General features: G+C 37.9%; 4 protein-coding genes across 6 annotated transcripts; 3 read left to right on the top strand and 1 right to left on the bottom strand.

Annotated features, from left to right (window-relative positions):
• Positions 1-37314: 37314 nt before the first annotated feature.
• LOC117420109 (hepatocyte growth factor receptor-like) lies at positions 37315-65106 on the top strand. 3 transcript variants are annotated; one of them, XM_034926411.2, is made up of 21 exons: positions 37315-37747; positions 40051-41264; positions 48077-48268; positions 50966-51100; positions 51603-51770; positions 53614-53774; positions 54091-54193; positions 54284-54420; positions 54626-54790; positions 54988-55087; positions 57492-57710; positions 58018-58164; positions 58867-59023; positions 59231-59371; positions 59972-60202; positions 61191-61271; positions 62023-62204; positions 62534-62643; positions 62911-63076; positions 63302-63438; positions 63792-65106. In XM_034926411.2, exons 2-21 carry the CDS (start codon positions 40065-40067, stop codon positions 64003-64005), a joined length of 4146 nt encoding a protein of 1381 aa, XP_034782302.2. In that variant the 5' UTR covers positions 37315-37747; positions 40051-40064; the 3' UTR covers positions 64006-65106. The 3 variants fall into 3 exon arrangements, with proteins under 3 accessions (XP_034782302.2, XP_034782304.2, XP_034782303.1); XM_034926413.2 differs by lacking the exon at positions 40051-41264; XM_034926412.2 differs by lacking the exon at positions 50966-51100.
• Positions 65107-76004: 10898 nt separating this feature from the next.
• LOC117419997 (F-actin-capping protein subunit alpha-2) lies at positions 76005-90950 on the top strand. The gene is made up of 10 exons (XM_034033480.3): positions 76005-76128; positions 83183-83246; positions 84287-84338; positions 85070-85133; positions 85702-85908; positions 86517-86596; positions 87107-87185; positions 88508-88579; positions 89190-89252; positions 89876-90950. Exons 1-10 carry the CDS (start codon positions 76090-76092, stop codon positions 90014-90016), a joined length of 861 nt encoding a protein of 286 aa, XP_033889371.1. The 5' UTR covers positions 76005-76089; the 3' UTR covers positions 90017-90950.
• A 1289-nt stretch (positions 90951-92239) lies between these two features.
• Positions 92240-118126, top strand: LOC117419749 (suppressor of tumorigenicity 7 protein homolog). Its single transcript, XM_034926277.2, has 17 exons — positions 92240-92411; positions 97625-97639; positions 98541-98576; positions 104781-104863; positions 108246-108405; positions 108759-108813; positions 108963-109078; positions 110435-110510; positions 110732-110886; positions 111210-111307; positions 112262-112376; positions 112485-112557; positions 112852-112954; positions 113370-113520; positions 114351-114443; positions 114758-114897; positions 117707-118126. Exons 3-17 carry the CDS (start codon positions 98555-98557, stop codon positions 117800-117802), a joined length of 1536 nt encoding a protein of 511 aa, XP_034782168.1. The 5' UTR covers positions 92240-92411; positions 97625-97639; positions 98541-98554; the 3' UTR covers positions 117803-118126.
• Positions 118127-119694: 1568 nt separating this feature from the next.
• LOC117420007 (protein Wnt-2-like) lies at positions 119695-127141 on the bottom strand. The gene is made up of 5 exons (XM_034033494.3): positions 126679-127141; positions 125794-126020; positions 123357-123634; positions 122602-122866; positions 119695-120079 (listed from the first exon to the last, which is right to left on the bottom strand). The coding sequence occupies exons 1-5, from the start codon at positions 126759-126761 to the stop codon at positions 119850-119852; spliced, it is 1083 nt and encodes a 360-aa protein (XP_033889385.3). The 5' UTR covers positions 126762-127141; the 3' UTR covers positions 119695-119849.
• Positions 127142-144179: the final 17038 nt, after the last annotated feature.

Raw genomic sequence — 144179 nt, 5'->3', positions numbered from 1 at the left:
AACATTCCCTAATAACACTTGCAATGCATTATGACTTCAAAGGTATGACTTTAAGTCTATGACATTATTATTTATTGATTTTATTTTGTTTTATTTCTTTGATCACCAACTGCCACGACAACACACTGGTTTTTTTTTTTTTTTTATGCAGTACTCCTGACGAACTTCACCCATTGACCGCATCGTACCGGCTCTTAAGGTAGCTTGTGTTGGAGCAGCAGGACAAGCTCGCCATCCCGCCCGCTGCTTTCCTGCTCAGCAAAACACAACGCACCCAGGGGAGAGATACCATGGTAAATAGGTAACCTATTTACCATGGTATCCCTCCCCTGCGGCGGCTGCTCTTGATCTCCGTGAACGCACCCGCTGTCACATTGAAGCGCTTGAAAACACAGCACAACATTCCCTAATAACACTTGCAATGCATTATGACTTCAAAGGTATGACTTTAAGTCTATGACATTATTATTTATTGATTTTATTTTGTTTTATTTCTTTGATCACCAACTGCCACGACAACACACTCGTTTTTTTTTTTTTTTATGCAGTACTCCTGACGAATTTCACCCATTGACCGCATCGTACCGGCTCTTAAGGTAGCTTGTGTTGGAGCAGCAGGACAAGCTCGCCATCCCGCCCGCTGCTTTCCTGCTCACCAAAACACAACGCACCCAGGGGAGAGATACCATGGTAAATAGGTAACCTATTTACCATGGTATCCCTCCCCTGCGGCGGCTGCTCTTGATCTCCGTGAACGCACCCGCTGTCACATTGAAGCGCTTGAAAACACAGCACAACATTCCCTAATAACACTTGCAATGCATTATGACTTCAAAGGTATGACTTTAAGTCTATGACATTATTATTTATTGATTTTATTTTGTTTTATTTCTTTGATCACCAACTGCCACGACAACACACTCGTTTTTTTTTTTTATGCAGTACTCCTGACGAACTTCACCCATTGACCGCATCGTACCGGCTCTTCAGGTAGCTTGTGTTGGAGCAGCAGGACAAGCTCGCCATCCCGCCCGCTGCTTTCCTGCTCAGCAAAACACAACGCACCCAGGGGAGAGATACCATGGTAAATAGGTAACCTATTTACCATGGTATCCCTCCCCTGCGGCGGCTGCTCTTGATCTCCGTGAACGCACCCGCTGTCACATTGAAGCGCTTGAAAACACAGCACAACATTCCCTAATAACACTTGCAATGCATTATGACTTCAAAGGTATGACTTTAAGTCTATGACATTATTATTTATTGATTTACTTTTGTTTTATTTCTTTGATCACCAACTGCCACGACAACACACTCGTTTTTTTTTTTTATGCAGTACTCCTGACGAACTTTACCCATTGACCGCATCGTACCGGCTCTTAAGGTAGCTTGTGTTGGAGCAGCAGGACAAGCTCGCCATCCCGCCCGCTGCTTTCCTGCTCAGCAAAACACAACGCACCCAGGGGAGAGATACCATGGTAAATAGGTAACCTATTTACCATGGTATCCCTCCCCTGCGGCGGCTGCTCTTGATCTCCGTGAACGCACCCGCTGTCACATTGAAGCGCTTGAAAACACAGCACAACATTCCCTAATAACACTTGCAATGCATTATGACTTCAAAGGTATGACTTTAAGTCTATGACATTATTATTTATTGATTTTATTTTGTTTTATTTCTTTGATCACCAACTGCCACGACAACACACTCGTTTTTTTTTTTTATGCAGTACTCCTGACGAACTTTACCCATTGACCGCATCGTACCGGCTCTTAAGGTAGCTTGTGTTGGAGCAGCAGGACAAGCTCGCCATCCCGCCCGCTGCTTTCCTGCTCACCAAAACACAACGCACCCAGGGGAGAGATACCATGGTAAATAGGTAACCTATTTACCATGGTATCCCTCCCCTGCGGCGGCTGCTCTTGATCTCCGTGAACGCACCCGCTGTCACATTGAAGCGCTTGAAAACACAGCACAACATTCCCTAATAACACTTGCAATGCATTATGACTTCAAAGGTATGACTTTAAGTCTATGACATTATTATTTATTGATTTTATTTTGTTTTATTTCTTTGATCACCAACTGCCACGACAACACACTCGTTTTTTTTTTTATGCAGTACTCCTGACGAACTTTACCCATTGACCGCATCGTACCGGCTCTTAAGGTAGCTTGTGTTGGAGCAGCAGGACAAGCTCGCCATCCCGCCCGCTGCTTTCCTGCTCAGCAAAACACAACGCACCCAGGGGAGAGATACCATGGTAAATAGGTAACCTATTTACGGCGGCTGCTCTTGATCTCCGTGAACGCACCCGCTGTCACATTGAAGCGCTTGAAAACACAGCACAACATTCCCTAATAACACTTGCAATGTATTATGACTTCAAAGGTATGACTTTAAGTCTATGACATTATTATTTATTGATTTTATTTTGTTTTATTTCTTTGATCACCAACTGCCACGACAACACACTCGTTTTTTTTTTTTTTTATGCAGTACTCCTGACGAACTTCACCCATTGACCGCATCCTACCGGCTCTTAAGGTAACTTGTGTTGGAGCAGCAGGACAAGCTCGCCATCCCGCCCGCTGCTTTCCTGCTCAGCAAAACACAACGCACCCAGGGGAGAGATACCATGGTAAATAGGTAACCTATTTACCATGGTATCCCTCCCCTGCGGCGGCTGCTCTTGATCTCCGTGAACGCACCCGCTGTCACATTGAAGCGCTTGAAAACACAGCACAACATTCCCTAATAACACTTGCAATGCATTATGACTTCAAAGGTATGACTTTAAGTCTATGACATTATTATTTATTGATTTTATTTTGTTTTATTTCTTTGATCACCAACTGCCACGACAACACACTCGTTTTTTTTTTTTTATGCAGTACTCCTGACGAACTTCACCCATTGACCGCATCGTACCGGCTCTTAAGGTAGCTTGTGTTGGAGCAGCAGGACAAGCTCGCCATCCCGCCCGCTGCTTTCCTGCTCAGCAAAACACAACGCACCCAGGGGAGAGATACCATGGTAAATAGGTAACCTATTTACCATGGTATCCCTCCCCTGCGGCGGCTGCTCTTGATCTCCGTGAACGCACCCGCTGTCACATTGAAGCGCTTGAAAACACAGCACAACATTCCCTAATAACACTTGCAATGCATTATGACTTCAAAGGTATGACTTTAAGTCTATGACATTATTATTTATTGATTTTATTTTGTTTTATTTCTTTGATCACCAACTGCCACGACAACACACTCGTTTTTTTTTTTTATGCAGTACTCCTGACGAACTTTACCCATTGACCGCATCGTACCGGCTCTTAAGGTAGCTTGTGTTGGAGCAGCAGGACAAGCTCGCCATCCCGCCCGCTGCTTTCCTGCTCAGCAAAACACAACGCACCCAGGGGAGAGATACCATGGTAAATAGGTAACCTATTTACCATGGTATCCCTCCCCTGCGGCGGCTGCTCTTGATCTCCGTGAACGCACCCGCTGTCACATTGAAGCGCTTGAAAACACAGCACAACATTCCCTAATAACACTTGCAATGCATTATGACTTCAAAGGTATGACTTTAAGTCTATGACATTATTATTTATTGATTTTATTTTGTTTTATTTCTTTGATCACCAACTGCCACGACAACACACTCGTTTTTTTTTTTTATGCAGTACTCCTGACGAACTTTACCCATTGACCGCATCGTACCGGCTCTTAAGGTAGCTTGTGTTGGAGCAGCAGGACAAGCTCGCCATCCCGCCCGCTGCTTTCCTGCTCACCAAAACACAACGCACCCAGGGGAGAGATACCATGGTAAATAGGTAACCTATTTACCATGGTATCCCTCCCCTGCGGCGGCTGCTCTTGATCTCCGTGAACGCACCCGCTGTCACATTGAAGCGCTTGAAAACACAGCACAACATTCCCTAATAACACTTGCAATGCATTATGACTTCAAAGGTATGACTTTAAGTCTATGACATTATTATTTATTGATTTTATTTTGTTTTATTTCTTTGATCACCAACTGCCACGACAACACACTCGTTTTTTTTTTTATGCAGTACTCCTGACGAACTTTACCCATTGACCGCATCGTACCGGCTCTTAAGGTAGCTTGTGTTGGAGCAGCAGGACAAGCTCGCCATCCCGCCCGCTGCTTTCCTGCTCAGCAAAACACAACGCACCCAGGGGAGAGATACCATGGTAAATAGGTAACCTATTTACGGCGGCTGCTCTTGATCTCCGTGAACGCACCCGCTGTCACATTGAAGCGCTTGAAAACACAGCACAACATTCCCTAATAACACTTGCAATGTATTATGACTTCAAAGGTATGACTTTAAGTCTATGACATTATTATTTATTGATTTTATTTTGTTTTATTTCTTTGATCACCAACTGCCACGACAACACACTCGTTTTTTTTTTTTTTTATGCAGTACTCCTGACGAACTTCACCCATTGACCGCATCCTACCGGCTCTTAAGGTAACTTGTGTTGGAGCAGCAGGACAAGCTCGCCATCCCGCCCGCTGCTTTCCTGCTCAGCAAAACACAACGCACCCAGGGGAGAGATACCATGGTAAATAGGTAACCTATTTACCATGGTATCCCTCCCCTGCGGCGGCTGCTCTTGATCTCCGTGAACGCACCCGCTGTCACATTGAAGCGCTTGAAAACACAGCACAACATTCCCTAATAACACTTGCAATGCATTATGACTTCAAAGGTATGACTTTAAGTCTATGACATTATTATTTATTGATTTTATTTTGTTTTATTTCTTTGATCACCAACTGCCACGACAACACACTCGTTTTTTTTTTTTTATGCAGTACTCCTGACGAACTTCACCCATTGACCGCATCGTACCGGCTCTTAAGGTAGCTTGTGTTGGAGCAGCAGGACAAGCTCGCCATCCCGCCCGCTGCTTTCCTGCTCACCAAAACACAACGCACCCAGGGGAGAGATACCATGGTAAATAGGTAACCTATTTACCATGGTATCCCTCCCCTGCGGCGGCTGCTCTTGATCTCCGTGAACTCCGTGAACGCACCCGCTGTCATATTGAAGCGCTTGAAAACACAGCACAACATTCCCTAATAACACTTGCAATGTATTATGACTTCAAAGGTATGACTTTAAGTCTATGACATTATTATTTATTGATTTTATTTTGTTTTATTTCTTTGATCACCAACTGCCACGACAACACACTCGTTTTTTTTTTTTTTATGCAGTACTCCTGACGAACTTCACCCATTGACCGCATCCTACCGGCTCTTAAGGTAACTTGTGTTGGAGCAGCAGGACAAGCTCGCCATCCCGCCCGCTGCTTTCCTGCTCAGCAAAACACAACGCACCCAGGGGAGAGATACCATGGTAAATAGGTAACCTATTTACCATGGTATCCCTCCCCTGCGGCGGCTGCTCTTGATCTCCGTGAACGCACCCGCTGTCACATTGAAGCGCTTGAAAACACAGCACAACATTCCCTAATAACACTTGCAATGTATTATGACTTCAAAGGTATGACTTTAAGTCTATGACATTATTATTTATTGATTTTATTTTGTTTTATTTCTTTGATCACCAACTGCCACGACAACACACTCGTTTTTTTTTTTTTTTATGCAGTACTCCTGACGAACTTCACCCATTGACCGCATCCTACCGGCTCTTAAGGTAACTTGTGTTGGAGCAGCAGGACAAGCTCGCCATCCCGCCCGCTGCTTTCCTGCTCAGCAAAACACAACGCACCCAGGGGAGAGATACCATGGTAAATAGGTAACCTATTTACCATGGTATCCCTCCCCTGCGGCGGCTGCTCTTGATCTCCGTGAACGCACCCGCTGTCACATTGAAGCGCTTGAAAACACAGCACAACATTCCCTAATAACACTTGCAATGCATTATGACTTCAAAGGTATGACTTTAAGTCTATGACATTATTATTTATTGATTTTATTTTGTTTTATTTCTTTGATCACCAACTGCCACGACAACACACTCGTTTTTTTTTTTTTATGCAGTACTCCTGACGAACTTCACCCATTGACCGCATCGTACCGGCTCTTAAGGTAGCTTGTGTTGGAGCAGCAGGACAAGCTCGCCATCCCGCCCGCTGCTTTCCTGCTCACCAAAATACAACGCACCCAGGGGAGAGATACCATGGTAAATAGGTAACCTATTTACCATGGTATCCCTCCCCTGCGGCGGCTGCTCTTGATCTCCGTGAACGCACCCGCTGTCACATTGAAGCGCTTGAAAACACAGCACAACATTCCCTAATAACACTTGCAATGCATTATGACTTCAGAGGTATGACTTTAAGTCTATGACATTATTATTTATTGATTTTATTTTGTTTTATTTCTTTGATCACCAACTGCCACGACAACACACTCGTTTTTTTTTTTTTATGCAGTACTCCTGACGAACTTCACCCATTGACCGCATCGCACCGGCTCTTAAGGTAGCTTGTGTTGGAGCAGCAGGACAAGCTCGCCATCCTGCCCGCTGCTTTCCTGCTCAGCAAAACACAACGCACCCAGGGGAGAGATACCATGGTAAATAGGTAACCTATTTACCATGGTATCCCTCCCCTGCGGCGGCTGCTCTTGATCTCCGTGAACGCACCCGCTGTCACATTGAAGCGCTTGAAAACACAGCACAACATTCCCTAATAACACTTGCAATGTATTATGACTTCAAAGGTATGACTTTAAGTCTATGACATTATTATTTATTGATTTTATTTTGTTTTATTTCTTTGATCACCAACTGCCACGACAACACACTCGTTTTTTTTTTTTTTATGCAGTACTCCTGACGAACTTCACCCATTGACCGCATCGTACCGGCTCTTCAGGTAGCTTGTGTTGGAGCAGCAGGACAAGCTCGCCATCCCGCCCGCTGCTTTCCTGCTCAGCAAAACACAACGCACCCAGGGGAGAGATACCATGGTAAATAGGTAACCTATTTACCATGGTATCCCTCCCCTGCGGCGGCTGCTCTTGATCTCCGTGAACGCACCCGCTGTCACATTGAAGCGCTTGAAAACACAGCACAACATTCCCTAATAACACTTGCAATGCATTATGACTTCAAAGGTATGACTTTAAGTCTATGACATTATTATTTATTGATTTTATTTTGTTTTATTTCTTTGATCACCAACTGCCACGACAACACACTCGTTTTTTTTTTTTTATGCAGTACTCCTGACGAACTTCACCCATTGACCGCATCGTACCGGCTCTTCAGGTAGCTTGTGTTGGAGCAGCAGGACAAGCTCGCCATCCCGCCCGCTGCTTTCCTGCTCACCAAAACACAACGCACCCAGGGGAGAGATACCATGGTAAATAGGTAACCTATTTACCATGGTATCCCTCCCCTGCGGCGGCTGCTCTTGATCTCCGTGAACGCACCCGCTGTCACATTGAAGCGCTTGAAAACACAACACAACATTCCCTAATAACACTTGCAATGCATTATGACTTCAAAGGTATGACTTTAAGTCTATGACATTATTATTTATTGATTTTATTTTGTTTTATTTCTTTGATCACCAACTGCCACGACAACACACTCGTTTTTTTTTTTTTTATGCAGTACTCCTGACGAACTTCACCCATTGACCGCATCGTACCGGCTCTTAAGGTAGCTTGTGTTGGAGCAGCAGGACAAGCTCGCCATCCCGCCCGCTGCTTTCCTGCTCAGCAAAACACAACGCACCCAGGGGAGAGATACCATGGTAAATAGGTAACCTATTTACCATGGTATCCCTCCCCTGCGGCGGCTGCTCTTGATCTCCGTGAACGCACCCGCTGTCACATTGAAGCGCTTGAAAACACAACACAACATTCCCTAATAACACTTGCAATGCATTATGACTTCAAAGGTATGACTTTAAGTCTATGACATTATTATTTATTGATTTTATTTTGTTTTATTTCTTTGATCACCAACTGCCACGACAACACACTCGTTTTTTTTTTTTTTATGCAGTACTCCTGACGAACTTCACCCATTGACCGCATCGTACCGGCTCTTAAGGTAGCTTGTGTTGGAGCAGCAGGACAAGCTCGCCATCCCGCCCGCTGCTTTCCTGCTCACCAAAACACAACGCACCCAGGGGAGAGATACCATGGTAAATAGGTAACCTATTTACCATGGTATCCCTCCCCTGCGGCGGCTGCTCTTGATCTCCGTGAACGCACCCGCTGTCACATTGAAGCGCTTGAAAACACAGCACAACATTCCCTAATAACACTTGCAATGTATTATGACTTCAAAGGTATGACTTTAAGTCTATGACATTATTATTTATTGATTTTATTTTGTTTTATTTCTTTGATCACCAACTGCCACGACAACACACTCGTTTTTTTTTTTTATGCAGTACTCCTGACGAACTTCACCCATTGACCGCATCGTACCGGCTCTTCAGGTAGCTTGTGTTGGAGCAGCAGGACAAGCTCGCCATCCCGCCCGCTGCTTTCCTGCTCAGCAAAACACAACGCACCCAGGGGAGAGATACCATGGTAAATAGGTAACCTATTTACCATGGTATCCCTCCCCTGCGGCGGCTGCTCTTGATCTCCGTGAACGCACCCGCTGTCACATTGAAGCGCTTGAAAACACAGCACAACATTCCCTAATAACACTTGCAATGCATTATGACTTCAAAGGTATGACTTTAAGTCTATGACATTATTATTTATTGATTTTATTTTGTTTTATTTCTTTGATCACCAACTGCCACGACAACACACTCGTTTTTTTTTTTTATGCAGTACTCCTGACGAACTTCACCCATTGACCGCATCGTACCGGCTCTTCAGGTAGCTTGTGTTGGAGCAGCAGGACAAGCTCGCCATCCCGCCCGCTGCTTTCCTGCTCAGCAAAACACAACGCACCCAGGGGAGAGGTATCCCTCCCCTGCGGCGGCTGCTCTTGATCTCCGTGAACGCACCCGCTGTCACATTGAAGCGCTTGAAAACACAGCACAACATTCCCTAATAACACTTGCAATGCATTATGACTTCAAAGGTATGACTTTAAGTCTATGACATTATTATTTATTGATTTTATTTTGTTTTATTTCTTTGATCACCAACTGCCACGACAACACACTCGTTTTTTTTTTTTTTATGCAGTACTCCTGACGAACTTCACCCATTGACCGCATCGTACCGGCTCTTAAGGTAGCTTGTGTTGGAGCAGCAGGACAAGCTCGCCATCCCGCCCGCTGCTTTCCTGCTCAGCAAAACACAACGCACCCAGGGGAGAGATACCATGGTAAATAGGTAACCTATTTACCATGGTATCCCTCCCCTGCGGCGGCTGCTCTTGATCTCCGTGAACTCCGTGAACGCACCCGCTGTCATATTGAAGCGCTTGAAAACACAGCACAACATTCCCTAATAACACTTGCAATGCATTATGACTTCAAAGGTATGACTTTAAGTCTATGACATTATTATTTATTGATTTTATTTTGTTTTATTTCTTTGATCACCAACTGCCACGACAACACACTCGTTTTTTTTTTTTATGCAGTACTCCTGACGAACTTCACCCATTGACCGCATCGTACCGGCTCTTAAGGTAACTTGTGTTGGAGCAGCAGGACAAGCTCGCCATCCCGCCCGCTGCTTTCCTGCTCAGCAAAACACAACGCACCCAGGGGAGAGATACCATGGTAAATAGGTAACCTATTTACCATGGTATCCCTCCCCTGCGGCGGCTGCTCTTGATCTCCGTGAACGCACCCGCTGTCACATTGAAGCGCTTGAAAACACAGCACAACATTCCCTAATAACACTTGCAATGCATTATGACTTCAAAGGTATGACTTTAAGTCTATGACATTATTATTTATTGATTTTATTTTGTTTTATTTCTTTGATCACCAACTGCCACGACAACACACTCGTTTTTTTTTTTTTTATGCAGTACTCCTGACGAACTTCACCCATTGACCGCATCGTACCGGCTCTTAAGGTAGCTTGTGTTGGAGCAGCAGGACAAGCTCGCCATCCCGCCCGCTGCTTTCCTGCTCACCAAAACACAACGCACCCAGGGGAGAGATACCATGGTAAATAGGTAACCTATTAGGTAACCTATTTACCATGGTTTCCCTCCCCTGCGGCGGCTGCTCTTGATCTCCGGCTGCTCTTGATCTCCGTGAACGCACCCGCTGTCACATTGAAGCGCTTGAAAACACAGCACAAAATTCCCTAATAACACTTGCAATGCATTATGACTTCAAAGGTATGACTTTAAGTCTATGACATTATTATTTATTGATTTTATTTTGTTTTATTTCTTTGATCACCAACTGCCACGACAACACACTCGTTTTTTTTTATTTTATGCAGTACTCCTGACGAACTTCACCCATTGACCGCATCGTACCGGCTCTTAAGGTAGCTTGTGTTGGAGCAGCAGGACAAGCTCGCCATCCCGCCCGCTGCTTTCCTGCTCACCAAAACACAACGCACCCAGGGGAGAGATACCATGGTAAATAGGTAACCTATTAGGTAACCTATTTACCATGGTTTCCCTCCCCTGCGGCGGCTGCTCTTGATCTCCGTGAACGCACCCGCTGTCACATTGAAGCGCTTGAAAACACAGCACAACATTCCCTAATAACACTTGCAATGCATTATGACTTCAAAGGTATGACTTTAAGTCTATGACATTATTATTTATTGATTTTATTTTGTTTTATTTCTTTGATCACCAACTGCCACGACAACACACTCGTTTTTTTTTTTTTATGCAGTACTCCTGACGAACTTCACCCATTGACCGCATCGTACCGGCTCTTCAGGTAGCTTGTGTTGGAGCAGCAGGACAAGCTCGCCATCCCGCCCGCTGCTTTCCTGCTCACCAAAACACAACGCACCCAGGGGTGAGATACCATGGTAAATAGGTAACCTATTTACCATGGTATCCCTCCCCTGCGGCGGCTGCTCTTGATCTCCGTGAACGCACCCGCTGTCACATTGAAGCGCTTGAAAACACAGCACAACATTCCCTAATAACACTTGCAATGCATTATGACTTCAAAGGTATGACTTTAAGTCTATGACATTATTATTTATTGATTTTATTTTGTTTTATTTCTTTGATCACCAACTGCCACGACAACACACTCGTTTTTTTATGCAGTACACTCTTAGAAAAAAGGGTACAATATAGAACCCTAAAAGGTTCTATCTGCTGGTATAGATTTGGAACCATTTTGAAGTGCTATATGGAACCTTTTAAAATGGTTCTTTGGAAGAACCCTGCATTAGAGGTTTAATAAAGAACCACCATGGTTCTTATATTAATGGTATAATACAGAACCATATTGGTTCCTCTGAAGAACCTTCTATTGAGGTTTAATATAGAACCATAAGAGTTACACTATTGAACCTTACAATTAACATTCTATGGAGGGTTCACTGGGCGTGAGCTGGGGGGGAAAGATAAGGCAGAAGAAGCAGCAAGGAGCAGTTAGTAGGACAGAATGTGGTCACCGACTGGGGCCGACGCTGTCGACATCCCAGGGGCGGAGGACCCGGCAACCGGAAAGGATAGAAAAGAGGTCGTCGACTGGGGCCGACGCTGTCGACATCCCAGGGGCGGAGGACCCGGCAACCGGAAACGGGATAGAAAAGAGGTTGTCGACTGGGGCCGACGCTGTCGACATCCCAGGGGCGGAGGACCCGGCAACCTGAAACGGGATAGAAAAGAGGTCGTCGACTGGGGCCGACGCTGTCGACATCCCAGGGGCGGAGGACCCGGTGACCTGAAAACACATATGAGGGTTAGACTTGAAAAGCCACCCCTCGGGAGGAGATGAGAGAGGTACCCAGCATTTGAGGCTTATGTAAGGGGCGCTCGTAAAACCCCTGATTGGCCGAGACATCACGCTGCCTGGGACATGAAAATAAGGACAGAGCATTGAGGTTAGTATAGGACTCGGCACGAGTGACCACGTCCTGAAGAGAGGCAGAATAGAAGAGAGCCTCGAGTGAGATGAGCGCAGGAGCTGCGACAGGACAGAGTTTGGCCGGGGGTCCGCTCTGACTCACGCGGTGAGAACCCCTGAAGGTAAGGGAGGCGGCTGCCTAGCCCTGAGGTCGGGGAAGTGAGCCTCACTTGCCCCCCAGAGATGACCGATGCGAAGGCATGTAGAAGGTGGAGGAGGGGAGGAGGAGGAAAAACGAAACACTAGACAGAAAAGGTGCAGGTGATCAGGTCTTAAATAGTAAAATAGAACTAATTAACTGGAGATTAGAAAATTGAAAGATTAGAGATTAGCAGCCCCCCCCCAGCTTCACGCCCCCCGAACCTCGCAAGCTAACATTTGTTTGGTTCATCTGAGAAAAAACAAATGTATACCGTTAAGAGCTCTTCACATCCTTTAGAATCCCCCAACCTCAGAAGTGTAAGTGCTTTGATAAATCACTCAATTCAGGATGCCAACAATTTATTTATTAAACATTTATATAACAATTTATTGTTTTTACAGGTTAAACCATTAGAGTAGTTTCAGGTTTAGTTATATACAGTTTTACACAGTTTTATTCAACCTGTGTGTTTTTAATAATTAAACCATATTATTTACACAGTGAAAAAAAGGGTCTCGCAGCAAACTGGAAAATAAATCTATGCATCCCACAGATTTTCCTGAAACTTAGACAAAATACATTTTTAAATAGTTGACACAATAAATTCATTTAATTTCAGATTAAATGTTAAAATGGCATTCCATCAGATCAATATAATTATTCCCCAAGTAAAAGTGCAGTTATTTGACTGTACATCTTTAACACTGGCAAAGGTACTTTGTCAGAGATACTCAGCTTCATGAAGTACCTTTCCATGAAAGTCAGACAATTTTTTTAGAGCTTTAGGATACTCAATGCCCAAGGAAAAATAAAGAGAAAAAATACATTCAACAGCAAGGGTGATATCCATTCCTGGATAATCACTGAGTATCTCAATTCCATCAACACAAACAGAGATGTCATCTGCTGCCAATGGGCTTGTTGTTCCCTTGAAAACGATAGTTGGCGTAGGTGATGGTGGTACCTGTATAGATTTTAAAATAATAATTAATAACTTTATTCAACAATAAATTATATGAAATTGTACTTCAGCAGCATCTCACCATACCTACAAGCAGTGGCGGCTCGTGTGGTGGGGCTGCGGCTACTTTAAAGGGATTTCGTAATATTCCTCCCTTTAAAAACATTTTAACTGTCGGATCTCACTTAAAACAGCGAGGAACGTCTTAAACTCCTGTTAATTGCCTACAAGTCTCCCTCATAATTCATTAAGTACACATTTATGGCAAGCCAAATTAAGAGATACCTTTAAATATTTAACAGATATCTTTAAATATTTCAAAATATCCTTAAATCAGTTGAATATATCTTAAAATATTTTGAAATAATTAGAGATATCTTAACATATTTTAAGATATCTCAAAATGGTTTACAGATATCAGGAATTAATTTGGAGATATCTCAAACTCATTTTGAGATATCTCTAAATGATAATTTGACTTTGTATTTAACATTGAAAACATCAATTCAGTTAAGCTACATTTAAAAAGTAGAGCTCAATTAACTTACTTGGTCAACAACAAACAACAGATTTTCCCTCTCTCGAAACAAAGCTGGCAACAGCAACAATGCAGCATTCATTCTCAGTCCTACAAATAGGGTATCAGATCATATACAAAGTACAAAGCAAACGGAAGAATGTTGAGCAACCCTGGTCTGAGAGGTACAGGATCTTTGGCTTTGCATTCCACCAGTGCTCTCAGTTACATTCATGAATTCATTATTTGCTAAACTGCACAGATAAAGAATAGTTTAAATGATTTAAAGATACCTAAAAAAAACACACACACGACTGTAGCTCTCCAGGACCAGGACTGACCACCACTGATACAAACGTTATTGTGGATTGGAGCAAAAAAATGTTAAGAACAGTATCAACAAAGTTTCTAAAAATCTGTTCATGCAGGTTTTTCGCATTGGTTTTTATGCCCCTGTGAGAGTTAAATACCAGCTATCTTCCCCATGAAATATTATGCTCCAAGTGTATGAAATGAAGTTGCATCATTTTCTGTTTAATAGTTATTTATAGATCCTATTCTGAGATAGGTCAAAACAATTTGATGTACAATAAATATTTCTTATACATTACCATTTCCCTGTGTCTTATCTGAAGCATCTTCAATGTAGGACATCACAGTAGTTAGAAGATGCCCACTAGAAAGTCTGAAAATAGCATCTACCATTCTGGATAGGCCACTCATTAGGTTCCGTTCCAAGTTTACTCCAAAACGTAGTTCTACTTCGTGCAACAGCTAAAATACAGATGCTAAAGTTATTATTATATTTATTTATTTATTTATCATATGCCTTTATCCAAGGCGATATACACAGCTGTAAAAAAGAGTTGAATACTTACAAATAATGTAGTAGTTAAAAAAATCAATAAATAAAACAAAATCAAACTAAACTGAATGCGAGCAGAAAGAAGTTGCATGGGAAAAACCAGGAGCAGTGGAGTTTTGTAAAAGCTGGAGCAGGTGGATTGCTGATGCAGAAAGGTCACCTAGGAGGACTAATTAAAGTGATTATACATGCTTATAACTAAAAATATTAATTTCTGATTGTGACAAAGATGGCTGCAGGGAGGAACTCAGACCAGAGAGAAACACACAGACAGAGACGGTGGTGATGCTGAGCTGAGTGCAATGGCTGCACTCAGCGTTTATTAACAAAATAAAAAGGTTTACCAAACAGAACACAAAACAGGACACGGCACTACACGCCAAAATAAACAGACAGACAAAACGAACTACACAGACAAACACGGTGAGCTTCTTTTACTATTATTACTTTTAAATACCCTCCGTCTCCTAACCCGTTCTCCACTCACCGAACACCAACCCCCAGTGAGTGAAAACATGCAGCTTTTATGCAGTTGTACCGAGATTCGATTGCTAGTCAATCATTCAATTGGAATCTCGGTACAACTGCACGTGAATTAATTAAAGTGCAATTCCCCGTGCTCACATATTACTTTTTACTTGCACGTGATGTGATGTGCCATCCCCGTGCCTAAATACAAATATACAATTTACACACACGTGAAACACAGACCGCTTATATCCCGTGTACCAATGCCTATACACCAACATTTACACACAACACGTAACATATAACACACACAGGGGGGGCACTTTGCCACATATACCCCCCCTTGTGCAACGCACACATGGCCTCAACGGCCACCTCCCCCCTTAAATACCCAGCAGTCCAGGCAAAAGTCTCGGGCTGGGACGGGAGGCTTCAGTGGGCCCATGGCTGGAAATGCTGTCAGCTCCCCTGCCGGTAGTGGCACGGCTGACAGCATGCTGGTCCCGTCCTGCAGCGAAAAAGCTGCGGGGGCAGGTGGTCCCCCGACCTCCCCCTTCTTCATAGCCGGCAGCTCCCTCCTGTGGGGCTCCGGCCACAAGAACTCCTGCAGCGAAACTGCTGCTGGGGAAAGTGGTCTCCAGACCTCCTCCCCCTTCTTTGTGGCCGGCAGCTCCCCTTTCTGGGGCTCCGGCCACCGTACTCCCTGCGGAGGTACGGGCAGCAGAGGCAGCTCCAGCTCCTCTGCTCCTGGCGGTGGTGGAGGCAGAGGCAGCTCCAGCTCCTCTGCTCCTGGCGGTGGTGGAGGCAGAGGCAGCTCCAGCTCCTCTGCTCCTGGCGGTGGTGGAGGCAGAGGCAGCTCCAGCTCCTCTGCTCCTTGCGGTGGTGGTGGCGGAGGCAGAGGCAGCTCCTGCTCCTCTGCTCCTGGAGATGGTGGAGGCAGAGGCAGCTCCTGCTCCTCTGCTCCTTGCGGTGGTGGTGGCGGAGGCAGCGGCAGCTCCTGCTCCTCTGCTCCTTGCGGTGGTGGTGGCGGAGGCAGAGGCAGCTCCTGCTCCTCTGCTCCTGGAGATGGTGGAGGCAGAGGCAGCTCCTGCTCCTCTGCTCCTTGCGGTGGTGGTGGCGGAGGCAGCTCCAGCTCCTCTGCTCCTTGCGGTGGTGGTGGCGGAGGCAGAGGCAGCTCCAGCTCCTCTGCTCCTTGCGGTGGTGGTGGCGGAGGCAGAGGCAGCTCCTGCTCCTCTGCTCCTTGCAGTGGTGGTGGCGGAGGCAGAGGCAGCTCCTGCTCCTCTGCTCCTGGAGATGGTGGAGGCAGAGGCAGCTCCTGCTCCTCTGCTCCTTGCGGTGGTGGTGGCGGAGGCAGCGGCAGCTCCTGCTCCTCTGCTCCTTGCGGTGGTGGTGGCGGAGGCAGAGGCAGCTCCTGCTCCTCTGCTCCTGGAGATGGTGGAGGCAGAGGCAGCTCCTGCTCCTCTGCTCCTTGCGGTGGTGGTGGCGGAGGCAGCGGCAGCTCCTGCTCCTCTGCTCCTTGCGGTGGTGGTGGCGGAGGCAGAGGCAGCTCCTGCTCCTCTGCTCCTGGAGATGGTGGAGGCAGAGGCAGCTCCTGCTCCTCTCCCTCGGGTGGTGGAGGCAGAGGCAGCTCCTGCTCCTCTCCCTCGGGTGGTGGAGGCAGAGGCAGCTCCTGCTCCTCTCCCTCGGGTGGTGGTGGAGGCAGAGGCAGCTCCTGCTCCTCTCCCTCGGGTGGTGGTGGAGGCAGAGGCAGCTCCTGCTCCTCTCCCTCGGGTGGTGGAGGCAGAGGCAGCTCCTGCTCCTCTCCCTCGGGTGGTGGAGGCAGAGGCAGCTCCTGCTCCTCTCCCTCGGGTGGTGGTGGAGGCAGAGGCAGCTCCTGCTCCTCTCCCTCGGGTGGTGGTGGAGGCAGAGGCAGCTCCTGCTCCTCTCCCTCGGGTGGTGGTGGAGGCGCTGCCGGCTCCTCCGACAGCGGGGGTAGGGCTGGTGGCGCTGCCGGCTCCTCCGACAGCGGGGGTAGAGCTGGTGGCGGGCGTCTCCGCTGGGCTCCCTTCAGCAGCAAAAACAGCGGCTGCTGTGGAGCCTGAGCTTCACGCCCTCGTCCCTCCCAAAAAAAAATAGGGGTTTGGGCCTTCAGCTCCTCCCCTCCGGACACAGGACGCACCGACTCCTCCCTCTCGGGCCGTGGACGCACCGACTCCTCCCTCTCGGGCCGTGGACGCACCGACTCCTCCCTCTCGGGCCGTGGACGCACCGACTCCTCCCTTTTGGGACGTGGACGCACCGACTCCTCCCTCTTGGGACGTGGACGCACCGACTCCTCCCTCTTGGGACGTGGACGCACCGACTCCTCCCTCTTGGGCTGTGGACGTTCGGGCTCCTCCCACTCGGGCTGTGGACATTCGGGCTCCTCCCACTTAGGCGCAGGACGTTCGGGCTCCTCCCACTCAGGCGCAGGACGTTCGGGCTCCTCCCACTCAGGCGCAGGACGTTCGGGCTCCTCCCACTCAGGCGCAGGACGTTCGGGCTCCTCCTCCCCTGGCTCCTGCTCTGGGCAGTCCTCGTCCTCATGCCCATATGCAATGCACATGGTGCACCACCTTGGCTCCCTCTGCTTCCTCCTCATTTTTCCCCCTCTCTGCCTCCTTCTGCTCACCTTCCTCCTTTGGGCTGGTTCCTCCTCCTCTTCCTGGAAGGGGCAGACAGCCACCGTGTGCCCATACACCCCGCAGGCAAGGCACCAACCTTGGTCCTCCAACCTGCCGAGGAAATCCTCCAGCTCACTGCAGCCGTCTCTCCAGTTCCAGCCTTCCATTTTTTTTTTTTTTTTTTTTTTTATTTACTTTTCCACAAAAAAAAAAAACTGCGGTTCCCGCTCTGGCCTGAGTCCTGGAGGCGCTGTTGTCCCGGTTCTGACACCACGTGTGACAAAGATGGCTGCAGGGAGGAACTCAGACCAGAGAGAAACACACAGACAGAGACGGTGGTGATGCTGAGCTGAGTGCAATGGCTGCACTCAGCGTTTATTAACAAAATAAAAAGGTTTACCAAACAGAACACAAAACAGGACACGGCACTACACGCCAAAATAAACAGACAGACAAAACGAACGACACAGACAAACACGGTGAGCTTCTTTTACTATTATTACTTTTAAATACCCTCCGTCTCCTAACCCGTTCTCCACTCACCGAACACCAACCCCCAGTGAGTGAAAACATGCAGCTTTTATGCAGTTGTACCGAGATTCGATTGCTAGTCAATCATTCAATTGGAATCTCGGTACAACTGCACGTGAATTAATTAAAGTGCAATTCCCCGTGCTCACATATTACTTTTTACTTGCACGTGATGTGATGTGCCATCCCCGTGCCTAAATACAAATATACAATTTACACACACGTGAAACACAGACCGCTTATATCCCGTGTACCAATGCCTATACACCAACATTTACACACAACACGTAACATATAACACACACAGGGGGGGCACTTTGCCACACTGATCAATCACCATAGTAGAATAAAAACTAGTACCTACCAGTTTAGGATGCTTTAGGAATGGAAACAGACCAAGGACTTCTTCAGTGGACTTCTTCTCCATCATTCTTTCCCGAGTGTGTACAGTTCTATTCATGCTGTCACATATGGCTTCAATGTTCGGCCTCAATTTCGTTATTTCTTTTCTTATGGAGTCCAAGTGTTTGGCAATACTATGCTCGTCTTCTCCTGGGAACTCCTCACTTTGCATCTGCAATATGTATCATAACGTTAAGTAATTCAATACTTATGATCAGGCATTTACTGCATGTATTCTCTGTGCTTTTCTTTACTCTGGAAAAATGCTAAAGATCAAGTACTCTCCATGAAAGCCAATTAGCTAATAAACTACACAATCACATGTATGTACATATATAAAGTATGTAATTCTATTTCAATCTATTTCTGTCAATGCAGATCCAAGAGTTAGGCTTACAGATTCTCTTCTCTTTTTCATGAGCGGTTGTTGTTGCTCTGGTGCACGCTTCCTTCCTCGACCCACAGCACCAAACTTTTTTTTCATGTCTTCTACAGTCTCCACTGAAATAAGTGTCTTTCTCTCTTTTTTGAATTTATTTCTCAGTATTTCAAGTAGAGTAGCCTGAAACAATGATAGAAAGTTAAACCTATGTCCATTATCTGGCTATAAAAAATACATATCAACTAGTAAAAATATATTTAACGCTGCATAATTTTGACAAATTAATGTTTATTCGACTATTTCTTTTATGAATATAACTACCAAATGTATACTCACATATCCAGTTTGGCTGTCATCCCTTAGAAATCTGTACTTACAGCACAAAGTACTTAGCACAGTACTGTACATTATTTGGTCTGGATACCTAAATATACAGATTAGAAAATAATATAGGCATATGAATTGTAAGTGAATTGTAAGAAAAATATATATTTGAGAAATAATGTCATGAAATACAGTTGCATTTTACAATTGCTTTAATTTACAAAAAAAACATGCTGAAAAGCATTATCAAAATGAATTTAATAAAACTTTTTCTCTTGAATAAAATATTGCTGTTATGCTAGATTTAAAAAAAAAATAGTAATCATTTTAAAAATGAATATGCTATTTTATGTTATGTAATTATTCTAAAATTGGTTGCCTATGTATCTAAAACAAACACCGAAATCTCAGTTCTTACAGCGTATATTTGCTGAGGTCATCAAACAGAGTCTGTATTAGAGCTGCACGAAGGGCAGATTTGTCTTTTGATTTGAAACCAATGTCCTTTCTATCAAGGGCCATCTGTACAACTGGAGGAAATATAGGCAATGTATAACATGCGGTCCAAACATGAACACTTGTTGAGGTTTGTGGCACTTCTCTGCATTCTACTGGTAGCACCTTCTCTGAAACAATATGCTCATTTGCTTTTGTTCTATGAAAATACAAAAAACAACAAAAAAAAAACAATATTTCATAATTTTAATCACCTGAAAATATCTAAAGACTTGATATTTAAACAGAGCCTTATAATATAACAGCCATATTAATTTTCTACACAGAAGTTTAAAACCATACATTCCCAGTCCTCATTTTCAGGAATTAAACTAGTGAAAATACCTCTCTCTCTCTCTCTCTCTCTCTCTCTCTCTCTCTCTCTCTCTCTCTCTCTCTCTCTCTCTCTCTCTCTCTCTCTCTGTGTTTCCATAAAGAAATGTACTCCCATAATATACATCTTTCTTACAATACAACATTACAATACAAAAAGCGTACTGGTAGTAGTAATTTATACTTTTCAAAGTGATTCCTGTATAGTATGTGGTATTTAAATGTAAATACTAAAACACAACAATAGACTAACATAATGTATAATATATTTGTCATTACATACCTTTTAAGGTTCTCGAGAGCCTTTAAAAATTTGACTTGGTCCTTCATAGTTCGGAAGATCTTTCCAATCATATGTTCTGTCAGACCTAAAAGAGTCTCACCATCTATTTCTTCACCTAATGAACAAAAAAACATAAAATTAATCAGAAAAATAAGCACCAATGTTAACCTGCCATTGTAATTAATATCACAGTTTTAAATGCAAGCAGTACCTTATACACAGTATGATGAGGTGCAATATATAAACATCCATCACTGTCTTCATAAGCATCTAGTGCATGGTAGTCAACTTCATTGCCAGGTGTTAATGTACACCACTCATGCAAAGCCTCTATTTTGAAGGCATGAAGGTGAGAATTAAATTCCAGAGCAAAATACAGTTTCCCACACAAAATCCATATACACCTAAACTGAATGATATGCAAGATTTTGAAAAAAATGGGTAAATCCTCATGGACTACATCGACAATGAAGTAATCCTTGACTTCGTATTTCACGTGATCCACAGTTAGTTTCTTTACTTTCAGTATGGTTTCATCAGCTTCAAGTTCACTGGCTTGAATATTGCATTTTTCAAGAATAATGTCTTTCAAAGATGTAGATGATAGCTGAACAACACAAGACCCTTCTTGCTCATATGACTGATGCAAAGCATCTGCACAACAAAAATCCCAACACTGTCTTTGTTGATGTCTTTTTGCTAAAGTAAAGCAGATGTTCCAGAAGTTGCACACATTTCTTGCAAGCCGCTTAAAGTACTGGTGCTTTCCTTCAAAACGTAAGCACCAAAGTGATCGAAGTGGTCCAAATTCAGCTAGCAATCTGGGGTAGTGTACCAAGTAATGCAATTTTGGTATAAAATTACCAGGATACAGTCTATTAAATTCACTGAGAAATTCTCCAATTAAAATCTGCAAATGTGAAAGTGACGACTTTTTCACAACAGGAGACATTACAAAGTCTACTATTTCATGAAACTGAAGGTAGTGCTGCCAGTGTTCATCTTCTGTTGAGACAAAATGGCCAATTAGAAATGGAAGAAATTTAAACATGCACCATTTTTGAATGGCAGTGCCAGGAAAAGTACCAGCATTTAAATGCTTTAATGACAATTTAACTGGCTTTCCTTTCTTGTCATTTTGTCCAAAGGAAAATAAATCAAGTTCAGTGTTAATGTTTTGAACAGAAACAATTTGTCTTGAATGCAACGTGAGCAAAAGTTGTCGTAAAAGTAATCGAATAACTCCTTCAAGGATATCATGCATAACATCTGGAGGGAAAGAAGTTGTAGTGTCAAAATACGGTAGCTGTTCAAACGTTCATTCAGCAACAACTCCATACGCTATACTGGCAACTTCTGCATTAACCTCCCGTGAATGCAAATGTGATCTGTGAGCATCAGATGCTCGAATTATCAAATCATCCTCAGAGTACTTGTCTGAAATCTCTTCATGCAATATCATGCAAAATCTGCATATACGCCCACAGTTAAATGAACGTTTAAATCCTGCCAAAGCATGAGATGAAAGGTTGTCCCCTGATATAGTTACTACAGCTCCACAAAATGTCTAGTTTCACCATTTACTGTTACTTGAATACCATCTGTGAACAACACTTTTATGTCATTTATTAAAGGTTGTAGTATGTCACTATAACTGTATTTTGTCTGCAAAAGTTTGTATTTTACTAGAACACACAAATAAATGTGACTTAGTTGTGATCTGTATTTCACAGATGCATTTCCTAAAGTAAAATAGAAAGCACAAACTTTATTAATTGTTTTTTTTGGAGCCCAAGGGGTTAACAACCTCAAATTCATCTGTATATAGGTGAATCCTAAGAAAGTGAGAATTTCGGGGAAATTGTTTCTGAAAAATGTCACTGTCACAGAAGTCACATAAGTAATCGCCAGGTTTTGATTCAGTTTCTCTGTTTACACATTCCCAGATGTCTTCCTGTTTAAGAAGGTCCAAGATCGGTACATAATAAAAGGAAAATGTGATACAGGTTCAACAAGTCCCAGAGTTTCTTTGCAAAACTCAACCAATTTATAGTCTGTGGCAACAAAGTCTACTGCTTTGTTCAGGACATTTTCTTCAGCTAATAGTTTGCTAAGCTGTTCATAACCTGGCGTGGAGCAACCTCCACACCTCACCCTCTCTTAACTGGAGTCCCCCAAGGGTCAGTCTTGGGTCCTCTCCTGTTCTCTCTCTACACCCGCTCCCTGGGCCCCCTCATCGCATCCTATGGTTTCTCATACCATTTCTATGGTGATGATGCTCAGATTTTCCTCTCCTTCCCCACCTCTGACTCCACCATCTCCTCCCGTATCTCTACCTGTCTGTCTGCTATTTCCTCCTGGATGCACTCGCATCACCTCAAACTCAACCTCTCTAAATCTGACCTCCTTTTCTTTCCCTCCTCCTCCCCCTCCTCTGATCTCTCTATCTCTGTTCCTCTGGAATCTACCACACTCTCTCCCTCTTCCTCAGCTAAGAACCTTGGAGTCACCCTGGACCCCTGCCTCTCTTATTCCCAGCACATCTCCACTCTGGCACGCACTTGCCGATTCTTCCTGAGCAACATCCGAAGAATCCGACCCTTCCTCACAAACTATGCTACCCAGCTCCTGGTCCAGGCCCTGGTACTCTCCCGCCTAGACTACTGCAACTCCCTCCTGGCTGGCCTCCCTGCGTCCGCCACCCGTCCGCTCCAGCTCATCCAGAACTCTGCTGCCCGCCTGGTGTTCTCTCTGCCTCGTTTCGCCCACGCTACTCCACTACTCCGCTCGCTCCACTGGCTCCCGATAACCGCTCGCATCCAGTTCAAGACTCTTGTACTAGCCTACAGATGCCTTGATCAGACTGCACCCAGCTACCTCCAGACCCTCATCTCTCCCTACACCCCCACTCGACCTCTCCGCTCCGCCTGCACTAGAAGACTGGCTCTACCTCCGCTACGCTCCCCTGCCTCCCGAGCCCGCTCCTTCTCCACCCTTGCTCCGCAGTGGTGGAACGACCTTCCTACAGATGTCAGGACTGCCCAGTCCCTGACCACATTCCGGCGCCTCCTTAAGACTCACCTCTTCAAACAGCACCTGTAGAACTCCTCTGTTGTATCCTGGGACACTATCACCCTTCATTTAAATATGCTTTATTTTGCTCTTATCTGCCCCCTATTTTACTGCATTTAATCCTGTACCTCAGAATATTGTAATCTGCCAAGTGTTTAATCTGTAGTATTTTGTACTTAATCATATCCTGATATAACTATCACTATTTAATCATATCCTGATGTAACTTTCACTATTATCTGCTGTATTATTGAATTGTGGTTTGTCACACTTGAAAAAATTATTTTATTTCTTGTTCTTATTGTATGACTTGTATTGTAACACTTGAATGTATTTGTATTTGCTTGCGATTGTAAGTCGCCCTGGATAAGGGCGTCTGCTAAGAAATAAATAATAATAATAATAATAATAATTCTCTTCAACATTGAAGCCTGCTTCATTTAAACACTGTCTAATTAGTTGTGAATAATTTTCATGAAAATAATCTAGAATGAATTGTAAATTACGAACCAAGCTGTCCTGGACTACTTTAGGTAGTAAATGCTTTTCTTGGATTTTTAAAATAAATGTGGCAATATTTTTTGTTAGCTCAAACTGGAAGTCATGCACAGACACCTGACTGAAATTTTCACTACAGACAGAAAGCAAAGCAGTGTCAGAGTCTCTATTACTTTCTGGATCTGCATAATCATTGTTACAATCCAAGGATGTTGACTTCTGTCCTCTGATGTAATTTGTGTGATGTATAATAATGCTTTCTCAAAGAATTGACGGTTCCAAACTGTTTTCTGCAGTTTTCCACACTACATCTGATAGTGAAATGAGGAATGTGTTGGTGAGCAAGCTCTAAATGAGACAAATATTTTTTAACTGTACTTTATGACACTACAATAAGTACATTTGTAGACTGGCATATCAATTTTGCACCTGTAAATGTTGCCGTGAAGTTGCCCAGACCTAAGCCAGAAATCCACTCCACTACATTTTCAACAGTCCATTCCTCCACAGCTGACTTTTCCATATTGTGCTACCAGGCATTCACCTTTGAATCTGAAAAAAATGACAAGACCGTTTACATGAGTATTATGTTGGAAAGATACATCTTATAAGTTTTCAATTAAAAGTTTTTTCAAATTTGGAAATACAGTTTTATTGTAAGCTTACATTCTGTGTTATTATTAACTATGATCATTATGCAGTTTAATGGCTTTTCTGAGACCGATATAACCGATTTTCTATATGAGTTTTCAACTCTTAAGTCTAATAATAATATTGTAATTATTACTGCTGCTCTTCAGTTTGAGATTATATATATATATATATATATATATATATATATATATATATATATATATATATATATATATATATATATAAACTGCTCATTGCTAATTGGTGTTGAACAAGGCTAGCCTACATACGACTCCTCCCCTTCAGTCGCTTCAAAATGTAAAACCCGGACTTAAAATATGTGAATTTTTTTTTTTCTCAAAAAACATTAAAATGACAAATATGAAATAAATAATAAAAATAGGTTTAGAATATACCCGCATCCACCACAGCGAGCCATTAGCCTTTTGGAAAGTGAACGTTCTCCAGCTCTGAAACTGGAGCGGCCAGTGTGCTCGAGCGCTCCGAAATTCAACGGTTTAGGAACGGTTAGACTGCGCTCTGGCATAAACATCAACAAACAGTAAAATGCAGGTGGAAAGTTGAATTTGCCATCGTAGTACATTTCAGATGTTCTCCTGAACTCTTTGTAAGGTCCTTCCAATTGTTTTAAAAGTATTATTTTAAATTGCCTAGCTGTTTTTAACCCAATCAATGTTGATTTAGAAAATGCCTTTTAAATGCAATGTAATATTCTGATAAGCCTTGTCTAATATATATGACAGAGAAAAGGAAAGATCAAAGTTATAGATGTAAGTATACTAGTCGATGGGATCTCAGGATTCCCAAGATTCAAATCTTCACGTGAGGAAGTATATTTAGAGCTTCAGTGAATCCACTTTGATGGTCTTTATCTTGAGCAATAAAGCATGTTTTCTGGAAACGATTGTGGTAAGTGTGACAAGATTATAGCCCAATATCACATAACCATAAATGAAAACACCAATCCTGGTGCACTTGCTTATATATATATATATATATATATATATATATATATATATATATATATATATATATATACATATATATATATATATATACATATATATATATATATATATATATATATATATATATATATATATATATATATATAAACTGCTCATTGCTAATTGGTGTTGAACAAGGCTAGCCTACATACGACTCCTCCCCTTCAGTCGCTTCAAAATGTAAAACCCGGACTTAAAATATATTTATATATATAATTGCATGCCCCGGTTTCTACAGAAAAGAATGCATAGAGAAAAATATTGTATACACTCTTAGAAAAAATTTAAAACAATATGTTAGTGTGTCATTGTACTCATTCACACTTATTCTTTCTTTAAGGTTTAACGGTTCTTAAGCCCCTTTAATCATACTGAATAATATAACATTCGTTTTATTGATTGCAGTCGTGTAACGGCTTGGATAACGAGATTATCTTTAGCTAATTAAAAATATACATATAACAAATTAATATGTAACATTTATTATTATTATTTATTTCTTAGCAGACGCCCTTATCCAGGGCGACTTACAATTGTTACAAGATATCACATTATTTTACATACAATTACCCATTTATACAGTTGGGTTTTTACTGGAGCAATCTAGGTAAAGTACCTTGCTCAAGGGTACAACAGCAGTGTCCCCACCGGGGATTGAACCCACAACCCTCTGGTCAGAGTCCAGAGCCCTAACCACTACTCCACACTGCTGGTTCCTACAAGATATCACATTATACATTATTTCACATTATACAGATATCACATTTTTTTTTACATACAATTACCCATTTATACAGTTGGGATTTTACTGGAGCAATCTAGGTAAAGTACCTAGTAGCTCAAGGGTACAACAGCACTGGGGATTGAACCCACAACCCTCCGGTCAAGAGTCCAGAGCCCTAACCACTACTCCACACTGTTGCCCTTTATTTACATGCATCACACTACATAATATTTGTCATACATCGCTGAGGAGAATCTGTTTGAGACACTCAAGCTATAGATACGTCACTAAAGCAGAAAAAGTCCACAGAGGTCCACGAACAGTGAGCTTTCCCCTTGGAGCTGCCCCAGCAACAGAGAGTGCCTCCTCGACCAATCGCTGCCAAGGAACCCACACCGCTCGAGGCGGGTATTTTCTTCACAGCACAGAATGCCTTTCCTCACAGCGACAAGTGTTGAGGTGGGTAGGGTCTATTAATAATCCTAATAATGTTAATTTATATTATACTTGATTTTTGATATGGTTAATCGATGAAAACTTTTAAAAAAGATAACTGTAAAACATTCATGAGTAAACAAAAAAGGTTTTGCTTTTGTTAATTATGTGGGTCAATTTTATATTTTGAGGTAATTTTACCAATGACTGAAAACGATAATCAAATAGTCAGAATTGAAGAAAAAAAAATACTTCTGGAAGTTTCTTTTTTTTTTTCAAGACGCAGCTCCGAAAGCCGATCAAATATAGTCGTGTCATAATTGTTATTATTACTATTGTTCGTATATTTTATTGATTAACGCCGAATTCTAGATTATGTAACTATTATATTTGAGATACATTTAGTAACTTTAATGGTTTCACTGTAAGTAGACTACGATTAAAGATTCAACCTCTGTTACCAAGTCAGTGAGGCACACACAAATTACTGTGTTTTTTAGGGGGAAAATATACTTTTTAATGATGTATTTTTAAAGCTACACTGTTTAATTTGTCACCCATACAATCTGAAACAATCTTCGATAGCTTCCCATTACTTGTATTTACTTTGTAATATTGTAAAATAATAACGTTAAAATACTGTACTGTAGAGTGTGGCTTAATTTGTGGTAGTGATGTAATGTATAAGACATTCATTAGTTAGGACTAGCCCGTTTCTTTAAAAAATATTATATATATATATATATATATATATATATATATATATATATATATATATATATATATATATATATATATATATATATATATATATATATATATGCGTTTGTAAACTCAATCTATGCCAGAGCGCAGTCTAACCGTTCCTAAACCGTTGAATTTCGGAGCGCTCGAGCACACTGGCCGCTCCAGTTTCAGAGCTGGAGAACGTTCACTTTCAAAAAGGCTAACGGCTCGCTGTGGTGGATGCAGGTATATTCTAAACCTATTTTTATTATTTATTTCATATTTGTCATTTTAATGTTTTTTGAGAAAAAAAAAATTCACATATTTTTCTGTATGCATTCTTTTCTGTTGAGCACTCCTGACACCGTTGAAACGGTGAGTCTCAGGTCGCCTGCGGATACATAAGTCCAATCATTGCGTCTGAACCTGGTGTGTAATCCCAAGGTAACTGCTCACTTTTAACACGATTTAAGACGTTAATTCACGTTTTAAGTAATACAGTGTCGCCTTCAAACATGTTAAAGGAGAGATTCGGAATTAACATTCAAACCTATTGCCGAGTAAATACCATCCTAACTCCTAACATCCAAAAAAAAAAAGAAAAAAGAAAAAAATAACAATTATTTATATATATATATATATATATATATATATATATATATATATATATATATATATATATATATATATATATATATATATAATTGCATGCCCGGTAGCTCCGATATGGAGTCTTGCATGCCCCGCTAGCTACGATATGGAGTCTTTCCATCCACCTCCGGTTGCTTCATCCCGGAGGTGCATGCAATATATATATATATATATATATATATATATATATATATATATATATATATATATATATATATATATATATATTTGCATGCCCCGGTAGCTAAAAGCTTAGTTACGGCTCTGGGCAAAACCAACGCCCTTGGCCAGTATACAATATTTTTCTCTATGCATTCTTTTCTGTTGAGCACTCCTGACACTGTTGAAACGGTGGGTCTCAGGTCGCCTGCGGATACATAAGTCCAATCATTGCGTCTGAACCTGGTGTGTAATCCCAAGGTAACTGCTCACTTTTAACACGATTTAAGACGTTAATTCACGTTTTAAGTAATACAGTGTCCCCTTCAAACATGCTAAAGGAGAGAATCGGAAATAACATTCAAACCTATGCGCGAGTAACTACCATCCTAACTCCTAACATCCAAAAAAAAAAAAGAAAAAAGAAAAAAAATAACAATAATATATATATATATATATATATATATATATATATATATATATATATATATATATATATATATATATATATATATAATTGCATGCCCCGGTTTCTACGATATGGAGTCTTGCATGCCCCGCTAGCTACGATATGGAGTCTTTCCATCCACCTCCGGTTGCTTCATTCCGGAGGTGCATGCAATTTATATATATATATATATATATATATATATATATATATATATATATATATATATATATATATATTTGCATGCCCCGGTAGCTAAAAGCTTAGTTACGGCTCTGGGCAAAACCAACGCCCTTGGCCTGTATACAATATTTTTCTCTATGCATTCTTTTCTGTTGAGCACTCCTGACACCGTTGAAACGGTGAGTCTCAGGTCGCCTGCGGATACATAAGTCCAATCATTGCGTCTGAACCTGGTGTGTAATCCCAAGGTAACTGCTCACTTTTAACACGATTTAAGACGTTAATTCACGTTTTAAGTAATATAGTGTCCCCTTCAAACATGTTAAAGTAGAGATTCAGAAATAACATTCAAACCTATGCGCGAGTAAATACCATCCTAACTCCTAACATCCAAAAAAAAAAGAAAAAAGAAAAAAAATAACAATTATATATATATATATATATATATATATATATATATATATATATATATATATATATATATATATATATATATATATATATATACAGTGCCTTGCAAAAGTATTTGGCCCCCTTGAACTTTGTGACCTTTTGCCACATTTCAGGCTTCAGACATAAAGATATGAAACTGTAATTTTTTGTGAAGAATCAACAACAAGTGGGACACAATCATGAAGTGGAACGAAATTTATTGGATATTTCAAACTTTTTTAACAAATAAAAAACTGAAAAATTGGACGTGCAAAATTATTCAGCCCCTTTACTTTCAGTGCAGCAAACTCTCTCCAGAAGTTCAGTGAGGATCTCTGAATGATCCAATGTTGACCTAAATGACTAATGATGATAAATAGAATCCACCTGTGTGTAATCAAGTCTCCGTATAAATGCACCTGCACTGTGATAGTCTCAGAGGTCCGTTTAAAGTGCAGAGAGCATCATGAAGAACAAGGAACACACCAGGCAGGTCCGAGATACTGTTGTGGAGAAGTTTAAAGCCGGATTTGGATACAAAAAGATTTCCCAAGCTTTAAACATCCCAAGGAGCACTGTGCAAGCGATAATATTGAATTGGAAGGAGTATCAGACCACTGCAAATCTACCAAGACCTGGCCGTCCCTCTAAACTTTCAGCTCATACAAGGAGAAGACTGATCAGAGATGCAGCCAAGAGGCCCATGATCACTCTGGATGAACTGCAGAGATCTACAGCTGAGGTGGGAGACTCTGTCCATAGGACAACAATCAGTCGTATACTGCACAAATCTGGCCTTTATGGAAGAGTGGCAAGAAGAAAGCCATTTCTTAAAGATATCCATAAAAAGTGTCGTTTACAGTTTGCCACAAGCCACCTGGGAGACACACCAAACATGTGGAAGAAGGTGCTCTGGTCAGATGAAACCAAAATCGAACTTTTTGGCAACAATGCAAAACGTTATGTTTGGCGTAAAAGCAACACAGCTCATCACCCTGAACACACCATCCCCACTGTCAAACATGGTGGTGGCAGCATCATGGTTTGGGACTGCTTTTCTTCAGCAGGGACAGGGAAGATGGTTAAAATTGATGGGAAGATGGATGGAGCCAAATACAGGACCATTCTGGAAGAAAACCTGATGGAGTCTGCAAAAGACCTGAGACTGGGACGGAGATTTGTCTTCCAACAAGACAATGATCCAAAACATAAAGCAAAATCTACAATGGAATGGTTCACAAATAAACATATCCAGGTGTTAGAATGGCCAAGTCAAAGTCCAGACCTGAATCCAATCGAGAATCTGTGGAAAGAACTGAAAACTGCTGTTCACAAATGCTCTCCATCCAACCTCACTGAGCTCGAGCTGTTTTGCAAGGAGGAATGGGCAAAAATTTCAGTCTCTCGATGTGCAAAACTGATAGAGACATACCCCAAGCAACTTACAGCTGTAATCGCAGCAAAAGGTGGCGCTACAAAGTATTAACTTAAGGGGGCTGAATAATTTTGCACGCCCAATTTTTCAGTTTTTTATTTGTTAAAAAAGTTTGAAATATCCAATAAATTTCGTTCCACTTCATGATTGTGTCCCACTTGTTGTTGATTCTTCACAAAAAATTACAGTTTCATATCTTTATGTTTGAAGCCTGAAATGTGGCAAAAGGTCGCAAAGTTCAAGGGGGCCGAATACTTTCACAAGGTACTGTATATATATATATATATATATATATATATATATATATATATATATATATATATATATATATATATATATATATATATATATAATTGCATGCTCGGTAGCTCCGATATGGAGTCTTGCATGCCCCGCTAGCTACGATATGGAGTCTTTCCATCCACCTCCGGTTGCTTCATTCCGGCGGTGCATGCAATACATATATATATATATATATATATATATATATATATATATATATATATATATATATATATATATATATATAAAATTATATATTTGCATGCCCCGGTAGCTAAAAGCTTAGTTACGGCTCTGGGCAAAACCAACGCCCTTGGCCAGTATACAATATTTTTCTCTATGCATTCTTTTCTGTTGAGCACTCCTGACACCGTTGAAACGGTGGGTCTCAGGTCGCCTGCGGATACATAAGTCCAATCATTGCGTCTGAACCTGGTGTGTAATCCCAAGGTAACTGCTCACTTTTAACACGATTTAAGACGTTAATTCACGTTTTAAGTAATACAGTGTCCCTTCAAACATGTTAAAGGAGAGATTCGGAAATAACATTCAAACCTATGCGCAAGTAAATACCATCATAACTCCTAACATCCAAAAAAAAAAAGAAAAAAGAAAAAAATAACAATAATATATATATATATATATATATATATATATATATATATATATATATATATATATATATATATATATATATAATTGCATGCCCCGGTAGCTCCGATATGGAGTCTTGCATGCCCCGCTAGCTACGATATGGAGTCTTTCCTTCCACCTCCGGTTGCTTCATTCCGGAGGTGCATACAATATATATATATATATATATATATTTGCATGCCCCGGTAGCTAAAAGCTTAGTTACGGCTCTGGGCAAAACCAACGCCCTTGGCCAGTATACAATATTTTTCTTTATGCATATTTATTTGTAAAACTAACCCTAATCCTACCCCTAAAATATATTAAAATATACTGTTAAAGGTTGTTCAAGTTTACAAATACTATGCACAATACTATGTTCATTTTTTTCCTGTGAGCACCACAAAAAAACTTTATATTTGAGTATGTTTTTATATCACTTATGAAAACATAAATCTGTTTATTGGTGCTGCTCACTATTTTTTGTATCAAAAAGGCTCTTAATTCCCCAAAAATATAAAGCAGATAGCTTTGTTTTAATATGCTTTTCTTTATTTCAATTTTATAGTCACGAGTCCCTTAGTAAACTTTATTTTAGTCTTGTTATTTTCTGTATCAGTGATAGTTTATGTAGAAATAGTAAATTAAAAGGGCTATACTGACACCTGCTGGATAATTTATGTCAAGTTGACGAAAAATACCACTTTGTTCCAATTCTGACTTAAGTAGAAAAACATCAGTTTGAACTTTTTGTTTTATCAGCTTATTTTCTGCTTCTGCTTTTGCTTCTGGAAATGTAGTGATATAAATAAATAGTAAATGAAAGAGTAAGTAGTGGGGTTCTGAAAAATATAGTATTATACATCCCCCACGTGTTGCTACAGCTGTTTAAATAACGTAAATTACATACCTGTAATTGTTCTTTTCATTGTTAGCATCCTGACAACTCTTTTCAAAATGGCCGCTCTAGTGCACTGGGGTTTCAGATCTGTCCTCTAGTCACTACAGGAAGAGCGATTAAAAAAAAAAAAAAAAAGAAAAAAAGTGCTGTGGTTTTTCTGTTCCCTATCACCTCATTGATCGTTATTGCTGTGTTATAATGTGGGCAATAATCCTTACACTATCAGTGCACTAGAGCGGACATTTTGAAAAGAGCTTTGAAACGGACTTTAAAGTTCTGTATAAAAAGCTAGCAGGATGTTAACAATGAAAAGAAAAATTACAGGTGCATTATTTAAACAGTTCTAGAAACACGTGGGGACGTCTAACGCTATATTTTTTGGAACCCCACTACTTACTCTTTAAGGTGCTATACTGTCACCTGCTGGGTAACTATTGTCAAGACACTTTTTACACAATATTTAATGTGTGTAATAAACATAGATAAAACACCAGTCAGTACTTATTTGAACTTATTTTGTGCTTCTGCTTTTCATTCTGGGAATTGATACTTGTCTGGGAATAAGCAGGATGCATCTTTGCTCAATAGCTGTTCCTCTGGTATTTATGGAGTCTCTTATTTAACATGCCATTAAAACTGAGGGACATTACTTGCAGTTCTATTTTCCAAAGCATGTACTGTAGATGTACTGTAAATGATGTTTATTTGTGAATTTAGAGTTCTGGCCCAGTTTTTTAAGATGCAGTTTTATATATATATATATATATATATATATATATATATATATATATATATATATATATATATATATATATATATATATACACAGTATGATATGTAAGAAATATAAATTGTTTACAAATAAAGGGTAAATCCGAGTAAAAGACAAATTAAATGTTTTTTTAGGCATCATGGCGATTAACTACAATACTTAACAAGCACCAGGAATCAGATGTACCACACTCCAGTGCAGTTTTTCAAAAATGGATTTCTAATAAATATATATGCTTCACCTTTAATCTGATGGACGGCAGCAATATTAGCCATATACCATGGTTTAATTTAATCTTTTTCATCTGTCCTTTATAGAAGCCTGTTGGTGGTCTGTGTTGTAAAAATGGTATGTTGTTGGAGAGTGTTAATAATATAACTTACAAAGTACTATTCTGCTGAAGATTTGATATGGATCTACAGATAAGTATAACATAATATCCTATCCATTACTGGCTGGGCTGATATGAGTAAAACAACACTGCCTGTAACAAATGAAATTCTAGTTCATCTTGACAGGGCCATGTCTCAGTGTGGATCTTCATCCCTTTGTTCTGCAGGAGTCAATAACAGGTGGGAGTTTGAAACAGGTACTAAACTGGAACTGCAACATGTATCTGCAACTAGACTCATTTTGACAACTTGTTACATTAGTGCCATTCTTTCACTGGCAGTTTATAAAGAGAAATATGTGGAATATATATATATATATATTCCACATATATATATATTCCACATATATATATATACACACACACACACAAAGAAATGATCACAGTGGGGTTAAATTCTTGAGTTGGAAATCATGCAATTTCTACAGCAAACAAAATGCATGTCAAGTATTATGTTCAGTTGTAGTTTTGTCAACTTACTTTGCTGTAGGTATTCAACTTCCCTGAAGACAGTAATCATTGAGGAATGGTCCCATCTCTCTGCAGGGCAAGCAGTCATTTCTATTGATTTATTTTGCCCCAACTCTAAAAAATATTGTTGTACAAGAAAATAAAAAGAGATACAACTTAAGCTCTGCCATGTTGCCCATAGTATAATCATTCACAAAGCAACTTAGCTGCTAATGATCGAGTCATTAATCAAGTGTGTACAGATTCTCAGATTCTGCGTGGTCAGCAGGTTATTATTGACTATTTTGTAATAAAAAGTTCTGCAACCACTCGTTATTCAGCAAGACTAACCCTGTTAAATTAAGACTGATTAGAGTACTGTTCGACTTCTACCAAGCTTAAGGATATTTTGCTTAATTTTTGTGATGTCTTCACAATGGTCTTTATTAATTTAGTGTAGCAAGTGTCCAGAAGGTGGCAGTACAATTACTAAAATGTTTGCTAAAGCTATGGCCAAAAGTTTTGCATCACCCTGTAGAATTAACAAATTTTGCTTCATAAAGTCAAATGAAACCAGCTGAATAACGTTACGTTAGAATTACATACCGCTTTGTATTTTTCCATATACTTTTACATTTGAAAATTTGACATTTTTAAATCTAACATGAAATAACGTACTAATATTATGGCTTCTAGTAGACGTTTGATATAATTGTGTAGTTTCTTTGATTGCATGATTTTAAATAAAATATCTAAATTATGTTCATATATATATATATATATATATATATATATATATATATATATACAGTGCCTTGCGAAAGTATTCGGCCCCCTTGAACTTTGCGACCTTTTGCCACATTTCAAGCTTCAAACATAAAGATATGAAACTGTAATTTTTTGTGAAGAATCAACAACAAGTGGGACACAATCATGAAGTGGAACGAAATTTATTGGATATTTCAAACCTTTTTAACAAATAAAAAACTGATAAATTGGGCGTGCAAAATTATTCAGCCCCTTTACTTTCAGTGCAGCAAACTCTCTCCAGAAGTTCAGTGAGGATCTCTGAATGATCCAATGTTGACCTAAATGACTAATGATGATAAATAGAATCCACCTGTGTGTAATCAAGTCTCCGTATAAATGCACCTGCACTGTGATAGTCTCAGAGGTCCGTTTAAACCGCAGAGAGCATCATGAAGAACAAGGAACACACCAGGCAGGTCCGAGATACTGTTGTGGAGAAGTTTAAAGCCGGATTTGGATACAAAAAGATTTCCCAAGCTTTAAACATCCCAAGGAGCACTGTGCAAGCGATAATATTGAAATGGAAGGAGTATCAGACCACTGCAAATCTACCAAGACCTGGCCGTCCCTCTAAACTTTCAGCTCATACAAGGAGAAGACTGATCAGAGATGCAGCCAAGAGGCCCATGATCACTCTGGATGAACTGCAGAGATCTACAGCTGAGGTGGGAGACTCTGTCCATAGGACAACAATCAGTCGTATACTGCACAAATCTGGCCTTTATGGAAGAGTGGCAAGAAGAAAGCCATTTCTTAAAGATATCCATAAAAAGTGTCGTTTACAGTTTGCCACAAGCCATCTGGGAGACACACCAAACATGTGGAAGAAGGTGCTCTGGTCAGATGAAACCAAAATCGAACTTTTTGGCAACAATGCAAAACGTTATGTTTGGCGTAAAAGCAACACAGCTCATCACCCTGAACACACCATCCCCACTGTCAAACATGGTGGTGGCAGCATCATGGTTTGGGACTGCTTTTCTTCAGCAGGGACAGGGAAGATGGTTAAAATTGATGGGAAGATGGATGGAGCTAAATACAGGACCATTCTGGAAGAAAACCTGATGGAGTCTGCAAAAGACCTGAGACTGGGACGGAGATTTGTCTTCCAACAAGACAATGATCCAAAACATAAAGCAAAATCTACAATGGAATGGTTCACAAATAAACATATCCAGGTGTTAGAATGGCCAAGTCAAAGTCCAGACCTGAATCCAATCGAGAATCTGTGGAAAGAACTGAAAACTGCTGTTCACAAATGCTCTCCATCCAACCTCACTGAGCTCGAGCTGTTTTGCAAGGAGGAATGGGCAAAAATTTCAGTCTCTCGATGTGCAAAATTGATAGAGACATACCCCAAGCGACTTACAGCTGTAATCGCAGCAAAAGGTGGTGCTACAAAGTATTAACTTAAGGGGGCTGAATAATTTTGCACGCCCAATTTTTCAGTTTTTTATTTGTTAAAAAAGTTTGAAATATCCAATAAATTTCATTCCACTTCATGATTGTATCCCACTTGTTGTTGATTCTTCACAAACAATTACAGTTTCATATCTTTATGTTTGAAGCCTGAAATGTGGCAAAAGGTCGCAAAGTTCAAGGGGGCCGAATACTTTCGCAAGGCACTGTATATATATATATATATTAAAATGATGTCTCATTCAATAGTCTGACAAAAATGTGCAATGCATACACTTTAGGGGTGTTGGATCACCATGTTCCTTGTGACACACGACATCAGTATTGGATACAGAAGCATAAGCTAACCAAGCTCCTTCTGTCAACTCTCTGGCTTCCCATAGTGTATAAAACTGACAGGAAGACGCAGCTTCTTGATACATTAATGGATTTACACAAAAATCATGTGTGACAGCCCATTTAGTGACTGTGCTACACATCCCAATTGTTTTCAATATTTTGTCCAACCTGTATGTTAAACAAATCAACACCTTTAGCTTAATATATTTTCAAAATGTCATTGAATTTCTTATAGCCCCGCAGGCATTTCTTTACGTATATTAAAAAAAAGAAAGAAAAAAGAAAGTAGGTCGGGACAGTAACCGGTGTTCTTGCCCAATACTGACTTCCAGTAGTAAAAATAATTGTTGAAAATTGTAATATAAAACCGGCCTATGTTAAATAAGGTGTTAAATAGATGGAAATTAGTTATTAAAGTGACTCTGTGGTCAACTCAAATTCCTCTCGTACCGGTACGACGAGATGGAAAACAGACAACCATGCTTAGTATTTATGGTGGCTACGCCCACTGCTACCGCTGCTCTCGTGACGTATTCGTGTGCTGAAACCTGGAAAACTCACCTGAAAAGCACTGAAATCCATATCCTCAACAGATGTGCAGATGTGTTGTTGGGTCAGGTGTTTTGTTTGTTTGTTTGTTTGTTTGTTTTTGTGTGTGTGACATTTTTACAATTGAAAAAGCTATAAGAAGAGACGTAAGTCGTTATCTGCCACTGGTGCCTCATTTAACAACGCAGCGCATGAGTCACTGAGCAGTATCCTGTGTCGGGAGAGCTTTGTAGAATAGTGGACAACTTTTCTAGTCAGAAGGAAAAATAAGTCAGTGTGAATGCTAAACAAAAACATATCGATACATTTATTATTTCTGGTTGGTGTTATGTATACTTTTATAGCATGGTCACTGGAGGGTGGAAGAATTCACATGGAGTTGTGAGACTGATTAGCGCTGTGACTACGCACTTCATTGCAACAAGCAGGTAATTATATCATTTTTGTATTAATGGAAAACGTTTTGCTTTGTGCATCTCGGAAATTCATAAATGTATTTCATATTAATAATTATAAAGTATACTTTGGAGGTTTTTTATTCTTCTTTAAAAAAGGATGTGACTCGTTCAAACTTCATGGCATTAGGTAACTGTACAATCAAAATCAGTACAGTCAACGTCTCGTTCTATTTGTACACAATTTTAGTCAAGTAGATCTGTATCGGTATGTTAAAGTGCTTCTTGAAAAAATGTAGACAACTCTGCTTTTCAAAACATTTTCCCCCGGCTGATGACTCCACGTTTACGAAATAAAACAAACGGGACACATGTTTGGACTACTGACAAGTAGTATATGCTATTTGCGTATATAGATGCAAACTATGATTGTCCAATAGAAAATAATAATAATAATAATAATAATAATAATAATAATAATAATAATAATAATACATGACGGCAAATTGGGTTATGGTTACACCAGATAAGCACTGGCAACTTTTCCTAAATTGTGACATTGTTATTTTACAATATTAGTACATAGCCTGTGCAGAAGATATTTGACAACGTATTGTTACATACACGACAGGTAATTCGGGGGGAGGTTGGATGTAGTGTTACAACAGTGTCGCGCTTGTTGTTGGATCTCATGAGGGACAGGAGCATTCCTAAGGGCACAACCTCTGTGTAATGATAGCTAACTATTTACTAGACTTTGTTGACTTGCAATTCTGCACAAGACCCCACTCTGCATAATCAAACCACATCTAAACTGTTGGTGCACCAGCTATAAATTAAGGCGACTCTGCAGATGGAAAAGCCACTTTCCTTAGCAAAGAAAAAAATATGTTTAGTTGCATGTTGTTTTGAACGTTTGCATTTTTTAAATAAAGGATAGGCTATTATTTTTTTTAACAAATAATGTATACCAAAAAGTATAATCAGTTAAGATATGTGAAGGTATTGTGGTAAAAAGCACATCCCCTATTTGCTTAAATAAACGTAAATATTTCTCCGAAAGGTAATGTTAAATCCTGATGTATTTCAAGCACAGCACTGAGCCAGTGGTAAAACACTAAGGTATTGTTTTGTCATATCTGCTTTATCTTTAGATTCCTTCAGTTCTGATAGGGGGTTTTAGAAAAGCAGTGAAACTCATGTAGCTTTTAATATTCGAACTGACTCGTGGATATTTCCACTTTCTGACAAACAACACAATGTTACTATATATATCAGCGATTCATCATTTACACAGTTCTCAAGCTTCTATTGTTAATTGAATGCATTATATTCTTTCCAGAGGAAGATTGCTAAACTTAGCTTTGTGGTTGTAGCACATTATTAAAAGAACAATATCTCTGGTGATTCAGACTAATGGTCCTGAGATTATACAAACAACAGTAATGCAAGAGAACCACAGACAAGTTGTTGGTTAAATAAAACACGTTCTTCTGTTGCATGGCTTGTAGACGGGTCGTTTCTAACCACATCACGTGCTAAAACACTGATCATAGAAAACAATGTAAACAGTACTGCTGATGCCATCACTATATTGCTGTGGTAGAAATCTATCAAAAGCCAACAATGATTCTTTGTGAAAAACAACAATAGTCTGTCTAACGTAAAAAGTGTGATGTTTATGTGGTATACTGGCAATTATCATTTATGCTATAATTAGCGTGATCTCCGTTTAGAAGTGGGCAGTACAATGCAGCACAGCTCCAGTTTCACTAACTTGGCTTTAAGACACGTTAAAACTAAAAACTGTTAAAACCAAGTTAGCAACGATTGTCTGGGTTTGAAATACAGTACGATGTGTTACAGCTTAAATATTTGAACACATTTTTACCCCATTTTTCTTTAGAAAAAATGTAACAAAAGTCTCAGCAGCCTTTTCACTTTTAGAGGCCAGGGTTTGAAAACAGTTTAGGTCACAATTAAAGTTAGAGGCTAAGGCTCAGATAGGCATGCAAACTGCTTACTCAGCCCCTTAAGAGGATTGTCCCTTGAGCTGTCTGGCAGGGCAATTTTAGTATCATTGTGTACAAATCCACTTCAGTCTTCAAGGTTTCCAATCAAGCGCATTTCAAAAGTGTGTTTCCCATACAGAACACACAACAGTGGGAAGCAAATGGAAGAAAAAGAATCAGTCACAGAAGTGGGCATTGTATAATCTTCTTATCTACAAATTAATAAAGTGGAACAGATTTTTAGGGATTACAGATGTAGTCAGACTTTGGTAATCCTGTTGTGTACTGACTGTGATTCTTGTTGTATCTGTATTCATTCTGCAGGTCTGTTTGAGAAAATGAAAGCTCACCTGTTGAAAGCTGTTTTCTGTTTAATCATCTTGTTGAGTTCAGTGCTGGAGAGTCAAGAAAAATGCGAAGAAGCACTGAAGAATTCAGAGATGAACTTGACTGTGAAGTATGATCTCCCCAGCTTTGTGGCAGATGCAGCTATACAACATCTTGTTGTATTCAACAACCATGTGTATGTAGGAGCAGTAAATAAAATGTATATATTGACTAAAAACTTAGAAAAGCTCTCTGAGTACAAGACTGGACCTGAGTTGGAAAGCCCTGATTGTTCACCGTGTGAAGATTGTTCAGATAAAATAAATTCCTCTGCAAGTGTTTGGAAAGATAACATTCATTTGGCACTGCTTGTTGAAACATACTATGATGACGAACTCTTTAGCTGTGGCACAGGTAGCAGTGGTGTTTGCCATCGGTATGTTCTGCAAACAGAGAACCCTGAAGATCTAGAAAGTGACAAGACATGCATGTACTCTCCCGGAACAGAAGAGGAGTCTCAAGGATGCCCAGACTGTATAGCAAGTCCTTCAGGGATTAAAATTGTGAGCATTGTAAATAAAGGGTTTGTGAAATTTTTTATAGGCAATACAATCAGCCCATCAGTTCCCCAACAACCTTTACACCGTACATTATCTGTGAGACAAATGAAAGAAACGCAAGATGGATTCCGTTTTTTCTCTGACCAGTCTTACATGGATGTTATACCAGAACTAAGGGACAAGTATGGCATTAAATATGTTCATGCATTCGAAAGCGAGTCCTATGTTTATTTTATGACGGTACAGAAAGAAGCGCACGATTCTCAGTCCTACCACACCAGAATCGTCAGGATTTGTTCTTCCGACCCAGAGCTGCGGCGCTATGTGGAAATGCCGCTGGAATGCATTTTAACTGAAAAGCGAAGAAAGCGCTCGACACAGACAGAGGTTTTTAATGTTTTACAGGCTGCGTATGTCAGTAAGCCCGGAGCAGCTCTTGCAGAGGAAATGGGTCTTTCTGTGGATGAGGATATATTATTCGGTGTCTTTGCACAAAGTAAACCAGATTCTTCTGAGCCCTCCAACAAGTCAGCTGTCTGTGCAATATCCATTAAAGCTGTTAATATATTCATTAACGGCATGATTCAAAACTGTTACACGAAGCATCCTTACCATTTCCTTGGATATGATAAGAAGTACTGTTACAATCCGGTAAGATCATTGATTGCTTTTTTACAGGAATTTAGAGGAAACTACTGTAGGCACTATATAATCATACAAAGGGGTGCATCCATGTTCATTCACCATGCATCAGCATGCACAGTTCATGTGACAAATGTGCTGGGCAATAGGAGGATAACATAAGTTGTGAGGAAGAAATGAAATTGAGTACTGTAATATAAAAATACATTCATATTACAAGCTTAGAATTATTGAATTAAAACCCACAGGTATACAGCATAAGACTTTCTAAGCAACGAATCACTGTACTGAATGTTGTTATAGGTTGTTCTGGCCTTTCTCTGTTTCTTCTATTCATCACAATTGACCTAGAAGTTCTTTCAATCATCTGATCAATAACAATATGAATGTAACTGCTGACGACCCCTCGGCTTGTCAATAGCTTATATAAGAAAAGGAAGACTGTAAATGAGTTGAGTTTCTTTTTTAATTAAACGTCTTTTGATTTATGTGAAAGCCAAATTCAGGATATAGAGCCACATATAGATGTACAGGTTTTAATGAAAGCTAATAGTTCATCCTACATTAAATGAACAGATAATCAAGTTGAGGGACACATGATTTCTTGATAAATTATTGTATAATTTCTTGTCCATGGGACAGATTTGCTCCAGTACAAAGATTAAAAAAACAAAAACTTAAACTGGGAACATATATACCCCAGTGATTTTTGAAATTGTATTTCTTGTTTTATAAAATTAACATTTCTCTTTCAACCTGATTACCCCATACCCTTTGCTGTCTAAAGAAAACCCCAGCATGGCCATTATAAAACAGCTGCTAAAAAACAACTTGGTTGGGTTCTCCTCACTTTTAATGAACAGCAAAGTGTAAAACATGTGCATTTTCTAACAGAGAAAATAAGAGCAGGAGCCCAGGGAAAGCAGTGGGGTTTTCTTCTATTTTCTTCTATCTCACCTTTAATTTCCAGGATTCAAGTGTAAACCTGGCCTCATTTAGAGTAACTGTAACACAAGTATACCGTTTCCAAAGAGTGAGTGTCAGGTGAATAGGATTGTTAGGATAATTTATGTTGGGGTACTGTATGGGTGTTCTTACCCAAGCACAATGCTTGGAGAAGTGAATGGGTTCTGCATTGTAGCCTGTGATACTCCTGACCCTGGAAGCCACTCCATCACTTGTCAGCCTTCTTTACTGTAGTCAGCACTAAAACCTTAAATGGAAGTAGCTAATTAGTTTTAGATAATGTAAGTAGTGAACCCTGGAGATAAAGGGGGGAAAGGGGCTGCTGTTATTTAAATCATAGAGGTTTGCATGGTGTTAGAGATTTTGAGATCATGTGATTCATGCCATGTCAAAAATTGGGTTAGTCTATCTATATCTACATATTGCATTTACGTAAATCTTTACAGTGAAAAGACAAACTGAGCCATAATCCGTCACTAGCTCCCAAAGTTCCGTGTCTAACATTATTCCCAGTAGCTGCACACAGTTGACATGTGAATGCTGCTAATACTAAAACCAGCACTTTACAATGCAGTTTGTTTAGGATTAAGACAACTTCAATCAGGGTGTCTTCTAAAGGTGGAGGAAAAAAACATGCAAGACCTATATGCTACTTCCTCTTTAAAATCATGTGCCTGTATTTGAAGAGTGGGTATTTATCTTTACAGGGATACAAGATGTTCAGTAAGCAAATGGTGTGTGGGGTACACTGGAAATAAATGCATGCATCAATAACCAGCAGGGTTGTCTCAGTACTTTTTGGAGGTACTGTAAATAACTAATGTCTATTTTGTGGATCGGGACCAGTATACACTAATACCATGATTTAAACATGCTGATGTACAGCTGATTTCACAGATGTTACCTTAGGTCAAGTAATGTAGTCTTAGTGCAAATCAGACAGTGTGAAATCAGCTGGTAGAAAACTTTTTTTTTTTTGCAGTAGAGCATTGATTTTAAGCTGTGTATGTAATGTACAGGTACTGAGCATACTGTTAGGATTTTTGCTAGTATTGATGTCTAGGAATGCAAAGCACCCTATTTAGAAGAATGGACTAAGCCAAAAAGACTTAGTATAAAACAATAACACTAATGTAACTGTACATGCATGTGAGTTGTTTCTTGCTATTTTTATTTGCACTTGTTTTCAAAATTGGACCCAAAGTATTCACAGTAGTCATGGGGATTCCGTTCTTTGTTGTGCTGGCGCTCGTTTATGGTTAAGTCAGTGAATCATTTATTGTATTTCTTCAAGTGCTAAGCTGCTCTTAATGTTGCTTCTTGATTTAGGCACTACCTTTCATTTCACAGGTATTCCGTACACTGGCTTTAAGGGATGTCTGTTTTAGTGAAATCAAATGAATTTTAATGGGGCTCATTCATTTGTGTGAAACAAAAGTCATTATGAATACTAATGAAAGATAAATGAAATGTCTCCGTAATAGGTTTATGCTTTAGTGGAGGGAAATGGCAGACTTCAAGTGGATCCTTAAAAGACTATTGATCCGTTAGTCTATGCTGCTGTCTGGAGATATTAGTTAATAAAATAAACCAACAGAAATATACCTCTATTTGAAACATAATTGCACGCTGTAAAGACACAAAAAAAATGTTGGAATGTTAGCAACAGTGTGGCCTCTTGTAAAGAAACACTCGGGTCTCAAAATAAAACAGCTGCAGTTAAGGTCAGAATGATCATTAACCAACCAAAACAGTTTAATTGAATTCAGATTAAATCTGGAACCGGATTGATTGAATCATGTGATATGCAGTCGATAGCAGCATTTTTTTATATATATATTATTGACATTTTAATTATGTAAATAATTTTATGAATCACTTATGTTGTGCAGAGGTGTTCAGAATCGAGTGGCATACAATATTGTGTATTGTTTTTCTGATTTTATATATTATGCCATATATCACACTTATTTTGTACAAAGGAATACAAAAATGTTATTTTATTAAAACTATCCATAATAAATACAGTCCTATATAGTAGTAGAATAGTTCTGCCTTGCCATAGATCAAGCTTATTGAACATTGAAAATGTATTTGGGTAATATAAAGAGTTTTTATGAAGTCTGTAGGTCACTTTGCAATGATGCTGTGTTGATTAAAAAAAAAAGTGTTTCTTACTCGTTTTGAAAGGATATCCCCTGATGAAAATGCTGCATTTTGCTATAGTTTTTCTTTGATGTGCTCATCTGCTTAGTCTCATTGCTTTGATGCACATTTTTATTTATTTATTTTGTTTACACAGCAGCATTGTAAAGTGGCCTTCTGACTTCTTAACCAAATATTATGCAAAGAAAGTTGGCAGGAGAAAATGAACATAAGCTAAAAAAAATTTGATATTTTTTTTTTGGTATGAGGTTACTCAATTATCTTATGAATACTATAGATTAAGAGATGAATATATCATGTTTTTTAGTCATTACACTCGGGTGTTTGCAAGACAAACAAGGGATTTTTTGTTTCATTTTTCAATGTGTTTCATAACTCTGGTCCTGTTTAAAATAATTTTTCTATGGCACTTATGATTTTAATATAGCCTCATGTCTATAGCTAAGTGTATTTTTCTGTAAATGTCTTTATGTAAGATAAGCTTTTTGTGCCTAGTTTTAAAATAACATAGCATCACATTAATTAGAGTGAAACTAGGCCAAGAAACAAATACTGTATTAGTCTCAAGGAAATACCATGTGAAACCTGTTTTAAGAGTTGTTTGGCACTTCAGCTTGATGTTGCGAAAATGTGTACGTGACGGGAATCATGCACTTATATCTTTTGTTTAATTTTGACAAAAATAGTTCCTTTATGATATCGTCGGATTATCTTGTCTTTTCAGTAACCACATTTTCTTATTCTGGGGCTAATCCTTCCCTTACAGTTACCTTTTTTTCCGGTTTTACCTTTTTAGCCCAAGGTTAACATGAGTCAGTCTGTTTTTATTTCTGCATCCCTTAGATCAACAACCAAGAGGCTGACTTTTGTATTATTCACTTAGCAAACCACCCATGTGTACTCCATTGGAGTAATCATACCTTGAAGACCTTGACCTTGCAGGCATAACTACACACCTAGGTTGTCTGAGGCCCTTGGCCGGAGATTATAATGCTGAATGATGTCCATGCAATATCTCACTGCAGTCAGATTGCAGATTTTATTGCAGTTTTTTAGACCAACTACTATTATTTATTTTGGTTTGTACAGGCCAACTAAGAACAAGTGTTTAAATTTATTTTAAAAGCGCATTGCACACAAACCTGAGATTATCCTAAATGTAGGTAACCTGCTTTTTAGCATATCAATACCCAGTGTTCATCATGTTATCTAGTGTAAATGCTTTGCACATATACCATTCTAATATCTTCAGGGTTGTTAATTATTATCCTGTCTGTGCTTGTTAAAAAGAGGGATTTATTTTAATTCAACAGGAAGCAATGTATCATGAAAAAGATTCAATGTGCTCATTACATCTGTCTAAATCAATAGTATTTAGTACTAATGTACCAAGAAGACTAATGCAGCTGTGGTAAATAATGAAAACAAATATATTACTGAGTGGCCTTGACAGTGAATTATCTACAATTTGTGTTTGTCTCTTTTGCTAATTTAATTAGCATGTACTGCCCATGCCCTCAAGGAATTATTACAGTAAAACATTGCAGTAAAATGTGTAGCATTCTGTTAAAAAGGTTCCAAATTCTGGGTCCCATCACTGTTTAAACAGAGGCACATTTTTAAATGATTAAAAAAAGAAGGAAAACCTTATTGGTGTATATTATATTTTCTCCAGTGTTTAAAAATGGTTAAATGGAATTTTCTAAATATAAAATAGCATTGTCCTCCATTGTATGCCACTGCCATGTTTTAGAAAACCCTGGAGATGCATAACTACAATCCCATTCGTGATGAATGAGTTGAATGAATGTGTGTAAGAGTGTTCTGAGAGCCACAGGGGCGACTTCTGGCAGGTGCCTTTTTCAGTACCAACATGCGGTCCATTATCATTTTTCTAATAATTTTCCTGCAATTCAAAAACTTAGAAAATTGAAATATTGTTCTCTTAATTAGACATCTTTGTGTATAGTATGTTCCTTTTTGCTGTGCCCTATTGAGCCATATCCTGTCCCCTATGACCAGTGCCTACCAGTGCACACGTCTAAACAGCAGCCAGCTGCACAATTGCCAGTTTATAATCTTGGTGAATGACCTCTTGCTTTCTAATTAACTAAAGTCACCCCGACTGGTACACCAGCTAGCACGCAGTTCCAGAATCAAGTTGCATCTTAAACGCTGTACGTAAACCCAGCAGACCAGCTGGGCTGCAGAGTATTACGCGCACAACTTTAACGTGCTTGTTATGTTGAAATCTTCACACTTTCGGTCCTATGACCATATCACAGCTGAAAACTAGAAAAGAACAGTGTATCTTAAGGTACCAGACTGCAGAGACTTTGACATACCTTGATTAGAGCAGCTTGAAGTCACTTTAAGGAGTGCCAACAGTAACGATAAAAACATCTACTCAAGTCAGGAGTAAGGAAAAGTGACTTTATTCCATCGTAGTGAAGATCATTTTGAACACCCCATTAATGGCATGGTACAATACAGACCTGCTTTTGTCTTACATTAATATAAATTATATAATTTAATGGTTCTTTAACACATCGTAATTCACCTCTGATCAAGCGTCATGTGATTGCAGCAGACTTCCAGTAGCGAACTTACTTTTTCGCAATTATCACACTTTTTTGGGAGTGACAAATGAGCTTCTGATTCAAGATAATTTGCCCACTCACAGTTAGGAATCACAGTAGCTCTGTGCTTAGTGCCTCGACAAGTGGTTCAGTAACTCCCATATGTTTTGAGACCCAGTTTAAAAAATGTAATGAGTAGATTCCAGTACAGAAGTGTGGTTCTAAAATATAATCTTTCTTTCTTTTTATATATATTTGCAAGCTTATAGTGTGTACAGCGCATGTTCTAAACCATTGAGCTCTGAAGTTGTTAAACCACACATATGTGCTGAATCACACCTTAGTCACTTCTAATATAGATATAGCTGGAAATATAAAACAAAGGAGTCATTCTGTCTAGTAGTTATTTTTGTAATACTTATAACTCCAGTTCAAGGGTCTGTTTTAATGCTGTTTTAATGCTACTCTCGTGTAATGGAAATCATGAGTGTTAATCAGTCAGTTTTTTTTTTTCTCATGTAAACGTTAACTGTATGTGTATTTACTGGGATATTTTGTTTCACAATCACTACCGTAACTGATATGTTTTTTGTTTATTTTTCATTAATAATTAACTGAAATAAGTTTTGTTTTTGTGTAGCATAGCTTACTCTCAACACCACTTGAGGATACCTTTTGCTATTTTAGTCTTTTTATACAATATACAGGCAAAGCAACTTCTGTCATATGTGATCTATAGTATAAAGAATGGAATTGGCATGTGAAGCTAATGAAACTGGAATCAGTTCATTTAAAAAGTTTAAAAAGGTCATTTATTTAGGGCACATGTCATATCAGAAAGAATAAAATATATACAAGTCTGTGTTTAGTGATTTAATAAGCTCAAAAACGTGAAGGGTCCAAAACAAGCAAGCAACAGACTGCTGAAATATACATTCCATATGATGTGTTGAGTTCACCTCCACAGAAATGTGACTGAGGGGCTGGAATCTGGCTTTTGAATTATGCAGAAGCCTATATAGTAGATTTGAATCATGTATTGTACAGAGTTTACCATTTTTTGTGTGTGTATGTATGTATTCGATTGGCAAATGCCTGTGTATTTTGCAGAGTTCATCAGATGACCTATCATGCCGTGGAAAACACGGAGAAGGGTACCGTCTCGAAGTAACAACAACCATGCAGCGTCTTGACCTTTTCCTGGGGCAGTTCAGAAATATGTTGCTGACTTCAATTACAGTCTTTACTCAAGGGGAACTGACTGTTGCCAATCTAGGGACTTCCGAAGGCAGAGTAATGCAGGTAAATATTAACAAACACCAACCCACCAGTATGGAACCAAACACATTTTATGTTGGGTCATTTTTGTAAATAATAGCTTCTAACATCAACTTAATAGGGACTTGAACTAAAAGTTCTGCAAACAAAAAGTGAAACAGTAAAAACATAAGCAGCCAAGTTTTGGGATGGCTGATGTGTTTTTAGACTACAAATGTCAAACTACTGGTCTGAAGTTCCCAGTGTAAGAATAAACAAATGCAGGTGCAAAGTGGGGTTGAAGGATCTATAGACTTCCTGTTTGCCCACAGGAACCTTTTTACCTAGCCCACAGGATGTCCGTAACGTAAGCTAACTATGAATTTGACTATGTTAGACTATTTTGTTTAACAATTGAGTTTCCTAAATGCATCATTTAAATAAAAAAAATAGGAATATAACTATGATCCCTGTGATAATGGTTCATGTTTTACTGGCCATTATTTTCTGAATAATTTCAACTATACATCAACGCTGCATTCCTGAAATGTTGATACCTAAATGTATTTGACATAAAAATGTATAATCTAAGTATAATAGCAATAATACCCACAGATCTGTTTTCCTATTAGCCTTGTTAAGATTGGCTACAGATAGCCTAAATCAGGTATTCAAAATAGAATATTTATTGAAAATAAATAAGGTTGCTAAACTATTGTGCAGTTGACTCTTTGCTTCATATTTTATAAATAGTTTTATAAATTGACAAAATGGTAAAACACAAATGGTAACAGCTGCAGGAAGTGGAGTACAGGACTAATGGTGTATTAACAGTTAGTGTGAGACCCCGATGACAAGTTTTCAATTCCCATGCACTAGAGAATGTTAGCAGCTGCTGCTGTTTTCCCCATTGTTTCAGTTTGATACGGGGGAGTAAACCTGGGAGCAGCTGTTGTGAAGAGCAGTGCACTGTCTGTCATGAAAACATGCTTTTTGTTCAAAGGAAATGTTTTACCTTTGGCAATATTTAAGATTTATTTTTATTTAGAATAATATCTGTGATGGTGGCAGTAATTTGATCATATTTACCCTTTAAGCCCTTAGGCAAGAATAATTCTTATCCATACTGTCATTTTCCATTTGCAATAGCAGTGGGGAAGTGCAATACTTGTCTGATACAGTAAGTGGTTTTGAAAAGATCTGTACCAAGGCTGGCATTGCTAGAAACTCCACTACAGCAGCCTCAAGTCAAGTGAGTGGGAGTTCAGAAAAACAGCTAACAAATTTGAGCAAAATGTGTTGCATTATCTATACCAGGAATGCTTCAGACATTCTTTTGTTAAATGTTGTTGCCAGATGTTACCACAGAACTATTTATGTCAGGTTATTAGAATGGGCTTTTCCGGTCAGACTGCTAATTCCAACAGGTGACTGGAGATATGCCATCCTTACATACACCAGTTGGGGTTGTTTTGGAGAATTATATAAAAAATACAAAAGAATGAATTATAAAGAAACGTATAATTTTATTTGGATATAATTCACTAGATGTGATCGAAAAAATGACAAACTCTGTTTTAGAGCAGGTGCATTGACTTTTTATTGTGCTGATTAACAATTGACATAATGAAGATGCTGCAAAATGATCTTTTGATCTTGGGCAGCTGTCTCTTGGTCTCCCAGTTTGTGGCCTGTCATTGACAGAGCGTGTCTTGTTATACCGTCTCGCCAGGTTTGAAATTGCTGGCTGTGAGCAGCCAAGACGGCGAGCCACAGTACGCTGCCCTAGTCCAGCCTCCAACATGCCCATTGCACGAAGGTGCTGCTCTCTTGACAGACGTGGCATATTGTTTTTTTTTTTCTGTGATTTTCTTTATTGCTTTTTTCAAGCTTGCAATTAAACAGCTGAAATCACTCCATATCCAGTGTCTAATCAACTGTCTCACTAATTAGGTGGTTAAGTACATATGCTTGTCATAGTCACTCAATCGTGTCATGGTCAAGGATGAATGATCGAGTGATTAAAAAAGAAACCAAAAACATTTTGTCAATGTCCATCATTTATATACCTTATTTCTTTCGAAAATAAATGTGTTATAATAGGGATTATTTCTTTTGATGCTCGGTATATATATCATACTTTACCCCAAGTTAAACACACTACATGACATATTACAATAATAATTATTATGCCTTATTATAGAGTCAGCAGAAACATTTTGAAACATTTCAGCCTGTCTTCATGTAACTTAAAATTTAAAAAAACAAGCAAACTAGAATAAAGGGCCACCAGATGTATTATTTCAGGGTTTCTTTTCCAATAAGATACTGTAAGAGCAGGGATATTGCCAAAGTATAGAGGTCTGGGACAAGTGGTGCAAGTCTTATTCTTTGCATTTTCAGACTTCTAATCAAGCTTTCAAATATTTGCTGTTGATATTAATTTTTTTTTAAAACCAATTGCCTTTGTAACGAAAACGGATAAACATAATTTGTGTTTAACCTTTGTTCTTAGTTTTGAAATCAGTTGCCCTAGCAGCTGATTGACCACGTATCCTGGCCTTTATTCAAACTGGATGTAAACAGGGTGATATTCAGCTGAAGTTTCAAGATCCTTTTGCATGCTCAGAATTGCTTTTTTAGAATTTGAATCAAAGTCAGTGTTTTTATTTTAGCACTTTGGAATGTCATTCTGCCTTTATCAAAACACTCTAGAGTCTCTAAGAAAGTGCTTTTTTTCAGGTTGTGATTTCTCGCTCGAGAAAAAGAACTCCTCATGTTAATTTTCAGTTGGACACGGTGCCAGTCTCTCCTGAAGTGGATCTTGTATCTGCTTCACAGCCGGATGGTTTTGCATTGTTCGTTACAGGAAACAAGGTGACGAACTTGGAAGAGTTGCACTCCAAACATTTTAAATATATTTATATTCGCCTCCATTTTTGCAAGGATTTTAAATTCAAATATTTACGCATAACACCATTTGCTTTTCACAAAGTTATTTTGCATCCAGATCAGCATGATCCCGGTATTCACTATTATAAGTTAATGCTATTTGCTTGCAACTTTACAGAAACACTGCCCTACAATATCTAATTAAAAAGTTTCAGGGTCTTATACAAATAAAAATTGTCTGTTCGCTACTGGTCTGCTGTTGTGAGTCAAGTTAAATCCTTACTAAATCCTTACTAAATTGCTAGAGCAGTCTGCAGTTTTGAGTTATCTTTCCTAGGTCTGCTGAAAGATGGTTAACAGCTGTTTACATTTTTATTAGCCCTCTGTTCTAGTTTTGTCTTTGCTTTTATACTTAGTCTTTTGCTTAGTCGAATAATGCCAAATACGGGTTTCAGTTAATATTTCTCTTAATTCTTAATTTCACCAGATAACCAAAGTTCCTTTGGTCGGACCAGGTTGTGATCACTTTAGGTCCTGCAGCTCGTGTTTGTTAGCTCCCCACTTCATGAGGTGTGGATGGTGTCATAACCAGTGTTCAAGGGCACAGGAGTGTGGGGCAGGGGCACAGGAAGTCTGCCCACCTAGCATCTTCCAGGTAAATATTCACAAAGGCTGTATGTTTGAATTGTTACAGTAGATGCGCAAATAAGGCTAGAAACTGTGTCACTTTCTTAAGGCTGAAATTAATACCCTTCTTGGTAGTAATTACAATATTATTATTATTATTATTATTATTATTATTATTATTATTATTATTATTATTATTATTATTATTATTATTATCCAGGGCGACTTACAGTTGTTACAAAATATCACATTACAAAATATCACATTACAGATAAGAGCAGATACAGTAAAGTCAGTAGTAAATAGGAGCGAATTCAAATAAGAGAAAATAAAAAAAAATACTGTAAATAATTACATTTGAGAGTGATTTCGACAAAGAGCAGTTAAATTTATAGTAAAAATATTTGGTTATAAGAATAAATTCCATTAAGTGCAAGTAGTAAGTACAATAAATGGATAAGAACAATTTCAAATAAGAGACATTGCAAAAAGTGTGAATATAGTTACCTTTAAGAGTAAAAACAAGTACAGGATACAAAAAATAGTTATAATTGAGCACAGCAGTAGAATACAGCAAAGTGTGGAGCAATTAAGTGCAAGCACAAGGTGATGCAAGTACTGATACAATTGGGTGCCATATAGTCCAATATAGTCAAGGGTTGTGAGGTTTACAGATGCTGTCTGAACAGGTGTTGAGACAGCATTGAGGAGGCGCTGGAAGGTGGTCAGGGACTGACCAGTCTTGATATCCATGGGTATGTCGTTCCACCACTGAGGGGCAAGGGTGGAGAATGAACGGGCTCTAGGAGCAGGGGGAGAGGAGGGGGCGTACAGCTAATCTACCTGTGGCGGAGGAGCGAAGGGGGCGAGGGGGGGTGTAGGGAGAAATGATAGTCTGGAGATAGGAGAGAGCAGAAAGGTCAAGACAGCGATAGGCGAGTACAAGAGTTTTGAATTGGGTGCGAGCAGCGAAAGGGAGCCAGTGGAGGGAGCGGAGCAGTGGAGCAGTGTAGGAGAAACGAGGAAGGGAAAAGACAAGGTGAGCGGCAGAGTTTTGGATGAGGTGGAGCGGACGGATAGCGGAAGCAGGGAGGCCAGCGAGGAGGGAGTTGCAGTAGTCAAGGCGGGACAGTACGAGGGCCTGAACTAGGAGCTGCGTGTAGTAGTTGGTAACGAAGGTGCGAATTCTGCATATATTGCTGAGGATCATACGCAGAATTATCTTCAACATACATCACAATAGTATTGTCAGGTACAGACATAATTGAAGAGTGGGTTTCCAAAACGAACTAAGAGATAAGGCTTTGGGGAGGGCCAACTTAAGGGCATTGGGAGATAAAGATACAATGGATGTATCACTGGAAGTGTTATCCACCTGATGTGTGCACTATTCATGGGTGGTAATTTCAAAACCTTTGTGTGATGCTGTGGTTGATCTCTTCCTGTGAAGGGCTCATTTGTAATTCCTTTGTTGTTTGCATTAGTTGAGATAGGGTTAACCTGAAATACAGAGCCCTTGTACTAAATAACAAAGGTTTTTTTTTATTTATAAATTTTTTATGACAGGTATTTTCTTACAGCTTTAGATCATTTTAATAATGTTTTGCTCCTCCAACAGTGTCACAAAGTCCTTTGGATGGTCAAATCCTAGGCAGTGAGTTAAAATACTCAATATTCTAAACTAAAAAGACTGCTTAGAAACGACTCTGATGGAATGCTCATATTAACATTTACGTAGATTCAACGTCATTGTAGCACTGAAAGTACCCTGCTGTTTTCATGCTGTATGTTGGGGTAACAACAAAAAAAACCTTCAGCCCATTCAGCATTCTTTCTGTTTTATTGCTGTGCATTTGCATTTTGTTTTCTAGATTTCCCCTATAAGTGCCCCCTTAGACGGTGGAACAAAGCTGACAGTCTGTGGATGGGATTTTGGTTTCAATAAAACTGGAATATTTGACTCAAGTAAAATACGCATTGAAGTAGGTGGGTCTCTGTGCAAACTGGACACGAGAGCCAGCAACAGTAATAGGTAAGATAGTCATGGCTCACATGCCTAGATGCTGTTTCCCCTCCTTGAGTGAATATCGTGCAAGCCAGGTTTAATTAACAACACACGTACTAGCCAACTGGAACTGAACTGAACTGAAAAAAATATAGAGAAATACCTTGTGGAAATAAACATTTGCTCAGTCATAGTACTCTTTTGTTATCATTTTTCTCAGACTACACATTCATAACCCAATTTATAAGAGTATGTGCTGATTTTGGTGGTTGTTGACAATACATTTTCTAACACATTTTGATTTTAATCCATTAACTCTAAATTGTTTGCTGCTTCTTTTCAGTTTGGTATGTACACTTGGAGCAGTAAATAGAGCCCACATGAATACTGTAACTAAAGTGTACAGTGGGGAACAAGCAACACAAAAAGGAGGGTTCTCATATGTGGTAAGTTTTAATAATGCCAATAAAAGTGACTGTCTTTTTATTATTTTTGTGCTGTAACTTTATGTTGTACTGCGTTTTCTTTATTCTTAGAAACCAACAGTCAAAGAAATCTTTCCAGTCTTTGGGCCTAAATCTGGAGGTACAATGCTAACTGTAAGAGGAGCGTACTTAGATTGTGGAAGTACAAGAGAAATTACTATTGGAAAGGCTGTCTGCACGTTAAAAAGGTGAGATAGGAAATAATTACTACCCCAGACAGAGCTATTGCCAAACTTTCATCCAAAGTATCAAACATGACGGTAAATGTGTTTATAGACATAATGGGACAGTTTCACTAAGCATTTGCTCCAGTGCAAACTTGTATAAGTTTAAGAGCTTCTTCAAACAATTATCTATATTTTATTTTGAAAATATATATTTTTTTCTGTCTAGTGTCTCGGATACCATGTTAAAGTGTATGACTCCAGCACAAATGGCACCATCAAAATATCCTGTTAAATTGAAAATTGATTTGTCTGTGCTTGAAGTTGCCATTTCCTACACATACAATGAGGATCCCATTGTTTCTGACATCCAGCCATCCAGTTCTTTTATCAGGTGAGGCATTGTTATGTAAAGTTAATGTAAACTACTTTATTTAAAAACATTACACTGTGTGAAGGTTTTACTGAATTGCATACAAGAAAGGAAATATGTTATCAGTACTTATCGTAAATTTTATTAACTTCAGAGCGCTTATCAGGCTTTCAGTTTCCCTGTAGCAAATTACAGAGCAGTCCATTTTGTGTACACAGTGGAGGAGGCACGGTTTCAGCACATGGAGTTAATTTGAACTTGGCGCATTTACCACAGATGGTCATTGCTGTACCGCAAGAAGGAAAAGAATTTCAAGTGGTGAGTGGATCCGTTTAAAAATGTGTTTGTGTGAAATACCTATAGTCTGCTGTCATTACAGTGTTAGAAAGATAAGCCGAAGAAAATGCCTGTAATGCAAAATACGAGGAAATCTAGCCTATCCAGTATATTTATGATCACAGACAAGTAAGTTTAGTTTAGTTTTTCACTGGCTGGTATCCCTAAGGCCTGGTTTATGAATGTAAGTTTGAAAAATATGTTTGATTCAAATGTAACACTTATAAAATGTATATGACTTGTGGTGCTGTACATTTCACATCAATGCTACTGCATAGTATCTCAAACATAAATAAAGGTTCCATTTTGTTAGGCTGCCAACAGTTACAGACACTACCCAAATTACTCCTTCTGTTTTTAAAAGGAATCCAGGGTATTGGATTTGTGTGACCCTAGGGCCAGTCGCTTTAGTTTTCTGACCAACAGTTGGCTTAAAACGAGAAAAGGGAGACTGGAAATTACATGTTCATCTTGTATCCCCCAGATAATTATGTAAAATATATGAAAAAATCTAAATAAATACAGTAAGAGAAGCATCTGAAAATATATAAAGCACATTACTTCTGACAACCCTGAGCACAACTTGCATCTGAAAACATATAAATGTTGTTATCAGTGTTGAGCTTTCAGCAAGAAATGCTTGCCGCTTTCTCCCACTACACAGAATCACATAAGAAGTATTCACAGTTTATTGTGCTTCAGTAAGCTGGCATTTTATTGCTTTTGGTCTAATTCTTCAGTATCATCTGCCACTGAGCTGCTTATAAACAATGCCCATTTATATGAGCAAACAGCTGTATTTCTAAAGCCAGTTTTTTATTTGTGTACCACTGTATTTTCTATGCTAAAGCCTTTTTTAATGAAAATTGTTTTTAGAACTACAAAAACGAGGCATTCATATGGAACAATGTAACCTTTAAAAACATTTAGAACATCTGGTCTAGGACAGTTTATGTTATTGTAAAAGAGAAGTGACAATGGCATTAGCTGAAGCACATGTCATCCTTGATACTTTTTAAATGTAGAAACTTGAAGAAAAAAAAACAAGGAGACTTAGGAATGCAGGTAATAATAGGCAGTCGCACAAGGAATCAGTAAAACAATGTGGCTTGCTGACACACAAGGAATGCATTGTTGCATAGCAAATTAGCACACCCAATTATCTTGCAGGCACAGATTTGCTATTCAGTTTGGGAAAAAAACCTGCTAGAAACATGATTGTAACTATTATCATTTTCTTCATTTTATGTAGCCTTTTTCTTAGCAAGCATTTAGTTTTATCAGCATATACACAGAGGTAGTCTCAGCAAAGAATAATTATCAGGATGGCCACCACATTTACATCACAACTTTTTTTAATACAGTAAAATTAAATAAAAAATTAAACAATTCAATTCACAATTCAAAAAAATGACAATAACCGGATTCAGAGCATGGATTTGCTAGGTAATGTTGTGGAGTCAAAGCAAGAGATGTTGACAGGACTGGAAGCTGGAGAAGTGTAATAAACCACAAGTTATACAGTTTGTTGAGCCAGGGCTACAGACTGCACCTGTGGGAATTGGGGCTGTGGTAAATTCCTCTAGTGGCTAGATGCTAATAAAAAAATTCTGTGTTTTCAGTTAGAACTGTTTGATTAGGTTGAGGTTAGCGTAATAAAATGTTAAAAAATTATATTGTATAGAATAATTATTAGCCGGGTTAATATATAGTGTTAACAAATGTATTTTGACTGCAGCCTTGGATCTTAGTTGGCTTGATAAACACAATGGAATTAGAGAACATTCCAGCTGTAATGAAAAAGAAATGCCAACTGTCTCTGATTTAAAGGGGAAAGTGCCAAGGCCCTTTCTTTAAGCCTGCCTGCCAGTTCAAATTAAACACATTGCTGTGGGATACAATGAAAATAGAGTAAAATAACACATACACCTTTGGTTTCTTCTAAAATTTGGGTATTAAGGTGGGCCTTACAAAGGATAGAGAAATATGAAGAATACAATTAGAAGAATGTTGGGGCAAATAAACATCCTCTCACATAGTCAATGTGACACAGCTGAATTGCCAAAAAGGCAATACTGATTTGGTGAATACCAGTATAAATTAACCTTTGTATTTTAGAGGTTGTATACGCAAGAATAGCTTAATAGAGGCAACTTGCAGATGCAACAATGCTTAAGGAATGTAGCAGTGAAGTCTTTAGTGACTTTGAAATATTTTTATAGAATAATATCAGCACTTCAAAGAAAAGCAATTTATAAGCTGTAGAAATCAAGGACGGTAACATTCTGAATTCCTAAATACTGTATAAGGCATGAATTATCTTATCATCCAGACATTTTCATCAAACTCTCATTAAGTTACAAAGACCTTATTTTATTTTTTCTAGGAATGCAGACCAGGTGACAGTAAGCATATCATCCTCTGTACATCTCCCTCACTGAAAGACTTGCAGCGTCACCCACCGATATTAACAAAGGTTTCCTTCACCTTGGATGGATTTTCTTCAAGGCACTTTGATTTTGTGTACGTGGAGGATCCAAAGTTTGAAATGTTTGAAAAACCGAAAGTTATCTCTAAAGGCAATAAATATATTTTAGAAATAAAGGTAAGGAGGTTTTTTTTTTGTCTTACTGTCAGGCTCACCAGATTTTCTACAAGTAAAGCTCATACATTTACTGTATACATTCAGTCTAAAGTTTTAATACATATCCATGTATATACCACATGCTATATACTTTTGGGCTACACTACAGCTTCATTTCAATATAACTACTGTACATGTTGTTAGATGTTCTCCTATGTTATCCACCCCAAAAGAAGATATCAAATGAACAGTTGTTTTTCTGCATGTGTATTGTATTTATATATATATATATAATGAATAAACGCCCCCCTCCCCCCTCTAACCCTAGGTAACTAATGTTGACACTGAGGCTGTACAAGGTGAAGTGCTTAAAGTGAGCAACAGAAGCTGTGAAAATATCCACCTGGTTGCAAACACAATAGTGTGCACCATTCCCATGGAGCTCTTGGAAGTCGATAATGAGGTACAAGTGGAGGTAAGGGCTCTTACCACTATTGGAATTCTTTTGTTTTAGCAAAAATGAATGAATGGACAGTTGTTCAAAGAAGGATCAAAATAAAGAACGCAAAGCTTGATTTCAAGTGTCTTCAAGTAACTAGTATTATACTACGCTTGTTTTTTTGTTTTTGTTTTGGTAAAGAAAACAAACATATTATTAAATAGAACACATTATAAATGGCAGTAGCTACCAATTACACAATGTGTGATCTTTGCACTCAGCCAGATCTCCCAAGAGTCATTTTACATTTGTTAGTAGCCATAAAACATAAACAGCACAGCTGTAACTATTTGAGGTAATCCCAACTGATTCAAGCATACACGGTTAAACTGCACGCTGTAATGCAATACCAAACTGCAATTTGAAATCAAAATGTAATTAAGAGTCTTCTAATTTGGGATGAATTATTAGGGTATCTGTTATTGAATTCTTCTCCAGTACAGGTTTCATTATATTGGGGGTATAATTCTACCATGTCAGTCAGTGAAATGATTGAATTGATAGGATATTCAATTTTGTGTAAATAATTCCTTATTTCAGGTTTCATTTGCACAGCACATTTGACCCAGGAAAACAGCTTGTCTTGGGGTTGTGACATAGGGATTGAGTTATCATTTATTGAATTCTCTTAAGTTGCAAGTTAAGGTGTTTTTTTTTTCTCTGTTCCTTCTCCTTCAGTGGAAGCAAGCCGTTTCGTCAGTTGTCCTTGGAAAAGTAATGCTTGCCAAAGAACATGATTACACAGGCCTTGTTGGAGGAGTGGTGTCTGTAACCATTTTAATTCTCCTGGTGTTCGCAGCCTTTATGTGGATGAGGAAGAAGAAACAAGTTGAAGGTACATTACAATGTGTAACACAACTGAAGAACCCTGGTGCTCTTGATGAAGCCGATGGGCATTGATCCCAGGAATGACAGTTAACCAGGGATGGTGTTTGTAATGATTCTATCCTGACGTGGATACAGTTGTTCAACATACATATAAATTGTAGCATGAAAATATTTTGAATTTGATTTTAAAATATCAATTCTATTGGAATTATAGATTTGGATGAAGCTATGGTTTGGTATGAAGGAAGAGCACAGATTCCACACCTGGACATGCTGGCAAATGCAAGAAGTGTCAGCCCAACCAATGAAATGGTCTCCCATGAATCTGTGGATTACAGAACGACCTTGCTAGAGGGTATGTCATTGTAGTAACTTCCAATGCAAGTATGCATGAAGCTCAACTTAGTTCTCAACGTTTGATTTCATTTAAGAACATTTGATTTATTTCTTTATTTCAGTGTTTGATTAAATCAGATGTTTTTCACATCTAGTGCTGAGGATTAATTCATCGTTGTACTGATACTGTTCTTGTTTTATAATATATAAATAATGATTTTTTTAAATGCATTTGTAAGTCATGCTGCATATAATATATTTTTATAAAGAAAGAAACAAATGGACAGAGTCTCAAAGGTATTTACTCTAAATTATCATTAGCGTAAAAAGAAAAAAAAAACACTTGTTAAGATTCTAAAATGGATTAAGAAAAAAAACATAAGACTGCTTACAAGTCCCTGAATTAAAAGTCTTAAGTTGTTTATTTCTGGTTTGGTAACTTTTTAATGGGCGCTTCTTTTTTTTCTGAAAAAAAAATTGCAAATTAAGATTTGAAGTAAAGCGCTTTGAGAATCCAGCAACATACATTTTGCCATTCATTTTATCGGATCTAGCATTTCAGTGTGAGTATTGATCATACATGCTTTCTGCTTTTATCCCCTTGGTAATTATCTTCCAGATCAGGGCCAAAATCTGTCCCAGACTGAATCATGCCGACACCCCCAATACAGCCATTCAGGTTTGTCAACCATACAGTCCAGTGGAGATACTGACCTGGCTACTCCCCTGCTTCTGTCCAACGTTCACATCAATATCAACAGCCTGGACCCAGAGTTGCTCAAAGCAGTGCAGCACGTTGTTATTGCACGGGATGACCTAATTCTGCATGTCAATGAAGTGATCGGAAGAGGCAAGTATTGTGTGTGTGTGTGTGTGTGTGTGTGTGTGTGTGTGTGTGTGTGTGTGTGTGTATACAACAAATCATGCATGAACCCCACATACTGCACACAGGCTCAGGTACTTGCTGCACCCGTAAGAAGCTGCTTGGCCCAAGCAGACTTTTATTGTCAACTAACACTCTGACAAGAGGCACTGTAAGAGAGAGTAATGGGGCATGTTCGTAAATAATTACATTAGCATGACAGTAAATGCATGGGGGTATATTTTATAAGCTTTTACTTCAGGTTTAAATAAACATTTTTTTTTAAACAGGTAAGCACATGCCTAAAAACCAGGCAGCTAAATATTATAATCTGTTGGTACAACAGATTGGAAACACTGTTGGAAACACATTATTTTACCTTAACCAACTATTCTTTTAGTGGGGTTCCTTAAAAAAAATCAAGATATCTTGAAGACCATCTACTTGAACCCCGATGTATATGAAATCTGACGTTCTCTTTCCTGAAATATTTCCCAAGAAACACTGATTGCAAGTCAAAGGAAACCTGGAGGATTTGTTCGGTTAAAATATATCATTTAGTTGTTGAATTTTTCCCCCATTGTTAAGCACATGAATCCCCTTTGGTGGTAATCGGACACCATTGCCATCTGGAAGGATGTGATAGTGTAGCGTCTGTGAATTTTTTTCGTCATTCACAGTTTGCTCCTGGATTAGCTAAGGCTCTCTTTCTGTGTTGGTTCTCCTTTTACTCAGTATAGACTGACCAAACTAACAAAATTATAAATTAAAGTGTCACACTGTCCTTAGCAAAATATATCGTAATTGGACAGCACTTGGCCTACATGAATTTTTTCATGTAGTATTAAATAATCATAATATGTCATGTTTCATAACTATATTTGCGTGGGTGTGAGTGTTTGTTTATAAAACACTTTAATAGAAAAATGTTATGCTTAAGGGTTGTTTATTTTTTTTGTTTTTTTTTGTTAAATAGGACACTTTGGCTGCGTTTTTCATGGAACACTTTTGGATAAAGACAGCACAAAAATTCACTGTGCAGTGAAATCCCTTAACAGTGAGTAACAGATTTAGCAATACAGTTTTATACGAGGTGGATTTTGATGAGTTTATATAAACCCCATGGCTAATGTATTTATTATTTCTTGAATTCCCTATATTGTGTTTGTGTCTTGAGTGCAAAAGAATTATCTGCATGACAAATAGCCTTTTCTCCTTGGAGACTGTGCTATGATTTATTGCAATTTTATAATATGGCATTTTCAGCTGTAAGATTTATACTCTCTTGTGGCTGTTGTTTCATAAACCACATAGTTTTGCCTTTGGGCCGTATTAAGATTTATATATATATATATATATATATATATATATATATATATATATATATATATATATAAAGGATGTGTTTGTTTGCTGCTTTGCTTTCTTTGTTTTGGGTTGGATATTAAAATGGCAATAGGAAACTAAAATAATTCTACATCAGCCAAAAACAGATTTACATAATGCTTGATATTTAGTATGTTTCCATAACTACAATGAAAGCTTACACTGAATGTATTTGTTAAAAAAAAAAAAAAAAAAACGTTGATGCCACGAGACAGTTTTAACAACATTAAAGACACCATGACAACAGCAACCCTCACCACTGCTATGGTCTTTTTTAACAGTTATCTTTGACATTTCTGCTGGATCTATATCAGTCTTTATCCAGGTTATTGTACTATTAGAAAGGATATAAACCAGATGATGTTAATTACCTACAAGTCTGTTAAGTAATGTATTCACTTTCTTTGTATTTTCTTCAATAGGGATTACAGACATCGAGGAGGTAGCACAGTTCCTAAAAGAAGGAATCATCATGAAAGATTTCAGCCATCCTAACGTCCTTTCTTTATTGGGCATCTGCCTTCCAAGTGAAGGCTCTCCACTAGTTGTTCTGCCATACATGAAACATGGAGATCTTAGAAACTTCATTAGGGACGAGGCTCATGTGAGTACAAGATCAGTTAATTAAGAGCAAGACGGATATTCAATGTATTGATATTTTGGAATATTTCATTTGAAATGTCTTTTATAACTGTATTTTGCAGCATAAAAGATTTACAATTAAAATGTAAACATGTTAACGAAAAATTTGAAATGTGAATGAATACTGTGACTAGACTTTAACAACCCCCTTTAAGATGTTTTATTTAACCTTCTATTTACCCGCCCCGCCAGTGGGGTGAAATGTGTAACTGCATTTTTAGAGCGTTCCAAAGGGAAAGCTAAATATGTTTGGTTTGGATTTTGAATAGGTTTTCTTGTCCTCTATAACAGAACCCAACAGTGAAAGATCTCATAGGGTTTGGGCTACAGGTAGCAAAAGGAATGGAATATCTAGCCAGCAAAAAGTTTGTCCATAGAGATCTAGCTGCCAGGAACTGCATGTAAGTATGGCATTTAAACATACCATACTGATTATATTATAAACCCATTTTATTATGTGACATTTTCCTGAGTTATTTTCTGCATAGGGGATTTCACAAATGACTGTTAAGCTTCTGATAACCTGTTACTGTTTTAAGAAAATGATATTGTATTATGTGTATATTGTACTTTTGCATCACATTTGAGTCCATGTTTTATTGCTACTTATTGCTGTTTGTATACAGTAAAAGTGAATGATGCTGACAGAATATTTGCTATTAATGCAGGTTGGATGAAAAATACACTGTTAAAGTGGCTGATTTTGGTCTTGCGAGGGATGTCTATGATAAGGAATATTACAGCGTGCACAACAAAAACGGAGTCAAATTGCCTGTGAAGTGGATGGCACTGGAGAGCTTACAGATACACAAATTTACTACAAAATCGGATGTGGTAAAACAGTACTTTCTATACATTGTGCTTTCTTTTTACGTTAAGCTGCCTAGTTTAAAAGTAACTGTAACAAAAACAAAACTGTATAAATTACTAAAGAACTATAAAAAAAGGAGAACATGATGATTATCCAGCATGTTTTATTTACACTTTTTAACAAATGAAGTTAGTTCATAAGCATTAATTATTGATCAAGTTTTTTTTTTTGTTGCTATATTTCCTCAGTGGTCTTTTGGAGTTTTGCTATGGGAGCTGATGACAAGAGGGGCCCCACCTTACTCAGATGTCAATTCTTTTGAAATGACTGTATTTCTGCTGCAAGGAAGGCGCCTTCTTCAGCCAGAATTCTGCCCTGACTCACTGTAAGTCTGTGTGCCAAGCTGGCTTAATTTGGGAGGGTGTGGGTGGGCTGGTACTGTAGTGTGTTGGCACACCACTACTGCAGGGCATGTACCTGAGAAATATGTAATGCAGGTCCCAGGTTAGGCAATGTGGTGGGTGCCCCTGAGGAACATTATTTTCACCTTGCTTTGTGTTGATCTCTTAGTTTACCAGTGTTTTATGTTCTCTTTGACTAGAGTTATGCAGTTTGTCACTTTTAGATGTAATACTTGGTTTCCTCTGCCTATACACAGAAACAATGTGTGCTTATTATTATACCTATACAGAGATGGCCATTATGTTTTACATTTTTTTTTCTCTTTTTTAAATACAGGTACAATGTGATGATTGAATGCTGGCATCCTAATCCAGAAAGACGGCCGACATTCTCAGGACTAGTTTCCAGAATATCTTCCATCTTCTCCAGTTTTAGTGGGGAACACTACATCCTTTTAAATAGCACCTATGTTAACATTGATAGACTTACTCCATACCCTTCTATTAAGTCATCCCAGAATGATCTAAATGACCAAGAACTGTGCACATGAGGTAAGGAGCTAAAAAAAACATAATCCCCATATCAGTTGTTAACTGTATGGAAAGAAGAATGCAGACAGTATAATTAGAGGCAGCTACAGTACTATAAACAGTCCTGCTGACAGTGAAGTAATAACGGATGTAACTGACTTTCAAACAGAAGAAATGAAAACTGAGCTGCACTTTTTCGCAGAAAGGATTGCAACACAAAGTACACAGTAAACCCACTGCCATGAGCAACAGAGATATGGAAAATCCTTGCCACTGAAAGTGGCCCATTTTACCAAGTGCAGCAGATCTGACAGGCAAATCGGATTTATTAACTTGCTGATGCCGAGTCTCGCCTTGATAATGCGTGACTTAAAATGACAAACTGCCACAACAACTGTTTTGTCAAATTATCAGAATCCTGTGCAATGTGTGTAACTTCAGTATAACCTGTGTAGGTCAAGTTCACATTCTGATTTACCAGTTCAGTTTTCCTCACTGCATTCTTTCTGTGTGACTGGATAGCAAAATGATGAACTTGTAGTGCCACTGTGAACTTCACTTATAGCACACTGCCTAACTGGACAAACTGCAAAATACTGGACATGTTATGTGCCACTAACTTAGCATTTTAAACTAAAATGAGATAAACTAATCGTATTTGCTTACGATTGTAAGTCGCCCTGGATAAGGGCGTCTGCTAAGAAATAAATAATAATAATAATAATAATAATGCTTCTTATATCTGTGTCTTGTATTAAGTATTTGTGACTGGCTTGTCACTTGGAAACAAAAGAGCTGGTGCACCTGTGAGAAATGAATGCTTTGTTTTTGCGCTTGCTGCTGTTTTTTTTCTTTCTGTAGTGTTTAGAAGGTTTTAATGTATGTGTAGACTGCTATACTGTAAGTACTATTTTTTTTTTTTTATAAGGAAATGTTTTGTTTAAAAGAAAAAGCATCAAACATTTCTGAAGAGACACAGTGGTACAGCAAAATAAAACCCAAGACAACCTACTGTATTTAAATGATTCATTATGTGTAAATACTAAAGCATTCAAGGAACACTGTATGTTTTGTACTGTTTGCCTAATGTAAAATAATTGTATATTAAATAACTAATCTGACTTGCAGTATGATGATGTTATATGAATAATGGTACATGTTATTGTTTGTGATCATTTATTGAAATCATATTTACTGTAATAATAAACAATAACTGTAATTAATGTAATACAATTCAAGATACCGGAACAAATTGTCTGTAAAGCCAGAGATATGTGTGTTAAATTATGCCATGGTACATGTACCTTTGTGTGACATGTTAAACATTTTTTTTATCCTGTCCAGCTGTCCTTAATTACCACATTTTATTTCCGTTTGAGACTGAGGTACAGTACATAAAGAGACAAAGGCCTATATTTATTAAAGTAGTTTACTCCGACAAAAATCCACCAGTGAAAACTCCCACAAACAATTTATAGTTAAATTAATTCTTGAATAAACATAATATATAATAGTATGTCCCACAGCCACAAAGGTATACAAATAATTTTGGTAGACTGATGAGGAAAACAGCTTCCTGTAAGATGTATGGAGTGACTTTTAAACTGTTGATGGCATCTTGAATATGGGGTGTTTCATTTAGAGCACAGTCCTTAAGTTACCCATTACAATTTAGTTTGACAAATTTAATTTCACAGAAAAGCTGCAAATTCTACACTGGAGTGAAAAGATTTGTTAAATGTGTGTGTCTGAGTGTTTTACCTTGTTTTAACCAAGCAATTGGTTTAAACTGGTCTTTGGCACTAACATCTGGTGGCGACAGTTATTTTTAAAAGGTTTCTACAAATTCAGAACTCCCTTTAAGTCCATAGATTCATCCACGTCTTTTGTGTGGATCTGGAACTTCATATATTTAACCCAGACAAAATTGCAAAGTTTATGATATGTGATACTTTTCAGTGTATAGTATTCTCTAATATGTACTTATTGAAATGCATTGAATCAAAGGAATGCCACTATTGCCATTTGTCAGAAAACCATAATGGGAATATTTGGCACAATGGGATCATTATTTTAGTACCATGATATTAAACAGTACACTTGCTCTAATTTCAATGCCAAGCTTACGGATTTGAACATCGGTCATTGGGCAGTATTTACCTGTTTTACAAATAGCTGGCCCCTAGATTAGTAAAATTAAATAATACCAAATCTACCTCCTTTTCAAAGTATGAGCTCTTGCAAAACATGGAATTCTGTCCAGCTCAGTCAACAGGACTGGAACAGATTGTATTTTAAACATTCCGAGCTGAGTAAGTCACTGTCTCTACCACTTGTACTTTTCCAAATAGAAAAGGGCAAGGCTGAATGCACTAGATAGCACACAGCCTGTACATGCCTATCTGTTATGAGCAAGCCATGTGTGTTTTTGGCAGGCATCAAAGACTGACCCTTGTACTATTCTGCTAAATACTGCAATGTGTCCTAACTTCAATTTTAATGTGGAGAAAATAAGTACCTGTAGGTTTCGTAATATTATGACTAAAATATGTCAGGATTTTCAGCCTTTTGATGGAGAACAAAACATAATGCAGTTACCTCAAAGAATATGCAAATTATTAAGTAATTGAACAGCTCAGTAGGGTATGAAATATTAGAGTTTTATCTTTGTACTGTATTCTATGTACCTGGGTAACTGGTACTTGCCAAAGCTATGGTAGGGCAAGCAGGACAATATTGTGAAATGCAAAGCTGTTTATTCTCATTAAAAGTGTTTTAGAGTCGAGCGGTTTATACACATGGTGAAAGGGACATTTTGAAACAGAATTAATTTCTCAGAGCATGTCTGCCCTTATTTGGGCTGGATCACATCCTGCAGTGTGGAAGACGTGGACAAAATGTTGCTGCTTGTAATAATCACATTTTGTACATTATTACTTCTTTAAGTGACTGCAACATTTTAAATGGAATAACATCTGAATATCTTAGGAAGTCATCTTTTTTCCCTTTTTTTGGTGAATTTAATCGCTTGTGAAAGTCAAGGAAGAGAGACAACAAACAATTATAACGTTGGCAGGTCCAATGATTATTAAAAACAATCCTGCTGCTAGCTATTCATACATTGAAATAATGTACACATGTTAGTGAAATCAGTCGAGTGTTATACCGTACATGTCTTACATTTGGATTTGTGATCCCTATTTTAAAGTGTTATCCTATATCCTGTATTACTGTATTCTGTACACATCCAGAGCTAATAGCATTGTGGTATGTGAAGCTCAAACTCAAGACAATAATTCTGGGAGTGGATGTATTTTTCAAAATGATTGGCAGTCAGAATCTGAGTTTCTGACCTTATGGCTCAAAGGCATACATTTTATGAGGACCTTAGAAATGTGTGCTTCTAGCATCACAGCATTAGTTTTACTTACGTCTGTTTCAGTGTTCATAAAAGGATAATGTAGGTGTTCAAAGCTAATAAACAGCTGCCGGCTAGTAGAATTCTGATACCACTAGAACAGAAAAGGAATGTGCAGAAGTTTCAATAGTAGGACACATAAGCATCTGTGCCTCAGGGGGTTCTGTTTAAAATCAAATGGGGGGGAGGTGGGTGATGATTACATCCCCAGAGAAAGATTTATTGCCTTCCAGATATAGCATTTTTTTTTATTTTGTTTTTTATTAAAGACAAATGATGATTAAAACCCCCAATGGTATGGGGTTGAATTGTTTTTAAAATTGTGACTAATAAAGCCCCATATCCATCCAAAGGATTTATTTATTTATTTATTTATTTATTTATTTATTTATTTATTAGGTCTGTAAGTGTATAAGGCCAGTGGCGGAGCAATAGCTGGTGCAGCAGGTGCAATGGCACACGGGCCCACGCACTCAGAGGGCCTCGGAGGGGTATATAACAATGATACTATCCTTCGCGTTTGTATTTGCAGATTTTACACATTTGTATCACTGTAGCTGCTAGTGTGCGTTGCCAGTAATTCAGATTGTATCCTCCCTCATTTCAACAGGTATCGCTATTGTTTTAATTATCCTATCTTTTTTCCCCTGGAGGCTGGTACGAGGGACGTCTTCATGGAAGGTTTTGGGGTACTAGTCAGCACAAACATTTGCAGTTATATTTTGTGTGCACAATTCATCCTGTAGTTAGATGGAAGCTGATCAACATGCCTGCAGTTCTGATTTAAAATAATAAACCGGTTTCCTATGTAAGACAATTTCTGCAAATGTCTCTACAGAATCATGAATTCTGTAATCATTCTGTGCTTGGCTTCTGGAATGCGACTACCATCAATTCGAGCATACATGGATGACATGACAGCCATGACTACAAAAGTAACCTGCACTAATCGGTTATTGGGCAAATTAACCAATAACATTGAATGGGCACGAATGCAATTCAAGCCCACTAAATCAAGGAGCATCTCTATAATTAAAGGTAAAGTAGTAGATAAAAGGTTCTAGATTAGTGGTGAGGCAATACCAACAGTGTCTGAGAAGTCAGTGAAAAGTCTTGGGAGATAGTACGACGGGGATCTAAAGGACACAGTTCATGTGGGAGAAGTTAGACAACAAGCAGTGGAAGGGTTGAAGAGCATAGACAGCAGCGCTTTACCAGGCAAACTAAAACTCTGGTGCTTTCAGTTTGGTCTACAGCAGAGAAGCTGGAAGCTTTAATCAGTTTATACATCAGGAAATGGTTGGGAGTTCCACGCTGCCTGAGCAGAGTGGGACTTTATGGTAAAGGGATACTGCAGCTACCAGTCTCCGCTCTAACCGGGGAGTTTAAGTGCGCCAAGGTCCGACTGGAAATGTTACATTAGTAGAGTCACATGACCAATGCGTAAGGGAGGCAGCACCTGTGTTGAAAACTGGAAGAAAGTGGGCGGCAAAGAAAGCTGTGGAAGATGCAAAGGCTGCCCTTCGAATCGGTGATATCATGGGGCAAGTTCAGCATGGAAGAGGGGGTCTTGGTCTCAGTTCAGCTCCTTCTACATGGCACAAGGCAGCCCCAGCTCAACAGAGGAAGCTGGTAGTCAACGACGTGCAAAAGCAGGAGGAGAGGATGAGGTGCGTAAAGGCCGTTTCCCAGGCCAAGCAGGGAGAATGGATGAGATGGGAGAGTGTGGAACAATGCAAGATTGACTGGCAAGACTTATGGTCAGTGGAACAGAGCAAGATCAGTTTCCTCATCAGGTCAACATATGATGTTCTCCCATCACCATATAACCTAAACCTCTGGGTAGGAGAGGATCCCTCATGTCCTTTGTGTTCATCACCTGCAATATTAAGGCACATTTTGACAGGATGTGAGGTGGCTCTTAACCAAGGACGGTTTACCTGGTGCCATGACCAGGTGCTCCGATGTTTGGCCTTAGCATTGGAAGACAAGCATAACATGACCAATAAGTTGCCACCAGTTCCATCAAAACATTACACACAAAAGACAACATTCCTCCGCCCAGAAGAGCAACCACCAAGAAAAGGTGTTAAAACCAATCCTTGCCCAGGACAACTGGAAGCTGCTAGAGACTGGAAAATGCTGGCAGATGTTGGTCAACGGCTTATTTTTCCACCTGAGATTGCCACCACTAACCTTCGACCAGATATTGTCTTGTGGTCTGGATCAGCACGCCTTGTTCACCTGGTAGAGTTAACAGTGCCATGGGAGGATGCTGTAGATGAGGCGTATGAGAGGAAGAAACTGCGGTATGCTCAACTAGCCAATGAAGCGGAACAGAGAGTCTGGGTTTACCCAGGAGGTGGGTTGTCGAGGATTTGTGGCACACTCTACAACCCGGTTTCTCAGAGACGTCGGATTCAATGCGTCGCTATGGCAATGTGCCCCGTCCCTGTGTGCATTTGTGTGTTGCGTGCGTGTGTTAATGTTGGTGTATAGTCATTGGTACACGGGATATAAACGGGTCTGTGTTTCACGTGTATTTAAAAAGTGTAGATTTGTATTTAGGCACGAGGAGGGCACAAATCACTTCACGTGCTGGTTAAATGTAATATGTGAGCACGGGGTTGCACAGAATTAATTCACGTGCTGGGATTCAAGTGAATAATTAATTAGTAATTGAATCCCAGCACAATAGTATATATAGACGCACATTTCATTCAGTCAGGGTTAGGTGTTCGGTGAGTGGAGAACGGGATTGGAGCGGAGGTAAATGTTAAGAATAATAATAATAAGAAGAAGTAGTAGTAGTAGTAAAATCTGCTCACCGTGTTTTGTCTGTGTAGTCCGTTTTGTTTGTCTTTTTATTTTGGCGTTTAGTGCCGTGTCCCGTGTTTTTGTGTTTAAAACCTTTTATTTTCTGTTTATTAAATGCTGAGCGAGATCACGCGCCCAGCTTATACCAAACCACATCTCTCGGTTTATTTATTTCCTGCATCTGGTCTGACGCCCCCCACTCCGGCCATCTTTGTGACACGTGGTGTCCTGCGTGGGATCGACAGCGCCTCCAGGACTCAGGCCAGAGCAGGAACAGCATTTTTTGGAAAAAAAAAATATATATATATATAAATAATTAAAATGGGATGGAAGGAGGATAAAGAGGTGAAGGACAGGGAGGAGGAGTGCCGCCTAAGGGCCAGACATCCACGGCGATCTAACAAGCCAACGCCGGGGTGCCTCCTCTGCGACCAGGATCATCTGTTCGCCAACTGTCCCTTCCGCAGTTATGGGGAGGAGCCTGAGCGTCCACAGCCCAAGTGGGAGGAGCATGAGCGTCCACAGCCCAAGTGGGAGGAGCCTGAGCGTCCACAGTCCAAGTGGGAGGAGCCTGAGCGTCCACAGCCCAAGTGGGAGGAGCCTGAGCGTCCACAGCCCAAGTGGGAGGAGCCTGAGCGTCCACAGCCCAAGTGGGAGGAGCCTGAGCATCCTACGCCCGAGTGGGAGGAGCCCGAGCGTCCTACGCCCGAGTTGGAGGAGCCCGAACGTCCTACGCCTGAGTGGGAGGAGCCCGAACGTCCTACGCCTGAGTGGGGGGAGCCCGAACGTCCACAGCCCAAGAGGGGGGAGTCGGTGCGTCCACAGCCCAAAAGGGAGGAGTCAGTGCGTCCACAGCCCAAAAGGGAGGAGTCGGTGCGTCCACAGCCCAAAAGGGAGGAGTCGGTGCGTCCACAGCCCAAAGAGAGGAAAGTCGGGGCTTCCATAACCCTAGGAACCAAGCTGCCAGCAGAGGGAGAATGCCTGCTGGTCCCACCTCCACCAGCATAGGGAAAATGCCTGCTGTCCCCATCTCCACCAGCAGAGGAAGAATGCCTGCTGGTTTCCCCTTCCGAGGCAGAGCCGCACCAGTCCCCTGCAAGAGAGGCAGAGCAGCACCAGTCCCCTGAAAAAGGGGGAGACTACACGCTGCTCCCACCTCCGTCGCCAGGAGACTACACGCTGCTCCCACCTCCACCGGCAGGAGCAGAGCAGCAGAAGCTGCCTCTGCCTCCGCCACCTTCACCGGCAGGAACAGAGCAGCAGGAGCTGCCTCTGCCTCCGCCACCTTCACCGGCAGGAGCAGAGCAGCAGGAGCTGCCTCTGCCTCCGCCACCATCAGGGGGAGAGAAGCAGGAGCTGCCTCTCCCTTCACCAGAAAGACCAGGACGTGAAGCTGGCGGCCCTCCGCAGCCCTTGCATAGGCTGCTGAGGGAAGCATGGGGAAGAATCGCCTGGTCGCAGAGGCCGAGAAGAGGGCCAACACCCGCATCCCGGCTGGTCCTGACTCCCTGCCACGCTTCACCCTCGCCTGGGGCTGCCAGCCGCGCCGCATCGCCTGGGGCTGCTAGTTGCTCCGCATCGCAGCAGGAAGTACTGTGGCCGGAACCCCACCAAGGGGAGCTGTCGGCCACGAAGAAAGTGGGGGAGGTCAGGAGACCTGCTCCCACTGCAGCAGTTTCGCTGCCGGAGATCGTGGGGGAGGTCTGGAGACCTGCTCCCACTGCAGCAGTTTCGCTGCCGGAGATCGTGGGGGAGGTCTGGAGACCTGCTCCCACTGCAGCAGTTTCGCTGCCGGAGATCGTGGGGGAGGTCCGGAGACCTGCTCCCACTGCAGCTTCTTCGCTGCCGGCAGTACTGTGGTCGGAGCCCCACCAAAGGGAGCTACCGGCTACAAAGACAGGGGGAGAGGTCAGGAGACCATTTTCCCCAGCAGCAGTTTCGCTGCAGGAGCAAACCAACAGGCTGTCAGCCGTGCCACTACCGGCAGGGGTGCTGACAGCATGGCCAGGCATGGGCCCACTGAAGCCTCCCTTCCCAGCCCGAGACTTTGTCCTGGACTGCTGGATTTTTAAGGGGGGAGGTGGCCGTTGAGGCCATGTGTGCTGCGCACAAGGGGGGGTATATGTGGCAATGTGCCCCGTCCCTGTGTGCATTTGTGTGTTGCGTGCGTGTGTTAATGTTGGTGTATAGTCATTGGTACACGGGATATAAACGGGTCTGTGTTTCACGTGTATTTAAAAAGTGTAGATTTGTATTTAGGCACGAGGAGGGCACAAATCACTTCACGTGCTGGTTAAATGTAATATGTGAGCACGGGGTTGCACAGAATTAATTCACGTGCTGGGATTCAAGTGAATAATTAATTAGTAATTGAATCCCAGCACAATAGTATATATAGACGCACATTTCATTCAGTCAGGGTTAGGTGTTCGGTGAGTGGAGAACGGGATTGGAGCGGAGGTAAATGTTAAGAATAATAATAATAATAAGAAGTAGTAGTAGTAGTAAAATCTGCTCACCGTGTTTTGTCTGTGTAGTCCGTTTTGTTTGTCTTTTTATTTTGGCGTTTAGTGCCGTGTCCCGTGTTTTTGTGTTTAAAACCTTTTATTTTCTGTTTATTAAATGCTGAGCGCGATCACGCGCCCAGCTTATACCAAACCACATCTCTCGGTTTATTTATTTCCTGCATCTGGTCTGACGCCACCCACTCCGGCCGTCTTTGTGACAGTCGCACAGTGAAGAACTTATCTAAAGCAGCAGAGAGGAGCAGAAACTGGCTGTGGTTGAGACAGAAAGATTCTGGTTGGGGATCTCAAGCACAATAGAAAGAGAGAAACGCTGATGTGTACAGGTAAGTAATCTGGGCTGAGTTGAGTGGGGGACGGGGGTGATGCTGGGACGCCAGAATCACCGTCGAGCCCTCTTGAGGTGTCGTGGGCTACTCGACGAAACTCAGAGGATGGAAGGTACCCACTTGAAGACCCCAGAGATGTACCCTACTTAGCTCAAACCAGACGGTTGTCATGCTGATGTGCTGGGGAGACCGCACTGTGGTTGATTCCCTGAGCCAGCATCGCAGCCATTGTGTGAGCTGATGTGCTAGGGAGGCAGCATTACACTTCAGCCATCAACACCAGGCAGAAGGATATCTACATCATCATATGGAAGGAAACGCAAATGGATGGAGACACAGATGGATCACATTAGTTTACTGTAAAGTCTTAGTTGGTGCTTATCTTGGCAAGAGCCGAGTTCAAATCAGCATGAAGTTTTAACATCTACTCTCGTGTAATGGAAATCATGTGCTCGCGTAACTGGGGAATCCTGGTAGGAGTGGTGATTAAACCTGTTAGTTTATGATTAAAAAATAGTGTAGTGTTGGATGTTAAGACGTACGCAAAATAAAATTAAACGTTTTTATTACATACTGTTTCATAGATGCTAACATTCTGACAATTAAATATAGTTCAATATTGAACACTTGATTTGGTATGTTTGGTAAGGGTTACATTAACGTTTGTGGAGGGGGGGTGGGGGGAGGGCATTCACAATAAGGTCCTGCACCGGGGCCCATCGTTCTCTTCCTCCGCCACTGTATAAGGCTACCTAATAAAAATTCAAAATAAATCACTGTAGTACTGTAGAATGTGTGTGTGTGTGTGTGTGTGTGTGTGTGTGTGTGTGTGTGTGTGTGTGTGTGTGTGTGTTAAATTAAGTGACCTCATAGTCCCTTAATTGTATACATGTTTGCTATGCTTTTGTATCACTACTGTTTTGCTCGGTAAGTTATGTCACCAAAGTATGTGTGTGTATATATACACACACATACTATATATATATATATGATGTGTACAGGTAAGTAATCTGGGCTGAGTTGAGTGGGGGACGGAGGGGGGTGATGCTGGGACGCCAGAATCACCGTCGAGCCCTCTTGAGGTGTCGTGGGCTACTCGACGAAACTCATTATATATATATATATATATATATTATCTAAAATGTTTACCAACATTTACCATGCTTTGAAAATCAGGTTCCCAAAGGTGAAGACGACACGTAGATTCTGGTTTCATTCACGCTCGTTTTTGGGACCTTCTATGACATTGCTGGGATGCCTGGGGATAGTGATCTTTTAACAGTGTGCCTAGTCATTTAAAATGAATTTGAAAGCAATGGTTATTTCTTATACCTGCCCTTACGTTTAATACTACTGCAGTTCTCTAACTATATGAAATTGTTATGTATTGTATCATGTTACACAAGCAAACAGCAAATGCAAAGTTGTTTATCACTTCCCATATATTTAACTGTAAGAAAATGTTAAAATCCCAAACATATGTATCTAGGAGATACATAGAAGACATTGAAAGAAGCAGTTGTCAGAACAACACACGGATTGACTTAATGATGGACTTTTATATACAGATTAAACACACAGCTTCTGTCCTGCAGAGAGCAGTAAACTTTGAACAGATAGCTAACTAGGGACATCTACTGGCAACAACATTTTCTGCAATGCATTATTTTAGAAACCAAACATACAATTTCAAATGAACATGTCTAGATTTGGAACTAAAGGACTTGGGGGGGGGGGCACTTTTTCCTATACAAGGACTTGGGCGGGGGGGGGCACTTTTTCCTATACAAGGACTTGGGGGGGGGCACTTTTTCCTATACAAGGACTTGGGGGGAGGGCACTTTTTCCTATACAATGCACATACAGTTTATGTCAATTGGATTCTTCTCTATCAGAAAGGAAAATCATTTTTATTCTGATTAATACACTGCAGTAGTAAACACTGCAACCAACTGGAAACGTAGAAACTACCGTGAGTTAATTAGATAATTAACTAATTTGTGTAATTAACGGTTATGACATGTTGACAATACATTGCACAAGTACAATATTTTACTGTCGGGCACTTTGATAATTGACTGTTTTCAGTATTGCACAACTTTTGTATGTGTAAGTGAGAAAGCGAAAAAAAGAGGGAGCACTGTATATTGTAAAATATCACTGTTTTAAATAATAACATTGATATCGCTGTTCAGCAACTTAGAAAAAAAAAGTTTGGCTATGAAAAACCCCAGTACAGGCTGATAGCATTTTACTTCATATTTTTAGAGCAAATAAGCCACTTTTTTTCTTTCTTTATAACTGTACGAGTAAAAATTCCCTGTTATTCCCACAGAGTAGATTGTGTTCTCAGAAATCATTTCTTAGGTTTTCATGTGTTTGTTTATTTTGTTAATGATTTAACTATAGGCCTGTATCTGACTTTCTTTTAAAGTATTATGTGTAGCAATACTTGCTGAGGGAGGGGAACACCAAGCTGGATGTTACATCCAGATGCTTTTATTGATTTATTTATTTTTATTTTAAAACCATAGATAACTTGTTATGTACTGTGACTTGAAATTGTTTATTTAAAGTGATAATACATAGCAATATATAACGCATCACTAAGATAAAAAGGCGATCTGGTACTAATTTATTTGCTTAAAATAAACGAAAGCAATAAAAAATACAATAATAATAATAATAATAATAATAATAATAATAATAATAATAATAAAACGTGGTTTATACAACACTTTATATGGAGCATGTTTTACATTTAAAAAGTGAAAACAGAGAACTGTTTCAGGTTTGAATACAGACTGGCCTTTCTGGAAGACTGGAACAATGAAAATTACACAAGGGATTGGGAACTGTAGAACTAAGGTGTGTCGGTTTTGTGCAGAATTGTTTTTACTTGGATACGCGCGTCCTGTTCACTGTTCGCGTGGCTCCAGCGCGTGCCCGTGCGAAAAAACTCCCTTCTGATGACGTCGTACTCGGCTTCAATGAGCCGTCGTGCCGGAAGGAAAGATGGCGGATCATGAGGAGCAGTTATCTGAGGAGGAGAAGGTAGGGGATGCTAAGCGTCTTATATGGATGCAATGCTTACGAAAAACTTGACGTTTAGCAGTATTGCAACCCGGTTTGTTGTGACCTACAACATGTCATTTAAAAAATACTTATTTTTTGCAGCAAGTAGCGATTAAACGGGAGGCCGCTGGGCTCGGGCATCAACTATTATTATTTTTAGCTACCCAGTCCCTGCCCAACTTCCGTTCTAGTCTAATCTCTATCGGGGACGCCGCTCCTTGTACGGTCCGATCGCAACAAATAGGAACCGGGCTGCATATAGCCGCCTAGTCTATTTGCAGCGGCGAAGTGGGTCAGGGAAAGTCATTATGTTCACTTTCTGGGGTTTCAGGTTAATCGATCTGTTAGTACAGTACACGCGTTTTTGATGCTAGGTCGTGTTGTTGTTTTTTCAATTAGCTAGATAGGATGTGTATTTAAACGCGCCCATTTGCCAGTGGCACTGATTGTGACTGTATATGTACATTGAAAATACCTGAGCAAGGTGAAATTCTTCAATGTGCTTGTTCATTGCACAGAGACTCATTTGCCTAACCGCACAGGCCCTATTGGGTACTCTATCTGGCACTGTCTGTATGCACCTAGAGACAGCCGTTGGGACACAAGAGCAAGGGAAAGGGGATGAGAAATAATACCACAGATCTTCTAAGAAACATCTGAAATAGGGCTGTAAGATCACAGGAGCTTGTGTGCCAATAGAAGGAAATAAGTTTTCTTGCGTTGTGAGGGTGGGAGTAGGGGTGGGGTAACAATAGCCTTGAATCACACCAACAGTCTCCACTCCGGATTACAGACCGATTAGTGATGATTTGATAACAATATAACCAGGGCACCATATGTTGCCATTGGGTACCGGTGGACGTTTGATAGTGTTTGTGTTAAACTTAATGAACAATTACCTCCAATATGCTTCTTGAAATTAGGTTTATTTTAAGTAGGTCTTTCTGCTTTGTCGCTGCACGTTTCCAGTATATAGATATGAAAGGGCTGCACCCGTAGATGACATGTGTTTTATTGGACCCTAACAATACAGTAAGACAATGAGCCTTTTTTTTAGTCTGTGCTCAGAATGCCTAATACTTTAATTCTCATAGGAAAGTGAACACATCAAAAACAGTGACCAACTTAAAACTGCAGCTTTTTTTCATTTATGGAATATTTGAAATACTCCAAAAGGACACAACTACCCTGCCAGTGTTTTTTTTAATTAGTTGGCATGTTTGTGTTTTTTTTTTTATCCGTTTCCCACTAGGTCATTTGAACTGTTTAACAGATCTTTGTCTTATGATGCTATTTTAGAAAATCCAGACTGAAAAATGTTGAAAACTTAAAGCTCCGGCACAGAAGACATATAAGCAAGTTACTTGATTCTTGAATGTTGAATAAATGGGCCATTAAAAAATATCTTCTGGCCTTCCTACTGCTACCATGTGTTTGATGGATGCATGCAGCCTACTGAACTTATTCAAAATCACCCTGCTGAATTGATATAAATTGCTCTCTGAACTTCTTGCATGTGGGTTTCAGTGCTTATTGTTCTTATGCTGTCTGGACAACTGAAAATTCTTACAGAATGCTGAAGATTCATATTCACACATTTCACAGAGTACACAGCCAGTATTATACAGCAGTGTTGGGTCATCATTCATTACAGTTTTTCTCTTTTTAATTTTGGTAACTGCTTTCTCGTACAGTAAGTGGAGAAAACATGTCAACCAAGACCACTGCGGCTTTCATTAGGGAACAATAGTTTTAGACTAAAATGTAATATAAACCCCTAAAACGTTTGTTGAATGAAAACAGAGTGCATCTGATAAATTAGTGGGGTTTGGATATTTGAGTTAAACCAAGATACAGCACAAGTTCTACCCCACAAAATGAATTTCTTCAGGGTTAAAACCTGGTTTCACCTGAAAATGATGTCAAAAAAGTTGATTTTCACTGTTAACTGTTGGGCCCAAATTCCACAAAGACACAATCATAAAAAAAGTTTATAGATATTGAGTACTTGTGAAGGACATGGAATTAGATTTTGACATTTCAAATATTTTTGTAAACTAAACTGTTATTGTAATAACAAACAAAATTAATTTAGTGTCTGACTTTTCAGAGTTTGTGGAATGTACTGCTTTGTTTTTGGGTTGTTTAGGTGGAAGTTAAACTCTTCTGCAGTGCTCAATAAAAAGGCCTAGAGGGCACAGTGATATTTTCTTCGTTTCACAAGCAGTGTCAGACAGGCATGATGCTGTTGCAGTGTTGTGATGTCATTATGGATGCACTGTAGGAACATTTTCCAATATGATAATTATGAGAGAAAAAAATATATAGTATGGGTTGTTATTAGGTTAGAGTTTAAAGTTTTAAACATCATATTTACACTACTCAAAAATACATGTCAAATATAGGTGTTAACCGTAGTGTTTACCTAGTAGTGGTACTGTATCTGAAAGCAATTTTGTTTTATAGTCATTATTTCTTCAGTCTTTCCCATATACAATGTAATGCTGTTCAATAAGATACACAGTCTTATACACAAATATTGTACAGACTGCAGTAGTTAATATAAAAATGATGGACTTCTAATGATGGCTTTTAGGAGTGGTAGCAAACATTCCCAATATAAACGTTAAAACACCCCAATAAAGACAGTAATACAGGCAATGCAGAACACAAATTGTATTCCTCACAAACACAAAAGTCTATACAGGTATGATAAGTAAAGTAAGTAGAGTTTTAAACTAGTCAGGTTCTCCAGCCCTTACTGACGAAATAGAAGAAAACGAGGCGACTGTTTTAATTTGCTTAACTGCAACAATTTAAAGCACACAATACTCGATCCAACGTTTGGGTGGTCTGAACATCTGTAAATTTAATGTGCCTCCGTCTGCTGGTCCTTTTTTTGGCAGCTAGGTCTTGTAGCCGTTTTAGCAGCATAAGCTGTGTGCGTAATACACCACACGCAATTCATCACATGATCACAGTTGATCAAAGATCGGATAATTGACTCTACTGTGTGTGTGTATATATAGAAAAAAGTTGTTTAAATCCATAACCAGTCAGAGTAACAGTCAATCAAGAGAAAAACTACAGCAGTGCATTTCTAAAACGCAGATATAAAAGACAACATTTCCCCTTTTGATCCCTATCCAATAATTTTATTTATATTACAAAGTAGTTTTATGCATGAAATGTGTAAAAATGGTTCCACTGCTCCCTTCATCCTCTTAAAAAAAATTAAAAGCAGCGGAGGTCTCAGTATCCCATATAGCACTGCGCATGTCCCTGGTATTAGAGCGGCTCAGTAATCCTGTATCAGAGCATCTTACCTGTTGACTCTCAGGCAAGGTTTTGGACAAGTAAAACACATGCTCAGAAATCATGGTTTTAAGACCATGGATGAGGCCTGCAGGGTTTTTATTGAGAACTATTCCGACATCTTTCCTGCTTTTGCAAAACTTGCAGCAATTGCAATTACAATACCTGTATCTTGTGTACCAGCAGAACAGGGTTTTAGCTGTCAGAACAGAGTACAGACCAGCAAACGCTCATTAAGTGAGGATCATCTAAAACATGGCAATTTCAATGGAAGCTCCGGAGAATTATTAAGACTTTGATCTGGAAAGAGCACAAGTCATTTTTTGACTTGGGTGCTGAAAGGAAAATGTAAAGAACTTTTGAACAGCAAAAATGTAAATAGTTGTGATGTTGACAGCTACCCGCAGAGACATTGGTATATGTTCTACAAAACTGATTTTTACTTTGTGAATGGGGGATTTTCAAAAGAAAAAGTTTCATGGTAAATGGGGTTTTGTCTATTTCTACTAGCATTAGTTATACTGTGTTCTGTTTAGCATGTTAACTTCATTAATCTGAAATAGTTACACTGGAAAATATGTAACAATGTTGCTACAATGTAAAAACGCGAATGTTATGGTTTTTACAAATGTACATTTTTAAAGGCTAGCGCGACCTCTGCATCTCATTAAATGGTCACGCAAATTAGTTGTGTTACCGGAGTATCCCAAATTCTGAAGAAATAGGCTATATATATATAATATATATTTTTAGATTCATTATGAAAAAAATACAATTAACAATCAAATAAACCTTGAACATAATGTGTGCATCTTTCAAATATGGATAATTAATGATCTACAAAGTGATGGTAATAAATATATTGTATTAAATAAGTTTTACTGGAATTATCTTGTTAGCTAAATGTACTTTAACCATGACCTGCTCTGCTCTTGGTATTGTACTGTAACTGGAACCTCTGTCAGTGCTGGCTTAAGAGATTATGTTTTTTTCTTATCACAGGGGTGCTTTTGTTGTAGTGTCAATCGCAACTAGGAGTGTGATAATGAATTTGCTGTACTTAATTATAAAAACAAAGATATGTTACAAAGTAATAAAGGAATTCCTGAGTCAAAGCCTGTGATCGGAGGTCCCGAGCATACGTGTCAAGTGTTTAATCAGTAAGCAGTGATTCAGAACAGGTGTCATTAATTAGTGTCATCTCTGAGCTGTGATTTATTTGCTGTTCTGTTATTGAGCAATAACAGAACTTCTGCTCTCCACAGAAAACAATGGGTGAACAGTGTCCATTTGTTGGATAATTCAAAATAATGACTTGTAATGTGTCCCTTCATTTCAGGTGCAGCCTTTTCCCAGTGTTGCCTCTCTAATGCCTTCTATATAATTAATGTGCTCGACAGTCTCACCCAACCTCTTAATTTTGGGCGCTGTTAATCAAGAATGTTTTTTCTTATTAGATTCAAATTCCTATACGCTTAGCATATTGCAGAACTCATAACCTTCTACCACAGTGTACGATTTGATGAAGATGCTGATAAAGTACTCTGCAAGTCACAAATGCGTGTACAGGGCTACTTTGCGCAGGCATTGTGATGGATTTGGCTGCGGCAGATGCCTGCTTTATTGCCTTGTACCCAGTACTGTGTTTTGATAGTATTTCGTCACAGCACTGCCATTTCAAACCAAACAGCTTCCCGTTTGCAGCTGGCTTACCTTTAAAGTAGCTGCATGCTCTTCTGTTTGTACAGTCACAAAGGTAAGTGACTAGCTTTTTGGGAACAAAAGCCAAAAAGCACTCCAATGGAGAATGCAAACTCTCAAGTTCCATGACATCTGTGTAGACAGGTGCAAAATGAAATGATGGAGGACTGGCATCATTGTAGGGATCAGTAATAAACACCCAGTCCCCTGAAGTGTCTTGGTTAGGTAAGTATTCACCCCCCTGAATACTTGGTAGAACCACCTTTGGTGTCTTTTGGGGTAAGTCTGTACCAGGTCAGCATACCAATAGACTGCGTTCTATACCTGCCTGACTGGAGATGCAGTGATTTGAACTTTGTGACTGTTTTTTTAACATGTGATGATTTTGTTAAATAAATAAAAAAAAATCCTATTTACACAACTTTTATTATTATTAATTATGAATTACTCATTTAGCAGATGCTTTTATCCAAAGCGACTTACAGAGACTAGGGGGTGAACTATGCATCACAACTGCTGCTGCAGTCACTTGCAGTAGTTTTTTTGTTATCAAGATATTCATTAAAATAATCAGTCATATTGAAATATCATACCTTATACCTGGTGAATTACAGGTATGTTGAGGCTAAGACATCAGTCTGTCCTTTCTATGTATGTACCATTCCCAAATTAGGCATCAGTTTGCTAACAGGGCTAAAAACTTAACATGCTTCCACACCAGTGTCACATGAGTGTGTGTGTGTGTATATATATATATATATATATATATATATATATATATATATATATATATATATATATATAATATAAATTTGTCAACTGCATGGAAACTGGAAGAGCATTACTGAGCTGCCAAAGTATGCATGTGCTCTTCACAGAAGTTACATCGAAGAAGTGTTATCACTATGTTATCACAGGGATCAGCAAATAAAAATAAAAACATTCTGCTTGTTCTGCACTTCCCCAGTGAGACTTGTCACAAATCAGTTGTGAGCATCTCTTGACACAGAAATAAATGATTGAAAATGCCTTATTAAAGACAATACAATAAAGTAAATGCTGTCAAATAGCTCATTTTCCAAACATGAACTGGTTAACAGAATTTTTTGTGTGTGTTTGTGAGTTAAATAAATAAAATATTTGATGTCGTTTTGTTCAATTGCACAGTAATTATAAATTACTTAATAATGAGCTGAGTTTGTTACAGATCTGAAATGCATGAGCTGGATAGGACAGGACTTCTGACAGTACAGAATGGACATGTATGCTATCTCAGTGTCTCTCAAGCCACAGTCAGCAGTGCAAGTCTGTCTGCCCTCAGGCTCTGGCTACTCGGGGGATTTTCTTACACATTTGTATGCCCATCTATGGTCATGCACAGCACAGGGAGAACAGGCTACACTGCAACACTGACTGTCACTTTCAGATGTGACTGCAAACAGGACGTGCTACAACATTTCACAGCAATAAATATGGACGAAGCCAGCCTAAAATACAGAGCTGTAGACTACGCCAATGTATGAACGGTGTTAGCCTCCATCTGAGGTTGATTATATTTTGGTACTGTATCTGCCCCCACAAGAACAATTTGAAATAGTTTAAAGAGAGACAAAGGATAAACTGTGTTGTGTATACTTGTATTGTGCATCATGTTTAATTAATAAAAAATAACATTTTAAATGGAATTCAACATAAGCATAAAATATGCTGAAAGTGGCAAAAATATAAGTGATTCTAGTATTCACCTTTTGTAGTAGATTTATACATTGACCAGAGGATAGGTGTACGTTATTAAGCAATGGGAATACACAATGTCACTTTAAAAATAAACCTTTAGTTCTACAGTATAACATACAAAAGCCACTTGAAGGATGCATTTTTTTATTTGAATTATACTATTAGGCAATTTTGTTTATTGTATTTCTCGGGATTCTATAAACCAATTTATGACAAAAAATCAGCCCATGAAAAGGGGTCATTATGCTAATCAATTTCTCTTAATGTTGTCTAATTGCAGATACGCATAGCAGCTAACTTTGTCATTCACGCTCCCCCAGGAGAGTTTAATGAAGTTTTCAATGGTAAGTTCTGTATATACATATTTGTGTTGTTCACGCACACATTTTCATTTTAGTGTACACTTTCATAAACTGTAGCATATCGCCTAAATTAATTTTAACCTCACATCTAAGACAGAGGAGGTTGTCAGGCAGTGATATACTGTAGGGCAAGTTCCTACAGAGATTTTTTTTACTTATTTACATTGCGACAGTAGTTTATCTCAAAGGCAGAAATGACATCTGAGCTTGCTTTTTGATAAACTAGCTGCTAGGACTTGTCAAATTGCATTTTTTGTGATTGAGAATATGATTGTGCAGGAAATGTAGCAGTGAGATTAAACATGAAACAGCCTAGAGACTTGCTGTAAGACAGCAGGCCTCAGAATGGACTTTGACAGGAGGTGCTTATGACTCAAGATTCTGAATTGTAATGTTTGTTCGGCTGAATGACTGGCTACCCCTTGAGGTTTGTGCTGAGCAATTATTGGAGATCTATCAGCAGACAAATCCATCGCAATAGGAAGCGATCACTCCCTAGAGCAACGTCGTTGGAGACAAAATTGGGAATACCCCCCATACCAAAGTGAAGAACACAGCTATTTTGGGGCAAATGGGGCAGTATTAATATTTATAGTTAAATACAGTATTAACCTGAATGTGAATAGTACATTTCTTTTCAACAGAGAGCCTCAGTTTAAATCTGGTCAGGTCATGCAACTGTAATTATTTAAGTGCTCTCGGTTCAGTTGCTATATTGCCAGTGTTTTTGAAAGGGAGGCTCAGGAATTAATATTACCCTTAATCACCACCGTACTGGGATCTAATCAGCTTAGTGTGATGGCCCTGAGAGGAAACAATGTAGCCATCTTTGCTCTGCTCTTTGGATAAGTAGAATTAAAAGCTTATTTTTGTCTTATTACAATACATGGATTTTCCTGACTGTTCTTGGACACATTTTGCACCTCTGATACTTTTTTTACTAATCAAATATAGCAATAGAAGTCCTATCCTTCTGTACTTGTTTATACACCTTTCTAACAGATTGTCTTGTACCATTTCAGATGTGCGATTGCTGCTCAACGATGACAATCTTCTCAGGGAAGGTGCAGCTCAGTAAGTGTTTTACAGTTTTTTGTATTTCTCACTTTTTCAGTGAAACTACAAGTGTTTCTCACAGTATCATACTGTACTGTCAAGAGTTGCAGTACGTCGACTGATGAGTGACTGATACATAATGCATCTCACAGGTAGCAGTTTATTATGTCATGTTCATTTTACAATGAATCCTTTCTGCTATAGGTTTCCTTTGGCAGACTCTCCAAGGGGTGGGGGTGTATACAATGTATAATACACATCTTTTTTTAGGTAGAAATATCTTAAGGTATAACATTTTAATGTCTACAATGTCTATTAAATGAGACTTTTAGTTATATTCCCAAATTGTTGTACTGAACAGTTTGAGTGGCCTGGGAAGAGAATGTTGCTGACGTTAACCTAAGGTATCTTCTACTGATGGACATTAGTAAGGAAAAGAGGTTCCACCGAATTGTTTGGATTACTTTTTAGTACCATATAAGGACTTTAACTGTAGTGGTGTTATTACGACCACAGAAACGTGGAGTTCTATTACTCTTCATGTTCTTCATATTCTTTCTTTATATATTTCCTATACATTTAATATTTGTTTCATGTGTTCAGAGAGAGTATATCAAGGTTGACCTTAGCTGAGCTCTTCAAACTGTGCAAAATGATGTGTCTCATAATGAGACCCCCTTTAAACACAACATATTGTTAATTTTGCCTTTTGTAAAGTACCGTATTCTTTTGTTTTCTTTTTTTTTTAGTGCATTTGCACAGTACAATGTGGACCAGTTTACACCAGTGAAAGTTGATGGGTACGACGAACAGGTAAGTGATGAAATACATAAAAGGCTTATCGGTGGTCTCCAGAACTGACCACTAGGGCTGTGCCCTTATCATTTCATGTGCCTTCATACTACAAGTTTTACGGATTTACAATGAAATTTACTTTTTTCTTTTAATGGTTAAATGTGATTTAAATAATTATATGTAGGATGGGTGGGCCACTCAATGAAGACCACTGCCTTACACCATTAGAGTTTATCTTGTGTACATTTTTTGGAAAAAGATTGCATAAAGTAGAAAATATAATTCATTGGATGCCTGACATGAACAAGAAATACATGTTAATTTAATAGAATTACTACCTATCGGAGTGTTGAGTTGTTCTATATGGAGTAGTTTGGCTTTACAATCCAACTTTAAAGGAATTCTCTGCTGAAAACTTTTAAACAAATTATCAAATAATGTTCTAGCAGTACTGGTACAGAGTAAAAAAACAACAACAATGCTGTCTCTCTTTTAGTGAAGTGAATGATTTAAAAAATATTAGAAATATATTATTTTAATATCAGGTCTTACTACTTCCTACTAAAATGGTGTTCTCATTTTGTAGGTCTTAATCACAGAACATGGTGACCTTGGAACTGGAAGATATCTGGATCCAAAGAACAAGATTTCCTTCAAGTTTGACCACTTGCGGAAGGAAGCAAGCGATCCTCGCTCTCAGGATGTGGAGAACACGCTGGAGTCTTGGAGGAGTGCTGTGGACAGTGCTGTCAGGGCTTATGTCAAGGAGCATTACCCAAATGGTGTCTGCACTGTAAGTATGACGCAGGATTTTAAGGGTACTAACTAGATAATCATCAGGTGTGTATATTGGTGTGTCAGGTGTCTGTTTCCCTTCATTCAAGTGAGCCTGGATTCTCAAAGCTAAAAGTACATTTCTACTTTGAAAATACCAGAGTTCTGGTTACCACTTGTGTATTTTGTAAACTTTGTTCAATGTCAGGTTTCCATGGAGCCTACTGTAGGGGCATGACTGTAAAAAGCTTTAAGAACATCAATTTGGTATCCCAAATTCTTGTGTAAAACATTTGCACAAACAGACCACTCAGCTCATTGTAATTCAAAATGTTTTTAACTGCTAAATTATGAAACTAACACTGCGATGCATTTGAGTTTGCAAGTAATATGCATACAGAAATATATACAATATGTATAACTCAAAACTTTTGAGACAACAATTGACTGTTATTGCCCTCTGCTCTTATCCATGTTATATGATGTGGAAAATTTGATTCCATATGCTTATGTAGATTTGGGTGAGAACAAAATCAAATTTATAAAATAAACTAATTGTATTTATTAAAAATATTTGTATTTATTGTATTTTATTTAGAATAATCAGTGCTTTATTTCTCCCTCTAGATATATGGAAAGACTATTGACGGACATCAAACCATCATTGTATGTATTGAGTGCCATCAGTTTCAACCCAAAAATTTCTGGTAAGTTTCAAATGTGAGTTAGGCATTGTCTGTTTTAATAGAGGGTTGGATCAACTGTTCTGTCACTGAAATACCTGCACAGTGTATGCTTTTCTGAAGAACTGTATAACAATGATTATGTTTCTAGAATAATGATAACCTTGCAAGACCAGGATATCAACATTTAAGCATTTCAGTTTATCAAAGGACAAAAAAACAGCAACTTCTATTTAATAGCCAGATAACAGACCTATTATGGCTTGTCACATTGAAAAAAAAACACACACTTAACCTTATTTTCTTGGTTTGTAGCCTCTTTGTGATGAATACATTGTGGCAGTGTTTAATATCATTAATATTGTATATTGTCCCTTTTAATTGGTTAATTTGTGTTTATGCCTAATATACCCTCTTTTATGGATGAGTTGCATTTTAATGTCAAAAGCACTGCTTATAAAGTTTTCTGACTCATCTGCATTATGATATATGCTTGAACATTAAGCTAAAACAGATTTTACTCCCACTTTAAAGGAATGGACGCTGGAGGTCAGAATGGAAATTTACCATCACCCCTGCAACAACTCAAGTGGTGGGCATTATGAAAATCCAGGTAAGCCTAATTTGCATATATTGCAGATATTGGCTTGTATCGCAGGGCTGCACTAGCACACTATGTAAAGAGGTCATATATTTATGTATTTAGCATTCTCAGGAAGCTGGTGCACAAAGGTTTCTTCAAAACAGTACAATTTTAAATTGAGAGCTCTGCAAAAAGGTTAGGTTTTAGAATCCTAATAACCTTTTTTCAGTAATGTTGGCCCCCAACAAAAGAAAGACTAGATGGTCAGTTTGACCAACCTATACCCTGCAAAGATCAGCCACTGCTGGATTTTATTAGAATATTTTACAGCACTTGGGAATCAGCCTGGGTATAGGCTGGACAGATTGACCACTTGGTCTTCACCCCAGTGGTGGAGGAAGAGAAAGATAAGGCCCTGGTGCAGGGACATTATTGTGGGACCCCCTCCCCAGACTTGTAAATTGTAACTCTTGTTTATGAACATAAAACATACCAAGTCAAGTGTTCATTATTTAACAGTATTTCATTTTCAGAATGTTAGCATGTATGAAATAGTATACCACTAATAAGGTTTTCTACTTGCCTACTTGAATTACATTTTACATCCATCTTTATATCCAACGCCACACTAGTTTAATCATAAGCTAAAAAGTTGAATCACCAGTCCCTCCAGAATTGTGCGATAACAGAGATTAATACAGAAATCCCACAAGTGTGAAGAATTCTGCACAGAAATTTGCAGAAATGGTCTCCTAGGAAACTGTTTAAAAATAAATACATTCTCAGAAATACAGGCATGTTAATTTTTTGTCGTTTATTTTGGTACTCTGCAGCACCCATTAACAGCTTTCCGCCTAAACTACAGGATGAATCGTGCACACAGACTATCACTGCAAAATACTTTGCTAAACAGTACCCCAACACTTTCCACAAAGACAGTGGGAAACTGTTTTGCAATATTGAGCGACCCCTAGGCTAAAGCACAAGTGGTCGCAGAGTTTGCTATAGAGACACTGACAAAACATAACAGTGCCTCCTACCAGCCTCCATGCAAACACAGTGCTAGGAGGTTCATTTGAATTTAGCATTTAAATTTTTTAAAACATAATTAAGACAATAGCGATACCTGTTGAAACGAGGGAGGATAAAATCTTAATTACTGGCAGCGGTAGCTGCAATTACATGAATATGAAGGGTGTGACATCTGTAAATATAAATGTGGAGGATATTATCACTGTCAAATGCTTTTTCCCCACTTTCAAACCCCTCTAGGGCCCTCTTGAGTGTGTGTTTCTAGCTTGATAAAGAAAATAGAAACTTAACGGGTATTTATACAGTAAATTTCATTGTAGGTTCACTACTATGAAGATGGAAATGTTCAGCTTGTGAGTCACAAAGATGTTCAGGATTCTATGTCTCTTTCTGTAAGTATAATATTATTACCAGCAAACCTTTTGTAAGAGTGTCTGCCTAGTCACGTGTGGTGCTTGTGCCCAGGGTTTATTGAAATGGCAGAGTGATAGGTAATTTTTATATTGGGCAAGCTCTGTATACTTGAGTAGATTTTAAGACTGGCCTTACATTAGGCATCACGAAAATCTGCATGACCAGAGTTCAGTTATTAAAAAAGCAGTCGTCCTATAGAGGTCCTGTAAACTGTCTCTGTTCTTGTATGGATCTGAGCCTGAAACATCCTGGGGGAATTTTCCTTTTTTAGTTTTGGGAAGTGAAATGGATGTTTATTTTATAGTAATAAAACTAAATTAAACAAATGTTGCATGCAGGTCTACTTGTTTTCTGCTAAAGTGGAAGCTGCTTTGAATTGGGTGCATTAAGTTGTGGTTTTTAATATTTGTTTTCATATTGCAATTGTGGAAATCAAAAGGAAGACCATCAGAGGTGTTTCATTTTTGTGTCCTCTATGACAATGTTAAAAGTAACATGAACTGTGCATGTGTGTTTTTTTTGAGTACCATAATCTGATCTAATATATATTTGTGTTATAATGAATTGCTAAATGTAATTTACATTCAGAACGAAGCTCAAGCTGCAAAGGAATTCATCAAGATCATGGAGGCTGCAGAAAACGAATACCAGGTGTGACTATCAGTTTATAAAACCCCTTATTTTCACATGCTGAATAATTCCACTGTAATTCAGTTTGCCACAATACAACTACCCTCTAACCTACAATGGCAGTGTTCCCTCCAGAGCAAGGCTGAGGCAAGTGAGTGGGGTAGCGTTGGAAATTGCGGATTGTCACTACCCATGTTATACCTACTCTGGACTATGATTTTTAGTAAACAGTCCCGCACTAAAAACAAAGACAAAACGAAAGAAAACAGGGCAGTCTTGGAGCTGTCCAGATATTATGCTTTTCAATAAACACAAGGTATACAAAGGCAGTAAAGATTTAATGTGTGATCTCCATCAACTCAAGCCTACCCGCCATACAGTAAAATGTACACTACAAAAATCCAGGCATTTGAGATATTCCCTGTCAAATCCATAGCTCGACATTCCATTTATTTATTTATTTATTTATTTAACAACTGGCCGAGAATCTATTATATTTGGACTTACTAAAGCCTACCTAGACGTCACTAAGATATCACCTGGTCTGCTCTGTAACAACACTGTGTGACGCATACTGTAGTATGTACGTTTATGTTCTTTTGAGTAAATGTTTTAATTTTGTAATACCTTTTTTTTTTTTTAAGACTGCCATTAATGAGAACTACCAGACCATGTCGGACACGACTTTCAAAGCCTTACGCCGACAGCTACCAGTTACACGCACCAAGATTGACTGGAATAAGATCCTAAGCTACAAGATAGGAAAAGAGATGCAGAATGCTTAAAAATGAACATTGCATGACTGGATTGGATTGTTGTATTGTCCTTGTATAAATTAAAAAATACATGAAAGGTTTTGTCTCACACTATGTAAAACATTTATTACACTTAAGATACCTACTTTTAATAAGCACATTTTATACAGAGGATTGCCATTAAAACTTACTATAACCACAGCATTGGGTTTTCATTTTAAATTATTATTTGTTGTTTCTTAAACAACTGTATTTAATCTTAAATAAAAAAAGAAACATCAATATTGTCGCACCAATAGTTTTATTGAGGTGGTGGGACCACACCTTTTAAAATATTGTGCTGTGGAGAGGCCATTTAAATCTTAAAAGAAATTATTTTAAATTAAACCAATAGCGTAGTTATTGTTTTTAAAAAGCAAAACAAATAGGAATATTAAAAAATGTATTCTTCATTTAATTTCTTTACTGTGAAAAGTTACTTTTTTGTGTCATCCCTGCACAAACAGCCACCCCATTCATCACATAATGTATTGTCATCAGTGTTTGTATTCTTCATAGTATGTATGCTGAGCAAAATATAACATTTCTCTCTTGGTTACAAAGATATGCACAGGTTATAATTTTGCTTCATGACATGATCATGTATCCTAGCAATGAAAGGCAAGGTGTCATTAACGGGGTCTTTTGATCTGTATCTTAATACAGCTTACTGAAAACACACAAAGAACTTTACTGCTTAATATGTACTTATGTTAACTCCTTAAAGAAGTTTGTATTACATTTGCCCTTTAATTGTTTATTTTTATTAAACAGACATGACTGTATTATAACAAGGCACATTGTAATATATAATACCTGTATTAAAAATCTTGTCTGTCCGTTTGGTGGCTCTTCTTCCCACTCTTGGAATGAACTGTAGTACAATATCAATGATGTTGCATTAAATGATGGATTTTCTATTTAATTGAGTAGTAAATGACTGTGTTCACAATGTATATATTTTTTGCTGGACTGTAACATTTTCCACTTAACCCACTCATCCACTGATGTCTTATTGGATCTGTTAATAAATATGATAGTAACTTGATAGCTCTATTTTTTATATTGTTATTTTGTTTTAGAAATAAAAATTGGTAAAAATGCTCTTTAGTGAACGTTGTAAACTAACTGTAATTTTCAGAGAAATTCTGCACAATCATTTATTAGAATTTGTGGAAATACTGCCTTTTGAAAAGGTCCTTAAACTGCCAAATTACAAATTCACAAAGCCAAGATCCAGCCATGCATAGCCCTTTATTTGCTATACACATGTCTTATAATTGTGTAGCCCGTTCTAAACAAACTTGCTCAAAGCTTGTTGTCTTCTCTTCATTCTGTAATAGAGCTGACAGCCCCGGAGGAAGGTTTCTTGTGATACAGAATACAAATACATCTTCTCAAGCAACCCCAAAAACAAGCACAACCCTAACATACAATATAGTATCCAACTTGAAGTTTTTACACACACACACACACACACACACACACATATAATTGTCCTCACAAGCTATACTTTTGCAAAGGCTCTTAAGTCTTTGAATAATCCATTTTGAATATGTGACAGCTTGCATGCTGTAGCAAACAGCTAAAATACAATGTATGGGGCAATAAGTGAGTAACTTCTGGACTCCGTGGTTGTAGTATACCTAATAGATGAACCTGTGGTTTTTCTAGCCCAGTTGTGTTATTTAGAGCTCAGAGTAGAATATATTTGGATGTATAGCAACCTCTTGCAGTTGGGATTAATAGGAGTTAAAACAAGACTAAAGATAATCACAGTTATTGTGAGATAATAATTGATAACTGAAGAATTCATTTTTTAGGTCAGAAAATACTCCAGAAATTGGAGCCTACATTAACTATATATAAAATAATTACATTTCAAAAATCTTGATAACGACAGATTTTCCTAAATCCTATTTTAGCACTGCAATAAGTAAATGTGAAAACTAGTATGTTGTATACATTAGGGTAATTATATTTACTGAGATGTAGCCTAACATGTTGTACTGTGTATAGGACAACAGAGCAAACATAATGGAAGGTTTATCTTTATAGTATTTAAAATATTATTAGTTAGATTGTGACCGTGTTCATTATTTTGGAGCAAGTAGTTGAAACCCCGACTCTCGAGCGATGTTCCTATATGTAAATCAGACTCGAGTCTGCATGAATCATCCCATAAATAATACACTGAGGGCAAGTTGTGGCAGGTGGCAGTAGTGAGCACAAAACATGGCTGAAGCTGGGACGGGCTTTTTAGAACAACTCAAATAGTGCATCGTCTGATCTTGGACGTACCACTGGACTGTCTGGTTCTTTGTTATGCTTTTTCTGGTTTACATACTAAGAGTGCCATTAAAAATCAACAATAATTTAACAGCAGGTAAGCACCAATGTCTTAATGCACGCTGATTTTGCTGTTATGAAAACTTTGTTACCTTTCTCTACGTAAAGTGAAAAGTGAGAGACACGTCTACAATTTACATTGAATTCAGACAGAGGCAGAGGAGCAGTACTGTTTTCTACAGTTTTGAGGACTTTATAGAGTTCAATAAAAGTTTACTAAAACGAAGTAGCATTGTTTAATATTACATGTAATGTTTTATTTTTTCTAGTGATATTTTGGAGTTTTTGAAAGCAAAATTTTGGTTTGAACGCAGCTGCCCAAAATACACCATCTGGGTCCTAAAGCCTGAAGAGTTAAACTTAGTTTATCTAAGGCCACCTGCCAATTACAATACTGTATGGCACATCAAATGTGTAGCCCTTTTCAATCCTGATATATATTTACTTTTGGTAAAGTTGTGTTATACCCTTATGTATAACACAACTTAATATGTTTAACCCTTATAAATATGTTTAACACTTACAGTAGTGCATTATATTAGAACATTCAATACATTCCAGGACAAACAGGTTAAACAACTCTTAGTTTTGCACATTTAAGTAACTGGGAAATTGACTCTTCTAAAATAATTGCATGCATCCTTGTTGCAACGTGTTGTTATCTTATTAATGTATATTTGTGCAGAGTCAGGGAACAGGCAGAGAGTTGCACAGAAGCTGGTCCACAGTCCCAGGGCTCTGACTGCAGGCAGCATACATGCTGGTCTATAGGGGAAAAGTGCACATTGTATTAGTTAAGTTGGCCTGGCAAGGCATCGTTTGGAGGGTAAATCTGCCGACAAGACTGATGAGGTCCCATCTTTAAAAGGTCAAACTGCCCTCTCTGGGCAAAATGTCATTTTCCCTTCACTTTCTGGCTTAAAATCAGGCATATTTAACAAACCTTAGTATTTATAACCCCCTGTGTGTGGTTACTACATGTATCAAGTAGGAAACTAATAATAAATGTGTTCCAATTCCCAGCTGCTTGCTGGTCACAAGCAGTTGCTGTATTATGTTTTGTTTATTTATGAAACATATTTTCCTACTTGCAACACACTTTTCAAATGGGGGTGTCCTTTAAGTTCCATAGTGTCAGTCAGAAGCAGCTTGGGACATTTGTTGTGGTTTCAGTAATCCGTTTATAAGAAGAAAGGTGACAGCATGGTAATGTTAAGTCACAAGGGAATGGGAACTTCTCGTTTGCATTAGTCATATTTTAGCTGCAGGACATAAGTTTATTTCTTGCCCCTTTAAAATGGGCCATTGTCATCCTGGAAGCCAAACGAAACTAGGCGATGATGGTCTTGTTATGGAACGTTTTACAGGAAGTGTTTACAGTTGCTCTGGATGGGTTCAGTATAGTTACAGATGTGGCTCTGCATGGGCTCAGTATGTATTCAGAACAAAGTACAATGTTTGTTAGTAGACTAACAATAGCCATTTTTGTTTGTGTGTATGGAAAACATTCTGGAGAGAGTTTGTTATCTTGGTGCGACACGGATAAAAGAGTGTAGATTGAAAAGTCGTGGGTGTAGTTCCCTCTCACAAGCTGTACGGAATCTGGATAGGTTTAAACTTTGAGAGCTCAATCCTAGTTAAACCTGCTGAACTACAAAGGAATGCAAGCAAGCCACAGTATTGTACTTGGTGCCATGGACTGTCTATCATGAAGTTGTAACTCTTTTGGGGAAAAAAGATCAGAAACTGGAATTAAAGGATTGTGACTTAAAAGTAAAGTGTTTATTTGCTGGAGGAAGTTGTGGCTGACCAGTCAAAGGCAGTTACTGTAATTTAATATATATAAACAGACACCAAATTATTAAGGACAAACTGTTTGCCTCCCAACGTGTCTGTCTAGCAAGGGAGTACTGTATAAATAAAGGACTGTATAGTATGCAATAAAACAGTTTAACTGTTTCTTTCCTTGCTAAAATCTGAAATGTGCAGTTTTGCAAGAAACATATGTTCCAACAAACAGGTAGGCCCTAAAAGACTGAAAACCAAACCTATATTCGAAGGTGTTAATGTCATAATAACTTTTTGAGGCTCACATTAGCCTGGTATTTGTGTGCAGGTTTATTGGGCAAGAGGAAAACTGTTGAAAACAATGTACCAGTCCAAATATTGTCAACCCTTTATACTTCCTCTGTGGAAATGTTTCTCCATACACAACACTAATAAAACTCACTGGCTACTGCAGACTGAAACAATTTACAGCTCTCATCACTGAGGAATGCATTGGAACACAGTTTCTCCAATAATTTTGAATGTTGTTTTTTTTTGTTTTTTTTTAAAGTCTTATTTTAAAGGACATTAAAAGAACAGCATGTTGTATTTGTTGGAATTTTTACCCTTTACTGTCCTGTGTAGGTTCCCATCCCTATTTAATGCCTATTTTCTCAATGGCAAATATATTGGACACTGGGCAGCAAATGGTTAAGGGCCTTGGTTTTATGTTTACAACATGACAATATTTATATGCAAACCATTTCTGTTTACAGTACAATACTTTTTGACAGGGAGTTCGCTTCAGCTGTTCAGCCTTATTAGTCTGAACTTGTCTTGGCTTTTGTCTGTTGCAGCCTTCTGTTAAAGCAGCGCAGTGTGCATGTTTAATTGGTGAAGGGTATTCTCCCTTTCCAGCACTCTCACTCCTGAAGGAGTATCTATCAAAGAGGATGATGACCCCCTGGGCCTCAAGCACAATCTGGAACTGTGCCACGTCCTCAGTATACGTTTAGCTCCCCTTGCCAGGACTTGAACTCATGGCCCTGCAGTGCAGAGTGAAAGCACTGAGCCTCAACACTTATTGTGTCGAGCGGCTAAACCTGCTTGCGCTGGCTTCCTTCTTTCAAAACTTTTTTACAGGGTGACTCAGAAGTTGCACACAGTAATGCCCTTAACTGTGGCTAACAGAAAAAAAAAATACCTTGCAAAAATGATTCCAGGCATCCTGTAAAATGTGCGTGATCAAAAAACAGAACAGCATTTTAACTTCTCAGTCTCTTCCGGTTTCTTCATTAAGCAGTTGTTTGTAGATTTTTTCCGTTCCAGTTTGTCACTTCTCTTTTCTGCGGCGTGTAAGCCTGCTTTAGACGTCTTCAGTTACTTAAGTTTCTTGTCACTGCGCCCTGTGAACAATGTTGAAGACTGACCTGGTTCATTCAAAACTTCACACACACTCAATCTTAGATGTCTTCAATGGGTAAAACTAAGTGCCAAATTAAAAGTGGAAGAGGAACAGGAATTATGCAATTGCTACAGTATTTGTGAACAGCTACTGCATTTTTTAATTCACCTGGACTGTTCTGAAGATTATTTATTGCATATTTATTGTTTGAGATTTTTGATTATTTTAATCCATGCAAATGAGAAAACACTTAAACAATGGTCTGTTAGCCCGATAATACTGCTTTTCATAGATTGGGGGTTGTCACCTGTTCAGTACCTCCATTGTCAGTAGTCACTTTCTCAATTACTTAACTAAACCCTTAATTGAACTAATGATTCGCTTAATTAGACCTTTTTGGTTATTTTCATAAACAGTTGGATTTCAAGTTAACTATAAAAGCTGACAACAATCAAAAAGGTCTAATGCATGGGTTAGCATTTTGTATTCGTCTTATAGTAATGACTGCATAATTTGAGATTCTGTACTCGGCAGTAAATAGTTCAGTAGCAGTACTGTATTACATGTGGATAGCTCAAACTTAAACAATTTTAAACTAGCTTGCCCGCTGTGACTATATTAGCACCCGTCTTCCCTGAGGAAGATGACCTGTGAACTCCCTCCAGCCTCATAAAAGGTTCAGTTCCCTTTATGGCAAATCATTAACATGAGCTGTTTTGCCCTAATAGTTGAAAAGACCCCCACATTTCCTCACAAGGTTGTCTCAAGCCTTGATATCCTACAGACCCAGATCCTGCAATGTATGGTCAAATTGTTGACCAGCTGCTGTGTCCCAACTGTGTCCAGCAATACATCAATAATTTTTACAAGTAGAACGAAATAATACTGTGAGTTTATTTAGCCTAGCATTGAGGTTAAGCCACGGCATGGGAACAACCCCATTGCCTTCTAGTCTGTATAGTATTGAAATGTGCAATATTCCTTGCAAAGGCCTATAAATTTACAGTATTTCTTCATTGAAGCTTCCAAGGCTATATTAGCATTTAAGAGTAAGCAGGGTTCTGAAAAATATATAGCGTTACACGTCCCCACGTGTTGCTACAGCTGTTTAAATAATGTACCTGTATTTTTTCTTTTCATTGTTAACATCCTGACAACCTTTTACAATTATAACTTTAAAGTCTTTTAAAAAATGGCCGCTCTAATGCATTGTCCTCCAAATCACAGCAGGAAGAGCCATTTAAAAAAAACAAACAAGAAAACATAACAAAGTGCTCTGGCTTTTCTGTTCTGTACCACGTCATGGATCGTTATTGCTGTGTTACCTGTGTGACAGTGTGGGTAATAATCCTTACACTGTCAGTGCACTAGAGCAGACATTTTGAAAAGAGCTTTGAAACAGACTTTAAAGTTATAAATGTAAAAAGTTGTCAGGATGTTAATGAAAAGAAAAATTACAAGTATGTTATTTAAACAGTTGTAGCAACACGTGGGGACGTGTAACACTTTTTTTTGGAACCCCGCTACTTACTCTTTGATGTGCTTATTTTGCTTTGACTGTTCTTGTTCTCCTACAATGGTAGAATGAAATAAACACATGCGTGTCCGTGAATTTGAAACATAGCGTCTTTGTTCTGCTCATTCTAAATCCTGTGTCGTTTGACCGAAGTTTCAGCATTAGGGTGCCATGGAAAGATGTTTTGTCATGTATAATACAACTGATAACCTATATTCTACAATAATATTGCACTTAAAATCACCACATCTGTTTGACATATATAATAAATGAAAGGATGTGCTGTAGGCTAAACTAAGCACACACTTTGGGGCATATTGTCCAAGCTGTGTTTTACTCTGTAATGTCCTCATATTTTTTTATAACAATTTGAGTGATTAAGAGACATTAAATTATACAGGACTTTAATAAAAAAAAAAAAAAAAAAAAAGTAATTTACAGGCAGGAGAAACTCTTTGCAAATATCCTCAACAAAGTTGTGAACGGTACCAAAACCAAGCAAATGCATTAATATTGTGTGTGTTTTTGTTCTTTTCTTTCTTTCTTTTTCTTTTTTTTAAAGACTGATCGCTAAAAGGTAAGTATTAAATGAATATCCACTATGTACAGTAACAATTCTGTTTCTATGCTTAATCTACTAAATGCTCTGGTATTGTAAAGATAATAAGCTAGTTCCATGTCAAGGACGGAAGGAACTATAAAATGTAATTATTTAAAACTGAACTCCTCAGATTTTCAGTTTGTCTTATTATTTCTTTCTAGGTGTATCTAGTTATACAATTATACAGTGTGTATTTTAATAACATATGTAATAAGCTGTAGAATTAATTGCTGCCCAATTTAAACAATTTAACAATACCTTTACATATGTTCTTATGTCTAAGAAAGAATGCCACATTTTTGTTGGACAGTTGACACCACTGTTAGCTGTCCCCTAATTACTGACCATTTCTTATTTCAATTTTCCTTGCTGCCAGATGTACGGTTCTAGTATTCCCTGAATTGGATCCTGTGGGGGTTGTGTGCATTTTGCTTTTTGCAATAGTAAAATCCCCCTTTTGATTTGCCTGCTCCCATTGAGCCCGGTTAACAGCACTCAGTCTTTGCAGTGTCTTGACGTCAGTGTTTGCTTAGCTCGTTCTATTGTCTTACTTGGGAGCTGGGGTAGTGGATTGCAGTATCTGATTTCTGCTACCTAGTGCTGCATCACAGAAAGAGGAGCTAATTCATTCAGTCCTCTGTATCCTGGATCTAAAACATAGGCGCTTCCCTTCCCCCTCCACCCCCCGGAGTATTTTTTTCTATTGGTTTCAAGCAAAAGCTGTTTGCAGCTTGAAGATTAGGAACAGAGCATCTGGCAGCCACGGATCCTGGCTGCATTGTCTGCTTTGATGACTCCTGTTGTGTAGCTGCCTCATCTCCCCCTGACCCCCCCCCCCCCCCCCCATCCCCCACCCCCCTTTTTTCTTTCACAACAGCATCTGGGCCAGCCATGTTCGGCACTGAATCGTCATGTAAGTACTGCATCTTTTCTCTCCAGTTTTGTGTGTGTTAAGTGATGCTGTGTTTTCTGTGGTGGTTCTTTTTGCTTCCTTATGACAGATTGTTCTGCAGGCTCTGGGCTCTACCGTTTTGTACAAAGAGCCAATGATGCTACTGAATGATGCAAAATTGATTGTGCACATCCTCCCCCCACCACCCCCCTCCATCCTTCAGTCTGACAGTCTATCCCAGAGACTGCCTTTGACTAGCTTTGCTCTGCTTTCTGAACACAAGGATGGGAAAATAGCTTTGAACGCTTTTGTTCGCATGGGCTCTGTATGCATTTGATCTAGAAGAAATATATCTTTACAGGTATGTTTTTTTTATTATTATTATATCTCTGCTGTTTATGTGTGTACCCCAAGAGAAGTAATCATCTACCTTGAAAGACAGCATTTTTTCATTGGTTTCGGAATGATGGGCCCCACAGTACGATTGCTATAATACCAGGATAAGAATATATATATATATATATATATATATATATATATATATATATATATAATGTGTGTAATTGATGCCAAGGCTAATAAATCTCTTCATCAGAAATGAGAGCAGTGCCTGCTCTGTGGGCTTAAAACAAACAAACAAAAAAAATTACCAGACAGGAATCAGTGCCAAGGATGCAAAGTCACAATCTCTTAAAGCTGCTTAATGTCAGTGGATTTCATTCACGGTGAAGTTTTCTTTTATGTAAGGTACATTTGTGGCCTGTCTGACAAGAGATGCAAAAATAAAGAACAGACTGTGTAAGATACTGAAAAATGTATGTCCTGCATACAAGTAACATTAAATCAGTAGCTAGTACTGAATTTGTTTTTTGCTTGCTGTACCATGGTTTCTGTTACTAATTGAATATTTGAATATAGTAACTCGCGAGGCAGTGTTTCTTTTATTTTTTTAAATTAAAATTAAATGTATTCATTGTAGATTATATGGTACAGGGCAGCAATCCATTTCTTGAGCCATGTGCTTTTGTCCTCTTAATAATTTTTTTTTCATGACTATGACAGCGATTGTCAAAAAATACATGTTTTTGCATAACTGTAATTTTCTTCTCTTGGGGGGGCTAGCTTTTATGTCTCTGTGTGCAGCTATAATATGCACTATTTATTTTTAATACAGTAAAATCTGGGTGATCTTGTTGGTCGGGAACTTCCCTATTGCTTATCTCCTCTCAAATCTATACTAATGCCCATTTCTTTAAAAGCTTTACAACCCAAACGTGTATGCCGTGTGTTTAGCACAGGTGTGTTGTACTTATCTTAATCGGGTAGAATGTGATTGTTATTGGCTGCTTTGAATTGAACAAAAGAGTGGTACCAGCAAGTGATGGGATTTTATAGGCTGACAACTTTAAATAAGAAACTAAGCTATCTAATCATGATCCCATATCTGTTTACTTTAGATAACGCACAGTTATCGTCACAATGAGGTGAAGGCAGTATTTAATACATAGGATTGTAATGTGTTGAAAATGTTGATTCCAGTTAGAATTTATATGTTGAAATGTTGATGACAGAGCTACTAGAATAATGGAGAAAATAATAAAGATTAAGTGATTTAACAATAAATGATTGTCAATGACCTCTTCCACACACATGGGAGTCTATTGTTTGAAGCTCCAGGAATACTGCAAAAGCATACACTGTAGCCTGACAGCATTGTTGATATAGGTGAAAATGCCTCATAAAACACAAATATTCAGAGAGAAATAATTAAAAAAGCTATATAAAACTACTGTAGCAAGGAACTGCAGTACTCTTAAGTAGATTTTTCCTTCCTGCATGTACTCCCTTTTTACCATTAAAATGTTTATTTTTCTCTGAAAATGTGTCTTGGCTTTGTATGGCAAAGAGTCAAAATAGGGCTCTGTTTCTGGCCTGTTAGTTTCACATACAGTAAAGCTCCTTTTTCGTATTTCACGTCAGTTAAAAAAGGACAGGTCCTTCATTGTTCTTAATTTGCATGTACTCTTGGTTTAGAAACCCACATGGGTGGGGTGCAATAAATAAACAAGGAAGCAGGCTGTAGTTAAATGAAGTGTGCAGATGTATTCTGCCACCAATGACAGAGGTACAGTACATTTGATTCCCTTCAGATGTACTTTTCCAAAGTGGAACAGAAGGTGCCCAGGCCTAACCAATACGTCTGCTGTATGCCACATAGTTATTCACAGCTAAAGAAGTAAGGCACAAAAAGATGGCCATATTATACAAAATGGTTTGGAAAGTACAGTAAAATCTTGAGCATTTTACTGTTTAATTTACAATAGGCAGCTGTTCATCAATTTTGTATTTCTACACAGTATGGATCGCTGACTTTTTTTTTTGGTAGTTTCTTTGTTGCAAATTACACGTACAGTATACAAGCCATGTAAATGTAATACTTTTGAAAGAGACATTCTTATCATAATTATGATATTGTGCAATGTGCCGTGTTATTTGTTTTTTAACCACATCTTTTTATGGACATGCGTCCTTTGTTTACTGTGTATGGCAGTTTGATAAAGCCACCAATGCTTTCCTTGGTGGAGCCTGACATCAACCAGCTGCTCCTGTTGCCTTGGTTACCAGACTGTCAGAGCTGCAAAATGGTAACAGTATTAGACTTGCATTGTAACTGCTAGATTCTGGAAATGTAGCAAGGCTGTGAAGAAAGGCCTATGGGGTCTATTTTAATTATCTTGAAACCTACCGCTGTCCTTTTAATGTTATATTAATCCCATAAGGATTTTTTTAAATGTAATGTTGTGATATCCTTGCTAGCATTTCACTACTGTAAATGCAATAAATAGAGCTTTTTTTTGTGATAATCATAATGTTCTGCAATCAAAATCACCTATTAACCTGTTCCTAATGACACACCTGTGAGTTGTGTGGTGATGCACCTATCATATGACCACCTGTGCTCATATTGCCCGTCTTACCTAAAAAAAACTTGTTTGTAACAGGGTTCTACAGCCTATACATTAATAGATTACATATCAGATGGTCGTGTTTGCATAACAATTTAATCAGTCATGCAAGGGACTCTCCCAGTACACAAGAGGTTACAAATTTGTGCCATTTCCATTACCATCCGTCTGAAAGTATTTTTCTAAAAAGTAAAGCTTAAATTAGGCACATGTTTGAACAACAAAGCTAACTGAGGATATGTTTGTCAAACACAATTAAGTACAATATAAGTTCACAGTAACAGCTGAAGCCCTGTAGTTCTGCTCAGTGGTACTACAGTATAGCATTGAACTGTGTTACTTTACAATACATTTCTCTAACATAGCAAACCATGCTGGGATGTCCTACTGTACCTGTGCAGTTTGGGCACATTCATTTTGTAAGACTATTTGCACTTTTTAAAAGTCAGCACTAAAGTATATGTACTTTATACTACAGTAGTTCATGTAGGTGCTGTCCTATGCATTGTATTAATGTATGCAAAGGTAAGTTAGTTCCTTTGTTATCTTTTTCATGTAGTAAGAGCAATGGCATTCAGTGGGATACCAACATCTTAGAAAAAGAAAATTCAAAATAGTCTTTTTTTTTTTCTCCTAATTATTTGTTTCAAGGTAACATTGCAGTTCATTTCGATTTATCAGTTGACAAGTTTTTGTCAGATTTTGCGCAACTTGCCACGTTTGTAAATGCTGAAGTGGTTGGTTTTAACCTGAAGGGTATAAATGCTGTCAAGTAAACAGGAGTTTCTGTGTTCTTGTGTTTTTGTCTGGATGTGAGTGTGTGTACTGTAGATCATGATAAGACGTGTCAAACAATGGTTGAATTGGATCAGCTGCCCTGTTTATCATTAGATATGCAGGCACACAAAACCAATAGAAACTTGCACTGATAATCTATTTCATGCAACAGCATGTTAAGACTAATACTGGCATGGTGCAGATTTTGCAGCTTAAATCCTACAATGTGCCCAAAATCACAAGAACAAGCTCAATAGTAACTGTACAGAGAGAGAGGCTGTTGGATTTGATACATTTACTAACCTGTCAGGTCACTCTACATTGCTGAAGATCTTTGGTTTCAAAGCCAAGCGATGACTTGACATGACATTTATTCTATAGACTTGTACTGTAGTTTACAGTAAGTTTCAGTGTTTTAATAATTAACCTTTGGGACTAGTATCTATTTTTCTTTAGTGCATGAGGAATTTGAAAGAGCAAAAGGATAACTATTATAGATGTCCCTCTTGTGAATTGTGCACAGAACTCTTGAAACCATATTCTGGTTTAATGCTGACCTGAACTAGTTCAATCCCCATTTAATTCAGACCAACACATATAGACAGATTGGAATGTTGGAATGTTGGAATAGATGGATGGCCTACGTTTTTCCACTTCCCGCTGTTGACCAGTCCTGCTCTACACATACAGTACAGTATTTCTGGAAATGTACCCATGCTTCAAATTCCAGGAAATAAACAGGGCAGTAAAAAGCAAACCTACTGTTCACAGCAACATCACATGCATTTAATATTTGGCAGATGCAAGCCATGTTTCCTTTGTAAGCTGTTTGTGGGGATTGATTTTTGATGGGATCAAGCATGCTCGAATGGGTTTAGCTCACGGCATCATGTGATTAATCTTGTAAAATACCTCATGCCGTTTGGCCAAGGCACTCGGTCATAACCCTTGGGGGGGGGGGGGGGGGACGGACTTTAACTTTCAACAACTATCAATTAAAAGACGCTTTATATAGCACAGTTTGCAAATAAAGTATAGCTAATGAAATAATGCTGCAAGTTATACCTGGTATGCACTTCCATTCAATATATGCCCTTCATTCCCAATATTTTTTATTATACTTTATTAAAAACATAAAACAATTTGTGTGAACTTTATAAGTTGCCCTGCCAAAACTTAAACATAAAATTAAAAAAACAAAACATATATGCATTATAAAATAGATACATAGATAGGAAAATGAACATGGTATAATTATAATATAATCATGCACGCAGTTACCAAGGGAATATAGGTTTCACATGTGCAGTTTTAAAGAAACACATGTTATAGCAAACGTGTATTTTCATTAAAATGAAACTACTTCTGGTACTATACTCGGTTCATAACAAGGCCAAAGTCTGCTTGCCTTACTTTCAGGTAGTCTGACTTTCACTTCCTGTGCATTCCCTCAGCAGTGTCTTCTGGTTCAAAGCATGATACTGGCTTCAAAGCATGCCAGTCAAGCAGGGAAGTAGCTTATTGGTTAATGGCAAGAAAGACGAGCATCTGCAGCCAGACACTTGAACTCAGTGTTATGCTAAATGTAAGGGATTATCAATGGGATTTGTTTTTCACAGCAACATTTTGATGCTCTTGTCGTTTGGTTTGATAGGAGCTTGACAACAAGCTCTCCTGACAGTCACAGCCTGTTCATGCACGAAGTGGGCAATTGAGATTGTGAAAACTGTTTGAGTTTCCGTGCAATTTACATTCTAATTCAAATGTTCTACGGTGAGATTTTCCTTGAAGCCAAGTTTTTAATTCTACCATTATCATTTTAATGTACCTTGTATATTATGGTTTGACAGTAGAATGTTGCTCAAATGGAATATTGCACAAGGGTTACAGGACTCCCTAAAAGTTCTGTCCCCAGTGTACAACATGTTTATATTGGTAAATGCATCGGTTCCTCTTTTTGTTTTTGGTCTGGAGCACTTGGGGGAACATTTCATTGACTCATCAGCTGTTAATGGATAAGCAACAGCTTTTCAGCAAAAACAAGGGGGTGTTAACAATCGTAGTTGTATAAAAATGAAATTAAAATCACACCACATCTGCATTTTTAAAATGGCTTAGCAGTATATCCTGAATAAATAAATTAAGTACTCAATTTATTTATTCAGTCACCCATTAAAGTAGCTTCAGCCCAACTTGATTGAGCTAATAATCTTCTAGGTACTCAACAAAATTGAATGAATCTTGGTATATACTGTACTACACATTATTTACCACCAAGGTTGAGGCTTGAGGTTCTCAAAATCGAGTTTACAGCGATGCAGCATGATGTCGAGCTTATGATTGGTTACAGTTTTGTAAATCCTTTGTTTTAATTTGTTCAAATGTTGCATGGACCATTTATTTGTAAATCATACACATGTTCAAAGCCATATATATTTCCTATGTATTATTTGATAGCTTTCCTCCTCCTTTTCTGTTTCAGTGAGCATGTTTCTGAACACGTTGACCCCCAAGTTCTACGTTGCCCTGACCGGGACCTCGTCTTTAATATCAGGGCTTATATTGGTAAGTCAGTTTTGTTTAGTTGAATTCCACTCTGTGCTCACAACCTTCTGAAGTTCATGTGAGGAGGTGGAGGTGCTAATGCTGCAACATTCGTTTTAGTGCATTGGCTTGCCTGGTTTCAAAGAGTTTTACTGAACGTTGGAGTCCAAGTACTGGTAGAGACAACACAAAATCAGATGAATGGGTAAATGAGAATCCTGTATTGAATAAAGCTTTTACTAGTTCCGAAACGCAGCCAGCCAGTTGTTATTCTGAGTCGCCAGTAAAGGTGAAAAGCATGCAATCTTCTGTATTATCATAAGCAGAGCTGTAGTGCTGACAACCTGGGTTAGTGTCTGGGCGATGTTACCTCACGGCACTCACCCATTCTCTGTATAATTCAACTTCCCCATGACCATTCCCTGTGTGGTTTGGCTTGATAGGACTGCTTCCTCATTAGCTAAGTAACCTTTACGTTTAGCATGGAAAACATATAGCAACAGCAAGCCATTCAATCGATTATGCTCCCAGAGGTAACCTGGAAGGCAAAATGTAACTGAACACTGAATTAGAATATATCTAATCCGCAAAACAGAAAAAAATGTTCCTCAAGCATCAGTGTTGGGGACTGTTTTACAATTGTATTAATGATTTATTTTGCATTTCAAACACACAACCACATACAGTTGAGGAAGTCATATCCATACAGTAAAGGTGGTGGATCCCTGGAGTCCCTGGATGTTTTGCCTCAGGTTTATTTAGAATTGTCAGTATACACATAGCAACCATCTTGCTTTGATACTGAAGCCTGGAAAGTCTTACTGATGGTACTGTACTTACTAACAGCTGTTTTGTTCCAGTATATTATGGTTTAGGAAAGACTAAATCAGTGCCTGCTGCTGATTCATAGAATATTTTACCTCGACTTAAAGCTGCTGTAGTATATAGCACAGCACTGTCGCCCAATGGTCTTCATTCCAGTATTCTAACGCAAAAATACATGATGTTCTTTATAGTGTCAAGGATACAATATGCACTGTTTGAGGGGCTCTAACACGTTTCAGTATCTTATTCCATTTTGATGCTTTTAAATTTTTTTTGCTGGAAAGGTGAGGCAATATTCTGCCATTCACTAATGAAGTCGGACTCCATGCTTTGTATTCCAGTGAAATAGTATATAGTTGCTATGTATTCTATTGTGTCTATATCAAGTACTACTGGGATCAGTGCCTGCTGCTGACTGAGGCCCTCCAAATTGGAATGTATCTCAATTCTGTGATGCACTGTCTGCAGATAGTGGGGCCCTAAAAGTCACAGACTTCCTGTCTCCTAAATCTTTTAATTTCTTTTTTTATTTGATTTTGCAATGCATATTCGTAAAGAGGATCCCAATCCCGGAATAATATTGTTGACTAGAATTAAAATGCACAAATCAAACCGCACGTGAAAGATCTCTCAATGACCAGGATGGTAAATTGTTGTTGCATTCAGATGTTTTTGTTTTTGTTTTTGTCGCTGTTGCTATGCTGTGTGGAAGGAAGGCAAAGTTTTTTGGTTTTTTTTGCCCTACAGAATTTGAATTTGATTTTCTGTTTTATTTGAATGTCAGTATCAAAACAATACCTGTGATGCACACAACAGGTGGAGCTTGCTGCAAATGATGTTGATTTTACCTGTGTTAAAGAAATACAGCAGAACAAGGGCCTGTATTACAAAAACATCCACTGTCCACATCCAAGTGATGTATAGGCATTTCAGAGAAAGGGGTCTTTATAATTACAGTGGTAGAAATACTATATTAAAAATAAATCCTCTTGTCTCCTAATAAATGGTTGGTCTTCTGATACGGTTTAATTTCTGCAGAGCCATTCTCCTTTTCATGTAGGTTAACTTGTGATGGTAAGTATATATTTGTGTGTGTGTGTGTACCTGTCTCTATCTCTATCTCTGTATGTATGGACCCCAACCCGAAATACGCCCCCATCTAGATCGGGTCAACCACATCGGGTTGGGGTTAACCTATTTGTCAGAATTAAACAAATGCAGAATATTTAGGTTGCTATTTAATATGTTTATTTTATTCTGAATACAACAAAAATTACGGTACTCAGTCATCAATGCAGAAATTTTCCAGTTCAATCAAATTCCGAGGACTTCTCTTGTGCACAGCCTTCTTCAACTCGTACCAAAGATTCTCAATCAGGTTTAGATCAGGACTTTGACTAGACTATTCTAGAACCTTTATTTTATTCCTCTTTAATCATTCTGAAGTAAATTCTGATGAGTGCTTTAGATCGTTGTTGTGTTGGAACATCCAGTTGTGCTTTTAAACCAAGTTTTGTAGTGGAGGGTTTCAGATGATTGGCCAATATCTATGCTATGGAATCCATTTTACCATGTATTGGAACTAAATTTCCTGTGCCATTAGAGAAAAAACAGCCACATTGAAGGATATTACAACCTTGACAGTATGTATGATGTTCTTTTATTTTTACGCCTCACCAGACTTTCTCCAAACGTAACGACTATCAGCGTGACCAAATAGCTCTATTTTTGTTTCATCACTCCACAAAACCTTTGACAAGAACTCATATCCATCATTCAAATGTCGTTTTGCAAACTTTAAGCTCCTTGTGACGTTTTCCTAAGAGTGACTTTTTCTTTGGCCTGCGACCATTGGGACATTCACCATGCAGTACTCGACCTGTGGTTGAAATGGAAACCCCAGTCCCACTTGCAGCCAGTTCACTTTGAATATCTTTGGCAGTCAATCTCGGAATGTTATTAACCTTCCTCACAATTCTTCTACTTGTTCTTGATGAAAGAACATTCTTTCTTCCAGACCGAGGGAGCATTGTGACAGTACCACGAGTCTTGTACTTCTTGATAATAGAAACAATAGTTGAAATTGGGATACTCAAATGCTTGGAAACCTTGTATCCTTCTCCAGCTTTATGACAATAATAATCTTCAGGTCTTCAGATAGCTTTTTACTTTTTTCCATATTGACTTATTGGTAATGACAGCAATCATCCTATGCGTTACATTTTTATACTCTAAGAATGTTCACCTACATTCTGCATTATCATATTGAAATTTCTAGCTCCTTGTAGACAATCCTCTCATAGCATCAAAGGGTATTAATACCTTTTGAATTAGCATTTTTTGAGTTTTGCAAAAATAATTCCTCTAATAAATAATTGTAAGACATCTGTGTCTTGTTACATTTTTAACTCATCCACAAAAGCAAAACTTTTGCTACAAAAGATTTTTTCCTAAACTTCTTTATTTGAGAAATTTCTAGAAATGATAAATTTCCATTGGGGTATGTAAACTTTTGACTACAACTGTATATTATTATTATTATTATTATTATTATTATTATTATTTGTTTCATCTTCAGATATTTGAATGGTGGTATTTCCGAAAGTATGGAACATCATTCATTGAGCAGGTCTCTGTGAGTCACCTTCGCCCTCTGCTGGGTGGAGTAGACAACAGCACTCCAAGCAACCCCAGCACCCCTAATGGAGACTCTGATTCAAGCAGACAGAGTGTGTCAGGTAAGGGTAATACTGTGAAAAACCAAGTGCTTACTTATTGCCCCGCATTAATAAAAAATTAAAGCACATTTAGGTATTTATTTTGGAAAGGTCATGCATGCACTTTTTGTCCCCACTTTTCAGTTCCTTTTGTCTTCACCATGTAGTAACTCCAAACTGCTTTTACCATCTGCCAAGCAACATGCTAAAACAATATCTGGCCATATTTTACAGATATGTAACTGGAAACTGATGTGTTTCACCATATTGCACTCCGTAAATACACTCAATAAAAACATTCCATAAGTACCAGAAGTAAGAGGCAATGTTGGAAGTCTTACATTCTTTATTACAATTTTTTGTTCCTTTTACAGAATGTAAAGTGTGGAGAAATCCGTTAAATTTATTCAGAGGAGCAGAATATAACCGGTAAGTGTATCATTATACAGCAAAAGCCTCAAATTCAAGTCCAATAGCATGGAAATAATATCCTTACACCTGGCTTTTTTTGCAGCTTTCCAATTTGGGAACTTGTGAAATGTCAAATTCTGACCTCTTCCTGGTGTGATTGTTTTCAGGTACACCTGGGTAACAGGAAGAGAGCCTCTCACATACTATGACATGAATCTTTCAGCGCAGGATCATCAAACGTTCTTTACGTGTGACACCGACCACTTAAGACCACCAGATGCTAGTAAGAAGAAACACCTGAATGTGATGTTGTTGCTGGTTATCATGAATGGTTCACCATGTGTTGTCATTTTTTATTCATTTAAAAATTATTATTTATTATTTCAAGGGAGACCTGGTCAAGAAGGTGGCATATAATACCAAAAATACCCCAAAAAACCACAAATTCAAATGAGCACAACCAATACAAACAAGTTCATCAAATTACAAGAAACAAGTTAGGAGCACCTGCCAAAACAAATACAGGACTCTGCTACATGCAGTAGGCTTCAATTTTTAGTTTGAACTCCTTTTAAAGGTATCAAGACAGGAAGTTTCAGTTCTTCCTGAAGTTTATTCCAAGACAAAAACTGAATAGCCTTTTTTTCCAAATTCTGTGCAAATGCAAGGAACTTAGTCTGAGATCTAAAATTAGTACTAGATAAGGGTACTAGATAAGGATAGCCCTATAAACAGTTCTGTACCAGTCATAGCTCCAGATAAGCTGCGTAAAAGGTGTTTCAGGCTTTGAAAAAATATGAATTACGTATGATATTTTGATTTATTGCGTAATGAATACGCATAGCAATTTTGCTGCACAGCTTTAGCTCATAAGTTATCAAAAAATTTTAAAGTTCAGTTTCTGTGTTTATTTGCTTCACAGCAATATTGTTTATGGTCAATAAAGAAAATAATTGTTTTTATTGTAAGACCAAGTTTTTGTACAGTAGTTCAAAGTAACATTGCAGTTAAAATGTAAGGTTGTAGCCAATACATATGCCAATACATATGCCACATTAAAGTATGTACAGTATTTAGTGAAAGTACTCATGACTTCAAGGTAATGTAGCATTTTTCTCACATAGTGCCTAAATTGGAGGGTAAATTACTCAGTGACCCCAAACCATATGGAGTGCTGGTACTAGTAATATCTAGTGAAGTGCAAGGATTAGAGGTTAGGATTAAGCAGCAGGAGACCGCCCTGTTAAAGAAATAGGACCCCACAGAAACACTGCGGTGGCATCTTGACGGGGTTCTGAAGAGCACTGCCTTTAGCATGCTGACCCTTTGCACTCCAGTGGTATGAGATTAAGCCTCAGCAAAGTTCCTGACCTCGTGAGAAAGCAACCTATCTTGGTCTTGATCACACTGTTGATAACAGGGAGTGTGGTTGCTGATCCATTTTTTATTTCAGTCACATAACTGGTTTAGGCTTGTGATAAGAAAGGTTGTTCTGCTGTTTTCCAGTATATGATTTTAATGTGTTAGCTGATTTTATTATTTTATGTTTACTATCCTGTAGGGAGTATTCCCAGATTATTGTATTGTGCTCGCAGTTTATTCCACAGTTGAGACTGAAGCCATGTGTTTTTGATAACAGTAATGCAGAAAGCTTGGAGAGAGAGAAACCCGCAGGCTCGTATCTCTGCAGCACACGAAGCCTTGGAGCTAAATGAGTGAGTAGAACTGCTGTTCAGATGGACTTGTAAAGCAACAAATATCGCTAAATATCCTCAGAAATCTTAAATACCTGCTCAAACGCAGTCACTGTGTCCAAAACCTATTTGTCACGTCTGCATCTGGAAGATATTGTGCACAATGCTTTTCCGCTTCTGCTCCGTTTTGTGCGGAAGGGTTTTTAAAGTTTCTCAAAAGTCTGCTTCTTGTTGTCTCCCAGCTGTGCTACTGCATGCATTCTCCTGGCTGAAGAAGAAGCCACAACGATCGTGGAGGCTGAGAAACTATTTAAACAAGCACTGAAGGCAGGAGAGGGCTGTTACAGACGCAGTCAGCAGCTGCAGCACCATGGAGCCCAATATGAAGCACAGCACAGTGAGTAAATCATTAGCATTGGTGACACTGACCAAGGGCAAAAAGCGGAGAGTTTCAACATGAACAGCACTTATACAGCAAAGATCTCTCCCACTAGAAAGTGTAAATCAAGCAAAATATTTAATAATGCATTGTATTGCAGTGTTTTCAAAACACACCTGGTACAACGACGTTTCGACAAGTGTTATTCAAAATACAGTAACTTAAGTCTGACACAAGGCCGCATTATGGGCTACTGTAAATGGGTCTGTGGTATTAAATTAGATGCAAAATGATGGTCAAAACCTTAATGTGCAAATTAAGTCATTTGTTTCACTTAATAGGAAGGGACACAAATGTACTGGTTTACATTAAAAGAAGATTAGCAATGTGTGCAAGAAAACTCGGAAGAACAAGGGAAGCAGTGAAAATGTTGAGAGATGTAAGTAATCCTGATGCCTTTACCTAAATAAAATACTAATGTTCTAGCAGATTTGCCGTTCCCTGATCTACTGTAATGCTTCGTCTCCCATTCAGACCTGTCTGAAACCGAGGGCAATTAGGATGGTGAACCGTGAACACTTATTTATTTATGTTTATACAGTAAATGTATGTTTCTTCTCATACAAGTATAATTTGGGCAGCAGTGTGGAGTAGTGGTTAGAGCTCTGGACTCTTGACCGGAGGGTTGTGGGTTCAATCCCAGGTGGTGGACACTGCTGCTGTACCCTTGAGCAAGGTACTTTACCTAGATTGCTCCAGTAAAAACCCAACTGTATAAATGGGTAATTGTATGTAAAAATAATGTGATATCTTGTAACAATTGTAAGAAATAAATAATAATAATAATAATAATTTGGCTTGCTGTTTGGACCATGGATAGAGTGTGAGTTTAATAATAATAACTGTAATACCCCCACACAGTAGAATCAATAACTACAGAAACGTCTACTTTCTGTTCTAATTTTCAATACTCTGCAAGCTGTTGTGTATTTCTAGTTATCCAGAAATTTCTTATCTAATCAGCTGTTAACATAAAAATATTTCCCAAAAATCCTTTACTTTTCAAAATAATCTCTAGATCTATAAAAGCAACTTTCATTATATCTGAAAAACAGTAACATAAGTTGGTTGTTGTTGAACATGAACTAACATGACCTGTTCTATTTTAAGGAAAGTAGTCTTGGTCCATTTTGTGGTTTTACAGTCACAATATAGTAATTTTTTTTTTTTACACATACACTGACTTATTCAAATGTATTTAAAATGTATTAGTTGGTTCAGAGCCATTTGGATAACAGTCTGCTGTAGATCAAACAGGAGTTGTGATGCTTTAATACTGAGTTGAGCTCATCTTCTAAGGTTATACATGTAACAGCAGTTGTATGTTTTCCAGTTAATGAAGGAGTTCCCTCTCCTCAGCATGTTCAATATCCATGAAAATCTACTGGAGGCCTTACTGGAGCTGCAGGCCTATGCTGATGTACAAGCAGTATTAGCAAAATATGATGGTAAGTCTTTAGGTACAGTAGAAAGTACTGCAAACATCAGGTCTTTCAAATTGTGAGCATTGTGCCCTACTATAATAATACTATGCTTTTTTTTTTTTTTTTTTACAGATATTAGTTTACCCAAATCAGCAACAATATGCTACACAGCAGCCCTCCTCAAAGCTAGGGCTGTCTCAGACAAGTAAGTACTGTATTCCCTGTGCTTCAGCAGCAAGTTTTCAATAAAGGGAATTAACACGACAATGTAAACATCATATTAATAAAAGGAGTTGGTGCTGATTCGAATGAGGGGTAACATTAAGAGGATCAATATAGTGACATTTATGATTATTAAGTATATATATTCTTTTGATTTTCACCAATATAGGTTTGTAAATGCTCCAGATAGACAAATGATATATAAAATACGAGATGTCTGGTAATATCTGTTTTGTTGCTGTTGGTGAGCTAATCCAATCCAACCCCATTGTTCCAGATTCTCTCCAGAGGCTGCGTCCAGACGAGGCCTCAGTACTGCAGAGATGAATGCTGTGGAAGCCATACACAGAGCTGTGGAGTTTAACCCACACGTACCCAAAGTGAGTACCTGACCACTGAGCAAGTTTACTGAAACAAGAACTACTTTAATGAAATAACTAACTCTGTCTTCATGACGCTTTCATTTCAGATTTTAAATATATTTGTGTACAGTGCCTGTAATAATATTCAGGATCATGTTCCCAGACAAATTTGTAAATGCAATCCACACACTTATTAATTGGAGTATGATCAGCTTTCTGTTAAATGTAGTACCTAGAACAACCAGCTGGTGAAAATAAAGCTTCAAGGCTTTAATTTAGTTCTGGGAGCTGTTATTATTATTATTATTATTATTATTATTATTATTATTATTATTATTATTTAATATATGATTTACCAGGCTTCAAGGAAATCTCAATCGTTGGTTATGATTCTAGAAACAGTAATAATGTAAGTTTGTTTTCTCCCTTGCAGTACCTCTTAGAAATGAAAAGTTTAATACTGCCACCAGAACACATTTTGAAGAGAGGAGACAGTGAAGCAATAGCATACGCATTCTTTCACTTGCAACACTGGAAACGGGTGGAAGGGGCTTTGAATCTCTTGCACTGTACCTGGGAAGGAAGTAAGTATGCATTTGTTTTTTCATTTCATACAGTGTGTAGATTTTTAAACAAAGGAAAATTGGGAGTTTTATTAGGTGTAGAGCTCTCATTCAGCATTAAGACTGCATTTCCACTTAACCTCTGCTGCACCATTAATTCTCTGCAACGAATCAAGTTCATACAATTGTAAGTTAATCAATTTGATAATGATCATTCTAGATAACATAAAACAAAAAATGACACTTAACATTGCAATTACAAATATTATGTTAAGTAGCCTACATATTTTTCACATTCCTGTAAAGCCATTAAAAAAAAAACAATGGAGATTGCCTTCGTCCATACTGGGGTGATCAAAATGATAGAAACCCAACGCACACAACATTGCTTAAAACTTGTATTAAGCCAATCGCCCCTTTACAACACCTAACTCTCAATTACTTCATAATCAAGAAGCAACCAATTACCCTAGCAACAATTAAGAAACAGATTTAAATTAACGCCTCGGATTGAATTTAACAAGACAGTTCTAACTAATGCATCCTCCTTGAATAGAGGTTTTACCTATTTTTTTTTTTTTTTGACGGCTACACTTCCCCTGATCACCAGGAGGAGGGGCTGCTAATCTGGTTAAGATTTGTTTTAAGATGTCATTTTAAAATACTGTTATAAAGTAATGATCTAATCCCAAAACCGTGCAGTTGATACATTTTGTAAGAGCTATTGTTCAGTATGTGTGTTGTAAAATACTATATAGTGTGTTCCAACTACTGCAAAAATATGTTTTTGTTTCTTCCAACATAGACGTAGTGTGGAAAGTTATTCATTCCTCTCTAATATTTTCTTAAAGCTTTTCGAATGATTCCTTACCCTCTGGAAAAAGGGCACCTCTTCTACCCTTATCCAATTTGTACAGAGACAGCTGACAGAGAACTACTACCCTGTAAGACAATTATTTTATTAAAAACCAGCATGCTATACTTTGGTGTACAGATTTTGCACACTACTGCAGTCTTCTCAGAAACCCCTGATTAGTATGTCGATGTTTGCTTTGTGTTTATGTAAATGCCAATAAGGCTTTTTGACATTTTAGTCTGGTGTATCTACATTAATTGTACTTGCTTTGTCAGTAAGAATCTAGAGAGTCTGTGCTGTGGTTCTCGAGTTGTTATGGGTGTTAAATCTATATTGGTGTTAACCCGTACTTCAGTAACTTTTTTTTTCTTCTTTTTCTCTCGCTCGCACTCGTGTGTTCAGCGTTTCATGAAGTTTCAGTATACCCAAAGAAAGAACTGCCTTTCTTCATCCTGTTCACAGCAGGCTTGTGTTCCTTCACTGCAATGCTTGCACTCCTCACACACCAGTTCCCAGAACTAATGGGGGTCTTTGCTAAAGCTGTAAGTAATATCATTTCATTAACCTTTCTGCCTTTTGTATGTACTGGTTCCTAACCTACTTTATAAACCCAAATTACACCAGCTGAAATGTACTGTGTGATGTTCTGCTTGTATCCAGTTTTACTTGTAAAGAACATGAGGGTAAAGGTTAAAAAAATATTTTAGTAAGTGATATTTGCTATGTTTGTCTCAAATGTATAGTAACAGGTCCCTGGTTGCCTAAACAATTTGCAACAGGGATAACATTTTGCTTCCAAAAATCAAGTGCAAAAGATGCAGTATAAAGAAGTATACCTGGTTTCAAACACATTGAACCTTTGAGCATTCAAACAAATACAGTAATTAATTCAAATCTGAAATCATAAATATAAAGAAAATTGAAACAAATTGAGCAGTAAAAACTGTTTTTGTAAAAAAAGAAAGTTTATATAATACATGAATGAAGGCTGTATTTGCATCCTGAGCCATTCGGTGGGGAAAAAAATGGATAATACCACTGTAGTGACGTCAAAGTGATAATTCCTCTAGAGGAAAATATACTTTAACTTTGACCCATTCGACTCCTCGAGACCATCACTTTCAATTCAAACACAAAATGTCTTATTTTCAATCACTCGACAGCACCCACAGTATAGAAATGTTCATTAATGATCAACAAAATGAGAATATATATAAAAATAAAAAGATGTAAAGCTGGTACATTCATATCAGAAAAACTAAACGGATAACGACAGAATGTCTGTACAGCACTGAAACTTTTACAAAAGAAAGAAAAAAACAACTGTGCTGCTGAACCTTGTCGTCTTTAATGTTAGCATTACAAGGCTAAAGGATAAAAAAATAATAGATGGGCCTCTTCAGTGAGTTACAGGAAAACAATTCCATCTCGGGTTTCTGTGACAGTAATTTATGACGTCACAGAAACCCTGGATGAAATTATTTTCCTGTAACTCACTGAAGTCCATCTGTTTATTTTTATATAAACCCAAACAGCCCTGGTCAAAGTTAACGATGGCAGTAATTCCAGGAGTTGTCTATTTTAAGAGACTTGCCTGCAAGCACTGAAGCATAAAGTGTATTCAGTAAGTGAATAATATGACTCTTGTTAAGTAACTCAGTGTTTACATAATGACAATGGAGTGGACTTTCTATAAGATTAAGCATTTCACAAATCTTTCTTTAAAATAAGTTTCATACCCAAGTAATTCCTTCTTTGGCCTTTAAAGCATTGGGTCATTATATTTCTATGCACATGCAAAGTTTTGGCTTTCTTGCGTGGGAATTTCTTGAGTACATTACGATGGTGGGTTGCCTTTTTAACCTACGTGTTTGAGCCTCACCTTTTTAGTGCCTCTGGCCACAGCCTCATTTATATCTGAAGGCTGGTTGGCTTGACATTCTTTTCTTTTGATCCTTGGCAATGCTAAAGGGCTCCTTGACCTGTGACCTGCCCATCTTAAACAAGATTTCAAGTTTGTGGGCCCCTATCCCTCACTGTAGATGTTACCATAACATGTTAAAGCAGTGGGACTTTGTAGTGACAATAAAACCTAAAATGCCTGAATAACGTGCAGAACTCTTGTGTTTAGAGAAAAGAACATCGGATGTTACAGAGAAGTTATTGTCTTGAACACCAATACTGTTATTCAAGTTTTATATAGAAAGAAATGAGTAAAGAAACAGCCACATGATGAAAGACACTTTGTCTGAAGATACATGACCAGGATGCTACACACTGAAACACAATTGCAGTAGCACTGGGAATCTGTAGAAAATATTTTTTACCACAAACTATTAAATACAGTGGGAGCAGTCATCTGGTAAACGCACTGATATATTGGTCTTGTGCTGTAGCCTGTTAGCCGGCCCTGTTTTTAATACTCTTTTCAGGTGATTATACTTGGTTGATTTATCATCAATTGAAGGGCTGTCACTTCTTCTGTCACCCTGCTCAAGATGTGAAGCGTTCAGATTTCAAAGTCCTGGGGCAAGCTGAAACTGAAGAAAAATCATTTGTGTTCTAACCTTTCATTCTTGTGAGGGGTAAACGCATGAAAATAACAGGTGTAAGGCTGACACTCAGTAATGTGTGCAAGGGCCATGCATACTTCTGTTACTTGAATGAAATTCTAACCTTTTAAATTGGGGGGGGGGGGGGGGGGGGTCTATACTGAAGCACAGTATGCCGATTCTAAGCGTACAGTAGCAAATGTGAATACATGCCTGTGACAGATGTATAATCCAGAGGACTAAATGACAGGAAGTTCTGGGTGTGAATTTGTGATAACTGTCTTTGATAGCTTTGCACAAATCAAGTTATACTTTAGTTCAACCCCATGGTAAAACTGATGCTTGCAAAATGTGACAATATGAATTCTTCTACTTCTAAATGTGGTTAGAGCCCCTGACTTCACTGAAATTAATTAGATTTATAACTTATTGAAAGAAAGAAAAAAAAATTACACTCAAAACAAAAAAAAGTGATCTGCATGCTGCTTAACTAAGGGTAGGCATTGACAGCATCTCAAAGCTGCATTGCATACAGTTGCTGCTGTTTTTGCCAGTGTCTGAACCAACTAATATTGGTTTTGTGGGGGAAGAAAAAAGGGAAACAGTACACCTAACTAAATACAAATACCATACTTTGAGTCACTGTATCAGGAATTAAATTAGAAATAGTGCAAGACACCACAGGTATTTTAGTTAGACTGGAGCTTTTATACACCAGCAGACCCCCTTTATTAAATGCTTGAGGAAGTGCTATATGAAAAGACATGCACTTACACATCTTTTGTGGATTTCTTGGCAGTTTCTCAGCACCCTGTTTGCACCATTAAACTTTGTAATGGAAAAGGTGGAGAGCATCCTACCCTCCGGCCTGTGGCACCAGCTGACAAGGATCTAGGACTCGAAGGGACTGCTGCCACACGACTGCCACAACGTTTGTGCCAAGATCATGTGTCTTGTGGACCACAAGAAACCATGATGGAAAAAGGCGGGGTGAGGGGAGTGACTGTCGATTAAAGACTTTGTTTTGTTTGTTTTCATGTAAACCTGTTTTTGTTGTACAAAAAAGGTGATGTTAAGTTTTATTATATTTTGCCTTCAGAAAAAAATGCTCAAAAAGCTAAAAAAAATAAATAAATAAAGATTTTTGTGTATTGGAGCAACAGAAGTGTGTGCCTTGTTCATTAACTGTTAACCAGGTCCTTAATTTAACCCTTGAAAACCAAACGCTTGAGAGAAAATCTTTTGTTTTATCAGAGAAAGTAAATCTGCATTGTTGGCTGCCAAGAAGTGTCAACAATTGGCATGCACATTAGGAAAAGCAGCTGGGGAATGTTCTCCTGGCTCTGTATGAAGGTCACATTTTGAAAGGTAGGGCCTGATTCAAAGAAGAGACAGCGACTGTCGAGGATGGGAAAATAACATATTCAAACTCTTAACTTTTTTAATTTAAGAAGCTTTCTTTAATCACAAATGTCATTGTTTTAATTGGTTATTTCGCAAAATATAATAAGCGTGTATTGTTTGTGCTGTAAGATTCATAAAGATCTCAAAAGGTTTGCAAAGTATTCCAAGTACATTTTACAAAGTAGGAATGGATGTTGGAAAGCTGTAACAAGAAGATATAAGCAAGCTACAATATGTTTTATGTTTACTAAATCAGATTATCAACAGCAGCTTTTGTAAGCACAGAAATGCATCAGAATACAAGATAACGATTATTAATTATGTATAGTTTTAAGTTTCAAAATGCCTGAATGCCATTAACATCAAAAGGCATTATCTCATCCCGGAAAAGAGCTTTCATTCACTTGTCACCATCACACGGCCAGTAGACCAAATATTTGTGTAAAGTTGTCTAGGTATGTGGTATGGATTCAAAGCACAGGGTTATTTTTTTCAAGTGAATGTAGAGTGACTTCTTTCAAGTGTTAATAACCTGCTGTGTGAACATGATACTGATGGTACTGATGAAATGTTAATTGGTAACAAAGGATTTTTACATGCTTTAATGTTTTCATAAAAACTACCAATAAACCATAATCGGATAACTGGCTGTGTTATCTGATCAATGTCTTAAGCGGTTATGAACCCATCCACATATTTTTATTTTATGTGCAATTAATCTGCATACCTGTTCTCACATTTAATCCCCAAACTAGCCAGAGCAAAGCTACAAAACAAATAGTTTATTCCAAGTATTCTATTTAGTTTATTTTCTTTGGCAAAAAAATACAATACAAAATGTACTGTACCTGTCAAAAGCCATAATTAAAGAGAACAAGGTCTCAAAGAAAGACAGCAAGTTACATAAGACAAAATAAGAAAAGTATATATTCTGTTTGCTTTACAAAAGACTTTGTAGAAAATTCAAAGTGAAGGCCATCTTCTCAACATGTAGCAGCTGTACATTGACCTCACATTTCTATGATGGCTTGAGGATAGACATACCCTGTGTGGGTTGCAATGGTGTGCTTAAATTAGCAGATCCAGTTTGAGAAAACAAAGGTAACTGCACTTATGAACACTGCTTTCCTTTTTTTCATTTTCCTACAGGGGTTATAGTTTCAAACAGTTTACATAAACAGTGTTTCTAATATTTGTTAAGTTATGCAGCAAGTATATTTACATTTTAGAATATAGTTTAAAGATATCCTACTCCGATTTGAGCAAGATTAAAGAAATAGTCCCATGACATTAGGAAGTTCAGGAAAGTTTCAAAATATATACAGTATATATATATATATATATATATATATATATATATATATATATATATAATTTCCTGTTGATGGTATAACAAAACAAAAGAAAACAAAAAATCTAAAAAGTGGTATTTATCAGCAATAATAATATAATTTCCATACGACTAAATACCTTCTTTATATCTTCTTTGCTGTATGCAGCCTACATGGTGCAAAATGTCCTAATGTTCTACTCTCCTGTCATGTCTGATCCAGCCAATCGGTATTCTTTAGAGCTTTGCAAGTCTGCACATCAACAACCTCGTGGCAGTGTTTGCAATGGACAGCACAGCACCAGTGAAATTTGCACTCGCACTGTGTCATCCTCGAGACGCTGGCGGTGTCGTATCCTCTTCCACAGCACATCACCTCACAGCTGTCCACTCCACGGGATGTAAGGTTACAGATCCGGCCAGCAGTGCCCAGAGATCCTAAAGGAAAATACAGAGACTTTAAATTCAGAACTATCTTAATACTGCATAGCTCTTAAACACATTTCTGGTGTGATTAAACTGCCCCACTTAAAGGTTGAGTTAAAAAAAAAAAAAGTAAAACATGGGGCAGGCACTATATACTCTGTACTACTCAATATATAAGTAGAGCCCCATGTTTTTCGCAAATCCGAAATAAAACGAAATGCCAATAAAAAACAAAAACAATCATAAAGCAAACATAGAATGACATTTTTAAATTGGGAGGTTTATACAAATAATACTTTAAATAAATACTTGCAAGGCTCAGCCTGAAGAGAAACAGAAGCTCTGACTAGCACTTGCGCAGATGTATAATTTAGAGCGAGTCGTTTAGGAATTAAAATTGTGATTCTAAAATGCCTAAACCATGCATAAAAATTAAACAACGCTGCAAATAATTTCTCCTGACTTCTCTTGGCCACCTGTTTAATCCACTGGAGATAGCCACTCGGGCATCAGTGGATACAAATATGTTGTAGGAATGTATTGTGAACGTGCCACTGCTGAGGGAAGTGGAAATAAATTACTTTGTGTTGTGGTACATGAAACTAAGCGACAGTGAAAGATGCTGTTAAGAATAATTTTGACGGTTCTGTAGATATTATTGACATGCTCCTTATGAACACATGTGTAAAACATCCTAATTTCCTTTCAGTAACCTGCTGAATTGTACAACATTCTGAAATAATGTGTGTTTGTTGATTTAATATTCTTCATGCTGATTTGATTTCCATTGTGCAGTAATAAAAGTATTTTTGTATTTTTATAGAGGGCATGGGCAGTATTTACTGTAAATGGGCAGTTCGTTAAAAAAGTGGGGGACTTCACGTACATTACCGTTACTGTCACTAATGAGAAATTATTGTAACTAAATTATTATTTATAAATATATTATGTTTTGTGCTAGGTCTGTTTATGTCAAAATAATTTAAAAAAGGACAACGTTTAATAAAAAATAGGTATATAGTTAAACCATGATGTATAATTTTATTTTTATTTGTATACATCTATTTGAGTTATTTAATGTGTATCTAATAAAACGAAATAAAACATTTTTAATGGATAAAACAAAATAAAACAAAATTATACTAAATAAAAATTATTTCATGGGGCTATATAAGCAATAAAGAATGGTTATTTTTCTAAATTGCTGTTTTAAATGCAGGAATCCAATGGTTTGGTGTAAATGAATGATTTAAACAATTAATTGTGACAAGAAATTATTTATGTATGACCATCCTCCTAGGGTTTCACTTACCTTAATTAACACTAATCTTGGACAACCTAATGTTACCTTAGGTAAGGCAGTTACAGATTAGTGTTACTCAGGGTCTATGAAACCCCACAAAATATAAAGACAACATTTTCAATGAAATCTTTCCAAATGCTATAGCCAGGAAAACCAAGATTGTAGCTTGATGGACGTGTACCACTGGGAATACAATTCCTATCAACAGCCGTGACCTTCCCACCCAAATATTCCTGCCTTGTGATGGACTCTCAAGATAAATTATGCTATGACCTTAATATACATTTCATATACTGTCCAAAGGGCTCATTTATAACGACCATAATTCAGATCATGTTTCATCACCTCCTGTTATGCTACAGGTTGTGCGTTCTATGTGTAATTTGTGTGAAACACTCAGACATTCGATAGTTTATATTATATCTTGCCATGCAGCTGTTGGAAGTATCGTTCTTTTTAACTCAAGCATTGGTAATAAAACTATGCATGTGTGCTTATTGGAAGTGATCCACAATCATGTTTGTTGCTGTGGACATACTAGTGTTGTTAGGTATTGCTTTGAAAAGCTAATAGAAATGTTCTATTCAATTCAGGGCAAGGACATCGCGCTCCCAATGTGCCTATGTATGCTGCTATCGAGTAATCTAGGAACATACTGTCCATAGTTTTCATTGAGGAGGGATGTGTGGTCCAGTGGTTAAAGAAAAGGGCTTGTAACCAGAAGGTCCCCGGTTCAAATCCCACCTCAGCCACTGACTCATTGTGTGACCCTGAGCAAGTCACTTAACCTCCTTGTGCTCCGTCTTTCAGGTGAGACATAGTTGTAAGTGACTCTGCAGCTGATGCATAGTTCACACACCCTAGTCTCTGTAAGTCGCCTTGGATAAAGGCGTCTGCTAAATAAACAAATAATAATAATAAATAATAATAATTGTATTTAGCATCAGTGTTAATAGTCCAAATGTTACAGCTTGAATGGTACAAAATTAAACAGCACTTTATATATATATATATATATATATATATATTTTTATTTTTTATTTGCATGCAAAGACGTGACATTCAGTTTTGTACTTGAAAGACAGTTCTACATTATCAGTTATTCAACACTAGCTTGTCTTTTTTGATTAACTGACTTCCACACACAGGGCCATTTTCCCATATGCTGTGTTAAATACCACTTCATCAGAAATACTTCTGCAGAACTAAAAACCATGTTTCTAAGACTCACCTGCTTCAAGGTCCCTGATGCAATAATCTGGCGAGTTCTCAAAATAAACCAGATCATTTTTAGTTGGCTTCTTCAACTTCTTGTAGGCAACAGTGAAACCAGTGCCATACTGATTCATAACAACCTGGATGGCTCCGTTGTACTTTCTCCGCAAGTAATCTCCGGTCTTCCGGAAATCTGCCATTGCCAGCCAGCAAGTCCTTACTGTACAAGATCCACTTACACCGTGACACTTGCATTCTAGTTTCAGAAAGCGTTTCACTGCCTGCCAAAGGTGAAGAGCTAAAGTTACTGCATGGCCTTCACATTACACAACACAGATGCAATTCAACCCCGAAACACATAGTGCATAGTAGCTATTTCACCAACTTTCATGTTAACCTTTTCTCCTTTCACATAGAGACCCCACAGTAAAAAAAATAAAAATAATAATAATATTGCAGAGATCCTAGAAGTAAGAAAGATATCCAAATCAGATATTTTTTTTCTTTCTTACTTTCACTTTACAAAATGTTGACTTTAGGTACTTGCAGGCACCGATAGCTTCAACTGTAAGATAAAAACGGGAAATTCTGAATTCTGACAATGCAGACACCTTCAGCGGTAGATATTCTTGGTTCCATAGCTGATAATGTCAAACTCCTCTTCATGACCAGATCTTTATTACATCTTTCTTTAAGATTATAAATATCTATAGAAATGTTACATCACAAGGCTGAGTATATACCACCCTAAATAAAACCCCTCAGACATACCTTTCTCCCAGCTCTGTTGTTGTGGAGATTCATCAGGGCCCTGGCATCCCTCTCTTTTCTCTCCCTGGCGTCTACAAAGGCTTGTGCAAACTGGATGCCGTAGTCTATGTTGTCGCTGCAGCCTCCCCAGTCAAAGGTACCCTTACTGTCTCTGGAGGAGCCTTTCTTCTTGGGATCACAGGAGCAGGATTCCAGCTCCCCCTGACTGCAGGCTCGGGTTAGAGAATACACCACACCCGCGGAGGAGATGGCATAGACAAACGCAGCTTCACGACTACCTTGAACAGGGAAGAAATACAAAATCATTTTATTAGACCGTTATGACACATGAAGAAAATCTTCTGCAGCACAGAATAAGTGTCTTGGATTTGTCTGTAGTCTGATATTGATGACTTGTCCAATTAAACAAAAATGACATTTTCATGGAATAGCCTTTTATTTTATATTTCACTAATCCTTTATGTATGTTGATTGTCAACAAAACAATGTGCATTGTTATCATAGAAATCAGACAATGTAATTGCTGAGATCATAATATAGATGTGCATTTTTGGGGTCTAGAAATCCTAGTATTAAACTTAAGCATACATTTCTTCACAGGTAACACATTTACATATTGAGTTACATATTGAAATTTGGGAGCTTCCATTTTGCAGAGCTTCCTACATGTGACACCCTGTACTTTCATCAGCATGCCCAAGCAGCAAGGCTTTCATAAACATCAACAAACAGTAAAATGCAGGTGGAAAGTTGAATTTGCCATCGTAGTACATTTCAGATGTTCTCCTGAACTCTTTGTAAGGTCCTTCCAATTGTTTTAAAAGTATTATTTTAAATTGCCTAGCTGTTTTTAACCCAATCAATGTTGATTTAGAAAATGCCTTTTAAATGCAATGTAATATTCTGATAAGCCTTGTCTAATATATATGACAGAGAAAAGGAAAGATCAAAGTTATAGATGTAAGTATACTAGTCGAAGGGATCTCAGGATTCCCAAGATTCAAATCTTCACGTGAGGAAGTATATTTAGAGCTTCAGTGAATCCACTTTGATGGTCTTTATCTTGAGCAATAACGCATGTTTTCTGGAAACGATTGTGGTAAGTGTGACAAGATTATAGCCCAATATCACATAACCATAAATGAAAACACCAATCCTGGTGCACTTGCTACAGGCTTGCCATTAATCTCCTGCAATTGCTTTAAATTAGTGTATTGACATTGACATTAAGTACATTCTCATGGTATTGTGGAGTAATGCTGGCAGTCACCCCTTTAAAAGGGCTTGTGACTACAGGAGGTCTTAATACTTTGTAAAAAGATTATATATATATATATATATATATATATATATATATATATATATATATATATATATATATATATATATATATATATATGTATATATATATATATATGTATATATATATATATATATATATATATATATATATATATATGCAACAAGAAGTGAAGTCTCTACTGAAAAGCAAAAGTTCAGAATTCTTTCAGCCAGACTACCAGTTTAAACAGCTTACCAAAAAGTTTTCTGGACATTCATGGTCGCACTCTTCGTTATTTTTCTTCAAAAGGATTAATTATTAAACTCCTGCTCATTTATTTTCTTAATAAAATGTATCTTTATTAATTTAAAACCATGATTGTAACAAACAACACGTTTCAACACCAACGTGTCTTCATCCTTATACTGGCCAGCCGTTCGTCAATATTAATCATTGTAGTGCACAAATCCTTTTTTTGCTATGATATATATATATATATAAATAAAAGATTAAATGTAACTTCTATTGCACCCCAGCCTCATTATATGATATACCTTGGGAGCCAAGTTTCTGTGGGTTTCAATGTGGATATTAAAATGAATATGATTTAATAGGATTTAATATTGCTGGGAGGTAGGTTTTAGTAAACTAATACCAGTACTAGAGACTGTGCTGTGATTCAGCCCAATTCCTGGAAATAAAATTGCAAAATACTTGCCCAGTTTTTGGTAAAACATAATGACATCACCACATTGCAAAAGGGTAATGTCTGTCCACATGCCGCTGTGAAATGTTGTCCTGGCCTATATGTTCACATTATTGAAAATGCCAAAGATGACCTCAAAACAAGCAGATCTGGCAGATGTATTGCTTTAGGAGAGGAATAACATCAGATAAATTTCAATGAGGTGAATTTACATTTAAGGGATAATTGATAGTTAATTTATATAGAATGATTAGTTGTGAAATGTATGCATCAGGATACTAAATATAGTGATACAATTACTGTAATTCTGTCTAAAGCTATATATTTTAAATAGTGTTTTTTGTTGTTGTTTTGTTTTAATTATACAGAGTTGTTGAATTAAGTGTCTTTAGTGTTGGTACTCTATTACTTGACAATAAAATATTAAAATATAAAAAGTCTGCACTTACTCCTGAGCAGAACCCTGCCAAAGAGGGTGTGGTCTCGAGCCATCGTGCTACAGTTCCAGCGGTGATGTTGGAACTGATGCTGACATTCTCTAATCCATTCAGTAATCCCAACTCCAATCGACTGCATCATATTGGGATGCTGGTGACACAGCTGCCGCTGCTTGTTCACTAATCCGGGAATGTTATCGCACATCACTTGAGAACCCAGGGTAGGCCTACCCATGTACCTGCATACAAAAGTAAACGTCTGCATTTACTGTATGTATCACACAACTGTGGCTCAAGTAGCTAAAGAAATATAAATTATTAATACATACTGTTATATACTGCTGTGTACAACATATTTATATTAATTCTGCATCTAAAGCGTAGTAATTTGTTTTATACAATAAACAACTGTGTTAATTAGTCTATCTTCTTTATCAAATAAACACGATAACGATGGAAATTAATTGGTATTTATAATGACTGAATGTTTATTATAGTATGTATTTTTATAACTACAACTTGTAATTGCCCACGTTAAGTAAATTACAATCTAGGTTTTATATTTACAAAAATTCTGAATATTATTTTGGTTTGATCGGTATAAGTAAATTAATTTGTGATTTTAGATGACTTTAATTGCAGAATATCTACCAGAATAGTTACATACCATGTTCTCTCTTCCATTTTGTTACAAATAAATAATATGCACAATAATGTAATACATCATGTCATTCTTACATATTGAAGATATTTAATTGGGCTGTGTGTGTGTGATTATTACAGAATAACTTTTGGATTTAATTTAGTGTAAAACAAAAAGTTGTAATATAGTTGAGATAATGAACGTGTGAAATGGCCATATCTTTGCATTTTAAATAAACCATTGCAAGTACTCACCACCAAGACGAGCCGACTCTGGATGTGAACCAGCAGATAAATAAAGACAAAAAGAACGAGATCCCGCTCGGCAGGAAGTTCATATTATATCACTTGTAGTACCTGGATCTGCATTCGATCACACTCTTGTAATTAATTCCATTGGTCGAAAAATATATCTCATTAAAAATGATCGCATTAAAGCATATCCTGCCTACCTGTCTGAGATCCAGTTATATGTATTTCAGAGATAACTTGATATTGTTATTAATTCAAATGATTGAATGACCTGTTCTATTAGCTATTAAATAATAAATCGATTAATTAAATATACGGATGTAACACCCAAGTAGTTTCATGTGATTTTACAGTTCGAGTGCTGTGATTGTGTGATTTCCTTCTCCATTCTAAACGCAAGACGATATGCTATCTGAAGACTGGTACCAGCGATGATCTCGTGTCAGATATGAACTGCTTACACAGGGGGTGGGACCCAGTCTTCACCCTGGGTGGAATGAAGTGAAAAAATTAGTTGTCTATTAGTATTTGTTTAGGCTAGTTTGACACAGGAAAGTTTGGCTGATTTCCAGCCAAACACATTTTTGATTGAGGTCCCCTCTAGCATAGTATAACATCTTACACCCCCTCAACCCCCCCCCCCCCATACTTAATTAATATATATATATATATATATATATATATATATATATATATATATATATATATATATATATATATATATATATATATTGCATTATAACTGAAGAATATTATTATTTCACTAATAAACCAAACAAGTGAACATTTGTAAAATATGTATATTTCGTATTGTACAGATGTAATTAATCATATTGTATCATATTATGCATAATGTTATATTTTTATTACAATAATCCTAGATGTTTAAACATCCTACTCTAATCCCAAACTTTTTTTTTTTTTTTAAACAACCCTATGCATTTTGCAAGAGTAGTCTTTGCACTTTGTGTGACGGGCACTTGAATTGGATTATCACATCCTTTTGAACTTTTTCCACCATCTCTAGAATTGTCACCTTGTATTTCCATAATCTTTGATCTCCCGTTATGCAATTGATTTAATCTTGATTTATTCTTTGATTTGGGTGGTCTTGTCTGTAGAAAGGATGAAGATTAGCTGCCATCAGATTGTAATCATCCGTTCTTGTCTCCTACAAAGATGAAAACGCCATGTCATCTGGGATAAAGGAAATGTTACCTGTATATAATTGTGTTAATATCATATTCTGACGCTTACGTTATTTTTTACATTTCTATGTTGCCAGGGAAAAAGCACATTATATTGCCTATTATAATCTTCGTGTACATACAGGGCAAAACAATATATTCCTATATTAGTGTTAGAAAAACGTAATATAGTTGAAATAGCGAACGTGTAAAATAACCATTGCGTTTGCTTATCATGCGAACAGAACAGTATCTAACTGGTCTTTGCATTTTAAATAAACCATTGCAAGTACTCACCACCAAGAAGAGCCGACTCGAGATCCCACTCTGCAATAATTTCATACTATATCACTTGTATCTGGATCTGCATTCAATCACATCCTATAATTAATTCCAATGGTAGAAAAAAATTCTCAATAAAGATTTCATTAAAATTGTTTACCATCCCACCAAAAAAAAACAAAAAAAAAAACAAGGACTGTAAAAGCAAAATGCAGAAATATACTAACTCTAAAATAGTTCAAAGAAATTGTGTATTTTGCAGAGATATATTTTACTGCAACAGTCAACGAGGAGTTTCTGAAAGGTCTGCTGAGAGGAAGGTACTCCTGGGGATGCAGGAAGGTGGAAGACAAGTTCACTGGTGCTGCAGAGGGTCATACCTGGTTGAGACATGAAGTGGGATAGGTTGGCATGATCATGTGAATACCAGGAAAGTAGTTGTGTAGGGATGCCTTGCCCCATAACATTATAATCTCTTACAGGTGCAAGGGTGGAACAAACCTCTAGGTAAGCTCAATGTGTAAAACCTTTTTTAAAAAGAAAATCACTGTTTAATTTAATACTACTGCTAAAATGTATAACGTGTACCAGCAATATAGTCCGACTTATTGTCTAAGTAATCATGGAAATTAATGTATTTAGTTACACAAAATGTGTGAGCTATTTCCGTTGCATTTGCATTGTATATAAAACAGGTTACTTGTATTTATATAGCAGATAACACACTGCCTAACTATGTAGGACATTATTACCATTAACATGGCATATACACCACCTATTCCAAACTAGTCTTATTCAAATTATTAATTAGCTACAAGTCCCTTTGGCTGAATAATACTGCTCAATATTAACATTCAATGCTTAAAACAAATGTTAAACTTAGTGTCTCAAATAAAGGTTGAAGTTCAACATTAGCCTTCTCTTCAAACTGTGAAGTACAATCACAGAACACCTATGAGACAACATGAAGTGCTGTTCTGCAAATTATTTATTTATTTATTTATTTATTTATTTAATTTATTAATTAAATCAGAAAATAATCTTACACACCAAGCTATTCAGAAGAGAACTCGTTTGCAATGTACAATTAATTTGTAGGAATCACTAACTGAACAATCAATAAATCTCTTCTAAGGCAGGATCATCTAAATGTGGACCATAACTTGACAAGGTCACTCTTTAATGCCCCCTTAAGTTTAACTCTGTAAAGTGGCTTCAAAAGTGCAGTGCCAGTGTCACAGTTGAAAATGAAACCTGCTCTCATTTCACCTCCAATGCACAACATGAAAAAAGTAATTTCAAAAGAACAAACTCAGCTACTTCATCATCTCATTCTGTAACCACACTGAATATGTTTTATATTCACCTTGAAACTAGATCTGTAGACTATGGAAGCCCATTTCCGCCACTAAAATTAGAAATCTTGACTTGCTATCTTGTAATTTCGACTCTATGTTTTATTTTTATTTTTTTATTTCATTTTTTGCAGAAATGGGCTTCCATAGTAGACCTTGTTATTTGGGTTATATCTGGGGAAAAAAAGCCCAAAACGATCAAGATTATGTAAGCTTTAAAATCGATCCATCTGAAGCTTGCACTCAATAAATCTATAATATAAAATATAAGTTAAAATATATATATATAATTTAATACAAAAAAAGCCATAAATATTTTTAGCACAATCAAATGGGGACGTAGGTAAGGTTGCTAAATACGAAGATAAATTATTTTAAAGCCTTCGTTTTAGCCCAGATCATTGATTAACTGACTGTGTGCAGCTAAAACCAAGAGGGGTAGGAAAAAAATAAGTGTTGGACAGAACTCACCTACCATATCATTGTTGGATTCATTGTACCAAAACCTTAAGATTAATTCTATAACTTTTCTTTATTATTTCAAGTTTAAATCACATAATCTCTATACAACAACAGAACCTCAAACTGTTCGCAACAAAACTGGTATAAAAATAAAATAAATATAAAAAGAAATAAAAGCATATATGCCTGAAAATTAAGACTTTATGCAAGTCTTTTACAAACAACATGTGTGAAGAATCAACATTTTCAGCACAGCTTAAGCTTTCTTTAAAGCACAAAAAAAGAGCAATCCGATTCCAAACAAGCCCTCTGCTATTTTCAGGACTCTTCTGTTCTGATCAGCACAAGCTGCAGTAGATGGCACTCTGCTGGGGTCGTCTCTCTGGTTCATCTAAAAAAAAAAAAAAACAACTTAGGGTTGGGGAGTCTTAGCTTGAATCCCCATCTGGGTAGAAACAAATATTACAGGGCATATAGACCATCATAGGTAAGCAAATAAGCAAATTGCAGTTATTAAATGGCCCCAGTATCTACATTCAATTTGTTGTTTCAAATTTGCATGTCCCATTGTCCCAGCTGAAAAGGTTTTCCCTTGTAATCCAACATCCAATGTGTATTTGGGAATCACAACCATTATTATAAGTAGATTTTAGTTCTAGCAAAATGAAGCAAAACTATGAACCAAAACACATGCAGCATTCTGCATCTCAAAGTTCTTGCTGCTGTAATTGGTTGAAAAGTTAGTTGTACAACTGCATTTTCTTATATGGCTTTACTTGCTATTGTCTGTGGGCATCTACTGTATATATATATATATATATATATATATATATATATATATATATATATATATATATATATATATATATATAATGTGTGTGTGTGTGTTTTGTTTTTTAATTTAGTGTCCAATTATAATTTGTCCCCGATTTTCTCCCAATTCGGAATGCCCAATCCATTTTCTCTTCACTGCAGCCCAATTCCCCACATGGCTCAGGAGACCCGAAGATTCAGTGTTAATTTACTTTGACTTGTTTTCAGTACATCAAAAAAAAAATGCTGTGCCAGCAACCAAGTGTCCATTTGTTTTTACTTTCTGTGAATTCATGCTGTTTTAACTGGCTGCTAAAATAGGAAGCTGACTTGTTTACACATAATGAGTTAACAGGATTAGCTAACATTTCATAATGTATTCGTTAGTGGGCCCAGGTTGTGGGATGCACAGAAGGTCTGCATACACTTAATAGCGTTCATTCAAACATAATATGAGATATAACATTTTCAACAACCTTAATCTGCTCAAGCAGCTTAGCAAAAATAAGCACCAGTTATAAGATAAATGATTAATAATGTTTTATATAAATCAAGAGATAAATCAAGAATGATTTTAAAGATTAAAAAACAATGCCTTAACAGCTGTGCCCACTAACAGGGCTGCCAAGTTCCACATGGCTCCATTCACCAACAGATTCCTAGTTGACACTGATGCTTTCTTTGCTAAATCCTAGCCCCACCATCCCTTCTCTTAGTGAATTATTTAAAGAGACACTTTCTGACAGGAGCATGTCACTCTGTTTTTAGTTTCTATCTGAAATATGTGCTGCTAACATACTTAATTGTCAGGTATTTGACACTGTCTGCAAAACACATTCATAACAGTTGAACCATCTCCCAGTACGAGCACCAGTGTCACGTCAATTTACGATACCTATCAAATGTTCCTACTTTGCGTACTGCGCAAAGTTACATTTTACTCCATGTGTAATAATTAGATTTATATTAAATACAGACAGCCAGTGTTAACGAACGGTAAAGTGTACTATAGCACTTGATACATTTTTAAAATAAAAAAAGCAAAGGATAAAAAGGCAACTATATGCTGACTGCACATTTTTTACATTGAAGTGTTTTCTTGACGCTATAAGTAAACCCTTAAGCACACCTTTGTAAAATTGTTTTGTAAAGGTATTATTATTATTATTATTATTATTATTATTATTATTATTATTATTATTATTAATATTTCCAGGTGTAAATTCTGATCATGTTGTTGATATTAGTTTAAAAATAAGTAATGTTAATTATATTACATTATTTTAGTTCTGCTATATATATTTTAGAATCTTTTCAAACTACTCTTTATATGACCACGAAGATTAATTGTTGGATTGTTTTAACTTTACCAAAAGCAAATAACGTTTATCGCTAGTGATGAAATTTTGGTCCATGTTGCAGATTTTGACAAGGTAGCAAAATGTGACGCTTATATATGTCATATGCTACCGGTAGCAAATTTAGACAAAGTAGCAAAAATTTACGTTACACCGGTTGTGTATTTGTAAGATTAAAGTGAATCACACTGTCACAATACTTACCTCGGTTAGCTAAATACAGGTACCTATTCACCTTACCTTGTTCAGCAAGTTGCTTAAGCAAGTCGCCTCTTTGTGCAGGTCCCCAATTTGCTCAACCAACTCATCACAAATGGACTGTGATTGCATTTTAGGATCCCAATCCAGTACCAGCTAGCAAAAGGAATACACATTTTGGTTATTCTTGTTTTACTGCATAGAAACGGATCAAATAAAATACAATGTACTTAGCCCACATTGAAACTTAAATTAAAAAGTAGATTGAGTGTTACTAAATATTTATTTAAAATCTGCATTTCCTTTCAACACCCATGAAAGAGAATTCCTGAAGCTTCTGGAAATGCACACTGGATTAACCTGCTGTAATTATAATTACCTCGCATGCACTCCTTGGCAGCTTGTTTATCACATCCTGAACAGTCTGTCAAGTAACTGCATTGCTGCCTTAGGCTGATCGGAAGTTCTTCACCACTACAATACAAGACAACCATAAAAACCACCACGATAGCAAAACTATTAATGAAAATGGGACTTTTAGCAAACATCTGCAAGCTCTTTATTTTTCAGGCAGCCCATTTTGTTGGGGGGATGAAGGATCTGTTCTTGTAATAATTGGAGATTTTGCTTATTGTCCTTATCGGTCATTATACTGTACATACAGATTGCTTTTGAATGAACCTGACACACAGCCCCTTTCTCCCAAAGGAACGACTGTAAAACAGAGAAGTGTGTGTGTGTGTTAGAGGTACCATCTGTTTCCAGCTGCCCTCAGAATCTCTCTCAGCAGCCTTCTAATGAATGTAAAAATGTATTACTTTGAATTTAAAAGTATGGTTGCTCCTAAATGCATTTGGGAGTTTGTTTATTGGGTAAAAAAAGTCTGACTGTCAGAACATGCAAGACTTATGCAAAAGGAACCTGGTTATACCATGGGACCTGGTTATACCATGGGACCTGGCTGGACCATGGGACCTGGCTGGACCATGGGACCTGGCTGGACCATAATCTTGCTATTCAATGTCACATTATTAAAAAAAAAGTTCACTCCAAGTCTAAGATTTTTTGTTTTACTCATGGAACAAATGCTTTACAAATCGTGTTATCAACTAATTATTTTGGCATGGCTTATGATATTGGTAATAAAACGATCCGTAATTTGCATAAAAAAAACTATTTGATGGTGCCACCATGTGGTTTTAGTTGCTGAAAAATGTACCCAGCTACAATGGGACATCAGCTGATGTTGAAAGAAAATGCAACCTCTTTTTGCATCGAAATGTTATAACAGATATATTTGAAGGTTTCTTCTCAGTTTGACTGAAAAAACATCTACATTTTCAAATGCTGAAAGCCAAGCTTAAAGCTATCTGTCATTTGTCATTTTTGCCTAGGTTATACCTTGCTCTTTTGGGATGGAAACTACTGTCTAAATTCATATTTGAAGTAAAGCGTCTTCAAGGTGGGTAAGGGTTTAATGCTTTTCTTATAGTTGATTTAAATGTTTCATTGTGAACAACAAAATAATATATTGCAATAGAGACAGCCAAGCATGATGACATATTCATCTTTTGATCAAGTTTTGATAAAAAGATGAACACATTTTTTTTGTATGGCTTTAGTTTTTTTATGACTCAAAAGACTAATTTAACAGTATGACTCCTGGATAAATAGCAAGCTTGCCAGTACTGTAAACATGTCTTAAGATCAGATTGTAGGGTCGCATTCCTGGAATACACATTTTCTTTTTTTATTTCAGCATTTTTTTAAAACATAATGCATTTTTACTGCATAACAATGACCTTCCCCAATTCCTTACTTTATCTTACTTGTATTGGAACAAGAATGCTAAAAAATAGCACAATAAAAGCACAAACATTTTCCTACTGAGTTTTTTGTATTAGCTTTAAAACTAGTTTATCGCCTGAAATTTTCTTAAAATGTTAAAGTGCAATTTAATAAGAGTTAGAAATTACACAAGGTGTTACATGCCCCGGTTATCTTAACTGATAAGTGGATGACCTGTGAAAACTTTAGTAAATGTCACCCAACTATCACCAATTGTTTATTTTCAGATGCTTTCACTAAGAATTTAATGCCTGTCAAAATATTTCTTCAAGAGGTCTAAATAAACAACCTTGTCATACTCTGCAGGTTTCCTGAGAAGAATATGTGCAACTGACTAAAAACAAATGAAAAATTCTGCCAACTTAATTCCATGTAATTGATAGCAAAAACTGGATTTGATCAAATGTAAACATGAAATTCAAAGTAAAAAATAAACAATTAACAACAATTATTTACCTTTAAGCAACTTGTCTTATATGTACACAATACCAGCAAACGCAAACAGTGGCAGACCTGTGCCTTACTAGTCTGCCATTATAGTAATGTTGCTGCTATTGTAACGATGTACATAAGTCACTTCTCAATGGATAAACCTAGACTAGTTTAATTGTTTTCATTGACAGTTTATTTACCTGTGATCAAAGTTTCCTAGTTCTGTGAACTGGTCTAGTTCTACTTTATCCAACTACATGTCCTTAATCGCAGTCAAAACCATTTTCTGGTCTTCTGGATTTGTGATGCCAATCTGTTAAGATAAGAGTTTTTAAGGTCAAGTCTGCATCCTCTTTCATCTAAAGCTTGTAGATACAAGTATGTAATAACTGACAAATCAAAGCTGATCTGTAGTCTGCTTGACCCATTACAAGATGCACAACACATGAATAACATTTTAATAATCTAGTATAATGACATGTCACTGTCACCCAAATGTATACCCGAAACAGCGTTTACAAATTCTTTATTGCTGGTTTATGTGTTTTTAAGTCGATGTGTATTGCATTTTACAATCCCATAAGTTAGCATTGAACAGGTTTACAAAAGGAAACCTGTACATTTCCACAGTGAAATGTCTACAATGTACTGTGCAGTACACATATATACTGTACATTATTTTGTCTAAGAATAGCACTGTTTTTTTTTCAGTAAGTTAACTGTTAAAAACGGAACAGCCTAAAAAAACTTTTAAAAAGCAATAGACAGGCATGAGTAAACGTGTATTATGGAATGATTCCCTCCAATAGGGATTAAGCTATCAGTGTATTACTGTGGCATATCTTTGTGTGTTGACAAATGCCATCAAACTACCCAAACCTTCCAAATATTTGACGAGTTAACAACGTAAACCCACACAACAGGAGAGGACTTGTTTATATAGACAAACCAGTGATTAACTACCTAGGGGTCTCAAAGATACATTCGGGGGTTATAATAAAATCATGAATGAGTTCAGCATATGTAAAGATACAGGTACAGTCAGTGTTAACAGCACGGGAAGGGGTTCTTAATCAGGAGTATTATAGGGTTAGGTTGAACAGACTCAAAAGGGAAGGGTGGGTTAATACTTTAATACTTGGGAATAAAGACCTCCACACAGGTTCTCAGCCAAGTCATATTATGCATATGGAAAATGGTCTGATAAAAGTCAAGTACAGTAGACTAATCCGAGCCCTGTTAGTCCAAACTGACCTAATCCAAATCAACCTGTTATAATGAAATGCATGATGATAAAAACAGAAACACAACTTTAATATCACAATTCTGTGACCAGTGTTATTACAAAAGACTGACTGGGCATTTTTGAGTCCGGCACAGATGATTATCTGCACTCCGAACCAAAAAAATAATCTAAACCGGTTGCAGTCACTAAATGGTTTGGATTACCAAGGCTCTACTGTAGTCAACAACATTGTGGTTCAGTTCTTGTAAGGTTGAAATCAATAAGAAACATCCCATCTTCTACATTCAAAAATGTCTGGAGAAAAGAAGTTGCCCCTACCAACACTTACTTTATTAGGAAAAAGTTTCATCAATTTAGTAGAACTATAAAAACAGTCAGTACAAAAAAACGTTAGCGACTGAATCTAGTCTTGCATTTTTAATGTAACTTGGGTAATGTAAGACCTCCATCAGGGTAACCTAATCAAATCAAGCATGGAGCTGAGGGCATACTCCAGTTGGTTGGCTTGTAGAGTGTATTATTGCTCTACAACCTGCAGTCTTTATTTTTGTTTTCACTTGAGTACATACAATCTAATAGGGCCAAAGAAACGCCCAATGGTTTTCTTCATTGGCAGGAGTTGGAAATATTGAATACTCACCAACATTGTTTCTGTAAGGTGCTCTAACTTGACGCCATGTAAAAGCAGCTCCATGTCACCAACACATTTACAGCAACTGGAAACAACAGATTCTTTCATCGTGAAGGTTAGTGTTAATATATACTAGGTTGGAATACAGTACATGGTGGAAAACAATTAGGACTGGGTATCTGGACACTTAAAGGTTTAATTTATTCTCATTAATCACGTATGACAGTTACATAAGTAACAGTGGAAGCAAGGAGGCTTTAAAATGGAACACATCAACTGGTCATCTTCCAATACCCAGGATGTAAGAAAAACCAAACAACCACAACCATAACCACACATCAAACTGCATACCAAAGGCTAAGGGCATTTTTATTGTTTACAAATACAATGAGCCAAATTTACCAAGAATTTACCCCAGTGCAAAGTGTTAATAATTTTGTAAGTTAAAAACAAACCAGTTTACAGAAATGTTAAGGAACTCTAGCCAATTCTAGCCCAAATCTATGAAGTCGGGTGTTACTACGGCACAAATCTTTTGGTGTTGTCGGTGTGTAGTGTGGTCTGTCACATACCTCAATCAATCAATGACACTATTTAACATTGCAATGCAACAAGGATGCTTACTGCATAGACATGGTGTAAATATGTGGAGAAAGGAGATCCTCAAGTTTATAATGATAACAAACATTTGTGGACTCCCTGAGCGCAAAGTGACAAATTCTGGTTTCAAACTTGAATTTATAATTACCTTTACAAAAAGCATTTTAAAAAAGAGGGAATCTGGCAATTATTTAACATTATTATTAAAAAAAAAACTGAATGTAAACAGGACGGGGAAAAAAAAACCTTTCTTCATTTAAACACCACTAGGTGGGGCCCAAAGCTAGATTTAAGACTACAACAAAAACAATATATACAAGTAGAAGTCAGCAACCGTATGCAATCAAGACAAAATAGAAAATACAGTAGAACCAATCATATCCGATCCTCTATTAACCCTCTATTAACTGATGGACATCTGGCACTTGTTATTTACTCATGCTGCCACCAAATGAACGGTACAGATGGAAACTAATCAACGCACATTATTACAGATCTAAAACAGTACATTCAGGTCTTCGTAGGACAGAATGTATTCAGTTGCAAATAATTTAAAAAAGACGGTACATTTGGGAATACAGTTTGACTTTTTACACACTGTCACTTCACGTAAAACAAACTGTCCAGTTTAACCATGTTCAATAATATAATTACTGTACTGTTAAAAAGCTGAAACCAACCTCCAAAGCCAATTTGTGTGCACACTTTTTTTGTTGTTTTTTTAAAACACCATTTCTGTCTTGGGTTAATACGCACTTACCGGTGCAAAAAAAATGTTGGAATACTTTGGCATGGACTAAGAAAGTACGTTTTGGAATGTTGTTTTGTAAATTGCCAAATACTTGTATTACAGTGCTTTGCAATAGCTTTCACTGGTTTTGTATATACATATATATATATATACTATACTTTGTATAGTATATCCGTGCAGTACCATACTTTGGTGTTTCAGACACACTGATGTATCTCACATTGTTAATTTATAATGCCCTGATGTTAACAAAGCAACTACTGTACAATGTAGTATAACTGCTCCCTCTGGCATACAATGTTTTCACATATCCATTGGACCCCTGGAACCAATTAAATCGGATATGACAGCTTCTACTGTACAAACATGAACAAAATAAAATACGACTCAATTAGTTAACAATGGAAAGATTGAAAAACCTACCTTTCACTAAGGTCTGGAGTTGGCTGGGGATCTCTTTTAAAAAAAAACTTAAAGAGAGACTCCTCCTTGGACAAGGGTTCAGGCTTTCCCCTGTAATTTTGCGGTGAAGCAAGAATTGCTGAAATCTGATAAAGGACAACAATTAACATTTTTCATAATTAGCTACACAGTAATGGTATGGTCACCAAGACAGTTAACATGCAGGTTTATAGCATCTTACGTCAGGTCAAAGTGAAGGGTGGCTTTAGTTTTTTTCTTAAAGTTTCCATGACATTGAAGGTTGCAAGATGAAAATGGTATATGTGATTTAAGCAGATGTAGTGGTGGTGCATTAGCAAACACGTTCAAGCTTTCCTCACAGGGATGCTTCATTAAGTTTCACTGTACCTGAGAATGCCCTTACATTTGAGCAATATCAGCTGCCATCGACCCTTCTTTAGTTTTAGTTGTTATGCCAGCTCCGAGTTCAATCAACTTTAAAACTGCACCTTCTTGTCCGTACTGAATAACCATTTCTAACCTGGCTATTTAATTCTGCTCTGTGGGTAAATAGTAGTGTTATGACATGTTTGTGCCCATCTCTAGCAGCAAACATTAGTGAAGTCATATGGGAACTGTAAAAAGAAGCAAATATTAAGTATACACACAGTCAAGACCAATTAAAGGATGTTTTGATATGGTATGACTATGTGCATATATAGTACATGTGCTGTAAATACACACGTTACTGTTACTGTGTAAGATTACTGTGCCTTCAACCTACATTATATATATATATATGTATACACATATATGCACTCACACATACAAACACACACACAGTGGTTTGTGAAAAGTTTAAATACAGTTACACAAACGATACATCTGTTTTTTACTGCTCTGCTGTCTTTCGTCTCCTTTGCAAATTGTTTGATTTGTTTCTTGGCATTTCTTAATAATCGCTGACAGCTGATTTCCTGATACCGTAATTCGAATTTACACTGCTGAGTATAATACCTCTGTCAAGATTTAAAAATATTTTTTAATGGTTTTGTTTCAATTGAAAGTGTAACACTTTTCCCAGTTCTTACCATTTCAGTAAGTTAACCTTGCATTTCTTTTTTAAACTGGACTCTTCTTGCACTGTAGGCATGGTTGAGTGATAGCATACTTCCAGCTAAAAAGTGGACTGATACATTTTTAAGTTTGGTGTTCGTAACAGTTTCTACTGTACTTGCACATCTTAGCAATGCAAACAATAAATCCTTTCACATGAAGCTAAATGTAACATACACAGTTACCCAATAGAGGGTAGCAGAGACTACTGCAAGCACATTGTTTGGACCATCGATTTTGAGTCTGTCAAAGGTGTGTCCCCATATACAAAGAAAATACACCTGGATGTTTTTGTCAACAAAATCAGTACCCTGGTGTCATAAGTCAAATGGTTTGGTGGATATTTTCAATACTCATGGGATGGAAAGAATCCTAGGTCACAACTATGTACTAAATTTGAAGACCAGAGAAAAAATACATATATTCTTGCAAAATCATTAATTTTTACTAGATGTTAAATGAAAAAAAAAATGTAGGGGCAGAAATTCAGCATCTGTTATTTTGGGTTAGGATTTTAAGTATAGGTAAAATTGCATGCAAATGGAAATCTCTATTTAGCTTGCTTTAACATTGTAGACAAGTTTACATCCTTGCTTTAAATTGTTACATTTCTTATAGGGGGTCAACACTATTGTTGGACGCTCCTGAATGGCTAGAAGTTGCTAACACTTTTTTGGACATTTTTATTGAGTAGATACCCAAGAACAAACTTGGGCCAATGGGAGTGTTTTGTCAATTAAGATAAAGAACAGTGCTTAACACCTATTTTGAACAGAACATGAAACTCTCTATAGCCTGCATCTTTCATAATTATGGGATACAAGTTCTTAAAAAAAGAAGCAGAGATTTTAGATATGTTCATATGATATTTAGTAGACCCTGATATTGATGTGATAGTCACCTGAAATGTGATTCAATTTCGAAGGCGCTTTGGTCTGCCATCACTTTCAATGTCTGCACCAACCATAGCCAATCATTTCCACCCTCCCTTGAAGATAAGGCCTTCAACATCTGGTATCGTAATAGGGCTAGTGGTCTCAAAGACCTATACATTGAAGGTACCTTTGCTTCATTTGATTAACTCTCTCAAAACATGTAATTTACCCCAATCTCATTTTTCGTTACCTTCAAATCCATGACTTTGCACAAAATAAAAAAAATTTCCCCCACCTCCCCCTGAATACTATATTGACCCCTTGCTTAATTTTAATCCTGGCTGTAGATTAATCATGTATGGCATTATCCTGTCTTTGCATTGCCCATCCCTATCATCAATAAAAACCGGATGGGAGCAGGATATAGGCCTTGAGCTCCCAGATGAAATGTGGGAATCCATTCTTTTTTTTTTTAACAATTATTTTTATTCATTTTCCAATTTTCTCCCAATTTTAGAATGTCCAATTATTATTCAACCTGGCTCACCGCTGCAACCCCCGAACTAACTCGGGAGAGACGAAGACGAGCAATCGCGTCCTCTGAAACGAGTGCCACCAGCCATCTGCTTTTTTTCACTCTGCAAGCTCGCCGTGCAGCCATATTCAGAACTTACAGCGTCGGAGGACCACGCAGTTCTGAATTGTGTACAGGACGGCCAGCAGGTGCCCGGCCAGCCACAGGGGTTGCTGGTGTGTGGTGAGCCAAGGACTCCCCAGCCGACCTAACCCCTACCCCGCCCAGGCAGCGTTTGGCCAATTGTGCGCCACGGTCGGCAGTGGCATAGCTTGGATTCGAACCGGCAATCTCCAAGCTATAGGGCACATCCTGCACTCCGGGTGGAGTACCTTTATCGGATGCGGCACTTGGGAGCCCTTTGGAAATCCATTTGTGGTAGAATACATTCTTCATTAATTTGCACCTGACATAGGGCTAACAATTCAACATCGTACACCGGTTACATCTGTCGAAAGTCAGATTGGCTAAATTCTACCTGGGTGTGGACCCCACCTGTGACAGGTGCAAACGAGAACCTGCCTCACTCATACATATGTACTGGGCTTGTGACAGGCTGCTTCCATTCTTGTCTTGTCTCTCTACAGTTCTGGAAGTACCCACTGATCCTTCCCCACTAACAGCTCTCTTTGGAGTTGTGCCCAGTGACACTCTCTTAAAGTTACAATCTGACACTCTGACACTCCAAGTGGAATATGGGGGATCTAGGCAGATGTCTGTTTGCTATAGTACTGTAATCTAGCCCTGACAGATACTGTAAACTGTTTTGTGCATTTTGCCTTTGCATCCAGTTTTTACAATAAGCAAAACAAAATGCCCCATGACATGAAAGGCTTTTGGTACACTGAATACAAAAGAACAATGACCATCTTATGTCAACACTGCAGAACAGACAGTCCGTTCACTTGGCATGAAATGAGTAATCAAAGGAAATGTTAAATGACCTTGGAGAAGAAACAAGAATATGGATGTAATGCTGTCTAGGCCGGAAAAAAGTTTGTGAGGTCCCAATTATAAGTTACAAGAGTGTTCAAGTTAGGAACTGTCATAGACAAACATACTTTTTAAACAACTACTGTAAACTGGTCATTTGGGACAGGGGTAAAAGTCGCAATGTACATATTTAATCTATTTAATCATAAAAAGGTAAAAATGTAAATGTTGCTATTTGACTAATTTTGCTTCATTAAGTCAGATGATACCTGCTGAATAATAACATATTAAATTACCATATACTTACTGAAAAATTAACATTCATTTTGAAATCTAACATTAAATACTGTAATACTATTGTGGCTTCTGGTAGACTTTTGCAATATCAATTTGTAGTTTCTTTGATTACATGATGTTAAATAAAATATCAAAATTATGTTATATGGTTATTTTTTTAAGCATGGTGGTATTGTAGCATTAGAAAAGAAAAAAAAAATATTCCTTCATAAAATGCATAGGAAACTGGGCACATGCTAAAGTCGTCTGAATGCATCATGGGCCGACATTCACCACATGTTTTACAGATGCAAAAAGGAATGCGCTCCAAATTGTTGTATATTAGGAATAACAAAACTGTCTAGCACAGAGTAGTCACCGGTCACTTGTAGTCTAAGAGGAAAAATGATAGATAATTAAAGCACTGGTAAATAATATTTTTTAATAAATAAATGGATAAAACTTTGCGACAGGGTGCCCACCCCTTGTGCATATTAATGTATGTATGTATTGTGTTATTATCATTATTATATTATGTGTTCGTGTGCGGTTGGATAAAAGCCGGTCTCAAAGTGTAGCTGGCATGTATGGGGTTAAATCCCCATCTCAATAAAGCCAGTGGGAATGTGCCTGGAGCCTTAATAAGGTAATTGTTTAATAGGTAATTAAGGCTCCAGCCACAGTATAAAAGACCCACTCTGGGCTCAGAGGGGAGTTTTAGAGGAGTAAGAGCAAAAGCGAATGCTACCAAGGAAGCGAACCACAGTATTTGTTTTGATAATAAGTATTATTATTATTGTGTGTGTTATTTTACTTTTGGCCAATGTGCCCTTTGCTTTGTTACTTTTGGCCAATGTGCCCTTGGTTTTATTTAAATCTTTTATTTTGGGCGCTCCCGAGTGGCGTATCCAGTAAAAGCATTCGCGTAGAGTAGAGTGCAGGGTGCACCCTATAGACTGAACGTTGCCGGTTTGAGTCCAGGCTATTCCTTTGCCGACCCAGGATTGGAGCTCCCAGGGGGGTGGCGCACAATTGGCCGAGTGCCGCCCAGGGGGAGGGAGGGTTAGGTCGGCCAGGGTGTCCTCGGCTCACCGCGCACCAGCGACCCCTGTGGTCTGGCCGGGCGCCTGCAGGCTTGTCTGTAAGCTGCCCAGAGCTGCGTTGTCCTCCGACCCTGTAGCTCTGGGTGGCTGCATGGCGAGTCTGCAGTGTTTAAAAAAGCGGGCGGCTAACGGCACATGCTTCGGAGGACAGTGTGTGTGCGTCTTCGCCCTTCCCGAATCAGTGGCAGGGCTGGTAGCGGTGAGTTGAGCTTTTTTGACCCGTACCATTTGTGTTTCCGTTTCATTTCCTGGTCTGATGTCATCACTGCAACCCTCACTGCCACAAACCTTCACACCCCTCTTAAATGGTTAAACTTGTTCCAGTCAACTGTAATCACCATTAGTGACATGAACAATACAAAAAAAGGAAACAAACATATTTGTCAAAGCCAGCTCTAAATTAACTGGCATTTTCTTTTCAAATGACGCAGACAGCATCTACTATGCCATAAATTATTCACCAATGAAAAACAAGGTTTTTATTGTTGATTTTTTTTTTTTTCAAGGGCAAGGGTCCGTTTCCTTTTTTCAGGGCCAACCAGAACACATATCCCTTGTTTCCCAATACAGGTGTAAAGGTAATGTTGCAATTACAGTGACGCAACAATATGCTGCAGGTAAACTGGAACTATTTTTGCAACATTCTTTTTCCCTTGTGAAGTTTCAACAAAATCCTTTTTCTTTGCGACATATTTACAAAGATGAGAAATTCTTGGCCTTTATTAAATGCAACAATTTTCCCATGGTGTCATTCACTAAAGTAAGCAGTCATTATTTACAACAATGTGAGGGTAAAAGGATCAGAACCTGACAGGTTACAAGGCCATTCACATGCTAAAAAGATAAATTGCATTTATCTTATCAAGAAACCAAGTCAGAAATCTATCATGGATTGAATAAGGGGGTCATAGATTTAACGTCAATAGAACGCTCTGTTAAAGGAGGTGTTTAAACAAGATGAGGTTAAAAAACAAGATATTGGGGGAAAAACAAGTCATGGTGACTAGTGGTTTCAAAGCTTATAAATCCATGGCCAGTTATTTTTAGCCTAAATAATAAACA

This window comes from Acipenser ruthenus, chromosome 14 (genome assembly GCF_902713425.1).
Source record: "Acipenser ruthenus chromosome 14, fAciRut3.2 maternal haplotype, whole genome shotgun sequence".
Lineage (NCBI taxonomy): Eukaryota > Metazoa > Chordata > Actinopteri > Acipenseriformes > Acipenseridae > Acipenser > Acipenser ruthenus.
Note: the sequence above shows the minus strand (reverse complement) of the source record. Positions and strands in the feature narration are given on the sequence as shown.

What these genes read in the sequence shown, in the direction of transcription:
- LOC117419997 (XM_034033480.3), top strand. Translation starts at nt 76,090, where the DNA reads ATGGCGGATCATGAGGAGCAGTTATCTGAGGAGGAGAAG. An exon ending in CTCAGGGAAGGTGCAGCTCA is followed by an intron (nt 84,339 to 85,069) that starts GTAAGTGTTTTA and finishes TTTTTTTTTTAG; the next exon opens with TGCATTTGCACAGTACAATG. An exon ending in AGGATTCTATGTCTCTTTCT is followed by an intron (nt 88,580 to 89,189) that starts GTAAGTATAATA and finishes ATTTACATTCAG; the next exon opens with AACGAAGCTCAAGCTGCAAA.
- LOC117420007 (XM_034033494.3), bottom strand. Translation starts at nt 126,761, where the DNA reads ATGAACTTCCTGCCGAGCGGGATCTCGTTCTTTTTGTCTTTATTTATC. An exon ending in TGGCAGGGTTCTGCTCAGGA is followed by an intron (nt 123,635 to 125,793) that starts GTAAGTGCAGAC and finishes TCCCTGTTCAAG; the next exon opens with GTAGTCGTGAAGCTGCGTTT. An exon ending in ACAACAGAGCTGGGAGAAAG is followed by an intron (nt 122,867 to 123,356) that starts GTATGTCTGAGG and finishes CACCTTTGGCAG; the next exon opens with GCAGTGAAACGCTTTCTGAA.
- LOC117419749 (XM_034926277.2), top strand. Translation starts at nt 98,555, where the DNA reads ATGTTCGGCACTGAATCGTCAT. An exon ending in GCACTGTACCTGGGAAGGAA is followed by an intron (nt 113,521 to 114,350) that starts GTAAGTATGCAT and finishes ATTTTCTTAAAG; the next exon opens with CTTTTCGAATGATTCCTTAC. An exon ending in TGGGGGTCTTTGCTAAAGCT is followed by an intron (nt 114,898 to 117,706) that starts GTAAGTAATATC and finishes ATTTCTTGGCAG; the next exon opens with TTTCTCAGCACCCTGTTTGC.
- LOC117420109 (XM_034926411.2), top strand. Translation starts at nt 40,065, where the DNA reads ATGAAAGCTCACCTGTTGAAAGCTGTTTTCTGTTTAATCATCTTGTTG. An exon ending in AAGGAAAAGAATTTCAAGTG is followed by an intron (nt 55,088 to 57,491) that starts GTGAGTGGATCC and finishes TATTTTTTCTAG; the next exon opens with GAATGCAGACCAGGTGACAG. An exon ending in CTAGCTGCCAGGAACTGCAT is followed by an intron (nt 62,644 to 62,910) that starts GTAAGTATGGCA and finishes CTATTAATGCAG; the next exon opens with GTTGGATGAAAAATACACTG.